At 42.5% G+C, this 123,602-nt stretch overlaps 3 protein-coding genes, 1 long non-coding RNA gene and 3 pseudogenes across 14 annotated transcripts; 3 read left to right on the top strand and 4 right to left on the bottom strand.

Annotated features, from left to right (window-relative positions):
- Positions 1 to 2,518: 2,518 nt before the first annotated feature.
- Positions 2,519 to 34,669, bottom strand: TUBD1 (tubulin delta 1). Of its 7 annotated transcripts, XM_003278479.4 has the most exons (9): positions 34,421 to 34,669; positions 32,551 to 32,761; positions 28,289 to 28,436; positions 23,163 to 23,379; positions 20,339 to 20,570; positions 16,777 to 16,941; positions 8,789 to 8,929; positions 5,867 to 6,050; positions 2,519 to 3,454 (listed from the first exon to the last, which is right to left on the bottom strand). In XM_003278479.4, the coding sequence occupies exons 2-9, from the start codon at positions 32,720 to 32,722 to the stop codon at positions 3,352 to 3,354; spliced, it is 1,362 nt and encodes a 453-aa protein (XP_003278527.1). In that variant the 5' UTR covers positions 32,723 to 32,761; positions 34,421 to 34,669; the 3' UTR covers positions 2,519 to 3,351. The 7 variants fall into 7 exon arrangements, with proteins under 7 accessions (XP_003278527.1, XP_003278529.1, XP_030684235.1 ...); XM_003278481.4 differs by lacking the exon at positions 16,777 to 16,941; XM_030828375.1 differs by lacking the exon at positions 32,551 to 32,761 and having other exon boundaries at positions 34,421 to 34,659.
- LOC105739058 lies at positions 26,797 to 27,543 on the top strand (annotated as a pseudogene).
- Positions 34,670 to 34,768: 99 nt separating the features above from the next.
- Positions 34,769 to 94,302, top strand: RPS6KB1 (ribosomal protein S6 kinase B1). 5 transcript variants are annotated; one of them, XM_003278477.3, is made up of 16 exons: positions 34,769 to 35,048; positions 35,519 to 35,647; positions 52,412 to 52,461; positions 54,518 to 54,638; positions 56,373 to 56,441; positions 70,321 to 70,468; positions 74,238 to 74,295; positions 75,744 to 75,844; positions 78,304 to 78,394; positions 78,568 to 78,658; positions 79,316 to 79,423; positions 80,343 to 80,405; positions 80,594 to 80,671; positions 84,976 to 85,083; positions 89,286 to 89,398; positions 90,428 to 94,302. In XM_003278477.3, the coding sequence occupies exons 3-16, from the start codon at positions 52,430 to 52,432 to the stop codon at positions 90,663 to 90,665; spliced, it is 1,419 nt and encodes a 472-aa protein (XP_003278525.1). In that variant the 5' UTR covers positions 34,769 to 35,048; positions 35,519 to 35,647; positions 52,412 to 52,429; the 3' UTR covers positions 90,666 to 94,302. The 5 variants fall into 5 exon arrangements, 4 of the variants coding, with proteins under 4 accessions (XP_003278525.1, XP_003278524.2, XP_030684234.1 ...); XR_004033423.1 differs by lacking the exon at positions 35,519 to 35,647 and having other exon boundaries at positions 78,568 to 78,662; XM_003278476.3 differs by lacking the exon at positions 35,519 to 35,647.
- LOC100594677 lies at positions 37,659 to 38,438 on the bottom strand (annotated as a pseudogene).
- A 1,831-nt stretch (positions 94,303 to 96,133) lies between the features above and the next one.
- RNFT1 (ring finger protein, transmembrane 1) lies at positions 96,134 to 109,050 on the bottom strand. The gene is made up of 9 exons (XM_012503312.2): positions 108,855 to 109,050; positions 107,074 to 107,531; positions 106,789 to 106,865; positions 104,309 to 104,409; positions 102,529 to 102,682; positions 101,139 to 101,297; positions 100,405 to 100,470; positions 97,936 to 98,034; positions 96,134 to 96,998 (listed from the first exon to the last, which is right to left on the bottom strand). Exons 2-9 carry the CDS (start codon positions 107,474 to 107,476, stop codon positions 96,864 to 96,866), a joined length of 1,194 nt encoding a protein of 397 aa, XP_012358766.1. The 5' UTR covers positions 107,477 to 107,531; positions 108,855 to 109,050; the 3' UTR covers positions 96,134 to 96,863.
- A 74-nt stretch (positions 109,051 to 109,124) lies between these two features.
- On the top strand, positions 109,125 to 116,810 carry LOC105739060. The gene is made up of 3 exons (XR_001114923.2): positions 109,125 to 109,441; positions 110,032 to 110,096; positions 116,544 to 116,810. It is a non-coding gene; the product is annotated as an uncharacterized LOC105739060 (long non-coding RNA).
- Positions 116,811 to 117,256: 446 nt separating this feature from the next.
- Positions 117,257 to 117,674, bottom strand: LOC100592956 (annotated as a pseudogene).
- Positions 117,675 to 123,602: the final 5,928 nt, after the last annotated feature.

Genomic DNA, 123,602 nt, shown 5'->3' with positions numbered 1-123,602 from the left:
CCAGAGCTCTGAGTTCATTGTTCTTTCTTGGACCACATTCTTTCCTGGAAAAAAGGTGAATATGCACAGAGGCAAGATAACAAGCAATAATTAGGAAGCTAGAATTGTAGCACTAAACATCCCAAAAAGCTTCTTCATTCAGACAAGGTAGCATTGATCCCTGTATCCTTAACATCTTCCTCAATGCCTGGCACTGAATAGATACTGGTTGAATGGATGAATTGGCTGATAATAGTGAATTGTTGGCATACTTAGTGAGTTCTAAGTGATGGGTAAAATATAGGAGAAAGATGTTGAAAGACGTTGTAGATTGAATAGTAAGGGTGGATGGGGGAGGGGAGTTTTCGGGGAGATCCCAGGGCTGGAAGTGGGGAATGCATGGGAAAAAACAGGTTCTACAGCTTAAGCTCTTGAGAAGAGCACAGATTGGGGAAGATAAGAGAGAAAGAGCTTGACAATAAGAAACAGTTTGCATTCACACTGTGCTCTTTGTCCATAGGGGTGCATTCTGGTTCTGCAGGATAATGTTTGACAACGTAACGTGCCAGTTATCCCGTAATCTAAGAAATTACACTTTCCAAGTTTTCTGGATCTGTATGCCCAGGAGCTAAGGGAGCCAATGTTGTCCTGGCTGACTGGCCATTATCTCCACACAAATCAAGGTACATTTCCAATGCCACCCCATTTGGAAGTTTTGACATCAGCATCTTGGTGTTAATTTTTAACTTAAAATCACAACTTTAATAGCAAACATTTTGTTATTCCGAGTAGACAAGAAAAAAATTATTTTCCATGTAAACGTTTTAACCCAAGCTTTAAAATATTTAGGTATTGTCCAAGTATGGTGGCTCACGCCTGTAATCTCAGCACTTTGGGAGGCCGAGGCAGGTAGATAGCCTGAGCCCAGGAGTTTGAAACCAGCCTAGGCAACATGAGGAAACCTCATCTCTACCAAAAATACAAAAATTAGCTGGGCATGGTGGTGCACACCTATAGTCCCAGTTATTAGTGAGGCTAAGGTGGGAGGATTGCTTGAGCCTGGGAGGTTGAGGCTGCAGTGAGCTGAGATCATGCTACTGCACTCCAGCCTGGGTGATGGAGCGAGACGCTGTCTCAAAAACAAAAAAAAAATATACACACACACACACACACACACACACATGTAATAGGTAACCATACATATCAAATAATGCAGTTGTGGATCACAAAAAAGGGTCAAATAGCATAAGTAAGTGGACCCAGAGCTCTGTCTAGTTGGGATTTCCTTCTAATATTCACCTACTAATGATTCCAAGAGTTGCCAAATTAGAAATATACTTGCCCCTATTGGTACCTCATGAATTTTCTCAAATGTCAAATGATTTCAACTTATGACTTTCTTTCAAGTTAACTTCTAGCAAGGTTCCTCAGAATCAGATTAACCCCTGGTGAGATGCTCAGTTACAGATCTTCATGAATGCTGGTTTAGTCTGGGAAATGTTTCAGTCTGTGGATCTCTTCAATGCTTATGCCTAACAATTACTTTAACTTGTTTTCTAAAAATTATGATCTAATTATTTTTCAAGTATACTTGGGTTAACAAAATGCAGCAGTGGGGTGTGCCTTTTAGCAGCAGAACCGACCACTTTTTACATTCCTTAGAAATAAGATATGGTTCAGTATTTTAAATCATAGCAACAGTTGATAAGAAAAACAGCAAAAAGGTAATCATTTCCATATGGAAAGGAAAAGAAGAACTAGTAAAGCTGTGAACTGTCATTTTTCCATATAAAAGTCACTACTGGTAGATTTGGCAGAAAGGGCAAATGTTCCTATTTGTTTATCATTTTACATTTTGTTAATATATTGCATGTGATGTGTTTTATGGAAATACAACATTCCCTTCAAACTCAGTTGTCAATTTCCAAGCATGTTTTGTCTTGGGTGAAACCCGTATCTTGTGTGTCAATTTCATCAAGTAACTATATTTCCTTGGTGATAATTTTCTCAACTTAGTGAAAAATTTAGGTGAAAATTCTTACCCCTTTTACTGAAAAGCATATAACCATCATCTGTACCAGCTGAATACCTATAAGTAATTTCCTTTTTTTTTTTTTTGAGACAGTCTTACTCTGTCACCGGGGCTGGAATGCAGAGGCACGATATCAGTTCACTGCAGCCTCGACCTCCCAGGCTCAAGTGATCCTCCCACCCAAAGCTCCAAAGTAGCTTGGACCACAAGTGTATACCACCACACCCAGCTAATTAAAATGTGTTTTTTTGTAGAGATGGGGGTCTTACTGTATTTCTCAGGCTGGTCTCAAACTCCTGGCCTCAAGTGATCCTCCCACTTTGCCCTCCCAAAATGTTGGGATTACAGGTGTGAGCCACCATGCCCAGCCCATTATAAGTAATTTTAAAGCAATAATTGAATAAAATCAATATCTGCTCTGGCATTCCAAGATCCAAAACAAAATCTGACCCAATTTTCTCATGCCCAAAAAGTTTAAGAAAAGCACACTAAGTACACATTTAGCTATTTACTTTTGTACTTAAGCATAAGCATTTATTACCCAAATCCTCATATTTATTTTTAAATAGCTGCTTAGAGTGGAAACTTACCCTGTTACAGAATATTCCAAAGACATGTTCACACTGTAGCATTTGACAACATCTCCCTCCTGTGGTTCAAAGCATTCATTTCAAACATGAATATATTAAGTACAGAATTACAATTCCTTAGCTTGAAGTTATGCTGTGAAAGTTTGGTTCATGCTTTGTGAGTTGTTTTTGCAGTTGTTTTGTAGTAAAGATTTAGGAACATGTAGACAAAGAGAATATTCTCTTTTCTTGGCTAGTTCCAGAGTCCCAACATTTCAGCAAAGTGTTTCCCCAAAGTTCTTTATAAAAGCACCATTTTTTTTCTTACAAATGAAATACCAAGTGAATGTTTTCATTGAAAACATGCGATTCTCCATTTAAAAAGTTTTCTTCCTTTTCTGTCGGCATAGTATGCAGAATAGACTCAGCATTCTACGTGGTTACTGTAACAGAATGGAACTTCGAAAACTTTTTTTTTTTTTTTTTTGAGATGGAGTCTTGCTCTGTCGCTCAGGCTGGAGTGCAGTGGTGCGATCTCGGCTCACTGCAAGCTCCGCCTCCTGGGTTCACGCCATTCTCCTGCCTCAGCCTCCCAAGTAGCTGGGACTATAGGCGCCCGCCACCACGTCCGGCTAATTTTTTGTAATTTAGTAGAGACAGGGTTTCACCGTGTTAGCCAGGATGGAGAACTTTGAAAACTTTACAGAGAAAATAATATTGAAAATATTTTAGTCCAAAAATGCCTTAAGGTACTTTTCCCATTGTTCAAGATCAGAGGTTACAGTAACTGGCAACAACCTGCTCTAAGGACGTGAAACTGTCTAAAAAGTCCTCTTCTTCAATTCCAAATTTTGTGTACTGATGAATGTAGGCTCTGGTAGAAAAAAAAAAAGCAGAAATTACAAAATAAAAAATGTCTGGCAAACGAGTAACAAACAATAAACAGACCTTTCTAGCTCATGAACATCTGAAGATCACATAATCGTTCAGAAGGTCTTACGTTTGCTTTGTTTACTCCAAAGAGCAGGGATTTTTTTTTTTTTTTTTGAGATGGCGTCTCGCTCTGTCACCCAAGGCTGGAGTGCAGTGGCGTGATCTCGGCTCACTGCAACCTCCACCTCCCGGGTTCAAGCGATTCTCCTGCCTCAGCCTCCCGAGTACCTGGGACTGCAGGTGCATGCCACCACGCCCGGCTAATTTTTGTATTTTTAGTAGAGGTGGGGTTTCACCATGTTGGCCAGGCTGGTCTCGAATTCCTGGCCTCAAGTGATCCACCTGCCTTGGCCTTCCCAAGTGCTGGGGTTAGAAGTGTTAGCCACTGCGCTTGGCTGCTCCCCGCAAATGTTCGGAGGCACAAAAATCATGTGCAAAAAGTATCAAGGGCAGACATGAATTAAATTGACATAATAATGGCTGCTACCATTCAATGAGAGTAGGAAGGGAAAGACACCAGAAGAGGACAGAGTTCATGGCCCTGTGAAGTGGGTTTTTTTTTTTTTTTTGAGACAGAGTCTTGCACTGTTGCCTGGGCTGGAGTGCAGTGGCACCATCTTGGCTCACCACAACCTCCACCTCCCAGGTTCAAGCAATTCTCCTGCCTCAGCCTCCCGAGTAGCTGGGATTACAGGTGCCCGCCACCATGTCCAGCTACTTTTTGTATTTTTAGTAGAGATGGGGTTTCACCATGTCGGCCAGGCTGGTCTCAAACTCCTGATCTTGTGATTCGCCCACCTTGGCCTCCGAAAGTGCTGGAATTACAGGTGTGAGCCACTGCGCCCAGCCTGAGTGGGGTTTTATGGAATAGTCACATGCAGCATGGCTGGGCCCTGGGGTATCCGAGCTAATGAAAGTTATAGGTGGCTGGGCACAGTGGCTCACGCTGGTAATCCCAGCACCTTGGGAGGCCAAGGCGGGCAGATCACCTGAGGTCAGGAGTTCGAGACCAGCCCGACCAACATGGAGAAACCCTGTCTCTACTAAAAATACAAAATCAGCTGGGCGTAGTGGTGCATGCCTGTAATCCCAGCTACTTGGGAGGCTGAGGCAGGAGAATTGCTTGAACCCAGGAGGCAGAGGTTGCAGTGAGCGGAGATTGTGCCATTGCACTCCAGCCTGGGCAACAATAGCGAAACTCCATCTCAAAAAAAAGAAAAAGTTAGTTAGAAGCCTTGTCCAGTCATTTGAAGAATTTTGCTTTGGTAGATCTGTGGTAGAGATCAAGAAATCTGCTAAAACATGTTAGTATGAAGTAGACATTTCTTAGTATCAAACCGAGTTGAATTTAATCATATATCTTATTGAGGAACATAAGGATCTTCCACCCTCCCAAGGATCTTATGTTTTTAAATTTAATTCAATTTTTTTTTGAGACAGAGTCTCGCTCTTGTCGCCCAGGCTGGAGTGCAATGGCATAGTCTCGGCTCTCTGCAACCTCTACCTCCTGGGTTCAAGCGATTCTCCTGCCTCAGCCTCCCAAGTAACTGGGCTTACAGGCACCTACCACCATGCCAAGCTAATTTTTGTATTTTTAATAGAGATGGGGTTTCACCCTGTTGGCCAGGCTGGTCTTGAAATCCTGACCTCAGCTGATCTGCTCGCCTCAGCCTCCCAAAGTGCTGGGATTGCAGGTGTGAGCCACCATGCCTGGCTGGATCTTATTTTTGAAAACTATCTTACTGTCCCTGCTTCATAATAAAACTCTACTTTAATAATGTCAAATAATTACTGAGCATTTACTAGCCAGGCACTGTACTAGCTGTTTTACAAGGTTATCTTATCTAATCTTCACCAGACAGGTACTCAGTTAGGACCCACTTACACAGATGAGGCAATGAAGCCTGAAGTTACGTGCCCAAGGCTTCGTACCTTCACACCTACAAAGTAGTAACTATGCTTCCTGCAGATCAGACCTCATGCTTTAACGCTACAGTATCTGCTTATAGGTTAGAAAGGTTGCAGTGCATGGTGGCTCATGCCTGTAATCCCAGCACTTTGGGAGGCTAAGGTGGGCAGATCCTGAGGTCAGAAGTTCGAGACCAGCCTGAGCAACATGGTGAAACCCTGCCTCTATTAAAAATACAAAAATTAGCTGGGCGTGGTGGTGGGCGCCTGTAATCCCAGCTACTTGGGAGGCTGCAGCAGGAGAATCACTTAAACCCAGGAGGTGGAGGTTGCAGTGAGCCGAGATCGTGCCACTGCACTCCAGCCTGGGAAACAGAGTGAGACTCTGTCTCAAAAAGAAAAAAAAAAAGGAAAAGAAAGGTTTGTAGACTTATTTTATACTTACTTTGAAGCAAACATATTCCATGCCTTCCCGACAATCATATCAAGTGGTTTTACTAAGAACTGGCTATTGCTGACCAACACTGCAGACTTCTCATATTTGCTAAAGGCCCGCCGGGTTTTCCACACATTGAAAGCATTAACAGGCTTCAACCAGGAAGTGTAGAGAGCTGGATCTTTAAATCCCTCTAAAGTAAAAACAAGATAAGCCGTCTTTTTATAGCATAAATTAGTAATTGTGAAAACAAATAAACAAACAGATATTTTCTTGTCTATTTCATCAGAGATCTTTTATTTTGCCTTTTAAAACTTGTGATGGCTGGCGTGGTGACTTCCAGCAATTTAGGAGGCGGAGGAGGGTAGATCACTTGAGCCCAGGAGTTCGAGACCAGCCTGGGCAACACAGTAAAACCCCATCTCTACTAAAAATAAAAAATATTAGCTGTACATGGTGGTGTGCATTCTTCTTAACACTTTTCTGAAAGGTGTGAATCATTACTACTTTTTTTTTTTTTTTTGAGACAGCCTGTCGCCCAGGCTGGGGTGCAGTGGCATGATGTTGGCTCACTGCAACCTCTACTTCCTGGGCTCAAGCAATCCTCCCACCTTAGCCTCCTGAGTAGCTGGGATTACAGGTGCCCGCCACCATGCCCGGCTAATTTTTGTATTTTTGGTAGAGATGGGGTTTCACCATGTTGGCCAGGCTGGTCTCGAACTCCTGGCCTCAAGTGATCCACCTGCCTCAGCCTCCCAAAGTGCTAGGATTATAGGCACGAGCCACTGCACTGGTCCCTTTTTTTTCTGTACAATGAATATGGATCATTTATTTGAACGTAATATACTGCTAGTTTTTTTTTTTTTTTTTTGAGACAGGATCTTGGTTTGTCACCGGGCTGGTGTACAGAGGCACTATCACGGCTCACTGCAGCCTTCACCTCCTGCCCTTAAGTGATCCTCCTACCTCAGCCTCCCAAGTAGCTGGGACTACAGGCACACACCACCATGCCTAATATTTTTATTTTTTGTAGAGATGGGGCCTCACTATGTTGCCCAAGCTGGCCTCAAACTTCTGGGCCCAAGCAATCATCCCACCTCTGCCAAAGTGCTAGGATTACAGGTGAGAGCCACTGTGCCTGGCCCTATTTTTAATTATTATTTGTTCTTTCTCTAAGGGGCATTACAGGGACTAGATTGTTCGGTTTTCTTTTTTCTTTTTGATAATGGATCTCACTCTGTCACCCAGGCTGGAGTACAGTGGCATCACCATCATTGGTCACTGCAGCCTCAAACTCCCGGGTTCAAGTGATCCTCCTGCTTCAGTCTCCCTAGTAGCTGGGACTACAGGTGTGCATCACTATACTTGGCTAAAGTTTAAAATTCTTTGTGGAGATGGGGTCTCGTTATGTTGCCCAGGCTGGTTTCGAACTCCCAGCCTCAAGCGATCCTCCTGACTTAGCCTGCCAAAGTGCTGGGATTACATATACGTGCCACTGTGCTGGGCCTTGGTTTTCTTTGCATCACAACAAGAAGTAGCAAACATGATACTTGCTGAAGTCATGATAAAATGAACCTGGAAACTTGCCGTAGAAAAACAAAGCTAATAAGAATAATGCCCTTTCAGCCAGGAACAGTGACTCACACCTGTAATCCCAGCACTACGGGAGGCCAAGGCAGGCTGATCACTTGAGGTCTGGAGTTTGAGACCAGCCTGGTCAATATGGTCAAACCCCATCTCTACTAAAAATACAAAAATCAACCGGGCATGGTGGCGCACGCCTATAATCCCAGCTACTCGGGAGGCTGAGGCAGGAGAATCATTTGAACCTGGGAGGCAGATGTTGCAGTGAGCTGAGATTACACCACTGCACTCCAGCCTGGGTGACAGAGTGAGACTCTGTCTCACACGCACACAAAAAGAATAATGCTCTTTCAACTTCCTGAAAAATTTGTAACAAAATGCTTGTCACAGATACCACTGGTTGTCCAGCAATTCCTGCTCCTTAGCAATTCCTGTTCACGCCTTCTTCCTTAGTATCAATTCCCCTAAACTTTTACTGAACTTGCAGTGAGGTGTGGCACAGAACACGGTCCCAGTCAATGGGACAGAAATTCAAGTGTGATATGGGACTTTCAGAAAAGGAGGCCAGCCTAGCTGGGCGCAGTGGCTCACGCCTGTAATCCCAACACTTTGGGAGGCTGAGGTGGGCAGATCACCTGAGGTTAGGAGTTTGAGACCAGCCTGGCCAACATGGAGAAACCCCGTTTCTACTAAAAATACAAAAATTAGCCAGGCATGCTGGCACACGCTTGTAATCTCAGCTACTCAGGAGGCTGAGGCAGCAGAACTGCTTGAACCCGGGAGGCGGAGGTTGCACTGAGCTGAGATCACACCACTGCACTCCAGCTTGGGCAACAGAGTGAGACCCCGTCTCAAAAAAAAAAAAAAAAAAAAGGAAAGAAGGGAGATCCTTCTCTGCTCACTTCTATAAGGAGGCAGCCAGATGGTAAAGTAAGGGTGACAGGGCAGCCAGATGTTCAGAAAACAATTCCTTTTTTTTTTTTTTTTTTTTAATAGAGACAGGGTCTTGCTCTGTTGCACAGGCTGAAGGGCGGTGCCATAATGATGGCTCACTGCAGCCTTGACCTCCTAGGCTCAAGCTATCCTTCTGCCTCAACCTCCCAAATAACTGGGACTACATGCGTGTGCTACCACACCCGGCTAAAGGAACTATACTTTTATCTTGTTTAAACCACTTCTATATTGGTTTCTAGTCACATACTGATACCATGGTCAAATTTTGCCACTAAAACACACAGTTATTACTTTTCTTTCTCCAAGAATACAGGGACTTTTTAAAAACCATTTGTACCATATAACATGTACAGGTGCAAAATGTAAATCTTAATTTTCACCTGAATTTCTTACCCACATCTGCACTTTGCACATCTTTCCCACGAAGAATGACCAAGTTAGCAATGGAAGTATTAAAATGCAGGTCCTTGTTGAGAGACATTTTACCAAGAGGAGGAAGTCCTGATAAAGGAGGCCGTACATGCCAATCAATACCTACCAAAAGAAAAAAAAAAGCAAGAGGTTTTATTTTATTTTATTTACTTAGTTTTTTGAGATGGAGTCTCACTCTGTGAGACTCCAGCCCAGGCTGGAGTGCAGTGGCATGATCTCGGCTCACTGCAACCTCCGTCTCCCAGGTTCAAGTGATTCTCCTGCCTCAGTCTCCCCCAGTAGCTGGGTACACAGGATTACAGGTGTGTGCCATCACGCCCAGCTAATTTGTTTGTATTTTTAGTAGAGACGGGGTTTCACCATGTTGGCCAGGCTGGTCTCGAACTCCTGACCTAGAATGATCTGCCTGCCTCAGCCTCCCAAAATGCTGGGATTACAGGCGTGAGCCACTGCACCCAGCCCAGAAGCAAGAGATTTTATAAATGGCTTTGAATAAGAGGAGAAAAACGGTCTTGTGGTATGTGTATTTTAGTTTTTTTTTGGACAGGGTCTCTTGCTATGTCACCCAGGCTGGAGTGCAGTGGCTATTCACAGGTGTGATCATACCTCACTGCAGCCTTGAACTCCTGGGCTCAAATGATCCTCCTGCCTTATCCTCCGATGTAGCTGGGACTATAGGCATCATTTTTCCTGTTTAAAAGGGACGGTCTACCAATTCTCCTATGCCTACTCCACTAGACTTTGTTGAGGCAAAAAACTGTACTCAAAGGGCTATACTCAAGAAATCTTAGGATGGGTGTGGTGGCTCATGCCTGTAATCCCAGCAGTTTGGTAGGCTGCACTGGGAGGATCTCTCGAGTCCAGGAGTTCGAGACCAGCCTGCACAAAATAGTGGACTCTGCTTCTTAAAAAAATACAATTAGTCTGGCATCTGTGGCATGCACCTATAGTCCCAGCAACTTGAGAAACTGGGTGGGGAGAATGCCTAAGCCCAGGAGGTCGAGGCTGCCGTGAGCCTCGATAGCGCCACTGCACTCCAGCCTGGGTGACGGTGCGAGAAATCTCACTTGGGGAGTATAAATCCACGCTGTTTTTGGAGGATAAGATTTTGGACCGATGTGCTAATGGGATGTAACTTTTGCGGGCTTTGGGAGGGGAGGAGTGTACTGCATGTGGGAGGACATGCCTTAGGGACAGCGCAGAGAACAGTAGTCAGCCTCCAACATGACTCCAATCATCTTTGCTTCCTGGTACTCAAGCCCTTGGGCAGTATGCTCTCACACTGGAGAGGGCTGACCTTAACCAAAAGGATGTTGCAGAAATAACATCACAAAAAGTCACAAAAGGCGTTAACTTCAAGGCCGGGCATGGTGGCTTATGCCTGTAATCCTAGCACTTTGGGAGGCTGAGGTAGGCGGATCACTTGAGGTGAGGAGTTCGAGACCAGCTTGGCCAAAATGGTGAAACCCCATCTCCACTAAAAATACACACAAAAAATTAGCCGGACGTGGTGGCAGGCACCTGTAATCTCAGCTACTTGGGAGGCTGAGGCAGGAGAACCGTTTGAACCCAGGAGGCAGAGGCTGCAGTGAGCCAAGATCGTGCCACTGCACTCCACCCTGGGCAACAGAGTGAGACTCCATGTCAAAAAAAAAAAAAAAAAAAAAAGGCATTAACTTCCGCCTTGCTCCTTCCTGGATCACGTATTCTCCCTAATGGTAGAACATGCAGAAACAGATACTGATGGTGAGAGAAACAGGGTAAATCTTTACGTAGAGGCCAGGCGCGGTGGCTCATGCCTGTAATCCCAGCACTTTGAGAAGTTGAGGTGGAGGGATCACTTGAAACCAGGAGTTCAAGACTAGCCTGGGCAACATAGTCAGACCCCATCTCTACAAAAATAAAAGAAATAACAAAATTAGGCCGGGTGCAGTGGCTCATGCCTGTAATCCCAGCACTTTGGGAGGCCGAAGTGGGGGATCACGAGTTCAAGAGATCGAGACCATCCTGGCCAACATGGTGAAACCCCGTCTCTACTAAAAATACAAAAATTAGCTGGGTGTGGTGGCACATGCCTGTAGTCCCAGCTACTCAGGAGGCTGAGGCAGGGGAATCGCTTGAACCCAGGAGGCGGAGGTTGCAGTCAGCCAATATTGCGCCACTGCACTCCAGCCTGGCGACAGAGCGAGACTCCATCTCAAAAAATAATAATAATAAAATAAATAAATAAATAAATAACAAAATTAGTCACTTATGGTGGTACACACTTGTAGTCCTAGCTATAGGACGCTGCGATAGGCGGATCACTTGAGCCCAGGAGTTTTGAGGTTGCATCGAGCTATGATTGCGCCACTGCACTCCAGCCTACGTGACAGAGTGAAACCCCATCTCAAAAACAAAACAAAACAAATCTTCCCACAGAGCAGAGAATATATGAAGAGTTATAAAGCTAGATCCTTCAACCTGGTTTGTGCCATATATATATATTTATTCATATACTATTCATACATGTGTATCAAAACATTTATATGTTCAAAATATACAACTGTGAAAAAATGTTGACACCTGGCCGGGCATGGTGGCTCATGCCTATAATCCCAGAACTTTGGGAGGCCAAGGCGGGAGAATCACAAGGTCAGGAGTTCAAGACCAGCCTGGCCAATATGGTGAAACCCCGTCTGTCCTAAAAAAAATACAAAAATTAGACGGACATGGTGGTGCGCACCTATAGTCCCAGCTATTCGGGAGGCTAAGGCAAAAGAATCACTTCAACTGGGAGGCAGAAGTTGCAGTGAGCCAAGATCGCACCACTGCACTCCAGCCTGGGTGACAGAGCGAGATTCCGTCCCCCCACCCCCAAAAAAAAGAAAAAAGAAAAAATGTTGACACCCTAAAAGTTCCACATGGGAACTCAGCAAACTGTGGTTTATTGACCTAAGAGAGCTCAGAGCAGCACGTCTCACATGACTCTAAGGAACATTGTGTTCCTTGTGGTATTAACAGGTATTGCTCGAAAAACAGGTGCTATGGCCAAAAAATTCAGGAAGCACTACATTTACATGTAAACTTTCTACTTATCTCCAAACCTCTGGCACTATAATCTAAAATCCGTAAGATATTACAAATAAATGTTGAGAAAATCTGCTCCCATGGTATAAAAGCCTAACTTAATTTGTGGTATAATATATGCTATTAATACCTAGTAGTGATTTCCAGTTACACACGACAGACTGAGCATATCAGCTTCCTGCCACTGTCTCCCCAGATCCTGCTTAATCAATAAAAGGATAAGCATAAACAAGAAAAAAGGGAACAGGAGAGAATATAACAGCAACAAAATTTTGGAAGCTGGAGAGCAAATGTTTACTGACTGCACAACAAGAAAAAACTAAAAATTTTGCCCAAAATTGAGGTCCTGGAAGTAGACCAGACACTTTTCAAAGTGAAAAAAAAGCTGGTCACGGTGGCTTATGTCTGTAATCCCAGCACTTTGGGAATTTGAGGCAGGTGGATCACTTGAGGTTAGGAGCTCGAGACCAGCCTGGCCAACATGATACAACCCCATCTCTACTAAAAATACAAAAATTAGCTAGGCGCGGTGGTACACATTCATACATTGGTAATCCCGGCTACTTGGAAGGCTAAGGTAGGAGGATCACCTGAACCTGGGAGGTGGAGGTTGCAGTGAGCCAAGATGATGCCATTGCATCATCTTGGGCGACAGAGTGTGACTCCATCTCAAAAAAAAAAAAAAAAAAAAAAAAAAAAAATCACAGTGGAAAAAAACAGGAGGATTAACTAAAAATCTATTTGAGAAGCAGTGAGAGCTCCTTCCCCATTCCCTGCAGTAGGAAGAGTATGCTCTTCAACTCTAGAAGGAGGTTTCTGCTGTGAAAAGGCTAAACCTGGGAGGCTCTGGCCTCAGTGACACCAGGCACAGCCCTGTAGAGAACCTTTGGAAAATCAGGTCACAAAGTAGCAGCTTTCGCAGGAAAGTGTAACAGTCTATGTCTCCCTCGTCCAGCTCTGAAAAGGCTGGCAGCCAGGCTTATGCCTTCAGGAAAGAGATGAAGGAGGAAGCAACTGATCAAGAGATAAGACACGCTGAGTATGATATTTGGAAGTACAGCAATAAAATGGCCAGGCAGATCACCTTACTGTGAAACCCACACAAGTCTGCAATGTCCATAAGGGTCCATTCAGTGCCCAGAGCAACTAACTCAGCAAATAATCACAGAGCGTTTACTGTTCCAGGCTCCAAAGATGCAACAGAAAACCAAACAGATTAAATAAAGCTTACCTTCTACTGAGATAAACCAAAGACCCACGTCAAGTACTTTCAGAATGTTGGGGACAAAGAGAAAATCCTAAAAGCTTCAAGAGATAACAAAATAGGACTGGGAATCAGAACGACCTGAGACTTCTCAACAGCAACGCTGCAAGTGAGAAGATGATAGAGCAATGCCTTCGAAATACTCAGTAAAAAGAAAATGATTTCCAACATAGAATCCTATCCCTGGCCAAACTATCATTCGAATGCAATGGCAGAACAGAATTATGATATTTATTTATTTTTGAGACGGGGTCTCGCTCTGTCGCGGAGGCTGGAGTGCAGTGACACGATCTTGGCTCACTGCAACTTCCCTCCACCTCCCAAGTTCAAGCGATTCTCCTGCCTCAGCCTCCTGAGTAGCTGGGACTACAGACGCCCACCACCATGCCTGGCTAATTTTTTGTATTTTTAGTAGAGACGGGGTTTCACCATGTTAGCCAGGATGGTCTCCATCTCCTGACCTCGTGTTCCACCTGCCTCGGCCTCCCAAAGTGCTGGGATTACAGGTGTGAGCCATCCCACCTGGCCAGAATGAAGATATTTGTAGCCTCAAACACTTTACTTTCCTTGTACTCTTTCTTAGGGAGCTCCTGAAAGGTATAGTCCATCAATACGAGGGAATAAATCAAGAAAGCAGATTTGAAATCTAGGAGGTACAGATATAAATCAGGATGAGGCAAGCAGAGATGCCAGGTCTGGCTGCTTATCAAGCCTAGAGAGCAGTCAGTCCAGGATGGAATGGGAAGATAAAGGCCTTCCAGAAGGATGTCTCTAAGCAGATAATGGAAGTAATCGCTTACCTGATGGGTTTAAACATATTGAGAAAGAATTCTTTTTTTTAATTTTTGAGACAGGGTTTTGCTCTGTTGCCCAGGCTGGAGTGCAGTGGCATGATCATAGCTCATTTTAAACTCAAACCCCTTGTTTCAAGGGATTCTCCTGCCTCACCCTCCCAAGTAGCTAGGACTACAGGTGCATACCACTATGCCCAGCTAATTATTATTATTATTACTTTTTTGAGACAGAGTCTTGCTCTGTTGCCCAGGCTGGAGAGCAGGGGAGTGATCTCAGCTCGCTGCAACCTCTGCCTCCCGGGTTCAAGCGATTCTCCTGCCTCAGCCTCTTGGGTAGCTGGGATTACAAGTGTGTGACATCACGCCTGGCTAATTTTTTGTATTTTTAGTAGAGATGGGGTTTCTACCATATCCGTGTTAACCAGGATGGTCTTGATCTCCTGACCTTGTCCACCTCGGCCTCCCAAAGTGCTGGGATAACAGGCGTGAGCCACCGTGCAGGGCCAGCTAATTTTTTTAAATTATTTTTTTAGAGATGGGGTCTTGCTTTGTTGCTCAAGCTAGTTTTGAACTTCTGGCCTCAAGTGATCCTCCTGCCTTAGCCTCCCAAAGAGCTGAGATTACAGGTGTGAGCCACCACATCTGAGAAGGGATGCATTTTTTTACAGAAAAGTTTCAGGATAAATTGGTAATAGGTACAGAGAACATCAACTGAATAAATATAATGATTAACAACTCCAGGAGAGAAAAATAAATTATACACACACACAAAAAATCTATGTACACAGTTCAAGGCTCTACTCTGAATAATATTTACATAGCAAAAGTAATACAAACATTGAAAACTGATCTAACTCCCAAGTATGTTAGAAGGAAGAATGAAGGTAAATGTGAGTGTTTGTATGTGTGAGTATGTGTGTGAGTGTGCACATATGTGTCAGTATATATATGGATGTGTGTGTGTGTGTGTGTGTGTGTGTGTGTGTGTGTGTGTGTGTAGAGGGGGTGTAAGATGATTCAATTCTCAATTTTCTTTTTTTTTTTTTTTTTTGAGATGGAGTTTCACTCTTACCACCCAGGCTGGAATGCAATGGCACTATCTTAGCTCACTGTAACCCTCTGCCTCCCGGGTTCAAGCAATTCTCCTGCCTCAGCTTCCCGAGTAGCTGGGATTACAGGCGACTGCCACCACGCCCAGCTAATTTTTTTGTATTTTTAGTAAAGAAGGGGTTTCGCCATGTTGGCCAGGCTGGTCTCGAACTCCTGACCTCAGGTGATCCACCCACCTCAACCTGCCAAAGTGCTGGGATTACAGGCGTGAGCTACTGCGCCCAGCCCAATTCTCAATTTTCACACTAGGAATGCAAGAGATAACAATATAAGTTAAGACATTTATAACTATGGAGGCAAATTGTAGATGAAATAGCTAAAGACGTTGAAAGTAGTTTCATCTGTGTAATGGGGAGGTGTAGGATTGCTGTTTTTCCTTGTCATAAATTCATACCAGAGATTACTTAAGTTTTTTTTTTTTTTTTTGAGAAAGGGTCTCACTCTGTCACCCAGGCTGAAGTGCAGTTGTGTGATCACAGCTCACTACAGCTTTGACCTCCTGGGCTCAGGTGATCCTTCCACCTCAGCCTCCCAAGTTGCTGGGAATACAGGCCCATGTCACCATGTCCAGATAATTTTTTATATTTCTTGTAGAGATGGGGTTTTGCCATGTTGCCCAGACTGGTCTCGAACTCCTGAGATCAAACGCTTCTCCTGCCTTGGCCTCCCAAACTGCTACGATTACAGGTATGAGCCACCATACCTGGCCCATTACTTGACCTTTTAAAAAACTGAGATATAGGCCGGGCGCGCTGGCTCACGCCTGTAATCCCAGCACTTTGGGAGGTCGAGGTGGGTGGATCACAAGGTCAGGAGTTCGAGACCAGCCTGGCCAATATGGTGAAACCTCGTCTCTACTAAAAATACAAAAAAATTAGCCAGGCATGGTAGCACACGCCTGTAATCCCAGCTACTTGGGAGGCTGAGGCAGAAGAACTGCTTGAATCCGGGAGGCAGAGGTTGCAGTGAGCCAAGATCGTGCCACTGCACTCCAGCCTGGATGACAGAGCGAGATTCCATCTCAGAAAATAAAATAAAATAAAAAAATAAAAAATAAAAAACTGAGATATAATTGGCCGGGCACGGTGGCTCACTCCTGTAATCCCAGCACTTTGGGAGGCCGAGACGGGCGGATCACGAGGTCAGGAGATCCAGACCATCCTGGCGAACACTGTGAAACCCCGTCTCTACTAAAAATACAAAAAATTAGCCAGGCGTGGTGGTGGGCACCTGTAGTCCCAGCTACTCGGGAGGCTGAGGCAGGAGAATGGTGTGAACCCGGGAGGCGGAGGTTGCAGTGAGCTGAGATCGCGCCACTGCACTCCAGCCTGGGCAACAGAGCAAGACTCAGTCTCAAAAAAAAAAAAAAAAAATTGAGATATAACTTAAATACAGTGCAATGTATGGATTTACGTATATATTTAAATGAGTTTTGGCTACCTGATTTTTAAAACTATGTTCATTTATTACTTTGATTAAAATAAAATAAAAATTTAAAAAAATATCTGGCACTCATTTGAAATGTCTTTTGGTAATGAAACTGTGAAGTGATTAAGAAACCCTCCTAGGATGTCCTGGTGAGTTTCTGCTGGAGTCTCTCTAGCCAGAAGAAGAGACCATTATTTAAACTGGTCCAAGCCAGTTTATATTGAGACTCCAGGATGGACATTTTTTCCAGCTTGTGGGCTGCATATTTTTGGACTACTCTTTACCTTCTTCCATCTTTGCATTAGAAATGAGCATCTGTCTCAAGTGCTTGAGGAGGCCAGCCCAAGTAAATGTGCTGTATGCCAATGAATTCTCAGACATGTGAGGAATGTTACGAACACTCAGCATCTTGAATTCAGGATGGGGAACTAAATGCTCCATTAAGTCTCCTGTAAAGAAAAAAAAAATCTGAACTATTTTTTTTTTATTCTACATTGTTGCCAATGGTCTATATATAAGCATGATTTGAAGGTTTTCTGGGCCAAATGTTTTTTTCTCTTCTCAGACCAGAATTATTTAATCGTTAATATAAATACAATTTCAGAGACAATGTCTATTACACACCACCTCTTTGCTTCATTTTAGCACCGACTTGAGCATGAGTGAGAAAATACACTTTGCCAAAAAGCAAACTACAATTTAGAAGCTGAATAACTGGAAATGTGAATGAAATATTTAGGTAAACTCCAGGAAAACAAAGTAAACATGAGAACTGATATGCTTTTCTTGTCATTCTATGTTCACTAAATATTGTTATATTCTTTTTTTGTTTGTTTTTGGGAGGGAGTCTTGTTCTGTTGCCAGGCTGGAGTGCAGTGGTGTGATCTCGGCTCACTGCAACCTCTGCCTCCCACGATCAAGCGATTCCCGTCTCAGCCTCCCGAGTAGCTGAGACTACAGGCACGTACCACCACGCCCAGCTAACTTTTTGTACTTTAGTAGAGATGAGGTTTCACTATGGTGGCCAGGATGGTCTGGATCCCCTGATCTCATGATCCGCCTGCCTTGGCCTCCCAAAGTACTGGGATTACAGGCGTGAGCCACCGCACCCACCCTACTAAATACTCTTTTAGGAATATTACTAGATTTTTACGTACCATATCTGGTTAGGTGATAATCAAACCCTGTTAACATGAAAGTTAATATGAGCCAGGCACAGTGGCTCACGCCTGTAATCCCAGCACTTTCGGAGGCCTAGGTAGGCAGATCATGAGGTCAGGAGTTTAAGACCAGCCTGGCCAACATGGTGAAACACTGTTTCTATTAAAAATATGAAAATTAGCCAGGCGTTGTGGCGGGCACCTATAATCCCAGCTGCTTGGGAGGCTGAGGCAGGAGAATCGCTTGAACCCGGCAGGCAGAGGTTGCAGTGCATCGCACTCCAGCCTTGGCAACAAAGGGAGACTCCATCTCAAAAAAAAAAAAAAAAGTTAACATGAAACTCTATTTCGAAAGAAGACAAGATTAGATATTCCTTAAGATTGGAATGTGCCTATCTTTAGAAACTTGTATTTACAATGAAATAGAATTAGGGAGAAAAGCTAATTTCCTTTACATTGACAGCTGTCTCATATGTTTATAGAAAATACCTTGAGGATAGGGAAAAATATATTACCATAATATGAAACAAACTAATTTATAATACTGGGTACAAACTCATAACGTACATCCTAAAGAAAAGAACAAATTTTGACACAAACATCTATAAGATGCTACACAGGCGGGCTTGTGCTAATGGAGTGTCCTCTAAATGTAGAATTCTTTTCTGTAAAATACCTGGAGTTGAATTCTATTGCATAGCACAGGTAAATATACAATAGTCAGAAAATAATTCCTGAGCACTAAGGCATGAATTCTTTTTTTTTCTTTTTAGACAGTGTTTTGTTCTGTTGTCCAGACTGGTGTGCAGTGGCACAATCAAAGCTCTGCAACCTCGAACTCCCGGGCTTAAGCAATAGCCCCACTTCAGCTTCCCTAGTAGCTGAGATTACAGAGGCGCACCACCATGCCTAACTGTTGTTTTTTTTTTTTTTTTTTTTTTTTGAGATTGAGTTTCGCTCTTATTGCTCAGGCTGGAGTGCAATGGCGTGACCTCGGCTCACTGCAACCTCCACCTCCCAGGTTCAAGCAATTCTCCTGCCTCAGCCTCCCAAGTAGCTGGGATTACAGGCATGTGCCACCATGCCTGGCTAATTTTGTATTTTTTTTTAGTAGAGACAGGGTTTCGCCATGTTAGTTAGGCTAGTCTCGAACTCCCAACCTCAGGTGATCTGCCCGTCTTGGCCTCCCAAAGTGCTGGGATTACAGGCATGAGCCACCACACTCGGCCACTTTTTAAATTCTTAGTGGAGATGAGGTCTTGCTATGCTGCCCAGGCTGGCTTTGAACTCCTGGCCTCAAGCGATCTTCCCACCCTGGCCTCCTAAAGCACTGGCATTACAGAAGTGAGCCATGGTGCCCAGCCAATGCATGAATCATTAATTGTTGCAATCTGTTCTCCCTTTCAGCTTTCTTGTTCAGCTACTCTTACCTTAACCATTTTTTTTTTTTTTTTTAAATGGAGTCTCGCTGTTGCCCAGGCAGGAGTGCAGTGGTGCAATCTCAGCTGACTGCAACCTCTGCCTCCCGGGTTCAAGCAATTCTCCTGCCTGTCTTCTGAGTAGCTGGGATTACAGGTACCCGCCACCACGCCTGGCTAATTTTTGTATTTTCTGTAGAGCTGGGGTTTCACCATATTGGCCAGGCTGGTCTCAAACTTCTGACCTCAGGTGATCCACCCTCCTCAGCCTCCCAATGAACGTGCTGGGATACAGGCGTGAGCCACCACGCCTGGCCACCTTAACCATTCTTAAACATCCTTGAGACCTTAATCCATGGAGCACCTGCCTTTCAATCAATCAGTCTTCCTCTTTCTGGCAAAATCCCAGTCTTGGGCCAACCCCACTCCTCACCTTCTCTGTCAGAGCACAACTACGGAAAGTCATGCCACACGGCAGACTCGGACCTCTTTGAATTCCCAATCACCAAACACAATGCTGACGCCCACACTGACAACTCTGGATAAGACGGGAAACCTCAGGAAGGTTCTGAAAAGGGGAGCAACAGGATCTGACTTATGCTTTTAAAAACTGCAAAGCCAGAGTTCAGTCTGGCTGCTGTACTTAAGAAAAGGCTAGGGCCGAATGCAGTGGCTCACGCCTGTAATCCCAACACTTTGGGAGGCCAAGGCGGGCAGATCATTTGAGGTCAGGAATTCGAGACCAGCCTGGCCAACATGGTGAAACTCCATTTCCACTAAAAATACAAAAATCAGCTGGGCATGGTAGCACATGCCTGTAGTGTAGTCCCAGCTACTCAGGAGGCTGACATAGAAAAATTGCTTGAACCCAGGAGGTGGAGGTTGCGGTGAGTCAAGATCGCACCACTGCACTGCAGCCTGGGCAACAGAGCAAGACTCTATCTCAAAAAAATAAAACATTGACTTGTACACTTTAAACGGGTGAATTGCATGTTAGGTGAGTTATATCTCAACACAGTTTCTATTAAAAAAAAGAAAAGAGAGAGAGAAAGCATCCTGAAGAAGAGCAGTGGATACCCACTGCCCTTTGGCAACTTCTCAAAGTTTTTCAATAAGACAGTTCAGAGAACTAGCAGATGTGAAGAAAGGGTTTTGAGATGAGCAAGACTTCAGTGTATCTTCAGGCAGAGGAGGAGACAGAAAGAATAAACTTTGAAGCTTTCAGAACATAAGGCTTTCCTATAATTAACGTATAGAGGGACAAATACCTAGTGGATTTCGTCTGTAGTGAAATGAGCTTTCTGCAGAATAAGTAGGCTGGAACACACTTCCCAGCTGATGTGCGAGGACTTGATTGATATCACTAAAGGAGATCTGCTTGATATTCATCAGTTTTGCACAGATCTTATGGATGGCATCATTCTCATGAATAAGGAGGGCATCTGAAGATCGGTACAAGTGAGAAAGTGTCAAAATGGAGTTGTAGTTTTGAACAATAACCTGGAGAGGAAAAGGTCAGAAAAAAGAAAGGTAGGAGAGAATAATGGTTAAGATTACAGATTCTCAAGGCATCCTGGCTGGGTTCAAATCGGGGCTCTGTCACTTTCTAGCTGTATGACCTTGGACAAGTTTTTTAATCTCTCTATGCTCAGTTTCTTTTTTTTTTTTTTTTTTTTTTTCTTTTTTTTTTTTGAGATAGAGACTCATTCTGTAGCCAGGCTGGAGTACAGTGGCACCATCTCTGCTCACTGCAACCTCGGCCTCCTGGTTTGAGATTCTTGTGTCTCAGCTCCCTGAGCAGCTGGAATTACAGGCTTGTGCCACCATGGCCAGCTAATTTTTGTGTTTTTAGTAGAGACAGGGTTTCACCATGTTGGCCAGGCTGGTCTCAAACTCCTGGCCTCAAGTGATCCACCCGCCTTGTCCTCCTAAAGTGCTGGGATTATAGGCATGAGCCACCGTGCCCAGCCAGTTTCCTCATTTGTAATGGCTTCCTAGAACTGTAAGGATTAATGATATAATAGAAGTTAAACACTTAGAACTATGCCTTGTAGGGGCACAACAAAAATTGGCCATTATTATCATACTTATTTCCTATTTCATTTCCTATAGTGGCTTGTCTCACCTGATTTGTTTCTTCAACTAGGTTGATCAACAGGAAATTGGCTTATATAGAAATTTTCAAGCTGGACGCAGTGGCTCACGCCTGTAATCCCAGCACTTTGGGGGGCTGAGGTGGGTGGATCACCTGATGTTGAGAGTTCAAGACCAGCCTGACCAACATGGAAAAACCCCGCCTCTACTAAAAATACAAAATTAGCTGAGTATGGTGGCGCATGCCTGTAATCCCAGCTACTCGGGAGGCTGATGCAGGAGAATCACTTGAACCCAGGAGGCGGAGGTTGCAGTGAGCCAAGATCGTGCCATTGCACTCCAGCCTGGGCAACAAGAGAAAAATTCTGTCTCAAAAAAAAAGAAATTTTCTCCCAATGGAAAGAAATAAAAATTACTTGAAGGTGGCAATGGCACCATGAATCCCAACATGAGGTCAAAGTGTCTGCTTTATATACTAGAGTGAGAGAGACATTCTCAGGAATCGATTCCTGAGAGAAGCACAATCATCTTCTCTGACTTTTTTTTTGAGACAATCTCGCTCTGTGGCCCAGGCTGGAGTGCAGTGACATGATCTAGGCTCAATGCAACCTCTGCTTCACAGGTTCAAGCGATTCTCCTGCCTCAGCCTCCCGAGTAGCTGGGACAACAGGCAGGAGCCAAAACACCTGGCTAATTTTTGTATTTTTAGTAGAGATGGGGTTTTGCCATGTTGGCCAGGCTGGTCTCGGACTCCTGGCCTCAAGTGATCTGCCCACCCTCAGCCTCCCAAAGTGCTGGGATTACAGACGTGAGCCCACCCCGGCACCTGGCCATTCTCTGAAAAAAAAATTTTTTTTTTTAAGACGTGAGTCTTGCTCTTGTTGCCCAGGCTGGAGTGTAGTGGCTTGATCTCAGCTCACTGGAACCTCTGCCTCCCGGGTTCAAGAGATTCTCCTGCCTCAGCCTCTGAGTACCTGGGACTACAAGTGTGTGCCACCACACCCAGCTCATAATTGTATTTCTAGTAGAGATGGTGTTTCTCCATGTTGGCCAGGGTGATCTCGAACTTCTGACCTCAGGTGATCCACCCGCCTCAGCCTCCCAAAGTGCTGGGATTACAGATGTGAGCCACTGCGCCCAGCCATTCTCTTAAAAAAAATTTTTTTTTGAGATGGAGTCTCGCTCTGTCACCAGGCTAGAGTGCAGTGGTGGGATATCGGCTCGCTGCAGCCTCTGCCTCCCAAGTTCAAGAGAATCTCCTGCCTCAACCTCCTGAGTAGCTGAGACTACAGGCCCGCGCCACCATGCCCAGCTAATTTTTGTATTTTTAGTAGAGACAGGGTTTCACCATGTTGGCCAGGATGGTCTCGATCCCTTGACCTCATGATCTACCTGCCTTGGCCTCCCAAAGTGCTGGGATTACAGGCGTGAGCCACTGTACCCGGCCTCTCTGAAATTTTTAAAAGCAAGGATACCTCATCTGTTTGGAAAAGTTTAAGGGAAGATATATATACATATACCATATATAATATGGTACTCATGAACGTACCATATTATATAACCATTCTGGAAGCCATAACTTAACATTTCCAATGTAAGGGTGACAGCAATCTTTATTTTTATTTATTTATTTATTTTGAGACAGAGTCTCGCTCTATTGCCCAGGCTGGAGTACAGTGGCATGATCTCGGCTCACTGCAAGCTCCGCCTCACGGGTTCATGACATTCTCCTGCCTCAACCTCCCGAGTAGCTGGGACTACAGGTGCCCGCCACCACGCCTGGCTAATTTTTTGTACTTTTAGTAGAGACGGGTTTCACCATGTTAGCCAGGATGGTCTCGATCTCCTGACCTCGTGATCTGCCCACCTCGGCCTCCCAAAGCACTGGGATTACAGGCGTGAGCCACCATGCCCGGCTGGTGAGAGCAATCTTTTACCCACATTTATTTCTATTGCAAAGAACATAAAACATAAACTTTTCAATTAACATGTCCATACCTCACCAGTTCCATAAGGCCAAATAATCTGATTCATTTTCAATGAGTTTGAGTACTGATCTTGTAAATTCTGTGTAACGAAAGCTCCTATTCCTGATCCCGTGCCCCCAGCCATACTCATTATGATGAAAAAACCACTGAAAGAGTCACATTTCTCCACTTCCTTCCGGATTAGGTTCATTATAGATTCTTCATGCCTGGGTCCATGAACAGAATAACTATGCAATGGCAAAAGAAACAAACACAAACACTTCAATTTAACCACAGATACGTAATGCAGAGAGAAAGATACAGGATAGAGAGGTTTTTTCAAAACTACGGAAGTGAAGAAACTCTCATGAAAGGTACAGGTACACTGACAAAATTTTAAATACATAAGTTGAATATATTTAACCCACTTATGCCCAGTGTTCCATTACTGGAACGCTAAGCATGTGGGAGTTATTTATATCCTATTGCTCAAGGTCATTGATAAGGTTGGATTTTTCACTCATGCAAAAATTTAAAAAATTGCAACCTCTGGCATAAATGGGTTAACAGGAAAACACGACTGCCAGTAGAGGGAATTTACAGAGTATAGAAAGTTCTCTTTATTTTTGAGGTTTTAATCAGATACTTTAATATTTGGGGTTTTCATAGTTGTACTTATTTTGGGGGTACATGTGATATTTGGATATGTGTATACATGTGTAATGATCAAATCAGGGTAAACTGGATATCTATCACCTCAAACATTTATTTTTTCTATGTGTTGGGAACATTACAATCCTTCTCTTTATTTATTTTTTTTTCTGAGACAGTTTCGCTCGTCACCAGGGCTGGAGTACAATGGCACGATCTCGGCTCACTCCCCCTCCTGGGTTCAAGCGATTCCCTTGCCTCAGTCTCCTGAGTAGCTGGGATTACAGGTGTCCGAACCACACCAGGCTAATTTTTGTATTTTTAGTAGAGATGGGGTTTCACCATGTTGGCCAGGCTGGTCTCAAACTCCTGAACTCAGGTGATCAGCCTGCCTCGACCTCCCAAAGTGCTAAGATTACAGGTGTGAGCCACTGTGCCTGACCGCTTCTACTATTTTGATATATACAATAAATTATTGTTAACTATAATTTCCTAACTGTATTATTGAATACTAGAGTGTATTCCTTCTATCTAACTGTATTTTTGTACCCATTAGCAACTTTTTTTTTTTTTTGTAAACAGGGTCTCACTATACTGCCGAGGCTGGTTGTGAACTCCTGGCCTCAAGCAATTCTCCTGCCTCAGTCTCCCAAAGTGCTGGAATTACAGGCATGAGCCACTGTGCCCAGTGAGCAACTTCTTTTAATCTTCCTCCAAAAGCTCTCTTTTGTAGGCTATTCATTTTCTCCTTTTTTTTTTGTTTTTGTTTTTGTGTTTTTTGAGACGGAGTCTCGCTCTGTTGCCCAGGCTGGGGTGCAGTGGCACCATTTCGGCTCACTGCAACCTCCGCCTCCCAGGTTCAAGTGTCTCCCACCTCAGTCTCCTGAGTAGCTAGGATTACAGGTGCGCACCACCACACCCAGCTAATTTTTGTATTTTTAGTACAGACAGGGTTTCACCATGTTGGCCAGGCTGGTTTCAAACTCCTGACCTCAAGTGATCTGCCCACTTCAGCCTCCCAAAGTGTTGGGATTACAGGTATTAGCCACGGCGCCTGGCACCCCCCATCCCACGTCTTTTTTCCTTTTTGAGTTAGGGTCTTACTCCGTCACCCAGGCTGGAGTGAAATGTGAAGTGCAGTGGCAAAATCACAGCTCACTGCAGCCTTGCCTTGACTTCTCAGGCTCAAAAAATTATCCCATCTCAGCCTCCCAAGTACCTAGAACTACAAGAACATGCAACCATCCCTGGCTAATTTCTTTTTTTTCTGAGATGCAGTCTCGCCCTGTTGCCCAGGCTGGAGTGCTGTGGCATGATCTCTACTCACTGCAACCTCTGCCACTTGGGTTCAAGTGATTCTCCTGCCTTAGCTTCCTGAGTAGCTGGGACCGCAGGCACAGGCCACCATGCCCAGCTAATTTTTGTATTTTTAGTAGAGGCAGGGTTTCACCATGTTGGCCAGGCTGGTTTCAAACTCCTGACCTCAAGTGATCCACCCGCCTCGGCCTCCCAAACTGCTGGGATCACAGGCGAGAGCCACCATACCCAGCCGCTTGGCTAATTTCTTTTTTCTTTTTTTTGGAGGCAGAGTCTCACTCTGTTGCCCAAGCTGGAGTGCAGTGGCACGATCTCGGCTCACTACAACCTCTGCCTCCCAGGTTCAAGTGATTCTTCTGCCTCAGCCTCCCAAGGAGCTAAGGCCACAGGCACAGGCCACCACACCCATCTGATTTTTTTTTTTTAATGTTTTTTGAGATGGAGTTTTGTTCTTGTTGCCCAGGCTGGAGTGCAATGGTGTGACCTCGGCTCACTGCAACCTCTGCCTTCTGGGTTCAAGCGATTCTCCTGCCTCAGCCTCCTGAGTAGCTGGGATGGCAGCCGCCACCACGCCCAGCTAATTTTTTCTATTTTTTAGTTGAGACAGAGTTTTACCATGTTGGCCAGGCTGGTCTCAAACTCCTTTCCTCAGATGATCTGTCCACCTCAGCCTCGCAAAGTGCTGGGATGACAGGCGTGAGCCACTGCGACAGGCCTAATTTTTGTATTTTTAGTAGAGATGGGGTTTCATCATGTTGGCCAGGCTGACCAACTCCTGACCTCAAGTGATCCACCTTGGCCTCCCAAAGTGTTGGGATTACAGGCATGAGCCACTGTGCCTGGCCTCACCTGGCTAATTTCTTTTTAAAATTTTTTCGTAGCGACAAGCCCTCCCTTTGTCGCCTAGGGTGGACTTGAACTCCTGGGCTCAAGTGATCCTCCTGCCTCGGCCTCTCAAAGTGCTGGGATTACAGGTGTGAGTAGTGGTCATTCCTTTACCTGGGGCTTTCAATACCAGGTAGTTCTACAAGTTTATGATACAGTATAATATTTAATATTCCTAACAACAGTCCTGAAACAGTCGTTCTCAAACTGTGGTGCACATGGCTGGGCACGGTGGCTCATGCCTGTAATCCTAGCACTTTGGGAGGCTGAGGCAGGTGGATCACCTGAGGTCAAGGGTTCCAGACCAGCCTGGCCAAACTGGTGAAACCCCGTCTCTACTAAAAAATACAAAAATTAGCTGGGAGTGGTCGCGGGCACCTGTAATCCCAGCTACTCAGGAAGCTGAGGCAAGAGAATCACTTGAACCTGCGAGGCAGAGGTTGCAGTGAGCTGAGATCGAGCCACTGCACTACAGCCTGGGTGACAGAGCGAGACTCCATCTCAAAAAAAAAAAAAAAAAAAAAAAAATCCCAACATCAGGCCGGGCACAGTGGCTCATACCTGTAATCTCAGCACTTTGGGAGGCCGAGGCAGGTGGATCACCGGAGGCCAGGAGTTCCAGACCAGTCTGGGTAACATGGTGAATCCTCATCTCTACTAAAAAAATACGAAAATTAGCTGCACATAGCGGTGCACGCCTGTAGTCTCAGTTACTCAGGAGGCTGAGGCAGGATAATTGCTTGAACCCAGGAGATGGAGGTTGCACTGAGTCAAGATCATGCCACTGCACTCCAGCCTGGGTGACAGAACAAGACTCTGTCTCTTAAAAAAAAAACACCAAAAACCCAACATCAGGACTTTACCGCAAACCACTTAAATTAGAATCTCAGCAGAAGGGAAACGTGAAGGTGAAGACGGCAGTGGCCAGGGCCAGGGTCCTGGGAGTCCAGTGGCTGCAAAGGGCATCCCGGAACGTGGTGCCGCTGGGCGCACGGACAGCCTCCCGCATGACCAATGACATGCTCGCAGGGTCTTATCCTAGGACCCCAAAAGGACAGGCCACTGCCCTCAAGAACTATAACATGTGTGTGGGAGACTATGAGCCTTACCCGGATGATGGCATGGGGTATGGCGACTACCCAAAGCTTCCTGACCGCTCATAGCATGAGAGGGATCCATGGTATAGCTGGGACCAGCCGGACCTGAGATTGAACTGGGGTGAACCGATGCACTGGCACCTAGACATGTATACCAGGAATACGTCCCCCACACCTGTTTCTTGGAATGTCATGTGTATGCAGCTGTTCGGCTTCATGGCTTTCATGATATTCATGTTCTGGGTGGGGGACATGTACCCTGTCTACCAGCCTGTGGGACCAGAGAGTATCCTTACAATAATCTGTACCTGGAACAAGGTGGCGATCCCTCCAAAGAACCTGAGTCGGTGGTTCACTATGAGATCTGAGGAGGCTTCGTGGGCTTTTGTGCCCTCTAACTAGGATTCCCTCATTCCTAGAAATTTAACCTTAATGAAATCCCTAATAAAACTCAGTGCTGTGGTTAAAAAAAAAAAAAAAAAATCAGAATCTCTCAAAGTGAGCCCTAGGCATCAGGACTTTTCCAAAGAACCTCAGGAAATTCTAATGTGCAGCAAAGTTTGGGAACTACTGTCTTGTAGTATTCTCTATCATCGAGATATCTGCCAGATATGGACATTACATTGGTAAGTTAGTTTGCAGCATGACAGTGAGGAAGATGGAAAACCCTGCTGAAAGAGATCCTTGATTTCAACATTACCTGTACCTTAAGGACAGACATAGGCATGGAATGAGAGTTTCTTCTGGGTAAAATAAAATTCTTTTTTTTTTTTTTTTTTTTGAGACGGAGTCTTGCTCTGTCGCCCAGGCTGGAATGCAGTGGCACAATCTCAGCTCACTGCAAGCGCTGCCTCCCGGGTTCACGCCATTCTCCTGCCTCAGCCTCCCGAGTGGCTGGGACTACAGGCGCCTGACACCACACCCGGCTAATTTTTTTTGTATTTTTTTTTAGTAGAGACGGGGTTTCACTGTGTTAGCCAGGATGGTCTCGATCTCCTGACCTCGTGATCCGCCCGCCTCGGCCTCCCGAAGTGCTGGGATTACAGGCTTGAGCCACCGCGCCTGGCTGGTAAAATAAAATTCTAAATCTAAAACAGCAATTTCAAGATTATGTGCTTGGTATATCAACTGTACAGTTCTAACTTCGCTATCTATTAATCGACTGTGTAGCTGTCACTAAACTGAAATCACAAGAAATTATTCTTACCCATATGCCCAGTTGTTTCCAGAACCTTGTTTTTGACAGAAGCACGCATGTTGACCATATTTCCATTGGCCAGACTGGGCAGCCTTTGACAGCGTTTGATTGATAACTTTGGGTTCCATGTCAACAAGAACAGCCCGGGCAATTGGAACTAGAGGGGAAAAAAAACCCAAAAACATCAAAAGAAAAAAAGATTTATTATGTCTTATTTGGGTAACTCAGAGCATAGGTGTCCAAATCCAAAAAAAAAAAAAAAAATCCAGAGGTTGTGGATAGAAAGATCTGTCATACTGCTTAGAAGTCCCAGTGGGCAGCAGCAGGCATATGCGGATGTATACCAAGCCCAGCATTTGCTAAGCAGGCTGAATTAGTGTGGGCCTAAAAGAGTACCTGGGTCAGATTAGCCAGCATGATGGCATGTGCCTGTAATCCCAGCTACTCGGGAGGCTGAGGCAGGAGAACTGCTTGAACCTGGGAGGCAGAGGGTGCACTGAGCCAAGGTTGCACCACTGCACTCCAGCCTGGGCAACAGAGTGAGATTCTGTCTCAAAAAAAAAAAAAAAAAGAATACCTGGGTCAGGTCTACAAACACATGCTGAATGCTTATGATGCACCATGGACTGTGCTGGGAATACAGAGATGAAGACATCAAACTAGCCTTAGAAAGGGCAGGTGGGAGGCTGGGTGTGGTGGCTCACGCCTGTAATCCCAGCATTTTGGGAGGCTGAGGCAGGTGGATCACTTGAGGCCAGGAATTGGAGACCAGCCTGGCCATCATGGTGAAACCCCGACTCTACTAAAAATACAAAATTGGCCAGCTGCGGTGGCTCACACCTGTAATCCCAGCACTTTGGGAGGCCGAGGCGGGCGGATCACCTGAGGTCAGGAGTTCAAGACCAGACTGGCCAACATGGTGAAACCCTAACTCTACTAAAAACACAAAAAATTAGCTGGGCGTGGTGGCAGGCTCCTGTCATCCCAGCTACTCAGGAGGCTGAGGCAGGAGAATCGCTTGATCCTGGGAGGCAGAGGTTGCAGTGAGCCAAGATTGCGCCATTGCACTCCAGCCTGAGCAATAAAAGCAAAACACTGTCTCAAAACAAAAAACAAAAAGACAAAATTGGCAAGACTTGGTGGTGTGTGCCTGTAATCTCAGCTACTCAGGAGGCTGAGGCACGAGAATTGCTTGAACCCAGGAGGCAGAGGTTGCAATAAGCTGCGATCACACCACTGCGCTCCAGCTTGGGCAAGAGTGAGACTCTGTCTCAAAAAAAAAAAAAAAAAAAAAAAGACTTGTGGGAAAGATAAACACATCTGCAACATGCTATGACCAAACAAATCCACACCAAAGGAACATCGTATTTAGGGGTACAAAATACCATGGGTACAACATCCAGCTCAGAATTGTTGGAGCAGAGGATGGAGAAGGAGAGGGTAGAAGTGATGGATGGGGATGAAAAGCAGGTAGGCCTCAATCTTGGAAATCTTTATAGGCAATGCTAGAAAAGCTTGAACTTTATCTTTTAGGCCATGATAAACCACCAAAAATTTTCAAGCAGGCGAGGAATAGTTAGATGTCTGTCAATCATAATTCACTGTAGCCTCAAACTCTTGAGCTCAAGCAATCCTCCCACTTTGGCCTTCTAAGTAGCTGGGACTTCAGGTGTGTGCCATTACACCTAACTAATTTTTATTGTTTATTCCGTAGAGACAGAATCTTGCTCTATTGCCCAGGCTGGTCTTGAATTCCTGGCCTCGAACTCCTGGCCTCAAGCAATCCTCCCACCTTGGCCTCCCCAAACACTGGAATTACAGTGAGACACTGTGGCCAGCTGTTACATGTCTTTTTTTTTTTTTTTTTTTGAGATGGAGTCTCGCTCTGTCCCCCAGGCTGGAGTGCAGTGGCACAATCCTAGCTCACTGCAAGCTCCGCCTCCTGGGTTCACACCATTCTCCTGCCTCAGCCTCCCAAGTAGCTGGGACTACAGGCGCCCGCCACCACGTCCGGCTAATTTTTTTGTATTTTTAGTAAAGACGGGATTTTACCATGTTAGCCAGGATGGTCTCGATCTCCTGACCTCGTGATCCACCTACCTCGGCCTCCCAAAGTGCTGGGATTACAGGCATGAGCCACTGCGCCTGGCTGATGTTTTTTTAAACACAGCAGTATGGAGGAGGGATGTGACAGACAGTAGACTCCACGCAATGAATCCTAAAAGGAGTGTCTTGAGACAGTCCAGGTAAGAAAGAACAAAAGCCAGACTAAAGCAATGTCAGTGAAGGTGGAAATGGAAGAACAGTTTCAAGGAGTATATAGGAGGTCAAATAAGCAGATCTTGTTTGATGGTATGTATGCAGCAAGAGCACAAGGAACAATAATGAATGCCTTGGGTATAGAGATGTTGAGTTTGAGGTTCATATGAGAGATGTAGGTGGAGATATCCACTAATCTGCCTAGAGCTTTTAAGAGGCTGGGCTAGAGGTCTGAAAGTCACAGGTGTAATAAATGTAGCAAACTATGAGAGTGAAATTGCCGAGAGAGAACTATGCAAGTGAGGACAGGGGAGATGCAACAACTGGAGAAGAAAAGTGGGGTGACTAGGAGAAGGAGGTTCAAGGAGAGAGTTGTTTTTTGTCTTTTTTTTTTTTTTTTTTTGAGACGGAGTTTTGCTCTTGTCGCCTAGGCTGGAGTGCAATGGTGCAATCTCCGCCTCCTGGGTTCAAGCGATTCTCCTCCCTCAGCCTCCCAAGTAGCTGGGATTATAGGCACGCACCACTACGCTCGGCTAATTTTTGTATTTTTAGTATAGATGGGGTTTCACCACGTTGGCCAGGCTGGTCTCGAACTCCTGACCTCTGGTGATTCACCTGCCTCGGCCTCCCAAAGTATTGGGATTACAGGGATGAGCCACCATGCCTGGCCTTTTTTTTTTTTTTTTTTTTTTTGAGACGGCATCTCGCTCTATTTCCCAGGCTGGAGTGCAGTGGCGAGATCTCGGCTCACTGCAATCCCCCTCCTGGGTTCAAGTGATTCTCCTGCCTCAGCCTCCCGAATAACTGGGATTACAGGTATGTGCTACCATGTCCAGCTAATTTTTGTATTTTTAGTCGAGACGGGGTTTTACCCTGTTGGCCAGCCTGGTCTCTAACTCCTGACCTCAAGTGATCTGCCTGCCTCGGCCTCCCAAAGTGCTGGGATTATAGGCGTGAGCCACTGCGCCCTGCTGGAAAGAGTTTTTATATGTTACTGTTATCAAATGAAGTAGAGAAGTAAAGTGAATTAAGAAAAGAAAGAGAGGCTGGGCACAGTGGCTCACGCCTGTAATCCCAGCACTTTGGGAAGCCAAGGTGGGCGGATCATTTGAGGTCAGGAGTTCGAGACCAGCCTGACCAACATGCTAAAACCCCATCTCTACTAAAAATACAAAAAAATTAGTTGGGCGTGGTGGCACATGCCTGTAGTTCCAGCTACTCAGGAGGCTGAGGGCTGTGAATAGCCACCACACTCCAGCTTGGGCAACATAGTGTAGCAAGAACCTGTCTCTACAAGAAAAAGAAAAAAAGAAAAGAAAAACAGTAGTTGGATCTGGAGATTCGGAGGTCACTGGAAACTTTTCTTAGAGCAGCTTCAATGATGCTATGAGGGGCAGAAGCAGGATCATAGGTGGTTAAGCAGGGTCCTTTTTTTTTTTTTGGAGATGGAGTCTCGCTCTGTCACCAGGCTGAAGGGCAGTGGTATGGTCTCGGCTCACTGCATCCTCTGCCTCCTGGGTTCAAGTGATTCTCCTGCCTCAGCCTCCCAAGTAGCTGGAATTACAGGCACACACCACCATGCCCAGCTAATTTTTGTATTTTTAGTAGAGATGGGGTTTCACCATGTTGGTCAGGCTGGTCTTGAACTCCTGACCTTGTGATCCACTCGCCTCGGCCTCCCAAAGTGCTGGGATTACAGGCGTGAGCCACCGTGCCCGGCCAGCAGGGTCCTCTTTTGAGAATCTTAGATGAAAGGCAAAGAGATAAGAAGAAGAAAGCTATAGTCAATAGATGAGTTTTGTTTGGTTGGTCTTAAATTGGTGAGATCTGAGCGTGTAGAAGGGAAAATGCCACCGGAAAACCAAAGATTATTAACATAGAAATGAAAAGCAAAAACAAAGTCATTCCCTAGTGAAATGGGAAGGAATGGGGTTTGAAAACCATGTGGAAGGCCTGGCTTTGAAGGGTTTGGTTATATCAGAGTAAAGGAGAGGACTGTGGGCCACACCTACCTCCATTCTCCTCCTCACTGAAGAATCTTTCTTTGCAAGATGCTTGATATGCCTCATTCTCTCTCTTAGAGCAGAGTCCCTGGGAACTGTGTGAGTCACTAAGCAAAGCATCAAAAACTTCAAAACCAATCTGATTGCCACACTGACCAAGTTGCACTGTTACAATTGACATGCTGAGCCACAAACTAGGTGTATTACCTCTAAAAACAACCTGTAATTGGAAAAAAATAGGCTTTGAGAACTACTACATTACTAATAAGAACAAATAAAATGCCACATATGTTAATTATACATCAATAAAAAGTCTTTTTTTTTTTTTTTTCCCGAGACGGAGTCTTGTTTTGTCACCCAGGCTAGAATGCAGTGGCATGCTCTCGGCTCACTGCAACCTCTGCCTCCCAGGTTCAAGCGATTCTCCTGCCTCAGCCTCCTGAGTAGCTGGGATTACAGGCATGTGCCACCACGCCTGGCTAATTTTTGTATTCTTAGTAGAGATGCGGTTTCACCATGTTGGCCAGGTTGGTCTTGAACTCTTGACCTTGTGATCTACCTACTTCAGCCTCCCAAAGTGCTGGGATTACAGGCATGAGCCACCGTGCCTGGCCCAAAAAGTCATTTTAAAATGCCACATACGTATATAATGTTAGAGATAGAACAGCTGTGTTGTCTAAGGAGCTAGTCATTCAAAGAAGTTCTCTTACTCTCTATGTGGTTTTGGGATTTGTGATTTACTGTACCTGAATCCATTCATACACAGCTCAATAGTCTCCAAAATCTGATTTGTAATCACTTTTTTCCTAAACATACGTTTAAAACAAAACATTCTCCTCAGTTGAGGAGTGATAAAAGAAAAAAAGAGGCTGGGTGCGTGGCTCACACCTGTAATCCCAGCATTTTGGGAGGCTGAGTTGGGAGGATCACATGAGCCTGGCTGTTCCAGACCTGGTCAACATGGCAAAACCCTGCTTGTACAAAAAATACAACCATTATCTTGGCGTGGTGGTGTGCGCCTGCAGTCCCAGCTACTCAGGAGGCTGAGGTGGGAGGATCACCTGAGCCTGGGAGGTAGAGGCTGCAGTGAGCCAAGATCTTGCTACCGCACTCCAGCCTGGGTGACAAAGTGACATCCTCTTGTCTCACAAAAAAAAAAAAAAAAAATTAAAAAAATAAAAACAAGACAAAACAAATGCTGATTGAAGAAATTAGCAGTACCACCCTTCACACCACATGAACATGTAGAAAGAACACAGAAGTGTGCTCAACATTGTACATTCAATTAACATTAATTTTCTCTCTTCTAAATAATGGCTTACGCTTTCTCCACTAGTCTAGCCTGGTAACTTTAGTAAGACCTGTAAGAAAGATTTTGTGTTTAGCTCAGGTAGGGCAGCAAGAAAGATGCAGCTTGGAGAAAGAAAACCAGATGAAATATTAACCGGGCGCAATGGCTCATGCCTGTAATCCCAGTACTTTGGGAGGCCGAGGCGGGAGGATCACCTGAGCCCAGGGATTCCAGATCAGCCTGGGCAACACAGCGAGACCCTGTCTCCATTTAAAAAAGAAAGAAAGCAAAAGAAACATTAGAGCAGGTCCTCATTATTTTTACCTAGGAAAAGACAATTTTTGATAAAGACTTCACATCAGGTCTATGCAGCACTGGAAATGAGCCGTAGGTTGTGAGACAGACTCTGTGCTTAAAATGTCAAACCGACAAAGTAGGTATATTATTATCCTCATTTTACAGATAAGGAAACTGAGGCTCTGAAAGGTTATTGACTTTTCCAAGGCCACAGAACCAGTAAACAGCAAAGCCAAAAGGCCTCCCGTTCCCCACGGGCCCCAGGAGTTCCCCACACGTAACCCGACTCACCGCCAGACGCTGACCAGCGCTTCTCTCCGGTTCAAACTTCGGAGCAACCTACTCACCATGCGCATGCTCACTTTCAACACGAAAAACTTACTAAGAACGAATGCGCATGTTCCATAAACGGAGAGTTTTGTTGTGTATATATTTTTTCCTATTCAGAAAGATTAATTACGCATGTTCAATTTCAATTTACGAACTTCAAATATGGTACGCATGCTCACTGTCCACCGAAAGCTCTAGCTGACAATGCGCATGCTCTAGTCTCCAAGCGCGGCTTCGGCTGGTGTTTTGCGCATGTTTCTGCCAGCACCTGGCTCCTGGAGGTAGTTCTGCGCATGTCCACTGCCCACTGTTTGGCTTCACGGAACCCTGTACGCATGCTCCTACGCTAAACTTTAGGAGCCAGTCTAGGGCCTAGGCGCAGACGCACTGAGCCTAAGCAGCCGGTGATGGCGGCAGCGGCTGTGGTGGCTGCGGCGGGTCCGGGCCCATGAGGCGACGAAGGAGGCGGGACGGCTTTTACTCAGCGCCGGACTTCCGAGACAGGGAAGCTGAGGACATGGCAGGAGTGTTTGACATAGACCTGGACCAGCCAGAGGACGCGGGCTCTGAGGATGAGCTGGAGGAGGGGGTGAGGCCCGGGGTCCCCTGGGGCCCGAGGTGACAGGGCCGGGGCGGCGGCGCGGGCGCAGGAAGCGCGGTGTGTCCTAGAGCGTGGAGACCCAGGGGGGCTCCTGAGGAGCTGAGGGTCGCGCGGCCCGAGACAGGGGAGCGGGCGGGGCGGTCATGGCCCTAGGTGTGAGGCCTCTGCGGGGCTCGCAGGTGCAGGTCGCACCCTTAGCCCCAGGTCAGCGCAGCCCCGAGCAATCTGAAGGGGGAAAGAGAACGGGCGCGTGGTCGATTCCTCGAGCTGTTGGACTTGAGTGTGGCGGGGCGCGGGTGGCGTGAGCGTGTGTTGGGGAGACGGGGGCTGCTCTTGCTGGGTGTCCCGTAAGTGCAGGTGAAGTGTGGAGGGTTTCCCTTCGAGTCTAGAATTTCAAGTATTAAATCTTCAGACCTCCCACAACCACCTCTCTTCTCGGCCTGTCGCTTCTCTCCTAGGAAGCGCTCAGCTGTTAGAAGTGACAGCTGAAAACTTCTGTCGGGAGTAGCACTGCCGCTGCTGTTACAGCCACCAGGAGTTTTATTTCGGGAGCAAGGGGGCTCTGCTGCATCTTCCAATCTTCCAGGGTTTGTTTGTTTGCTTTTTTTTTTTTAACTCCCTTCCGTGTGACTTTTTAAAATAAGCATTTATAAGGACACACGGCACTTGTAACCTTTCCCCAAGTTGAAGATGTCTGTATTTTTTTCAGAATAATTAATGTAATTTTGGGGTGGAGAAAAAAAGCCAGTTGACAGCCTCGATTTAGCTTGCCAGAAATAAGTTGCCTGAACAGAGACTTGTGAATGGTGGTATGAGGGCTTTCCTAGCTGTAATTTAAGGGTGCTAAATTTAGAATTGTATTTCCTAGTATATAGCTTGGTTTTACCTTGGCTGGCTTAGTGGTTTGTTAATCTTTATGGAATAACTTTTTTTTTCCCTAGATAAATTTATCAAAAAATGACAAACTGCACCTGAAGTTCAAAGATGTTGTCATACTAAACCACTGATCCTGGACCAAATGATCATCAGTTGATAACCTCTTGGTAGTTTAGCATCTAAATGCCAATGTTTAGTTGAATACATGGGTTAATGACTGATGTCAGATGTTTGCTCTAATTACATAGGGGCTTCCTTTCCCTTGCCTCACCCTCAGTTTTTCTCCTCTGGCACCTGCCCTACTGTTGACAAAAGATTGAGATGGTGTATATAAAGAATTTTGAACACTTTTAAGAAACTAAGTGGCCTAAAATAATACTGTTCTTTTTGTTTGTTTGTTTTGTTTTGAGACTGGGTGTCACTCTATTGCCCAGGCTGGAGTGCAATGGTGCGATCTCAGCTCACTGCAATCTCAGGCTCCCGGGTTCAAGCAATTGTCATGCCTCAGCCTCCCAAGTAGCTAGGATTACAGGCATGCGCCACCACACCTGGCTAATTTTTGTATTTTTAGTAGAGACAGAGTTTCACCATATTGGCCAGGCTGTTCTTGGACTCCTGACCTCGAATGATCCACCAGCCTCGGCCTCCCAGAATGCTGGGATTATAGGCATAAACCACCGTACCTGGCCAATACTGTTCTTTTCATAATCAAATGAGACTAAATCAAAATCACACAGTTTAGAAAGTGGGTATTGAGGTGTGTGCTTTTTCTTTTCTTTCTTTCTGTTTTGTTTTTTTTTTTTTTTTGAGACAGAGTCTTGCTCTGTCACCCAGGCTGGAGTGCGGTGGCATGATCTCGGCTCCTGGGTTCAAGCGATTCTCCTGCCTCAGCCTCCTGAGTAGCTGGGACTACAGGCGTGTGCCACCACACCCGGCTAATTTTTTGTATTTTTAGTAGTGATAGAGTTTCACTGTGTTAGCCAGGATGGTCTCGATCTCTTAACCTCGTAATCCACCTGCCTCGGCCTCCCAAAGTGCTAGGATTGCAGGTGTGAGCCACCATGCCTGGCTTTTTTTTTTTTTTTTTTGAGACAGGGTCTCCCTCTGTCACCCAGGCTGGAGTGCAGTGGTGCAATCTCTACTCACTGCAGCCTCTGCCTCCCGGGTTCAAGTGATTCTCCTACCTCAGCCTCCCGAGTAGCTGGGATTACAGGGGCGTGCCACATCACCCGGCTAAGTTTTTGTATTTTAGTAGAGACGGGGTTTCACCATGTGGCCCAGGCTGGTCTTGAACTTCTGACCTCAGGTGATCACCTGCCTCAGTCTCCCAAAGTGCTGGGATTACAAGTGTGAGCCACCCCACCAGGCTTTTTATTTTATTTTATTTTAATTTTTTTTGAGACAGAGTCTCACTGTGTTGCCCAAGCTGGAGTGCAGTGGCCCGATCTCGGCTCACTGCAGTCTCCGCCTCCCGGGCTCAAGTGATTCTCGTGCCTCAGCCTTCCGAGTAGCTGGGACTACAGGCGCACACCACCATGCCTGGATAATTGTATTTTAGTAGAGATGGGGTTTCACCATGTTGCCCAGGGTGGGCCTGAACTCCTGAGCTCCGGCGATCTGCCAGCCTTGGCCTCCCAAAGTGCTGGGATTACAGGCGTGAGCCACTGCATCCGGTCAGTGTGTGCTTTTTCGATGTTTTTTTTTTTTTTTTTTTTTGGCAGTTTTTCCATTTATTTAAACAGAAAATGTGCACACAAGCTGTCTACTCATTTTCTTCACTGTGCAGCCTGGCATTGGGGTTGGTGACTCTGATGGCCAGTTGGCAGCTCTTTCCACGATGGCTTTGCAGTTCTTGGAGGAAACATTGTGAGCGATCTCGGCACAGTAAGATTTGTTGCATATCAGCAGCACTTCCAGCTCCTTGACGTTGTGGACCAGGAACTTCCGGAAGCCACTGGGCAGCATGTGCTTTGTTTTTTTGTTGCTTCCATAACCAATGTTGGGTATCAAGATCTGGCCCTTGAATCTTCTATGAACCCTATTGTCAATGCCTCTGGGTTTCCGCCAGTTACGCTTAATTTTGACATATCGGTCTGACTGGTGCCGGATGAACTTCTTGGTTCTCTTTTTGATGATCTTGGGCTTCACAAGGGGTCTAAGGGCAGCCATGATGCCGAGGAGGAGATGGCGCCACATTCGTAGGCAGCGCCGAGGAAGACTCGATGATGTTTTCATACAGAATTCCACCTAGCCTCTTAATCGAACATAATGGTACACTAGATACAATTGGAAACAAATATGAGATTACTTTCATTATATATACCATATACCATACTCTTTATCAGTTATGTTGGTTCTCTATGACAGTGGCTTTGGAGCAGGGCAGGGGAGAAAACTGGATAGGAAGGTGCTTTATATCTTCATTAGTTGAACTGATAGAATTTCCAGACTGGGTTTATTCTTTTTTTTTTTGGTTCTTTTCTGAGACGGAGTCTTGCTCTATTCGCCCAGGTTGGAGTGCAATGGCGCAATCTCGGCTCGCTGCAGCCTCCACTTCCCGGGTTCAAGTGATTCTCCTGCCTCAGCCTCCCGAATAGCTGGGATTACAGGCGCTCGCCACCAGGCCTGGCTAATTTTTGTATTTTTAGTAGAGACGAGGTTTCTCCATGTTGGTCAGGCTGGTCCGGAACTTCCAACCTTGGGTGATCTGCCTGCCTCGGCCTCTCAAAATACAGGTGTGAGCCACCGCGCCCGGCCAGGCTTATTCTTTTTTCAAAATACAGTACTGTATTAAAATTCCTGTATAAACTGGGACTTTTTCTTTTCACTTTCTCGTGTTTCAAGAACAGTAGGTGTTCCAGGGCTTTTGTCCTGCTGGGTACAAGCAAGTAGGATTTTGAGAGGGTGTGAGGAGGAGGTCAGAAAAATGGGTGGAAATAGGAAAGAGAAAGAAATATGGCCCCGACCTTGGGGAGAGAAAGTTTGGGGAAAGAGCAAAGGCAATTAAAGAGGATTTTGAGGAAGAGACTTCTGTAAAATATGTCTTAGCAGTACTTTTTGGAGTTGAAAATGTTTCTTTTTAGTGTGTTATTTATTCTAAGAGGTTCCTCAAGATGGATAATGAAGATTTGGAGTAGGATTGGGTTGGCAATCCAAGGAGATTCGGTGACATCCAGATTACCCTGAAATTAAAAAAAAAAAAAAATTCTGGAAAATGGGAGAAGTTTAGATTCTTAGAAAATCTTCTGATAGTTTCTATTTGTGAATTTATAGCCTTTAATTAATTTATTACACAAAGTTTTTAAACATTGGTGCCTATCAGGGCAGTCTTCCTCATTTTATAGTAAGGAAACTGAGGCATAGGCCAGATAATAGCCAAAGATCACATAGTGGTAGTGTCTTCTGACTTAATTCAGCAAGCTTCATTGCACAGGTTCTTCATTGCATTTACTAGTCATGTTTATAATGTTCCTCTTTGTGATATGTCAAAAGTGAATTCAGATTCCTTTGGCCATACTCACATTGTGACTGGAGTAAATTCCTTAATCTCTGCTGTTTTCTATAACATGAGGGTTACATGAAATAAGTACATAAAGTACAGTACTTTCAAAATATCCTGGCGTATTAAGCAATTAGCTAGTTCACAGAAATACAGCTTGTCTTGTCATTGCTAAGGAGCCAATCATTCAGGTTTACCCTCATATGCCTAGAGACTTAATAATTGCGGTTAAACTAGAGGTGCTATATTTTTACAGCTGTAGTATCATAGTGTGTATTTTTTTTTTAAACTAATTGATTCCGTTTAGAGAGATGTGCCTTTCAAGGTATGTTACAGAGTGACTATGCATTAGTAAATATAGGTATTTCCATGGTTTATTTAATTAGTCAGAGATTAAAAGATGAGACTAAACTGATACATTTATGGACAAAGTTGAATATCTGCCACCTAACTTGAAAAAGATCCTGTTTAAGGCCAGGCGCAGTGGCTCACACCTGTAATCCCAGCACTTTGGGAGGCCAAGGCAGGTGGATCACGAGGTCAGGAGCTGGAGAACAGCCTGGCCAATATGGTGAAACCCAGTCTCTACTAAAAATACAAAAATTAGCCAGGCATGGTGGTGCACACCTCTAGTCCCAGCTACTCAGGAGGCTGAGGCAGGAGAATCTGTTGAACCCGGGAGGTGGAGGTTGCAGTGAGCCGAGATCACACCACTGCACTCCAGCCTGGGCGACAGAGTGAGATTCCATCTCAAAACAAACAAACAAACAAAAGATTCTGTTTAAATATCTCAGAGGAATATAATCAAAGCCTATTGGTAAGAGGGGAGTTTTTGGGGGGAGGGTGTCTTTTTTGTTTGTTTTTTTGTTTCACTGTTGATGATATCATTTGGGGCAGTGAATTGAAACTAAGGAAAAGTTTTCCTTCAGAGAATTTAGATTGCAAAAATACTGGAATCTTCTCTGCTCTCTCTATAGCTTTAAGAGTAGTAGAAAACTGTAATGCAATTTTAAAAATTCTCACTTTGTACTCTAATTCAAAATTTGAAATAATCACGCAGGCTTACTGTACAAGTTTCAGATTGGGACATCAGATTTTTATTGAGTAAAAGGTTTAACATTTTTGAAAACCAAAGTGCTATATAGATAGTATATACTCAAACATTCATGATTATGAAAAATTATAGAAAAAATATCAATACTTATCTTGCTTTGTAATATATACTTACTATAAAGTAGCAACTTTTTTTTAATTTTTTATTTTTTATTTTTTTGAGACGGAGTTTTGCTCTTGTGGCCCAGGCTGGAGTGCAGTGGTGCGATCTCACCTCACTGCAACCTCTGCCCCCCAAGTAGCTGGGATTACAGGTGCCCACCACCACACCCAGCTAATTTTTTGTACTTTTTTGGTAGAGGTGGAGTTTCACCATGTTGGCCAGGCTGGTCTCGAACTCTTGACCTCAGGCAATACACCCGCCTCGGCCTCCCAAAGTGCTGGGATTACAGGCGTGAGCCACTGCGCCCGGCCGGCAGCAACTATTTTAAAATAGCCCAAGAGTTTAGGCAAAGTTCTACCCTTTCTTCCATTTCCTCTAAGTCACTGAATCTTGTCAATCCTAATGAACGCAGCAAAGACATTGGATAGGCCATAAAGCTTAAGGCAGCAGAAAAAAATTAGGAATAAAGAGTTTCCTGGCCAGGCAGGGTGGCTCATGCCTGTAATCCCAGCACTTTGGGAGGCCAAGGCAGGCAGATCACCTGAGGTCAGGGGTTCGAGACCAGCCTGGCCAACATGGTGAAAACCCTGTCTCTATTAAAAATACAAAAATTAGCCGGGCCTGGTGTCAGGTGCCTGTAATCCCAGCTACTCAGGAGGCTGAGGCAGGAGAATCGCTTGAACCTGGGAGGCAGAGGTTGCAGTGAGCCAAGATCACGCCATTGCCCTCCAGCCTGGGGGAGAAGAGCAAGACTTCATCTCAAAAAAAAAAAAAAAAAAAAAAAAAAAAAAGGAGTAAAGAGTTTCCTGTGAAAGAGAGTTGTCAGTATGTATTATATAATGTTAGCTGACACTTCTGTGAGCCTTCTAGAGGTAACACTGAGTAGCAGAAAAGATTTGTGCCTCAAATGCTTCTGTCCTAGACAGTAACGGTAGAAGTTATTAGCACAATATGCAGGTGCCAGCATTACAGGTCTGGCCAGCTCAGGAAATGAAACATAGCTATAGGGCATATCTTGTGAGGTGGCTTCAAAATCATGGTCCAGTCTTAACTACTCTGTAGTCTTTAATTTAGAATTAAGTAAAACTAACATTAAAGAAAAAACAATTATGTAATACCAGTTTTATCACATCTGAAAGAAGTTAGTCTTTTGTCATAAAAGTGAAGCCATCCTAGGTGATTATATAGAGCAACAAAGACAAAAAAACCTTTAACCATGACCACCCCCATATCCCACACATAAAATAAACTGTATCCAGTTAAAATGGTGAGAATTGGTTTTTTTCCCTTTGATACTGCCCCTTCTCTTTGCCTGTGTATAATCATGAAATGTACATTCCTAGTATTATATGTTATCGTGATTTGGTCATACAATGAGTGAGTTATGACTAAAATTTTGTGTTTTTGGGGCATTTGAACATTCATTCTATAAGAATACTATCAGTTTTTGGCTGGGTATGATGGCTCGTGCCTGTAATCCCAGAACTTTGGGAAGCTAAGGTGGAAGGATCATTTGAGGCCAAGAGTTCGAGACCAACCTGGCCAACAAAACAAGACCCCATCGGTACAAAAAATTAAAAAAGTAAATAGTGGGCATAGTAGCACACAGCACACGCCTGGCTCTAGCGACTCCAGAGGCTGAGAAGAGATGATCACTTGAGCCCAGGAGTTTGAGGATGCAATGAGCTATGATCCTACTACAGCACTCCAGCCTGGGTGACAGAAACCTAGTTGCTAAACGCACACACACACACACACACACCCCTATCTACACACACACACACACGCACACACACCCCTGTCTGTTTTTGTTGTGTATGTTGGCTGTGTACTGGTAGTTTTGAAGAAAGATATATTCACTTTAATATCTTAATTACTCTAAAGTTTTGACATGATTGCTTAAACGCTTGTAATGTTTTAGAGTCTATTTTCTTTTTTTTTTTTTTTTTGAGATGGAGTCTCACTCTTGTCACCCAGCCTGGAGTGCAATGGTGCGATCTCGGCTCGCTGCAACCTCCACCTCCTGGGTTCAAGCGATTCTCCTGCCTCAGCCTCCTGAGTAGCTGGGATTACAGGTGCCCGCCACCAGGCCCGGCTAATGTTTTGTATTTTTAGTAGAGGCGGGGTTTCTCCATGTTGGCCAGGCTGATCTCGAACTCCCTACCCTCAGGTGATCTGCCTGCCTTGGCCCCAAAGTGTTGGGATTACAGGCGTGAGCCACGCGCCTGGCCTAGAGTCTATTTTCAATTAATTAGTATCCTTTCGTGTAAACTGAGAGTTCATAATCAGATTAGATTCATTTTAAAGCTATATATTGTAATGTCAATAACTGAAATTCTGCTGCCAAGTTTTTTGTTGTTTTTTGTTTATACAATTCAGTGACTTTGAGTATATTTACAGAGTTGTGCACCCATCACCAAAATTAGGTTTTAGAAATTTTTACCACTCGGCTGGGTGCGGTGGCTCAGGCCTGTAATCTCAGTCCTTTGGGAGGCCAAGGCAGATGGATCACTTGAAGTTGGGAGTTCGAGACCAGCCTGGCCAACATGGTGAAATTCCGTCTCTACTAATAATACAAAAATACCCAGGCGTGGTGGTGCATGCCTGTAATCCCAGCTACTTGGGAGACTGAGGCAGGAGAATCGCTTGAACTCGGGAGGCGGAGGTTCCCATGAGCCGAGATTGCGCCATTGCACTCCAGCCTGGGCGACAGAGTGAGACCTTGTCTTTTTTTTTTTGAGACGGAGTCTCGCTCTGTCGGCCAGGCTAGAGTGCAGTGGCGCCATCTCGGCTCACTGCAAGCTCCGCCTCCTGGGTTCACGCCATTCTCCTGCCTCAGCCTCCTGAGTAGCTGGGACTACAGGTGCCCGCCACCAAGCCCGGCTAATGTTTTGTATTTTTAGTAGAGACGGGGTTTCACTATGTTAGCCAAGATGGTCTTGATCTCCTGACCTGGTGATCTGCCTGCCTCGGCCTCCTAAAGTGCTGGGATTACAGGTGTGATCCACCGCACCTGGCCAACACTCCATCTTGAAAAAAAAAAAGAAATTTTTATCACCCTATAAAGAAATTTTGGGGCCGGGCATGGTGGCTTACGCCTGTAATCCCAGTACTTTGGGAGGCCAAGGCAGATGGAGCGCATGAGCCTAGGAGTTAGAAATCAGCCTGGGCAGCATAACAACACTCTGTCTCTGAAAAAAAAAAAAAAAAAAAAAAGAAACAAAGTTTTGGCCAATTTATTTACTTCTGATTCTCACCCTCAGCTCCAGGCAACTAACCTATTTCTCATCTCTATAGATTTGGCTTTTCTAGGCCCAGTGTGGTGGCTCATACCTGTGATCCCAACACTTTGGGAGGCCGAGACAGGAGGATCACTTGAGATCAGCCTGGGCAATATAGTGAGACCCCCGTCTCTACGAAAAATAGAAAAAATTTATCTGTCTTGGTGGTGTGCGGCTGTAGTCTCAGCTACTTGGAAGCCTGAGGTTGGAGGATTGCTTGAGTCTCCAAGGTTGAGTTTGCCGTGATCCTGCCACTGCACTTCAACCTGGGCAACAGAATGAGACCCTGTCTCTTAAAAAAAAAAAAAAAAAAACAACGAAAAAACTTTTTCTGGACATTCTGTATAAATGGAATCATATAGTGTATGAGCTTTTATATTTGGTGGCTTTCACTTTTTTTTTTTTTTTTTTTTTGAGACGGAGTCTCACTCTATCACCTAGGCTGGAGTGCAGTGGTGTGATCTCTGCTCACTGCAACCTCTGCCTCCTGGGTTCAAGTAATTCTCCTGCCTCACCATCCTGAGTAGCTGGGGCCACAGGTGTGCACCACCACACCTGGCTAATTTTTGTATTTTCAGTAGAGATGGGGTTTTGCCATGTTAGCCAGGCTGGTCTCAAACTGCTGACCTCAAGTGATCTGCCTGCCTTGGCCTCTCAAAGTGATGGGATTACAGGCGTGAGCCACAGCGCCCAGCTGCTTCTTTCACTTAACATAATGTTTTTGAAGATCATCTATGTTGTAACATGTATCAGTACTTCATTTCTTTTTAGGGCCAAATAATTATTCCGTTGTATGGCTACAATGCATTTTGTTTATCCATTCACCAGTTGATGTTCATTTGAGTTATTCATTCAGATGTTCACTTGAATTGTGAATAAAGCATTTTTTGTTTCTTTTTTTTTTTTGGAGATAGGGTCTCGCTCTGTTGGCCATGCTGTAGTGCAGTGGCGTGAAACAGCTCGCTGCAGCTTCACCCTCCTGGGCTGAAGTAGTTCTCCTGCCTCAGTCTCTCATGTAGCTGGGACCACAGGCACGTGCCACCATTCCCAGCTAATTTTTTGGTTTGTTGCAGAGATGGGGGTCTCGTGATTTTGTCCCGGTTGGTTTTAAACTCTGGCCTCAAGCAATTCTTCTGCCTCTGCCTTCCAAAGTGTTAGGATTATAGGCATGAGCCACCTTGCCTGGCCAGAATAAAGCTTTTAGAAGGCCGGGTGTGGGGGCTCATGCCTATAATCCCAGCACTGTGGGAGGCTGAGGCAGGTGGATCGCTGGAGTCCAGGAGTTCCAGACTGGCCTGGGCAACATGATGAAACCTATTCTCTACAAAAAAATAAGCCGAGGCTGGGCACGGTGGCCTGTAATCCCAGCACTTTGGGAGGCCGATCTGGGTGGATCATGAAGTCAAGAGTTTAAGACCAGCCTGGCCAAGATGCTGAAACCCCGTCTCTACTAAAAATACAAAAATTAGCCGGGCATGGTGGCGGGTGCCTGTAATCCCAGCTACTCAGGAGGCTGAGGCAAAGAATTGCTTGAACCTGGGAGGCAGAGGTTGCAGTGACCCGAGATCGCGCCACTGCACTCCAGCCTGGGCAACAGAGCAAGACTCCGTCTCAAAAAAAAAAAAAAAAAAAAAAAAAAAAAGAACCGAGCATGGTGCTACGCACTTGTAGTCCCAGCTGTTCGGGAGGCTGAAGTGGGAGGATCATCTGAGTCCAGGAGGTTGAGGCTACAGTGAGCCGTGATCACACAACTGCTCTCCAGCCTGGGTGATAGAGTGACACTGTGTCTCAAAAAAAAAAAAAAAGTTTTTATGAACATTTGTGCCCAGATCTTTGTGGAGCATATACTTTTCATTTCTTTTGAGTAGATATATTGGAGTAGATTTGCTGGGTCATGTAATAGTAAGTCTATGTTTAATTTTTTAAGAGACAAACTTTTCCAACACGGTTGCACCATTTTACATTCTCACTAGCACTGTAGGAGGGTTCCAGTTTCTCTCATCCTTCCCCAACTTACTTTTCCTCTTTATCATCTATTGTTACCATAGTGGGTGTGAAGTAGTTTCTCAGTGTGGTTTTGATTTGCATTTCCCTAACAACTAATGATGTTGAACATCTTTCCATTTGCTTATTGTTCATTTGTGTATTTTCTTTGGAGAAATACCTATTCAGATCCTAGCTCATTTTTCAAAAATTGGGTGTGTCATCTTTTTCTTTATATATTTTATTTATTTATTTTAGAGATGAGATCTCACTTTAGAGTTCTGGTCTCGAACTCCTGGCCTCAAGCAGTCTTCCACCTTGGCTTCCCAAAGTGCTGGGATTACAGGCATGAGCCACTGCGCTTGGCCTATTTATCTTTTTATTGTTGAGTTGGAGTAATTATTTATTTATTTATTTATTTTGAGATGGAGTCTTGTTCTGTTGCCCAGGCTGGAGTGCAGTGGCGTGATCTCGGCTCACTGCAACCTCCACCTCCCAGGTTCAAGTGATTCTTCTGCCTCAGCCTCCTGAGTAGCTGGGATTACAGGTGCGCACCAACACCTCTGGCTAATTTTTATATTTTTAGTAGAGACAGGGTTTCACCACGTTGGTCAGGCTGGCCTCGAACTCCTGACCTCATGATCCACCGTCCTTGGCCTCCCAAAGTGTTGGGATTACAGGCGTGAGCCACTGTGCACAGCCCGGAGTAATTCTTTATATATCATTTTTGTTCTTTGAGACGGAGTCCGCTCTGTTGCCCAGGCTGGAGTGCAGTGGCGCCATCTCTGCTCACTGCAGCCTCTGCCTTCTGGGTTCAAGCAATTCTCCTGCCTCAGCCTCTCTAGTAGCTGGGATTACAGGTGCCCATCACCACGCCCAGCTAATTTTTGTAGTTTTAGTAGAGATTGGGTTTTGCCATGTTGGCCAGGCTGGTGTCGAATTCCTGTCCTCAAATTATCCGCCTGCCTCGGCCTCCCAAAGTGCCTGGATTATAGGCGTGAGCCACTGCACCTGGCATTCTGTTTTTTTTTTTTTTTTTTTTTTTTTTTGAGATGGAGTCTCGCTCTGTTGCCCAGGCTGGAGTGCAGTGGCATAATCTCAGCTCACTGCAACCTCCGCCTCCCAGTTTCAATCAGTTCTCCTGCCTCAGCCTCCCGAGTAGCTGGGACTACAGGTGCTCGCCACCATGTCCAGCTCATTTTTGTATTTTTAGTAGAGATGGGGTTTCACTATGTTGGCCAGGCTGGTCTCGAACTCCTGACCTTGTGATCTGTCTGTCTCGGTCTCTGAAAGTGCTGGGATTACAGGCCTGAGCCGCTGCACCTGGCCGCATTCCTTGCATATTCTTATTCTGTGGTTTTTATTTTCTTTTTTGAGACAGGGTCTCAGTCTGTCACCCAGGCAGGAGTAGCGCAATTTTGGCTCACTGCAACCTTGACCTCTTGGACTCAAGCAATCCTCCCACCTCATCCTCCTGAGTAGCTGGGACTACAGATGTGCGCCACTATGCCTGGCTAATTTTGTAGAGACCAAGTTTCACCATGTTGCCCAGGCTGGTCTCAAACTCCTGAGCTCAAGTGATATGCCCACCTCAGCCTCCCAAAGTGTTGGGATTACAAGCATGAGCTGCTGTGCTCAGTCTCTTTGAGCTTTCTTGATGGTGTTGTTTTTTTGACATGCAAAGGTTTTACATTTTCAGTAAATCAATTTATTGATTTTTTAAATTGTTTGTGCTTTTGGTAATGTATATAAGAAACATTGCTTTCCCCAGGATCATGAAGATTTACTCCCTCCTATGCTTCTTTTAAGAATTTTATTTTCTTGTTAAGTTTTGGGAGGAATTTTTTTTTTTTTTGAGACGGAGTTTTGCTCTTGTTGCCCAGGCTGGAGTGCAATGGCACGATCTCAGCTCACTGCAACCTCCGCCTCCTGGATTCAAGAAATTCTGCCTCAGCCTCCTGAGTAGCTGGGATTACAGGCTCCCGCCACAATGCCTGGCTAATTTTTTGTATTTTTAGTAGAGACGGGGTTTCACCATGTTGGCCTGGCTGATTTTGAACTCCTGACCTCAGGTGATCCACCTGCCTCAGCCTCCCAAAGTGTTGGGATTACAGGTGTGAGCCACTGCGCCTGGCCCTTGGGAGGACTTTTTTTTTTTTTTGAGATGGAGTCTTGCTCTGTTGCCTAGGCTGGAGTGGAACTCCCAGGCTTAGATGATCATCCTGCCTCAGCCTCCTCGATAGCTGGGACTACAGGCATACAACACTACACTCAGCTAGAGTTTTATAGTTTTAGCTCCTGTATTTAGGTCTTTGCTCCATTTTGAGTTAATTTTTGTGTATAGTGTGAAGTAGCATATAGATATCCAGTTGTCCTAGCATCATTATTTGAATTGTATGTGGATATCCAGTTGTTCCAACACATTTATTGAAAGATTGCCTCTTGCCTAATGAATATTTTTGGCAGTTTTATCAAAAATTAGTTGACAATATAAATGTAAGAGTTTATTTCTGGGCTCTCAATTCTATTCTGTTGATCTATATGTCTTTCTTTATGCCAGTACCATACTGCCTTGATGGCTGTAGCTTTGTAACATATTTTGAAATTGGGAAGTGTCAGTCCTCCACCTTTGTTCTTTTTCAAGATTGTATCAGTTATTTTGGGTCCCTTGCCGCCCTTCTCCTTCCCCTTCCTCTTCCCCTTCCTTTTTGACAGAATCTAGCTTTGTTGCCCAGGCTGGAGTGTGCAGTGGCGCGATCTCGGCTCATTGCAACCTCTGCCTCCTGGGTTCAAGCCATTCTTCTGCCTCAGCCCTGAGTAGCTGGGATTACAAGCGTGGATCACCACTCCAGTTAATTTTTGTACTTTTAGTAGAGATGGGGTTTCACCATATTGGCCAGGCTGGTCTTGAACTCCTGACCTCGAGTGATCCACCTATCTTGGCCTCCTAAAGTGCTAGGATTACAGGTGTGAGCCACCACACCCGGCCTGGGTCCCTTGCATTTCTTTCTTTCTTTTTTTTTTCTTTTGAGATGGAGTCTCGCTCTGTCACCTGGGCTGGAGTGCAATGGTGTGATCTCGCTCACTGCAACTTCCGCCTTACGGGCTCAAGCAATTCCCCTGCCTCAACCTCCCAAGTAGCTGAGATTACAGGCGCCCTCCACCACGCCTGGCTAATTTTTGTATTTTTAGAAGAGATGGGGTTTCGCCATGTTGGCCAGACTGGTTTCAAACTCCTGACCTCAGGTGATCCACGTGCCTTGGCCTCCAAAGTGCTGGGATTACAGACATGAGCCACCTTGCCCGGTCTCTTGCATTTCTTTTTTTTTTTTTTTTGAGACAGTCTCACTCTGTCGCCCAGGCTGGACTGCAGTGGTGCGATCTCGGCTCACTGCAAGCTCTGCCTCATGGGTTCACACCATTCTCCTGCCTCAGCCTCCCAAGTAGCTGGGACTACAGGCGCCTGCCACCACACCCGGCTAATTTTTTATATTTTTAGTAGAGACGGGGTTTCACCGTGTTAGCCAGGATGGTCTCGATCTCCTGACCTTGTGATCCGCCTGCCTCGGCCTCCCAAAGTGCTGGGATTAGAGGCATGAGCCACTGTGCCTGGTGGTCCCTTGCATTTCTATATGAATTTTAGGATCAGCTTGTCAATTTCTACAAGAAAGGAACCTGGGGTTTTGATAGGATTCAGTTGAATCTGTGACCAATTTGGTTGGTATTGCCATCTTAACCATGTTAAATCTTCTGACCCATAAACATGGAATGCCTTTCCATTTATTTAGGTTGTCTTTAATTTTATTCAGCAATGTTTTATTGTTTTCAGTGTGTAAGTCTTACACTTTGGTTAATTTTTTTTTTTTTTTTTTTTGAGACAGGGTCTCACTCTGTTGCCCAGGCTGGAATACAGTGGCACAATCACTGCCACATTGTAGCCATGACCTCCTGGACTCAAGTAATCCTGCCACTTCAGCTTCCTAAGTAGCTGGGACTACAAGCGTGTGCCACCACACCCAGCTAATTTAAAAATTTTTTTTTGTGGAGGCAGGATCTTACTGTGTTGGCCAGGCTGGTCTTGAACTCCAAGTAATCCTCCTGCCTTGGACTCCCGAAGTATTTATGCCACTGTACCTGCCATAAATTTTTTCTAAGCTACTTCTTAGTGATGGTATTATGAATGGAATTGTTATCTTCATTTCATTTTGGGGTTGTTCATTGCTAGTATATAGAAGGTTATTTAAATTTTGCACTCATTTATTCTATGGTCAGAATAAATGTGTGGCCAGCATGACTTCCAACTGTTTGACAGTGTTGCTTAATTATTTTGTCTCGATCAGCCGCATTTTACACTAGATACCCTGGACTAGTTGTGGGTACCTTAGGCTTAGTTTATAGCATTATGTTACTCTATGTATTAAAAGCACATCAAAATAGCACTGTGTATAAATCATTTGATTTGTTAAGTCATATTCAGAATGTAGTGCCTTTAATTTCATAATACACAAAATACACATTTTTTTTTTTTTTTTTTAGATGGAGTCTCACTCTGTCACTTAGGCTGGAGTGCAGTGGCGAGATCTCGGCTCACTGCAACCTTTGCCTCCCGTGTTCAAGAGATTCTCCTGCTCAGCCTCCCGAGTTGCTGGGATTACAGGCACCCACCACCACGCCCGGCTGATTTTTGTATTTTTAGTAGAGACGGGGTTTCACCATGTTGGCCAGGATGGTCTCAAACTTCTGACCTCAGGTGATCCACCTGCCTCGGCCTCCCAAAGTGCTGGGATTACAGGCATGAGCCACTGCACCCGGCCGAAAATATACACTTTCGAATAGATAAATGTACATTTTGAAGGAAAATTCACTTGGTTTTATTTTTTGATTAGTCATGAGTAGCCTCTACAGTTTAGTTGTCATGTAAAAAAAATTTTCTTTTTTCGAGACAGAGTTTCGCTCTTGTTGCCCAGACTGAAGTGCAGTGGCACGATCTCGGCTCACTGCCATCTCTGCCTTCCGGGTTCAAGCGATTCTCCTGCCTCATCCTCCCAAGTAGCTGGCATTGCAGGAATGGGCCACCAAGCCCGACTAATTTTGTATTTTTTTAGTAGAGGTGGGGTTTCTCCATGTTGGTAAGGCTGGTCTCGAACCCCCAACTTCAGGTGATCTACCTGCCTCGGCCTCCCAAACTGCTGGGATGACAAGCATGAGCCACCGCACTTGGTTTTTTTTTTTTTTTTTGAGATGGAGTCTTGCTCTGTTGCCCAGGCTAGAGTGCAGTGGTGCGCTCTCGGCTCACTGCAACCTCTGCTTTCTGGGTTCAAGCAATTCTCCTGCCTCAGCCTCTCAAGTAGCTGGAACTACAGGCGTGCGACACCGCACCCGGCTAATTTTTGTATTTTTATTAGAGACAGGATTTCATCGTATTGGCCAGGCCGGTCTTGAACTCCTGACCTCGTGATCTGCCCGCATCGGCCTCCCAAAGTGCTGGGATTACAGGTGTGAGCCACCACGCCCAGCCTGTGATATACAATTAAAAGCAAAAGCTGGGGCTGGGTGTGGTGGCTCATGCATGTAATCCCAGCACTTTGGGAAGCCGAGGAGGGTGGATCACCTGAGGTCAGGAGTTTGAGACCAGCCTGGCCAACATGGTGAAACCCCACCTCTACTAAAAATACAAAAATTAGGGCCGGGTGTGGTGACTCACGCCTGTAATCCCAGCACTTTGGGAGGCTGAGGTGGGCGGATCACAAGGTCAGGAGATCGAGACCATCCTGGCTAATATGGTGAAACCCCATCTCTACTAAAAATACAAAAAATTAGCCAGGCGTGGTGGCAGGCACCTGTAATCCCAGCTACTCGAGAGGGTGAGGCAGTGGAATCACTTGAACCTGGGAGGCGGAGGTTGCAGTGAGTCGAGGTGGCGCCACTGCACTCCAGCCTGGGGGACAGAGCAAGACTCCATCTCAAAAAAAAAAAACAAAAATTAGCCAGGCGTGGTGGTACACACCTGTACTCCCAGCTACTCAGGAGGCTGAGGTAGGAGAAACACTGGAACCTGGGAGGCGGAGGTTGCAGTGAGCTGAGATGGCACTGCTGCACTCCAGTCTGGGTGGCAGAGTGAGACTCCATCTCAAAAAAGAAAAAAACCGGGTGCCTATAGTCCCAGCTACTTGGAACGCTGAGGCAGAAGAATCACTTGAGGAGTTTAAGGCTCTGGTATGCTATGATCATACCCCTTAATAGCTACTGACTGCATTCCAGTCTGGGCAACGTAGAAAGACCTCATCTCTATTTGTAAAATAATTTACAGTGAAATTCCCATAGTGTTGTTTGTGTACTGTATTTTGTTCATTACCATATTTGCCTGTTGTTGAAGTATAAGAGAATTGTTAGGCTGGTTTATTTCATTCATTCTCTTTCAGTTATGAGACAAAGAATTAAACCTTTAAATTTTATGTTTATGAGATTATTTCTGAAACTTTAACGTATTTTTCAGGGTCAGTTAAATGAAAGCATGGACCATGGGGGAGTTGGACCATATGAACTGTAAGTTTATATGAAGAGATTTTCATTGTGTTGTCTTTCTTACAAGTAGGTTTTATCAGTTCTATTTCATAGCAATCATGTGATTCCTGTAACCTGTTTTTAAATATGTAGTCATATTTATCAACTCGATATATTGAATTTGGCACCAAAATCTGATCAATATTATAATCAGAGTTTTGAGATTATGTATGGATTTTGAGGAAAAGATATTAATTCAGATTCAGAGTACTAAATATGAATCTGAGTTGTTAGTTTAATATAAAGAGCCACAGTTTTAATCTTTTCTTACAGAAAAATTTGTAGAATGCCTCAAAAAGTCAAATGCTTCCTGTTTTGCTTTAATATACAAAGAAATTCATACAGTCATTCAAACAGAGATTCATGCAATCCGGCTGGGCACAGTGGCTCACACCTGTAATCTCAGCACTTTGGGAGGCCGAGGTGGTCGGGTCATTTGAGGTCAGGAGTTTGAGTCCAGCCTGGCCGACATGGCGAAACCCCATCTCTTCTTAAAATTCAAGAATTAGCCGGGTGACATAGCGAGACTCCGTCTCAACAGCAACAACAAAAAAGAAATTCATGTAATCTTAAGTCATTTTAGACAAGCTCCATTAGGTGAGTGTGGTGATTAATCTGCTCTGTATTGTACTCTCAAGTAAAAAGCCTTGGTAAAAAGCCTTGGTGTAGGAGTAGAATGAGAAGATAGATCACTCATGTAGAAAGCATTTAAATGACAGAGACAATTGCTACCCCTTTTGGATTCTTTATTTTTATTTTTTTGGAGACAGAGTCTCCCTCTGTCACCCAGGCTGGAGTGCAGTGGTGCAATCTCGGCTCACCGCAACCTCCACCTCCTGGGTTCAAGCGATTGTCCCACCTCAGCCTCCCAAGTAGCTGGGACTACAGGAGTGCACCACCACACCTGGCTAATTTTTGTTGGTTTTTTTTTTTTTTTTTTGAGACAAAGTCTCGCTCTTGTCCCCCAGGCTGAAGTGCGATGGCATGATCTCGGCCCACTGCAACCTCCGCCTCCCAGGTTCAAGCGATTTTCCTGCTTCAGCCTCCCGAGTAGGTGGGATTATAGGTTGCTGCCACCAGGCCCGGCTAATTTTTGTATTTTTAATAGAGACGGGGTTTCACCATGTTGGCTAGGCTGGAATTTTTGTATTTTTAGTGGAGACGGGGTTTTACCATGTTGCCCAGGCTGGTCTCGAACTCCCGACCTCAAGTGATCCGCCCACCTCAGCCTCCCAAAGTGCTGGGATTACAGGCATGAGCCAGCACGCCCTTTGGATTCTTTAAATCAAGCTAATAACTTGAAAAAACAGATATAGAGAAGAAATTTTGTACTACGATGTGAACTAATTGGGTAGTTTTGGAAAGATCCCAGATTTTCTGCTGACGTTGCCAAATGAGGTTGGATAATACCTAATTTCATAGATATTTTGAATGAAGTAAATTTGAATAACTAGAAGACTTTTTTTCTTTGTCAACTTAATAAACTTGTTCTAACTTACCTTAGTTTTGGGGTGCTTGATGTTTATGAAAATAAATGTCTTCTTTTACTTTGTTGCACTCCTAAGAGCAAGATGGAGTCACCCGTGAAAATTCAGTCAGGGTTCTTGCTCTTGTTGCGTCTGCTCAAACTGGCAAGGTCTGATCCAGAAATACGGCCTCAATATGTGCTGCCAGTGTTTCCATCGGTACACGAAGGATATAGGTTTCATTAAGTTGGACTAAGTGATCTTACTTGAATGGATTATCCAAGGCATCTACCCAATGAAAAACCACAGTACCTCTTTGTGCATAAAATAAACATTTATAAAATAAGTAAATAATTGATTGCCCATTCTTTGAACAAGGAGGTAAACAATTATCAGGCCACCCTCCTCTTGACCTGCCGTTCTGTTTGTTTAGAGCACAGATAATTTGCTGTAATGTACTTTTTCACTTTTACTTAATTAGATTACATTTCTCTTTCTCCTTTTTCTTGACTATATGCTGAAAGTAATTTAACTTTTTGCAAATTTATTTTTGGTTTTGCTTTTCTTCCCAGTGGCATGGAACATTGTGAGAAATTTGAAATCTCAGAAACTAGTGTGAACAGAGGGCCAGAAAAAATCAGACCAGAATGTTTTGAGCTACTTCGGGTACTTGGTAAAGGGGGCTATGGAAAGGTAGGCAATATTTTTGAAATGAGAGCTGTTGTCTGTCTTGAATAGACTGATTTTTATGCCCTGGTTCCAGCAGTCATCTTCAATCTTTGTCAGCTATCAGCAAAGGATGTGATCATGACCACTTAGCTAGTATGTTTGAGGGATGTACAGAAGTTCAGTTTTCCCTTCTCTTCATACAACCACACATGTAAAAGCCTGGCACATAATAGGTGCTCAGTCAATATTCATAGAATAAAGAAATAGGCAACTGTACCAGGCAAAGTCTATTATTAGAGGGTTCATTCTTTACTTTGGTTAAATGGTATCCTCTTTAAAAATAAACTCCTCCTTGCTTACAAGAGACATGGCACTCTAAGTTGTTATCTGTTATTGAGACTTTAATCTGAACTGGTTTTCTGGAGCAACAGAATTGGGGAAGCTGAAGGAATATAAAAAGGGGAAAGAAAACTATTTAGTTTCACAGTTTTGCCCAAGGCTTTACAACTTAAGACGTCACTTTTATGAGTTCTGCCCACGAAAATTTTTACCAAACTATTCTCTTATCAAAATAATTTAGATAATAACTTGGTTAGTATTAAGTTTTAAGAACTATTTTTGCTATTGTGTAGTGTTAATTTTTGCAAAGCAGACATTTGTAGCCTATTCTTATGCTTAAGAACACATTGTAATTTCTAAGCATCCTGAATGTGCAACACATGCACTTTGAATCTCACATATTTTAGGTGTTGCATGAAAATGTTTATAGTTGTCTTTCAGTATGGGGGAGGGGTAAGGGGGAACTGATTCCAAGACCTTTGCAGATAACAAAATCTGCCGACCCTCAAGTGCCTTATATAAAATGGCATAGTATTTGCATATAAGCTACACACATCCTCCCACATACTTAATTTTTTATTTTATTTTTTATGATTTTTGAGACGGAGTCTCGCTCTTTCCCGCAGGCTGGAGTGCAGTGGCACGATCTCAGCTCACTGCACCCTCTGCCTTCCAGATTCAAGCGATTCTCCTGCCTCAGGCTCCTGAGTAGCTGGGATTACAGGTGTGCGCCACCACATCCGGCTAATTTTTGTATTTTTAGTAGAGATGGGGTTTCACCATGTTGGCCAGGCTGGTCTTGAACTCCTGACCTCAGGTGATCCGCCCGAGTCAGCCTCCCAAAGTGTTGGGATTACAGTTGTGAGCCACCGCACCTGGCCATATTTGTATTATTTTTTATTGTTTGTATTGTTTATTGTTTTTTCCCCCAACTATTTTCATTCTGCGGTTGGTTGAATCCGCGGCTGCTGGACCTATAGATTCAGAGGGCCAAGTATAAGTACAAACTATTTTAAGTAATAGGTAAACAGTAATTTCCTGTCAACTATTTTTAAATAGTTTTATGTGAAGTAAGGGCAGTGGCAACCTTGAAAGAAATTTATGAAATATTTTATAATTTTTAAGGTGGTATTATGCCTTTGGGAACACTGTTTATAGCTTGTTCTAACTAGGATTTTATATATTAATATAAAGTAACAGTGTTTATTATTAGATGGTCATTGTCCATTACCACCAGGTGGCAGCAGAACAAACAGGAAAGTCATGATCGTTAATGTGGTCTGTTCTTTTAGCTGATCATTTTTGCACCTAGTTTTTATAATATAAACTGCCGTGGCATATGTTTCTTATAACTAGGAATTAAGGGAGTATGCCTGACATAGTTTGCCTTTGAATAACACACACTTTTTTTTAATCCAGGTTTTTCAAGTACGAAAAGTAACAGGAGCAAATACTGGGAAAATATTTGCCATGAAGGTGCTTAAAAAGGTGATTTCCACTCCCCCTTTTTAGTCCTCACACACCATATTTTTACACTTGATCTCAGCCAAAAGACTGGGAAGCAATCACATCATATTTTTAATTGTCGTAACATTTTGACCTAAAATTTGCAGTCAAAAAAATGTATCTCAAGCCAGGTACAGTGGTGCACACCTGTTGTCCCAGCTACTTGGGAGACTGAGGCAGGAGGATTGCTTGAACTTAGGAGTTCAAGGGTAGCCTGAGCAATGTAGCAAGACCCAGTCTCTTGCAGAAAAAATGTATTTCTTTTTTTTTTTTTTTTTTTTTTTTTTTGAGACGTAGTCGCGCTCTGTCGCCCAGGCTGGAGTGTGGTGGCGTGATGTTGGCTCACTGCAACCTCACCTCCCGGGTTCAGGTAATTCTCCTGCCTCAGCCTCCCGAGTAGCTGGGACTACAGGCGCATGCCGTCATGCCCAGCTACTTTTTTGTATTTTTGATAGAAACGGGGTTTTACCATATTGGCCAGGATGGTCTTGATCTCCTGATCTCAGGTGATCCGCCTGCCTCAGCCTCCCAAAGTGCAGGGATTACAGGCATGAGCCACCGCACCAGCAAAAAATGTATTTCTAACACAGTTGCCAATACTTTTTAGAATGTGAGATATGTTTCATTACTGTTATTCTTATTTTGATTCCTGCTTGGTGAGTGTGGAAAAGAGAGCTCTTGCAATTCTTTGCTGAGGTAACTCTTCGCTGTTTCTGATCTCCTTATTTCTAAGTAATAAGCATGTACTGCTATCTCTTTTTTTTTTTTTTTTTTGAGATGAACTCTCACTCTGTTGTCCAGGCTGGAGTGCAGTGATACAATCTCAACTCATTGCAACCTCTGTCTCCCAGGTTCAAGTGATTCTCCTGCCCCAGCCTCCCTAATAGCTGGGATTACAGGCGCCTACCACCACGCCTGGCTAATTTTTGGATTTTTAGTGTAGATGGGGTTTCACCATATTGGCCAGGCTGGTCTCGAACTCCTGACCTCAGATGATCCACCTGCCTCGGCCTCCCAAACTGCTGGGATTACAGGCATGAGCCACTGCACCTGGCCTACTGCTATCTTTTTTTTTTTTTTTTGAGACAGAGTTTCACTCTTGTTGCCCAGGCTGGAGTGCAATGGCACGATATTGGCTCACCACAACCTCCACCTCCCAGGTTCAAGCGATTCTCCTGCCTCAGCCTCCCTAGTAGCTGGGATTACAGGCATGTGCCACCACGCCCGGCTAATTTTGTGTTTTTAGTAGAGACGGGGTTTCTCCATGTTGGTCAGGCTGGTCTTGAACTCCCGTCCTCAGGTGATCTGCCTGCCTTGGCCTCCCAAAGTGTTGGGATTACAGGCATGAGCCACCACGCCTGGCCAACTGCTATCTTTTTAATTCAGCAGTTTTCAATTTTTTTTTTTTTAGACGGAGCCTCACTCTGTTGCCCAGGCTGGAGTGCAGTGGCATGATCTCAGCTCACTGCAACCTCCACCTCCCGGGTTAAAGCGATTCTCCTGCTTCAGCTTCCTGAGTGTCTGGGATTACAGGCGCCCACCACCACACCCGGCTAATTTTTGTATTTTTAGTAGAGATGCGGTTTCACCATGTTAGCATGCTGGTGTCGAACTCCTGACCTCAGGGAATCGGCCCTCCTTGGCCTCCCAAAGTGTTGGGATTACAGGCGTGAGCCACTGAGCCTGGCAGTATTAACTTTCTTTTATGTGAGTTAAGGATTTGTTTCTTGTTTACTTCACCCTCCTTTATCCTCATCCTCTCATTTTGTTTTGCTTTCTTTGAATCTACTATTGTCCTCTGATGTCTTCCAACAACTTTGTAAAACACCTTTCAGTCTGATGTTCTTTGATCAGACTTATAAGATAATCTATCAGTTCCATTTATTTCCCAGAGGCATATTTTAGGAACTTTCTATCCACTTGTTCCCATCTGGAGTGGTAGCTCTTTAGTCACAACTGTTATGACTGGACTCTTTCTTCACCACAACCCTGGAATCCTCTTGGCTCCTTCATTGTTGGATCTTTTGTTTCCTGGATCCCATATCTTCATTTTTTTCCGTTTTCTTAGTTTATGCCCTTGTTTTGGTGACACTATACTAGCGGCTCCCTCAGAAAAGGTACATAAAGATACATTTATGATAAAAATATATCCATATTGCATATTTGAGAATTTCTTTACGTTTATATTTACTTGATTGTTTATGTTATTAGAGTTGAAAATTATTTTCACTTAGAATTTTGCTCAATTTTCTTCTATTCTTGAGAGTTTCTGTTGAAGCGCTTTGGCATTCTGATTCCCAGTCCTTTACACATGGCCTATTTTTCTGTGGAAATATTTAAGATTTTCTCTTTATTTCAGATCTAAGTTTTTATAGTGATGTGTCTTGCTTTGACTTTGATTATTATTTTTATTTAGTTAGTTTTGAGATAGGATCTCACCCTGTCACCTAGGCAGGAGTGCAGTGACACAATCATAGCTCAGTGCAACCTCAAATTCCTGGGCTCAAGCCATCCTCCCACCTCAGTCTCCTGAGTAGCTGGGACCACAGGCACGCACCACCAGCCCTGGCTAATAAAAAAATGTAGAGATGGGCACTCACCATGTTGCCCAGGCTGGTGTTGAACTCCTGGGCTCAAGTGATCCACCCGCCTCAGCCACCCAAAGTGCTGGGATTGGATTACAGGTATGGCCCACTGTGCCCGGCCTATTTAATTAAATTAATTAATTTATTTATTTTTAAGAGACAGGGTCTCACTCTGTTTCCCAGGCTGGAGTGTGGAGGTGTGATCATACTTCACTGTAACCTGTAACTCCTGGGCTCAAGCGATCCTCCTGCCACAACTTCTGAATAGCTAGGACTGCAGACGCATGCCACCATGCCCAGTTCATTTTTAAAATGTTTCGTAGAGACAAGGTCTTCCTGTGTTTCCCAGCAGCCTGGAACTCCTGGCCTCAAGCAGTTGTTCTGTTGGCTCCCAAAGTGTTGGGATTACAGGCATGTGTCACTGTGCCCAGTCTATTTTTATTCTTTTAATCTTAAAGCTTTAGTCTTTCAGTTCTAGGAAATTTTCTTATGTGATTTATTTGATAATTTCCTTCCCACTGTTTTCTCTTCTTGGAATTGCAGTTAGTTGGACGTTGGATCTCCTGGACTGATCATCTAATTTTTCTTATCTTTTCCACGTTTCCATTTCTTTGTCTTGTTGTTTACTTCCTTCTACTGAATTTTTTTTTGAGATAGAGTTTTGCTCTTGTTGCCCAGGCTGGAGTGCAATGGCGTGATCTTGGCTCACCGCAACCTCCGCCTCCTGGGTTCAAGCGATTCTCCTGCCTCAGCCTCCCGAGTAGCTGGGATTACAGGCATGTGCCACCACGCCTGGCTAATTTTGTATTTTTAGTAGAGAATTTTGTGTTTTTAGTAGTTCCTCCATGTTGGTCAGGCTGGTCGCGAGCTCCCGACTTAGGTGATCTGCCCGCCTTGGCCTCCCGAAGTGCTGGGATTACAGGCGTAAGCCACTGTGCCCAGCCATTCGACTAAATTTTTTTTAAAGCTGTTGTATTTGTGATTCTCCAGAATTCTTTCTGTTGTTTTTGTTTTATAGCAACCTGTTTTATGAGTATAATATCTTCTCTTATCCCTCTGAGAGTTTTATTTTATTTTTTTTAATGTTTATTTTTATTTTTTTTGAGACAGAGTCTCACTCTGTCGTGCAGGTTTGAGTGCAGTGGTGCGATCTTGGCTCACTGCAACCCCTGCCTCCTGCGTTCAAGCGATTCTCCTGCCTCAGCCTCCTGAGTAGCTGGGATTACAGGTGCCCGCTAGCACACCTGGCTAATTTTTGTATTTTTAGCAGATATCGGGTTTCTGATATTTAGCAGATATCATGTTGGCCAGACTGGTCTTGAACTCCTGACCTCAGGCAAAACATCCGCCTCGGCATCCCAAAGTGCTGGGATTACAGGTGTGAGCCACCATGCCTGGCCTCTCTGAGAGTTTAATCATAATTATTTGAAATGTTCTTTTGTTTTATGCATGTTCTTTTTTGACTTTCTGTTTTCTTTGACTTTTATTTAGTCAGTTTTAGTCACTTTGTTCCATGCATGTTAGAGGTCTTCTTTAGATGTCTGGTGTCATTCCTTTTTTTTTTTTTTTTGAGATGGAGTCTTGCTCTGTCATCTAGGCTGGAGTGCAGTGGCGCAGTCTTAGCTCACTGCAATTTCCACCTCCTGGGTTCAAGCGATTCTTGTGCCTCAGCCACCCAAGTAGCTGGGATTACAGGCATGCGCCACCCTGCCTGGCTAATTTTTCCATTTTTAGTAGTGACAGGGTTTCTCCATGTTGTCAGCCTGATCTCGAACTCCTGACCTCAAGTGATCTGTCCACCTAGGCCTCAATAATCCATCCACTGCGCCTGGCCCGATTATTCATATTTAAGAGTAGAACTCTGAAAAGCTCATCAGAAGTTCTGTGTGTGTAAGCTTCTCTGCAGGGTAATCAAGTGTTTAACTGGCACTTGATCAACAACTTCAAATAATAGTGTCTGTAGGGCTGGGTGCGGTGGCTCACTCCTGTAATCCCAGCACTTTCAGAGGCTGAGGCAGGTTGATCACCTGAGGTCAGGAGTTCAAAACCAGCCTGGCCAGCTGGTTTGGGGGCTCTGAGGCAGGAGAATCGCTTGAGCCTGGGAGGCCAAGGTTGCAGTGAGCTGAGATTGCACCATTGCGCTCTAGTGTGGACAACAAGAGCGAAACTCCGTCTCAAATAAATAAGTAAATATTGTCTGTAGATCTTTTTTTTTCTGGGGAGGATCAGTTGGTGCTAAGAAAGATCTGCCATTCTTTTGCCTGGAAAAAGCATTCTGGAGCTGAGTGAGAGAAGATGGAGATCTTACCTCTCAACACGCAGGCTTTCACTAAACTCGAGTTTTTACATTAGCATTTTACTCTGTGGATCTAATCTTTCACTTTTTTTTTTTTGTCCCGGAGAATTTAACTCTCCTAGGGTTAGTTCTTCAACTTAGTGTGGAGATGGGAGCCTTTTTGGTCTGTCTGTTCCTTATACAGACTTGCAGATGATCTCCTTGGTTTTAGCCCTCCACCTTCTGCCTTCTACAGCCTTCAGTTCCTTTAATTTTTTCCCTTCCTTCTAATTTTACCTCTAATGTTTGAACCTTGCTGGAGTTCTGTAGATAGATTCAACTTCTTTTGTGTATTCCCCTTTGCAGGCACTTAGGTTTGATCTTACCCCACTCTGCCTACATCATGAACCATTGCTTTATCCCCACCCTAATCCCACATGTCTTCTAGTTTTACTGATGGATTATGTGTGTGTTTGTTTTCTTATTCTTGTTTGGGATTGATTACTAAAAAGATTCCACTGTCTTTTTTTTTTTTTTTCCTGGGTTCAAGTGATTCTTCTGCCTCAACCTCCTGCGTAGCTGGGATTACAGGTGCCCGCCACCACACCCAGCTAATTTTTGTATTTTTAGTAGAGACAGGGCTTTGCCATGTTGGCCAGGCTGGTCTCGAACTCCTGACCTCAGGTGATCCACCCTTCTTGGCCTCCCAAAGTGCAGGGATTACAGGCATGAGTCATTGCGCCCGGCCTGCACTGTCTTAAAACAAAACTTCCAGTGGAGAACTACTTTCAGAGACAAAGTGACTTTTTAAAAAAATTACGACTTGTAAAACTTTGGTCCTTCTTGCTGCTTTTTATGTAAGCAGTATAAACAACTCAGTTTGAAAGCTGAGGAACAAATATTGTGACCACAATTTTATTGGTAATTGTCTTTAAAAAGCCATCTAGCTATTCTTTAACATCAGTTTCTGCTTCAGTGGGTTGCCATTGATATCTGCTATCTGACTTTCCTGTTGGAATCATATTAGATTAATGATTTTTTAATCTGTAAAACATGTTAGGTATAGAATTGAAGGCAGCATAATAGTGCTTGTCCCAGAAATGTCAAAAGAAGTACTGGTCAAGATTTCTTCTTTTATTTGAAACAGAGTCTCACTGCATCACCCAGGCTGAAGTGCAGTGGAGTGTTCTCAGCTCACTGCAACCTTTGCCTCTTGGGTTCCAGTGATTCTCGTGCCTCAGCCTCCCAAATAGCTGGGACTACAGGTGTGTACCACCACGCTTGGCTAATTTTTGTACTTTTGGTAGAGGCAGGGTTTCACCATGTTGGCCATGCTGGTCTCAAACTCCTGACCTCAAGTGATCCGCCCACCTCAGCCCCGTAAAGTGCTGGAATTATGGGTGTGAGCCACTGCGCCCAGCCTCTGGTCAAGATTCTTAACTGATTCATTCCTTGTGATGTGTTATTTATATCGGATAATCAGGCCTGACCATATTAGGCATAATTAGATCTTGGGTGAAGTATGTTTTTGGCACAGCTATCTAGTGAAAAAAAGAGTGTTGGTTTTTTTTCCCCACTCATGGTGGGTGGGGGTGGTATATTGGGAAATCCATCGACTTAATTACTGCTAAGTGTCAGGCCTCATTCTGGGGCCCAGGGATCTAGGACCTAAGCTGTTTGCCTCTGTTTTTGCTTGGTTGCCATTGTTTCCCATTCTTGGGGTTCTTTTCTTAATCCTGGCTAGAGGATCTCATACTGTCTCCTTCCTTGTCCTTGAAAGCAAGCTCATAGCAAAAGTAATGAAAACAGAGATGTCATTAGGGTTAAGTTCAGGGCTTTCATTTCTAAATCCCCAAGTAAGATGACTATAGGCTCCCTTTGAGTTCCTTCCTTCTGATTTTAATTATCCTGGAGGCAGAGTACTAACCCCTCTGACCTGAGCGTGTGGTAAGAATATACCTCTTCCCCCAGCCTTTAAGATGAAATCAGAGTAGAACCAGGTGTCCCCTTAAGTGAGTTGTTTCAATCTGGACATTCTGTCTGGATTTATTAGTTCTCCTGGGACTATGTACTTCTTATAGGAATGGTACCATTCAGGTATTTGCTTAGAGTGGAATAGTGAGGAAAAGACTATCAACAGCCATCACCCGACCCTACCAGTTGCAGCAAAAATATACCATGGAAGCAAAATACTATTGCCTACGGCATTAGTTCACCTCCCACTGTACATTTTAGAACCTTTGGCCAAAGGTATTCTCCACCTCTGAAATATTGTGGTTTCATAGAACAATAACTTTCTCACTTTTGACTTACTTGATTCCTACAATGCCTGTTTTTTGGCCCTAAGCCCTTTAGTTCTTTGACTTTTCTGTTTTTCTCCTCAATTTTTTAGACCCCTTCTTATTTCACTTTATTCTGAATCCAGGCTTATGGGCATAATTGGCCACTTTATCAGTTGCTAGCTCCATTGACCTTGTGCTCAGGAAAGCCCTAATCTGCATCAGCTCACTTGTCAGTGTGCCTTTATTGCTATATCTCAGCTGCTGAGCATTACTAGCAGAAATCACACAAACCTGTAGATTGCTGCTGGGAAAACTCTATGACCCCAACTCACCTGGACCCTAAGCACTTCCCAGCAATTTTTCTGCTATCCTTAGATAAATCCTTCCATTCTCTACAACTATTTGGAGCCTTTCCTGTCAGCCCCTCTACTCTTTTTAGCCAAATGTTTCTCTTCCTACTTAAGGATGTCCAATGTGATTTCCTTTGATTTCCTGTTTTATTTTAATTTAATTTATTTTAATTTTTGAGCTGAAGTCTCTGTCACCCAGGCTGGAGTGCAGTGGCGTGATCTCGGGTCACTGCCTCCTGGGTTCAAGCAGCTTTCCAGCCTTAGCCTCCAAAGTAGCTGGGATCACAGGTGCGTGTCACCATGCCCAGCTAATTTTTGTATTTTTTGTAGAGACGCGGTTTTACCATGTTGGCCAGGCTGGTCTCGAATTCCTGAGCTCAAGCAGTCCACCCGCCTTGGCCTCCCAAAGTGTTGGGATTACGGGCGTGAGCCACCACACCTGGCCTTGACTTCCTGTTTTAGTACCTAACACAACACCACCATGTTGATCTGCAATTTTACTTGACTTCCCTCGCTCTCCAGTCTTTTTTTTTTTTTAATTGAGATGGCGTCTTGCTCTGTCACCCAGGCTGGAATGCAGTGGTGCGATCTTGGCTCACTGCAAGCTCCGCCTCCCGGGTTCACGCCATTCTCCTGCCTCAGCCTCCCGAGTAGCTGGGACTACAGGTGCCCGCCACTACCCCCGGCTAATTTTTTTGTATTTTTAGTAGAGATGGGGTTTCACCGTGTTAGCCAGGATGGTCTTCATCTCCTGACCTTGTGATCCGCCCGCCTCAGCCTCCCAAAGTGCTGGGACTACAGGCGTCCGCCACCATGCCTGGCTAATTTTTGTGTCTTTAGCAGAGACGGGTTTCACCATGTTGGCCCGGCTGGTCTCGAATTCCTGAACTTGTGATCCGCCTTCCTCAGCCTCCCAAAGTGCTGGGATTACAGGCATTATTCTTTTTTCACTACTGTATTTTGACTTATAATTCTACTTTTTTTTTTTTTTAAGAGACAGAGTCTCATTATTTGACCAGGTTGAGTGCAGTGGCTGTTCTCAGATGCGATCATAGTACACTATAGCCTCCAACTCCTGGGTTCAAGCAACCCTCCCACCTCAGCCTCCCAAGTAGCTGGGACCACAGCCACATGTCACCATGCCTGACTCTTATTTTATTTTTTGTTTTTTAGACAGAGCCTTGCCCTGTCACCCAGGCTGGAGTGCAGTGGCCCTATCTCGGCTCACTGCAGCCTCTGCCTTCCAGGTTCAAGCAATTCTCATGCCTCAGCCCCCTGAGTAGCTGGGATCACAGGGGTGCACCACTGTATCTGGTTAATTTTTGCATTTTTAGTAGAGATGGGGTTTCACCATGTTGGCCGGGCTGGTCTTGAATTCCTGGCCTCAAGAGATCCACCTACCTCGGCCTCCCAAAGTGCTGGATTATAGGTGTGGGCCACGGCACGTGGCCCAACTCTACTATTTCAGTGAAGCTCCTGTACCCTAGGTCATCACTGACTTCCCAGTTGCTGAATCCAGTTGTCTTTACTGAGTTCGTCCTTAATTTAACTTTCTTTTGCATTGAAGCTGCTGACCACAGCATTTTGAAACTCTGTTCCTTTTATTACTGTGTTTCTACTTTCCTTATTTTTCATCTTATCTCTTAGTCTGTGGCTTCTCAGACTTCCTCACAATTGATTGCTTATTTTAAAAATTCAAAAATTTAAACCTCCTGAGCAGTTCAAAAATAGTATACCTTTGAAATTTTTTAAACTTTTCAGAGTTGCAAGAATAGTTTGGTGATCACCAGTTGTTACCATTTTGCCATATTTTGTTTGTATGTTCCTCACTTTCTACCTGCCCCCACATATATGTATATCTATGAATATTCGCGTTTTTTAACTTTAATAAATTTTCTTCATGTACAATTTGAGAGTTAACTGCAGATTTCATAGCACTTCACCCCTAATTTCTTCTATACATCTCCTAAGAATAAGGGCTTTTTGTTTGTTTGTTTGTTTGTTTTGTTTTTTTTGAGAAGGAGTCTTACTCTGTCACCCAGGCTGGAGTGCAGTGGCGCAATTTTGGCTCACTGCAACCTCCACCTCCTGGGTTCAAGTGATTCTCCTGCCTCAGCCCCACAAGTAGCTGGGATTACAGGTGCCTGCTACCACGCCCGCCTAATTTTTGTAATTGTAGTAGAGACGGGGTTTTGCCGTGTTGGCCAGGCTGGTCTCAAACTCCTGACCTCAGGTGATCCGCCCTCCTCAGCCTCCCAAAGTATTGAGATTACAGACGTGAGCCTCCATTCCTGACCTCTTTTTCCTTTTGTAATTAGCAAGTGATCTATGGAATGAGAGAAACGGTGTGAATATTCTGTCCCATAATAATCTTTACTTAATGGTTTTATCTGGGTTGTTTCTTGCCCAAATATTACTGTAGTGATTGTAAAATGGAGACTTTTCTATTTTTTCTATATTGTCATTCTTCTGTAAAGTTTTTTATACTCCTTTTTTTTTTTTTTTGAGATGAAGTCAGGCTGGAGTGCAGTGGTGTGATCTCAGCTCACTGCAGCTTCTGCCTCCCGGGTTCAAGCTATCCTCCTGCCTCAGCCTCCAGAGTAGCTGGGACTACAGGCGTGCGCCACCACGCCCAGCTAATTTTTTGTATTTTTAGTAGAGATGGGGTTTCACCATGTTGGCCAGGATGGTCTCGATCTCTTGACCCTGTGATCTAGCCACCTTGGCCTCCCAAAGTGCCGGGATTACAGACGTGAGCCACTGCGCCTGGCCCTATACTCCCTTAAAAAAATTTTTTTTTTTTTTTTGAGTTGGAGGTTCACTCTGTTGCCCAGGTTGGAGTGCAGTGATGTGGTCTTGGCTTACTGCAACCTCCGTCTCCCAGTTTCAAGCAATTCTCCTGCCTCAGCCTCCTGAGTAGCTGGGATAGGTGTGTGCCACCATACCCAGCTGATTTTTGTATTTTTAGTAGAGATGGGGTTTCACTGGGTTGGCCAGGCTGGTCTTGAACTCCTGACCTCATGATCTGCCCGCCTCAGCCTCCCAAAGTGCTGGGATTACAGGCGTGAGCCACTGCACCTGGCCCTTTTTTTTTTTTTTTTTTTTTTTTTTTTTTTGAGACAGGGTCTTCCTCTGTCGCCCAGGCTTGAGTGCAGTGGCCATGATCATGGCTCACCACAGCTCTGGACTGCAGGCTGCCTCAGCTCACTGCAATCTCTGCCTCCCAGGTTCCAGTGATTCTCGTGCCTCAGCCTCTGGAGTAGCTGGGAGTATAGGTGTGTACAATCACACCTGGCTAATTCTTGTATTTTTAGTAGAGATGAGGTTTCACCATGTTGGGCAGGCTGGTCTCAAACTCCTGGCCAACGTGGTGATCCGCCTGCCTCGGTTTCCCAAAGTGCTTCATATTGTTAGCCCCAATTCTAGTGCAATTCCATAGTGTTCTTCTTTATTTTTATTTTTTTATTTTTGAGACGGAGTCTCGCTCTGTCCCCCAGGCTGGAATGCAGTGGTGTGATCTCGGCTCACTGCAGCCTCCACCTCCTGAGTTCAAGCAATTTTCTGCCTCCGCCTCCTGAGTAGCTGGGATTACAGGTGCCTGCCACCATGCATGGCTAATTTTTGTATTTTTAGTAGAGACGGGGTTTCATCATCTTGGCCAAGCTGGTCTTGAACTCCTGACCTTGTGATCCACCTGCCTCGGCCTCCCAAAGTGCTGGAATTACAGGCGTTAGCCACCGTGCCCAGCCACATTCTTCTTTCAGTTCATATTTGGATCTCCGTTTTTTCTACAGTGAGAACAACTCTAGTAACAACATAAATAAATGCACTCATTTGTTCAGTTGTACAATATGTGCATAATGAAAATTATAATACCGATAGTATTTCCAGCTACAAACCTACTAAGTTTGATTTAATATTTCTTTGCAATTTTTTGTGTGCTTACGTATAGGCCACTAAGGGTGTGCAGTCTAAAATTACTTAAATATCTTTTTCTCGCTGGGTGCAGTGCCTCATGCCTGTAATCACAGCACTTTGGGAGGCCAAGGCGGGTGGATCATGAGCTCAGTTGGAAACCAGCCTGGCCAACATGGTGAAACCCCGTCGCTACTAAAAATACAAAAATTAGCTGGGTGTGGTGGCAGGTGCCTGTAGTCCCAGCTACTCGGGAGGCTGAGGCGGGAGAATCACTTGAACCTGGGAGGCAGAGGTTGCAGTGAGCTGAGACCACGCCACTGCACTCCAGCTTGGGTGACAGAGTGAGAGTCCGTCTAAAAAAAAAAAATCTTTTTCTCATATCTTTTTTTCCTCTTTCTCTTTCTGTGGTAAAGTTATTGGTGTAATAGTCAATGAAATTTATGTATTCCTATTGTATTCAGTTGTACTTCCCACCCCTCATCCTTGTTGATTTTATTTTTGGAATACATTAAACATTAATATGGTTCAAAAAGAAAAGTCTACATTTTATAATTACAGTAATATTTGATTTAGGAAAGAAAAAAATGGATGATAAAACCATTGAGGTTTTACTCAGAAGGTATTCTCAAAAGTCTTATTTCTTTTCCTTCCCTTCCATTATCATTAGCTTTTAGTTTATCTTAGTGGTCTTCATTTTTGCAGGTATAAGCAGATACATATTATAGATATATTCTCATTTCCCCTTTCTTGTACAAAAGATAGCATAGTATCCATGCTGCTGTACTTTTAAATACTCTTTTGTATCTTGTTTTTATACAGATTTTTATTTTTATTTTATTTTATTTATTTATTTATTTATTGAGACGGAGTCTCGCTCTGTCACCCAGGCTGGAGTGCAGTGGCGTGATCTTGGCTCACTGCAAGCTCTGCCTCCCAGGTTCATGCCATTCTCCTGCCTCAGCTTCCCAGGTAGCTGGGACTACAGGCGCCTGCCACCATGCCTGACTAATTTTTTTTTATTTTTTATTTTTAGTAGAGACGGGGTTTCACCGTGTTAGCCAGGATGGTCTCAATCTCCTGACCTCATTATCCGCCCACCTCAGCCTCCCAAAGTGCTGAGATTACAGGCGTGAGCCACCGCGCCTGGCCGATTTTTCTTATTTTTATAGCTTTGTTACATGTTGTGTAGATTCCATAGGTTTTCGGCCAATATCCTATGTCTGAGCACAGGCTGTTTTCCAGTGTGTCAGTTTCGCAGATAATGTTGCAACCAATAACCTGTGTATTTGCTTTCCATATTACTTATGGAGATGTACCATCGGGGTAACTTCCTGGAACTTATACCTGACATGTCTAAAACAGGGCATTGTTTTCCCAAAACTTTTTCACTTTCATTTGCCGATATTGAATGGCACCATTATCTGTCCTATTACTTATACAGAAATAAAGGTATCATCATTTCTTCTCATAACTAGTTTGTCAGCAAATGCAAATTATGTATTGGCTTTTCTTTTTTTCTGTCTTCATTTTCTTATAGATCTTCTTAGTTGGTTTATTTTACTGGCCTCCTAACTGGTCTCATTTTCTTTCCCTACTCCCTACTGCTACTAGACGTGTCTTTCATGACTCCAAAGGTGTGTCATTTCACCCAGACCTTCCTTTGCCCAGAACTTCCATTTCCTGGCCTTTGCCTACTTCTCTAGCCCAATCTCTAACCACTTCTAACCATAGTGAGCTACTCGTCCAGACATAACCTGTCCTATCAAGCCTCTTTTGCACTGGAATGCCTTTTTTTACCTTCTACATTTCTTTCTTTCTTTTTTGTCTTTTTTTTTTACCCTTTTTGTGGGGAATGGGATCACGCTTGTTACCAGGCAGATCTCGAACTCCTGGGCTCAAGCGATCCTCCTGCCTCTGCCCACCTAAGTGCTGGGATTACAGACATGAACCACCGCGTCCAGGCCACATTTCATTTTAATAACTTTCAAGTAAGACTTTTTGCTAGGTCAGATGTAGTTCCCCTGTTTACCCTTACCATTGTGCGCTTACCTACATTGACTTTCTTTTTTTCCCTGAGACTTTGGGCTCCTGTCGACTTTTAGACTCCTATGAACAGGGCATTCCTTCTATTCTGCTTTCTTGGCACAGCCTGGAGCATGGTAGACACTCAGTAGTTTGTGAATATATGAATAAACTTGATCTGATTACAGATTTCTTTTTTAAAAAGTCTCTTTAGGTAATTCATTTACATGTTCACTGCAAAAAATCCAAACTGCACAGAGGTATATATAAAGTGAACGTTTTCCATTACCCCATCTCAGTTTCTAGTGGAAACTATGGTTAATAGTTCAATATTGGCAAGAAAAACACAAAATGGATTTTAGAATAAAATAGATTATAGAATAAAAATGTTCACTATTTTGTTCTTATAGATCATCTCTTTTCCTTTAGGCAATGATAGTAAGAAATGCTAAAGATACAGCTCATACAAAAGCAGAACGGAATATTCTGGAGGAAGTAAAGCATCCCTTCATCGTGGATTTAATTTATGCCTTTCAGACTGGTGGAAAACTCTACCTCATCCTTGAGTATCTCAGTGGTCAGTACACAGAGTTTGGTGTAATTATTTGCATTTGCTCCAGAAACTGGGTCAAAATGTTATTTTTCAATGGAAAAATACTTTTTCCCGTTATGATCAAATAGTGCTTAAAACTGATGAGTACACTGAAGTACAAAATTCAGATGTGACCAAATGTTTCTATTGGCAGACAAATATGGAGGAAACAAAAGATTTATTTCCCTCATCTGTAAAATTTTATTTTAATCCCTTTGTAATCAGTCACTTAACAGAAAAACAAATACCTAAGTGATGCAGAGCCATCAAATTGTACTGGGGTAAGATAGTGTAATTTAAATAATTGGGAAGATTATTTAACATACTGACTATTTTTGGAATTGGGTCTTTAAACAAGAGTTTTTAGTTTAATGTAGCCTTAGTGATGGGGTATGTAGCTTATAATGGAAATCATCCACATTTGCCAGGGCCTACCACCTCGTAGGAACTTGTTTCCGTATCATTTCTAGATCACAGGTGTCTATTTTTTTTTTTTTTTTTGAGATGGAGTTTTGCTCTTGTTGCAAGGCTGAAGTGCAATGGTGTGATCTTGGGTCATTGCAACCTCTGCCTCCTGGAGTTCAAGTGATTCTCCTGCCTCAGCCTTCCGAGTAGCTGGGATTACAGGCATGTGCCACCATGCCTGGCTAATTTTTGTATTTTTAGTAAAGATGGGGTTTCGCCATGTTGGTCAGGCTGGTCTCGAACTCCCAACTTCAGGTGATCCATCTGACTCGGCCTCCCAAAATGCTGGGATTACAGGTGTGAGCCACTGCGCCCAGCCACAGGTATCTATTTCTAGCAAACACAGTTCAGTTCTCTGAGAAAGATTTTGCAGTAACATAACATGGAACAGAAAGCTGCAGAACGTAGCAACTGTTTTGTGACTATTGCTGTTGGAAAAACGTTTTTTGTTTGTTTTTTGAAGATGGAGTTTTGCTCTTCTCGCCCAGGCTGGAGTGCAGAGGCGTGATATCGGCTCACCGCAACTTCCGCCTCCCAGGTTCAAGCGATTTTCCTGCCTCAGCCTCCCGATTAGCTGGGACTACAGGCATGTGCCACCACACCTGGCTTTTTTTTGTACTTTTGTAGAGCTGGGCTTTCACCATGTTGACAAGGCTGGTCTTGAACTCCTGATCTCAGGTGATCTGCCCGCCTTGGCCTCCCAAAGTGCTGGGAGCCACTGTGCCTGCCCGGAAAAACTTTATTTTGACATAATTTCATACTTAACACAAAAAGTTTTAAGAGTAATATAAAGAATTCCTATGCCAGGCTCAGTGGCTCATGCCTATAATCCCAGCACTTTGGGAGGCTAAGGTGGGCAGATCATGAGGTCAGGAGTTTGAGACCAGTCTGGCCAACATAGTGAAACCCTGTATCTACTAAAAATAGAAAAATTAGCCGGGCATGGTGGTGCACTCCTGTAATCCCAGCTACTCGGGAGGCTGAGGCAGGAGAATCGCTTGAACCTGGGAGGCGGAGGTTGTGGTGAGCTGAGATCGCGCCACTACACTCCAACCTGGGCAACAGAGCGAGACTCAGTCACACACACACACACAAAAGAAGAATTCCTATATATTTCTCACCTAGATTCCCCAAATGTTACCATTTCACCACATTTATTTTGTTTTATCCTTCTATGTATATGTATATATGTGTATACATATATACACGCATGCATACATAATTGTTTTGAACTGTTTAAGAGAGTGTTACAGACATGATTTCCCTTTACCCCTAAAATTTCAGTGTATGTTTTCTTTCTTTTCTTTTCTTTTTTTTTTTGAGATGGAGTCTCACTCTGTTGCCCAGACTGGACTGCAGTGGCGCAATCGTGGGCTCACTACAACCTCTGCCTCCCAAGTAGCTGGGATTACAGGCACCCACCACCATGCCTGGCTAATTTTTGTATTTTTAGTAGAGATGGGGTTTCACCATGTTGGCCAGGCTGGTCTTGAATTCCTGACCTCAGGTGATCTGCCCACCTTGGCCTCCCAAAGTGCTGGGATTACAGGTGTGAGCCACTGTGCCCAGCCTATTCAGTGTATATTTTCTAAAATCAAGAACAGTATCTTACATAACTATACTAAAATGATCAGAAATAGGAAATTAACATTGATGCAATTATAACTCTCCTTAGTTTCCTTTAATCTGGAACATTTCCTCAGTCTTTCTTTGACTTTCATGATGTTGACGTTTTTGATTAGGACAGGTCAGTTAGTTTGTAGAATGCTTTGGGTTTAGCTGATGTTTCCTTAGTATTAGATTCAGGTTATGCAATTTTGGCAGGACCATTGAAGTGACATTGTGTCCTCCCTAATGCATCAGATCAAGAGGTACATGATATTTATATCTTTGTCCCATTACTTGTGATGTTAACTTTGATCACATGTATAAGGTGGTGTCTGCCAATTTTTTCCCTGGTGACATTTTTGCCTTTGTAATTAATAAGTATCTTTTGAGGAGGTACTTTGAGATTATTTAAATATCTTTCATCAAGCTTTCATGTTCAATTTTGTTGTTGTTGTTTTTTTTTGAGACGGAGTCTCACTTTGTCGCCCAGGCTGGAGTGCAGTGGCATGATCTCAGCTCACTGCAACTTCCACCTCCCAGGTTCAAGTGATTCTCCTGCCTCAGCCTCCCAGGTAGCTGGGATTACAGGCATGCACCACCACACCTAGCTAATTTTTTTCTTTTTAATAGAGATGACCCCTGACCTCAGGTGATCTGCCCGCCTCGGCCTCCCAAAGTGCAGGGATTATAGGCATGAGCCACTGCGCCTGGCCCACATTCAGTTTTGACATCCATTGAATCTTGCCTGCAACAATTAATTGTGATGTTTGCCAAGTAATTTTTCTTATTCTGTCATGTCTTCTTCATTTATTACTTGGGATTTTACTGTAATAAAAAACTTTCTCTTCTTCCCCTTTTAAAACATTTATGTATTCATTTATCTATGTCATTGTGGACTTAGGGATCCAAATATCATTCAATATGATATAACCTTTTATTATCATTATTTATTTTGATACTCAAACTGTGCCTTTTTTTTTTTTTTTTTGAGACGGAGTCTCGCTCTGTCACCCAGGCTGGAGTGCAGTGGCGCGATCTCGGCTCACTGCAAGCTCCGCCTCCCGGGTTCACGCCATTCTCCTGCCTCAGCCTCTCCGAGTAGCTGGGACTACAGGCGAGGTTTCACCATGGTCTCGATCTCCTGACCTGGTGATCCGCCCGCCTCGGCCTCCCAAAGTGCTGGGATTATGCGCGTGAGCCACCGCGCCCGGCCAAACTGTGCCATGTTTTTTATTAGGCCACTGCCAGCTTCATTCTGTTTATTTAAGGGTTCTGAAAATACGAAATATGAGCATTCACTGAAATTAGTGAGGGTGATTTAATTGCAGACTATCATTTTTCTACTTATGGGTAAAATGTTAAAGAGTCTTTAATCAAGATTTTTTTTTTTAACCTCAGGTCTGGAATCTACAAATATTTTAAAGTTTGTAGATATAAAATCTGGAATTCCAAGCCAGTTCTAGTTTTTAAATATATGTGTGTCACAGAAGAATAAGAATGCTACTAAAAATAGAATCCTGAGGACTTAGTTTTAAAACCTATAATTTTTAGGATCTGTTTTTCATTTTTAAGGGGCTGATGTCTTTTAATTATGGTAGAAGGAAAGCACAAACTCTCTCATTAGAAGTGGGTTGGAAATAAATATTGTTTTATTTCTAATGTTTTTTCTTTTTCTTTACAGGAGGAGAACTATTTATGCAGTTAGAAAGAGAGGGAATATTTATGGAAGACACTGCTTGGTAAGTGAACTTTTTGTGGTTGCATAGATTCAGGTAATTACAAGCAAAGCCCCATTCCCACTATGGGCAGCCACATGATTCAGTAATTTGAGCTGGAGTCAGTCACTCACTCAGGACCTCAAGGGGGAGAAGCAGTTTTGGGACTGGGCAGCTATGGAGGTCACATCATTCCTTTGCCCTTAGGCTTGAGTGGAACGCCCTTCACACCAGTTGTTCCTAACAGAACCATTCTCATTGCGGCTTTCTTTCCTTGAATTGGTAAGCTGCCTGCCTTGGCTGTGGGTGAGTGTGGTTTTCCAGTGAACCTTTATGTGTGGAACAATGGAAATTATCAGAAATCATCCCTTTTTTTTTAAGCTTTCTATTTCTCAAGGTGCAGTCTTAGGGAGGTGATAAGCCTGGGCATATCATCTGTGGATTGATTATATAGTCAGGATGGGATTTACCCTCCTGTTTCTAAACATGTCATCTGCTTCAAATTAAAAATATGCACATCCTTTTGTGAAGCAACAATATTGGGTCACAATAAATCAGTTTATCCTACACATTAATTTAATAGAAAACAACACTTAAATGTTTTTTTCTACCTTGATTACCAAAACTGCATTCCATTGTTTAATTTCAGGCCTTTTCTAACACAGAAGCTGCATTTAAGAGCCTTAGGGATGAAGTGCCCTTTTTTGGAGGAGGCTCACTGAGCCATGTTGGAGGCTGTGTTTGTGGTCGTGCTGGCTGTGAAACTGCCTTAGTCCTCTAGGACACACCCTCTCCATCCTGGAGTAATCTGCAGGATTGCAACATTGTTATGCAGCCAGTATTGCAGTGCCTTGTGCTTTTCGAATCCAGACAGGGTTGATTCAGCCCTTTATTCTTTTGAGGTAGATAAATTTGAGTGTCACACAGTTTATAGTTGTGGGCTGGCTGGCAGGAGGGAGGGCAGATACTGTGGGCCTAAGCTGTCTATAAATATGTAGCTGTATTAAGTAAGGGATGAGTGGGCTTCTAAGGGTCAGGTTATAAGATACCTTTTGAAATCAAGACGTTATCTCTGAGAATAACAAAGTTCCTATTTCCTATGGGATTTTAAAGTTGGGTGTGGATGGGAGAAATTTGCTTTGAAATGAATGACTATTAGCTTAATTCCTACACAGACAGAACAAAACATGACCAATGGCAGTTTAGCATATTCTGGACATCTTCGCAATTTTAACAGTATATTCTAATGGCAAAATAAAGCACTTTATAGTTTCACTAAAATGAGTGAAACATAAATGTCCCCATGCCTTTTGGCAGCATCCTATGCCATCTCTTTTTCCCATACATCTCCCTACCCCACTAATTTGGTCTTTGGTGCATGTCTGTTTCTTTCAAGGAATTTTGCTCCATACATAAACTGCTTTGGATAGATTATACTCTTTTTAATTTTATTAAATCACTTTTGTTTCCAGCTTTTACTTGGCAGAAATCTCCATGGCTTTGGGGCATTTACATCAAAAGGGGATCATCTACAGAGACCTGAAGCCGGAGAATATCATGCTTAATCACCAAGGTGGAGACATACCGTAAACAATTCTATAGTAAATAATCATCTTAAAATCCTCCCACATAGGTCATGGCCATTTTCAAAGCCCCATACTCATCTCTCTATTTTGTATATTTCCTCCCTCAGAATTCATGGCATCATAGTCCTTGCTGATATTTTAAGTCTTTAGGTAATTACGCTTGGTGAGAGTAAAAGAAGTTGAGGATAATAGTCGCTCAACTGCCTTTTTTAGTTTAATCCTTACTCTTTATAGTTTTTCATGTTTTTGGAATCCTTACATAAAATGTTGTGTGATGTTTTAGACTGTAAAAGCCAGTCTAAACATTAATTTTGGCTTGTTACTTAAATTGAAAAGTGAATCTCAATTATATAAGTTGAGTTTTAATAATGAAAATATGTAAATATTGGCTGGGCGCACTGGCTCACACCTGTAATCCTAGCACTTTGGGAGGCTGAGGTGGGTGGATCACCTGAGGTCAGGAGTTCAAGATGCCTGGCCAACATGGTGAAACCCCATCTCTACAAAAATACAAAAAAAAAAAAAAAAAATTAGCTGGGCGTGATGGTGTAATCCCAGCTACTCAGGAGGCTGAGGTGAGAGAATCACCTGAACCCAGGAGGCGAAAGTTGCAGTGAGCCAAGATCGTGACATTGTACTCCAGCCTGGGCAACAGAGTGAGACTCCGTCTCAAAAAGAAAAAGAAAATATGTAAATATTAGAAGCTATGCTTCTTACAGTAGGTTTTATTAATGCTGGAAAAAGAATTGAAATTGAACCAAAGTATTTGATAAAACTTTGGAAATATGATGTTTAGTAGGCATCAGTTTACTCTTTCTTTTTTTTTTTTTTTTTTTGAAATGGGGGTCTCACTCTGTCACCCAGGCTGGAGTACAGTGGCATGATTACAGCTCACTGCAACCTCCGCCTCCCAGGCTCAAGTGATCCTTCCACCCCAGCCCCTCAAGTAGCTGGGGCCACTGTGGCACACCACCATGCCTGGCTAATTTTTGGTATTTTTTGTAGAAATGGGGTTTCATCATGTTGCCCAGGGTGATCTCAAACTCCTGAGCTCAATTGATCTGCCTGCCTTGGCCTCCCAAATTGCTGGGATTACAGGCATAACCCACCTTCCCCCCGGCCAGAATCAGTTTATTCTTGCTGTTTGTAACAACAAACGTAAACATCAGAGAGACTGATAATCTATACAACTATAGATACAGCACAGTGAGCCTTGACTACAACTGCATGCTGCTACAGACAGCTCAATTTAGCTAATCTGGGCTGTGGGTAGACTTGGCAATTCACTCATACCCCAAAGGAGCAACCAGCTGACCCAGGGTATCTAGAAGGTGGTAGCAGCTGCTAATCCTTAGATGTCTACAGAATAACAGAATAATCCATGAGGTAGTTAATTGTTTCAAACTCTTAGAAAATGATGTATGAACAATCGAGGCTCATATAAACATTCCAAATTATACTCCTCTACCCACCTTTTTTTTTTTTTAAGGAGAAATTATATACTTAACTGAATATATCATGGGAATCAGTGTCTCTTCCTTCCTCTCATCAACACCTCCTCACTCCCCAAAACCTGGATTCTGATCTGAATTATAAGTCACAGGATAGAATAGGGGAGCGATAGAATAGTTAACTTCTTCTTTGATTTATAAGGTTGAGTGTATCCGATGGTTCTGTGAAAATAAAGGCCATATTTCTTCTGTATCAGAGTGTAGTATATATTTACATTTGAATCGGTAGGTCATTGTGCCTTTTCTGTGAAATGAACCTCAAATACTAGAGTCCCTGAGATTGTTGAACCACTCGTTATGACAGTCCAGTAAAGAAAGCTAAACTTGAACTGAAATGATCTTTGTATAAGGTGGTAAGTTTTTTACATTCTGGATCAGTGATGATTGATTCATACTATCTACTATCTAGCAATTTTATTTCTTTCCCCTAATTGGTATCATTGGGCAGAATGAGCTACCTTGTTATAATGAGTTTCTGAGACCATTTTAAGAACTCTTCACAGTTCACTGTGATAAAAGCTATATATTTGAAGTACTATCTCACACCTTTGTTTAAAAGGTACAGAATATGTTTATTGGGGTCTGTGTACTTAAACTAGACTTCAAAAAACAGTTTTCCAAGGATTTTTCTTTTTCAGGATGGTAGAGGATTCTGTGTATACTTAAAGCTAGAGCCTTAAACGGGTTATTTCACTTTTTTCTCTATCTTTATTTTCTCTTTACTAAATAGATTGTATCATTGGCAAAAGGTGACTTCCCTAGCCTTAAACAGTTAGCATCCCATTTTATGGATGGTACCTTGTTCTTGACATCGCAAGAAAATTTGAGGCAAGAAAAGTTAAATGGAAGGATAGACTAAGGTGTTATATGACATGTTCAAACACTGCACATAGTTAGAATTCTGAGAATAATCATGCTGTAATCTTTCATTGTAGGTCATGTGAAACTAACAGACTTTGGACTATGCAAAGAATCTATTCATGATGGAACAGTCACACATACATTTTGTGGAACAATAGAATACATGTGAGCTGCATGTTAAACATAATTGGTTTGGGGGTAATAGCTAATTTTACCTGTTTTAAGGAATAGTATCTGTTTTCTGTACCCTCATTGACTCTGTATATTGTTTTTAAAATTCTAATTCAGATGATATGCAAATGGGTGAATTTTTAAGCATATTATTTTCCTCATTGTAGGGCCCCTGAAATATTGATGAGAAGTGGCCACAACCGTGCTGTGGATTGGTGGAGTTTGGGAGCATTAATGTATGACATGCTGACTGGAGCAGTAGGTGCACAGTTAAAAGCTGCATGTATTATGATCTGTGCTGAGTCACTGTAGCGAGAGACCTGTCCTGTGCTTTCTGAACATGTTACCAATGGAGTTTTCAAAGCCCAAAGATTTGTTATTAGCAGTTTAACACTAATAATGCTGTATGATTATATGGGATCCCATACTTTCCGAAACATTTTCATTTAAATGATCTATGTCATGGCAGGCCTGTGAAATAGATGTTGAACAGATAATGCCCTTATTTTATAAGTGGAGAAATTGAAGCATGAAATCACATAGCTCACTTATTATCACACAGCAAGTTAATGGGGGAAACACTGGCTTCCTTCCAGGACACTGCTACTTCCTCTGTCCTGTTGCTTAAAAACTACAGTGGTGCATGCCTGTAGCTCAAGCTACTCAGGCGGCTGAAGTGGGAGGATCGTTTGAGCTAAGGATTATTAATAGAATCTAGCCTTGACAACATAGCGAGACCCTGTCTCTAAAACAAAATAAAGGTCTTTAGCATTTAGCCCATTTCACAGCATACGTTTCTGATCTCCATGCATAACTAATTCAGGAGATGGATAATATTGTTATTTAAAATTTGTTTCTTACATGCTAATATTTTTCACTCCCTGCTGATATTTTTCACTTGTCTTCTACTCTTAGCCCCCATTCACTGGGGAGAATAGAAAGAAAACAATTGACAAAATCCTCAAATGTAAACTCAATTTGCCTCCCTACCTCACACAAGAAGCCAGAGATCTGCTTAAAAAGGTAAGGTTCTTAAATGGTCACTGACACTACAAGATACAATGACTAGGATTTAACTAGATAGAATTTAATGTATATTTTCAATAAAGAGTCATATATAAATATTGAACAAAAAAAGTCTTCAATTTTTGAAGGCGAAGTACAGATTTGTTTAAAGACTTTCTTTTCATATTCTTTTTTTTTATTCTTTTCTTTTTTTTGAGACACGGTCTCACTCTGTTACCCAGGCTAGAGTGCAGTGGTGGTGTGATCTTGGCTCACTGCAACCTCAGTCTCCCAGGTTCAAGCGATTCTCCTGCCTCAGCCTCTCGAGTAGCTGGGATTACAGGCGCCCGCCACCACGCCCAGCTAATTTTTGTATTTTTAGTAGAGACAGGGTTTTACCATGTTGGTCAGTCTGGTCTGGAACTCCTGACCTCAGGTGATCCACCTGCCTTGGCCTTCCAAAGTACTAAGTGCTGGGATTACAGACCCTTAAACAATATTCAGTAGTAATTAGTAAACTATATTTTCTTTTCTTTTCTTTTCTTTCTGAGATGGAATCTTGCTCTGTCATCCAGGCTGGAGTGCAATGGCATGATCGTGGCTCACTGCAACCTCCGCCTCCCAGGTTCAAGTGATTCTCCTGCCTCAGTCTCCCTAGTAGCTGGGATTACAGGCGTGCACCACCACACCAGGCTAATTTTTCTATTTTTAGTAGAGAAGGGGTTTCACCATGTTGGCCAGGCTGGTCTCGAACTCCCAACCTCAGGTGATCCACCTGCCTCAGCCTCCCAAAGTGCTGGGATTACAGGCATGAGCCACTGTGCCTGGCCAATAAACTATATTTTCTCAGGACAAAGTAGACAAGCAAAGTCTGAAAAGGAAAAAAAAATCAGTTTGACTAAGGTTCTTTATCCAAGCTTTTTTTTCCTCTTTAAAGCTGCTGAAAAGAAATGCTGCTTCTCGTCTGGGAGCTGGTCCTGGGGACGCTGGAGAAGTTCAAGTAGGGATTGGCATCTTTGGTGTTTTATGGGGAAGATAATGCTAGTTTTATATATTTCTGAGGATTATATGTAGTTGCTTATAAGTTTAGCTTATTTTGTGACTTGTAACTTCAAAAAGGTGACTAATTTATCAATCCAGCAAAGTCTAGTCCCCTCAACTTTTCTTTCTGCTTTTTTTTTTTCCTAGGCTCATCCATTCTTTAGACACATTAACTGGGAAGAACTTCTGGCTCGAAAGGTGGAGCCCCCCTTTAAACCTCTGTTGGTAAGTATACATGAAAGCGTATAATTGGGTGCAGTGGCTCACGCCTGTAATCCCCAAACTTTAAAGGGCCGAGGTGGGAGGATTGTTTGAGGCCAGGAGTTCAAGACCAGCATGGGCAACATAACAAGACTCCATATCTACAAAACATTTAAAAGTTAGCTGGGTGTGGTGGCTTGTGCCTGTAAGTCCCAGCTACTTGCAAGGCTGAGGCAGGAGGATCGCTTGATATTTTTTTAGAATAAGAAAAATCTCAGAGCAGACAGAAACATTATTTTTCTTAGCAGTTCAAAGATCTCTGGTTTATCCTCTCCAGCATCTTTATTTTATTTTATATTTTATTTTATTTTATTTTATTTTATTTTATTATTTTATTTTATTTTATTTGAGACGGGGTCTCACTCTGTCACCCAGGATGGAGTGGAGTAGCACGATCACAGTTCAATGCAGCCTTGACCTCCCCAGGCTCAGGTGATTCTCCCACCTCAGCTTCCCGAATAGCTGCAACTACAGACACGTGTCACCATGCCTGGCTAATTTTTTTGTGTTTTTTATAGAAACAGGGTTTCGCCATGTCACTCAGGCTGGTCTCGAACTCCTGGGGTCAAGTGATCCACCCACCTCAGCCTCTCAAAGTGCTGGGATTACAGGTGTGAGCTTCTGCACCCAGCCAAGCATCTTTTATTTTTGTATTATCCTTTAAAGAACTAAAGCCAGTGGCAATTGACTGTATTAGCTATTTTTAAGTCAATTACCTAAGACAATTAAATATTCAGGTAGTTGGGACTTTTCTTTTTTTGGTTTGTTTTATTTTGCTTAATTTAACCATTTTAAATATGATTCTCTGGGAATTTTTTCTTCAAAATATAGAATATATGTGCATTCGTTTGCTAGGCTTGCTGCAACAAAGTACCACAAACCGGGTGGCTTAGACAACAGAAATTTATTATCTCATAGATCTGGAGGCTAGAGGTTCTAGATCACGTTGTTAGAGTTGGTTTCTTTGACTACTGTGAGAAACTGTATGTTCCATGCCTCTTCCCTGGCTTCTGGTGGTTTGCTGGTAATCTTTGTCATTCTTTGGCTTGTAGGTACATCACCCGGATCTCTGCCTTCATGTTCACATGGTGTTCTACCTGTGTGCATATCTGTGGCCAAATTTCCCCTTTTTATAAGGATACCAGGCATATTGGATTAGGGTTCCTCTCTACTCCAGTAGGACCTCATCTTCACTAATTGCATCTGCAATAACCCTTTCCAAATAAGGTCACATTCTGAGGAACTAGAGGTTAGAATTTCAACATACGAAATTTTTCGGGGGGTGGGTAAGGCACACGATTCAACCCACAACAATATGTTTATGAGTAAATGAGTTAGTGTGTTAGTTACTGTCTTTCTCCCACCTCAGAATCTGAGAAAATACAGTTTCTTTTTCCATTCCTTAGGATGTAGTTGGAGAAGGAGGAGGATGATGATGGTGATTATTTTTTGGTCATGGAGCATAATGTCCCCACTTTAAAAAACAACAAACAATTGTAAGGAAATAACTGTCATATACCTATTGCCCAGCTTAAAAAATGATTAGGTCATCTTGTTTAGACATAACTGCCATCACATCATCACACCTCAGAAGTTGACAGTTTCCTTAGTTTTTTTTTTTTTTGTCCTTTTTTTTTCTTTTTTTTTTTTTTTTTTTTTTTGACATAGGGTCTTTCTCTGTTGCCCAGGCTGGAGTGCAGTGGCATGATAGTGGCTCATGGCAGCCTCAACCTCCCAGGCTCAAGGGATCCTCCTGTATAGCTGGGGCCACAGGGGTGCATCACCGCATCCAGCTATTGTTTAAATTTTTCTAGAAATGAGGTCTCCTTGTGTTGCCCCACCTAATTTTTTTGTTTGTTTTTGTTTTTCCATTCTTTTTTTTTTTCCTGTTTGTAAGGATTTAATCAAGGTCTGTATATAGTTTGGTTACTATGTCTCTTAGGTCTCTTTTCATTTATAGATTCTCCTTGTGATTTGTTGAAGAAACTGGGTCATTTGTCCTGTAGAATTCTCAAATTTTGATTTTGCTGATATTATTCCCATAGTTTCATTGACCATGTTCATTGTTCTCTGAATTTCCAAAAACTGGTAGTTAAATTTAGGTGGTTGATCTGATTCAGATTAAACTCTCAGTGTTGCATGCTTTGATCAGGAGGCATAATGTGTAGTTGTGTGTGTGTGTGTGTGTGTGTGTGTGTAAGTGATGTTAGTGGTCACTGATCATTGCCTGTGTCAGCATTTCACTACCAGTGTAATTTGGCAATGTCTGGAGATACACTGATTGTCACAGGTTGGGAGAGGGAATGCTATAGGTACCTTCAGGGGTAAGAGTCAGCACAGCACATCCCCCTACAGCAAAGTATTAATAGGCCTAAAATGTCAGTAGCACTGAGGTTGAGAAACTCTGGCCTACTTTTATAATTTCATCAGGTGTTTGTGAAATGGTCTTATTCTAACTATTATTTCTTCTTTCTTTGTTAGCTGGAATTCTTTCATAAAGAGAAACTCTTTGATCAGTTAGTTACCCAAGGTATAGTTCATACAGGAAAGGCAGGATGTATGTTTGATTCTTTCCTAGTTTTCAAAATAATGAATTAGTTCCCTAGCATCTTCCAAAATTGACCAGTGAACTTTGTGTGTGTGTGTGTGTGTTTTTTTAGTACATTATGAACTTACACATTTTAACATATTTGTGTTTCATTTCATTGCAGTTATTTTTATTTATTCATTTATTGTTTTGAGGCAGGGTCTTACTCTGACACCCAAGCTGTAGTGCAGTGGTATAATCTCTGTCCACTGCAGCTTTGACTTCCCAGCCTCGAGCAATCCTCCACCTTACCCTCTTGAGTAGCTGGGACCACAGGTACACCACCATGCCCAGCTAATTTTTGTGTTTCTGGTAGAGACAGGGTTTTGCCATGTTCACCAGGCTGGTCTTCAACTCCTGAGCTCAAAAGCAATCCACCTGCCTCTGCCTCTCAAAGTGTTGGGATGATAGGCGTGAGCCACTGCGCCTGGCAGTTATTTTTATTGATGCTCAATTTTTCCCTTCGTTGAATGCTGGGTGCAGTGAATGCTGGGTGCATCTTCATGTTGGTTTTTGAGTCCTTTTGACATGACCACATGGTCTGGTGTTGTACCAGAGAGCAAAATAAGGAAACTGGTGTTCTATGCTTATCTTGTACATTTTCCCCACACTTGGAATCAGCCATTCCTCCAGGGAGTGTAGGTTCACAGTCTGGGCTCTAAGAGAATTAAAAGGTCAATGTGGTCATCTTTTAGTATTAAGTCAGATATTCTAAATTATTATTTACTTCCTACATTTGGCCCAAGAGTCTAACCAGATATTTTGGGAAAGAGAGAAGGAATCAAATAAATAAATCTCATGGTTAGAACTGAAGTGATAACTATACTTTCACAAGGAAATATAACTTATAAACCATGCAGAATAGAAAATTATTTTTGCTCCTTTAGATTTCTAAAGGAATGAAATAAGCTGTGGGATGAAACTTTAACTGGAGCATCTTACCAGTGTTATTCATGTTTTAACTCTGCTTCAGTAGTTTTTCAGGTTTATTACAAACCTGCAGTAGCCAACTGAACTGATTATCTCTAAACAGGGATTTAGCCAGTGGACTAGGCACACTGAAGCTTTGTGAGAGGGGAAATTGATATTAACATTTTTTCCAGCTTGTTTTGAGCTCGATGTATTCACTTTTTTTTTTTTTTTTTTTATTGAGACAGACTCTCGCGCTGTCACCTGGGCTGGTGTGCAGTGGCACGATCTCTGCTTGCTGCAACCTCTGCCTCCCGGGTTCAAGCAATTCTCCTGCCTCAGCCTCCCGAGTAGCTAGGATTACAGGCACATGCCACCATGCCTGGCTAATTTTTTGTATTTTTAGTAGAGATGGGGTTTCGCTGTGTTGGCCAGGCTGGTCTCGAACTCCTGACCTCGTGATCCGCCTGCCTCAGCCTCCCAAAGTGCTGGGATTACAGGCGTAAGCCACCACGCCCAGTCGATATATTCACATTTTTAATAGGAATAACTGTATACTAAAACCTATTTTAGTGCATGTTTAAGATTTGAAGATGTAATTTGACTCAGTACTTTCCACCTACATTTTTTTCTTCATTCTGTGTCTGCTAAGACTATTCTAATACTTTATTATAGTTAACCCCTGTGAAAAGAGCTCCTAGAGCTTACAGTGCATTTGATTGATGTAACATGGACTATTTATTATTTTCTAAATTATTTTGTTTGTATAAAGCAATCTGAAGAGGATGTAAGTCAGTTTGATTCCAAGTTTACACGTCAGACACCTGTCGACAGCCCAGATGACTCAACTCTCAGTGAAAGTGCCAATCAGGTCTTTCTGGTAAGTGAAAGAATTTCCATGTAGTCATGGGAAATTTTAAGATGAGGATGAGCTCTTCAAAGAAAATTCAGTTTGCCTGCTTTGCAGTTCATGTAGGTAACCTGGCCCACTTTTTTTTTTTTTAAATAAGCCATGCCCTTATAACTTATTGATACCTACAAAATTGATTTCCATAATCCAACATTTTATTTTAGCAATTAGAGTGGGAATGTACAATTCTTTGGAGAGGATGATTCCCTTTTTTTTTTTTTTAGGCCACAGACTTAAAATGATGTTTGGCTTAGCATCTCAACCAAAAATTAGTCATAGCAGTCGGGGAGTAAAACCTCACTAACTACATGTATTTTATTCCTGAAACAGCTATAGATTTTTGGTACTTTTTTTGAGACAGGGTCTCACTTTGTAGCCCAGGCTGGGTGTAGTATAGTGGTGTGATCACAGTTCACCGCAGCCTTGACCTCCCAGGCTCAAGTGAGCCACCCATTTCAGCCTTGTGAGTACCTGGACCACAGGTGTGTGCCACATCCAGCTAATTTTTTATTTTTTTGTAGAGACAGAGTCTCATTATTTTACTCCTGGACTCAAGCCATCTTCCTGCCTTGGCTTCCCAAAGTTCCAAAATTATAGGCATGAGCCATCATTCCTGGCCCTATTTTTGGTACTCCTAACATAAGTAGGGGATTTTTTTTTTTTTTTTTTTTTTTTTTTTTTGAGATAGAGTCTTGCTCTGTCGCCAGATTGGAGTGCAGTGGCGCGATCTCAGCTCACTGCAACTTCTGCCTCCTGGGTTCAAGGGATTCTCCTGCCTCAGCCTCCTGAGTAGCTGGGACTATAGGCATGCGCCACCACGCCCAGTTAATTTTTGTATTTTTAGTAGATACAGGGTTTCACCATGTTGGCCAGGATGGTCTCAATTTCTTGACCTCGTGATCCACCTGCCTTGGCCTCCCAAAGTGCTGGGATTACAGGCATAAGCCACCGTGCCCAGCCAAGTAGGGGATTTTTTAACATTAATTGTGAATATTTGACATCAAAACATATGTAATAGTGAATTCTCATTGTAGAAATGTCTGTATAGATTTATAGCTTGTCTCCTCAGAAAAGTAAAGGTTTTTGATGTTGGCCAACAGAAATGATGAATTTATATCAGAAGACCATGAATGCATACTATTTTGCTCAAATATCACATATACTTTTTGATTTTATTACTGTACTTAATACGTCACATGAACATCTATCTCATCTTGTATCCTTTTTTTTTCTTTTGTCATTCGTTTTTGGACTACCTCTAGGGAGAATAGAATATGGGGAAAATGTTTGGGCGTGTTTTTTTCCCTGTTTTTGAGTTCACTGGATTTGTCACTAACTTATTCTCAAGCTTTTCTTCCCCACACTGCTCACTATGTAGTATAAGTAGTGTTGTATCTTATGGGATGGGAAATAAGCTCTAGAGTTAGCATGGAGTTAGGGCATGGTGGCTCATGCCTATAACCTTGGTCAGGTGTTCAAGACCAGCCTGACTAACATGGTGAAACCCCGTCTCTACTAAAAGTACGAAAATTAGCCGGATGTGGTGGCGTGCACCTGTGGTACCAACTACTTGGGAGGCTGAGGCAGGAGAATGACTTGAACCCGGGAGGCAGAGGTTGCAGGAGCCAAGATTGTGCCACTGCACTCCAGCCTGAGCGATAGAGACTCTGTATAAAAAATAATAATAATTAAAAAAATTAAGTTAGCATGGAATGCAAAAGTTGTGTATAGTACAGTATGGTTTTGAGTAAACAACACTGAATAGTAATAATCCTATAAATTAGTAATATAGAGCACATAGGCAAAATATAATCTTACAGTATTAATTACATGAGATAAAAGATGAGTGAGTGCATGCATGTTTTTAAATTCAAGTTTGATGTGTGCATAACCAAAGTTAGGGCATCTCTGTTAGTAAAATCTTAGGTTCAGTTAGGGAAGTGGGCATGAATCACTTTAATTTTGGCATTTTTTTTTCTCTCTCATGTACTACTGATGTGGAATTTGTACCTTTGATTTAACATAGAGACCTTTTCCTCAATTGGACATTGCAGAATTTCAACTTATGTGACAGTTTTTCCCCCACAAAATAGAAGCATTTTATTTAGCTACCAAGAAACCCACAGTTGTGGTGGTAAAAGTGAGACATTGAAGCTTTCATTGCCAGTAAAAATATTATTGAACTTTTCATAATTACTTAAATCGGCTGATGAACAGAGCAACTCATTTGTTATGTTGTAGCCAGAATTCTGTACATAGAGTGGATCTCTTTAAACATTAATAAAAAAAATAGGCCGGGTGCAGTGGCTCACGCCTGTAATCCCAGCACTTTGGGAGGCTGAGGTGGGCGGATCACAAGGTCAGGAGTTCCAGAACAGCCTGGCTAATATGGTGAAAACCCATCTCTACTAAAAATACAAAAATTAGCCAGGCGTGATGGCTGTAGTCCCAGCTACTCAGGAGGCTCAGGCAGGAGAATCGCTTGAATCTGGGAGGTGGAGGTTGCAATGAGCCGAGATCGTGCCCCTCACTGCATTCCAGCCCGGGCGACAGAGCGAGACTCCATCTCAAAAAAAAAAAAAAAAAAAAAAAATAAATATATATACACACACACACACACACACACACACACACACACACACACACGTATATGTATATATGATATATATATGTATACATATATGTATAAATACACACACACATATAGTGACATCCCACTTATCTGGATAATGTGGTTCTAGCAACCTCATTTCAACAAATATTTTAATTCCTGTTGTAAGACCCCATCACAGAATTAGAGGAAATTCAAAAATGATTAAGGCACAGCCTGTACCTCTTGGTAGTTAGAGCTTTAGTCCACTAGAACGTTTGTAAAATTATTCTCTGAAGTTCACATATAACTGTCACAAATCATATGCACTTCAGAATTGCACCTCACTCTTTGGGCCTTCACTCAGAGCTTTGCTGAGTCTTATTTATTGTAACACATAATGCTTACTCATAGATTTGGATAAGTAGAAGAGAAGATAGGTGAAGATGGTTAAAAGAATGAACATTAACAGCTAGAGAAATGACAGCTGGTAGCCTAATAGTAAGGTCCAAGAGAGAACTAAAATGAACAAAACTGCATTTTTGCCTATTACAATTGAAGGTTTTTGAAATGTTGATACTTATTCATCAAGAAAACACCAAATTCTAGCTGGGCAGAGATCACATGTGCCTATATAGTCCCAGCTACTTGAGGGGCTGAGGTGGGAGAATAGCTTGGGTCCAGGAGTTTGAGGCTGCAGTGAGCTATGATATCACCACTGCACTCCAGCCTGGGCAATGTAGGGATACCCCATCTCTTAAAACAAAACAAAACAAAACAAAAAACAAATTCTGTCCAATCATTGGCATAAAACCAGAAAGATCACAAGATCTGACTTTGATGCCAAGTCAGAAAATTGTTTTTACCTTGGTCTAATTATGAGAAACTGTTTTAGACTGATAAACTTAATTGCTTATATGCTTGTGGCTAGAAACACTAGAAGTTTCTTTATATTTCTCCAGTATTTAACATCTTTTTTTTTTTTTTTTAATTTTTGAGTTGGAGTCTTGCTCTGTTGACCAGGCTAGAATGCAGTGGTGCGATCTCTGCTCACTGCAACCTCTGCCTCCCAGGTTCAAGTGGTCCTCCTGCCCCAGCTTCCTGAGTAGCTGGGATTACAGGCGTGCACCACCATGCGTGGCTAATTTTTGTATTTTTAGTAGAGACGGTGTTTCACCACATTGGCCAGGCTGGTTTTGAACTCCTGACCTCAGGTAGTCTGCCCGCCTTGCCCTCCCAAAGTGCTGGGATGACAGGCGTGAGCCCCCGTGCCTGGCCGTATTTAACATCTTCATATGGAGCCTGAATTTGCCTGTTGTTTTTCTATTCCTGTCAGTAGGGTGGAATTTTGTTTGCTAGCATATCAGGCTCAATGGAATTCTGCTTTCTTGAAGTGTGTGCCTCATGAAATGGCTGGAAAGAAGTTAACGGGTCTAAAAATGAGGTTGAGGACGTGGGAGAGTGTACACATTGGTGGTTTTAGGTGTGCATCATTGTGTAGGTGTGTCAGACTGAACAACCCCATTTTTCTTGAGATACGTGACAAAATGCCATTCTGTAGTCCACTGTTACTGTCTTTCAGGGTTTTACATATGTGGCTCCATCTGTACTTGAAAGTGTGAAAGAAAAGTTTTCCTTTGAACCAAAAATCCGATCACCTCGAAGATTTATTGGCAGCCCACGAACACCTGTCAGGTATTTCACACTCTTATTTTCACTTTTTGTTTTTAAACAACCTACAATAGTGTTTGCTTAAGAAATTTATGCCAAGTTACATAAATGAAAGACTGTCATATTCTCTTAGATTGACATAAGCACAGCATCTATATCTTACATTGCAAAGGACTAGTCTGACTAATCGATGATGTTATATGGTTTACCTTCCCTCCTGAAAGTAAGCAGCCACACTGGCAAATGTCCTCTTTATCCATTCACTCAGCATTTATTGTGAACCAAGAGCACCAGCACTACATGCTGCATGTTATGTGTGTGTATCTATGTAGTACTGTAATACAGGAACTGTCCCTGTCCTGATGAAGCTTACAATTTAGTGGGAGGGTCACAATAGACAAAGGATATACAAAAATATAATTACAAGTAGTGCTAAATGCTATAATTTAAAAGGAGAAAAAAAGAATGTAGTGGTAGAGAGCAGAGGAAAAACAAGGGGGCTTCTACTCACAGTGATCAGAGAAAGGCCTCCCTGGTGTAGTAACATCTAGCAGTGAACAGAAAGAGCCAGCCCTACAAAAATAGGAGGTATAAGAATGTTGCAGGCAGAAGAACAGCAAATGCAGAAGCCCTGAGGGAGGAGAAAAGTTGCCCTTTTCCTGGAAATTAAAGGGAAATCAATATTCCTGGAGTGTGTGGTGAGTGAGGAGAAGGGCAGAGGTTTGGAAAAGTATTTTATTTTAAATGCAATAGAAAGCTATTTTGAGCAGGGGAGAGTAAGATGATATATATAATACGTATTTAAATATATATATATCTCACTGGGGGTTTTGGGGGTCAGGTGTAGAGGTAAAGAGACCAGTTAGGAAATTCTAGCAGTTAATCTAGGCAGGGGAGAGATAGTTCAATTTTTGCCTTTGTGCTAATCCACGTGAAAATAAAATTAAATGAAAATAAATGTCATGTTACCCCACTCCCTTTAAATGTAAAGGAAATATGTCTTGTTGAGATGACCCTTAAGCAAATGAATGATAGCTCTTCCTTGTCTTAAAGCCCAGTCAAATTTTCTCCTGGGGATTTCTGGGGAAGAGGTGCTTCAGCCAGCACAGCAAATCCTCAGACACCTGTGGAATACCCAATGGAAACAAGTGGCATAGAGCAGATGGATGTGACAATGAGTGGGGAAGCATCGGCACCACTTCCAATACGACAGCCGAACTCTGGGCCATACAAAAAACAAGCTTTTCCCATGATCTCCAAACGGCCAGAGCACCTGCGTATGAATCTATGACAGAGCAATGCTTTTAATGAATTTAAGGCAAAAAAGGTGGAGAGGGCGAATGTGTGAGCATCCTGCAAGGTGAAACAAGACTCAAAATGACAGTTTCAGAGAGTCAGTGTCATTACATAGAACACTTTGGACACAGGAAAAATAAACATGGATTTTGAAAAATCAATCAATGGTGCAAAAAAAAACTTAAAGCAAAATAGTATTGCTGAACTCTTAGGCACATCAATTGATTCCTCGCGACATCTTCTCAACCTTATCAAGGATTTTCATGTTGATGACTCGAAACTGACAGTATTAAGGGTAGGATGTTGCTTCTGAATCACTGTTGAGTTCTGATTGTGTCGAAGAAGGGTTATCCTTTCATTAGGCAAAGTACAAAATTGCCTATAATACTTGCAACTAAGGACAAATTAGCATGCAAGCTTGGTCAAACTTTTTCCAGCAACATGGAATCAAAGACAAAAGAAACTTACCAATTGTTGTTTTACGTGCAAACAACCTGAATCTTTTTTTTATATAAATATATATTTTTCAAATAGATTTTTGATTCAGCTCATTATGAAAAACATCCCAAACTTTAAAATGCAAAATTATTGGTTGGTGTGAAGAAAGCCAGACAACTTCTGTTTCTTCTCTTGGTGAAATAATAAAATGCAAATGAATCATTGTTAACCACAGCTGTGGCTTGTTTGAGGGATTGGGGTGGACCTGGGGTTTATTTTCAGTAACCCAGCTGCAATACCTGTCTGTAATATGAGAAAAAAAAAAAAGAATCTATTTAATCATTTCTACTTGCAGTACTGCTATGTGCTAAGCTTAACTGGAAGCCTTGGAATTGGCATAAGTTGTATGTCCTACATTTCATCATTGTCCCGGGCCTGCATTGCACTGGAAAAAAAAATCGCCACCTGTTCTTATACCAGTATTTGGTTCAAGACGCCAAATGTGTTCAGCCCATGGCTGAACAACAGAAGAGAGTCAGGATAAAAAATACATACTGCGGTCGGCAAGGTGAGGGAGATAGGGATATCCAGGGGAAGAGGGTGTTGCTGTGGCCCACTCTCTGTCTAATCTCTTTACAGCAAATTGGTAAGATTTTCAGTTTTACTTCTTTCTACTGTTTGTGCTGTCTACCTTCCTTATATTTTTTTCCTCAACAGTTTTAAAAAGAAAAAAAGGTCTATTTTTTTTTCTCCTATACTGGGGCTACATTTTTTGATTGTAAAAATATTTGATGGCCTTTTGATGAATGTCTTCCACAGTAAAGAAAACTTAGTGGCTTAATTTAGGAAACATGTTAACAGGACACTATGTTTTTGAAATTGTAACAAAATCTACATAAATGATTTACAGGTACAAAGAATAAAAATAAAGGTAACTTTACCTTTCTTAAATATTTCCTGCCTTAAAGAGAGCATTTCCATGACTTTAGCTGGTGAAAGGGTTTAATATCTGCAGAGCTTTATAAAAATATATTTCAGTGCATACTGGTATAATAGATGATCATGCAGTTGCAGTTGAGTTTTATCACCTCTTTTTGTTTGTCTTTTATAATGTCTTCAGTCTGAGTGTGCAAAGTCAATTTGTAATATTTTGCAACCCTAGGATTTTTTTAAATAGATGCTGCTTGCTATGTTTTCAAACCTTTTTGAGCCATAGGATCCAAGCCATAAAATTCTTTATGCATGTTGAATTCAGTCAGAAAAGAGCAAGGCTTTGCTTTTTGAAATTGCAACTCAAATGAGATGGGATGAAATCCTATGACAGTAAGCAAAAACAGAACCATGAAAAATGATTGGAAATACACCTTTTCAATTGTGGCAATAATTGAAAGAATCGATAAAAGTTCATCTTTGGACAGAAAGCATTTAAAAAAAAATCACTCCCTCTTCCCCCTCCTCCCTTATTGCAGCAGCCTACTGAGAACTTTGACTGTTGCTAGTAAATTAGAAGCTACAATAATAATTAAGGGCAGAAATTATACTTAAAAAGTGCAGATCCTTGTTCTTTGACAGTTTGCGATGTCTGAAAAAACAGAACCCGAAAAGCTATGGTGATATGTACAGGCATTATTTCAGACTGTAAATGGCTTGCGATACTCTTGATACTTGTTTTCAAATATGTTTACTAACTGTAGTGTTGACTGCCTGACCAAATTCCAGTGAAACTTATACACCAAAATATTCCTCCTAGGTCCTATTTGCTAGTAACATGAGCACTGTGATTGGCTGGCTATAACCACCCCAGTTAAACCATTTTCATAATTAGTAGTGCCAGCAATAGTGGCAAACACTGCAACTTTTCTGCATAAAAAGCATTAATTGCACAGCTGCCATCCACACAAATACATAGTTTTTCTGACTTCACATTTGTTAAGTGAAATTTATTTCCCATGCTGTGGAAAGTTTATTGAGAACTTGTTTCATAAATGGATATCCCTACTATGACTGTGAAAACATGTCAAGTGTCACATTAGTGTCACAGACAGAAAGCACACACCTATGCAATATGGCTTATCTATATTTATTTGTAAAATCCAAGCATAGTTTAAAATATGATGTCGATATTACTAGTCTTGAGTTTCTAAGAAGGTTGTTTATGATTATACCAGGTAAGTGTATAAGAGATTAAGTGCTTTTTTTTCATCACTTGATTATTTTCTTTAAAATCAGTTATTACAGGATATTTTTTTATTTTATACATGCTGTTTTTTAATTAAAATATAATCACTGAATTGAAGTTTACTAATTTGATTTTATAAGGTTTGTAGCATTACAGAATAACTAAACTGGGATTTATAAACCAGCTGTGATTAACAATGTAAAGTATTAATTATTGAACTTTGAACCAGATTTTTAGGAAAATTATGTTCTTTTTCCCCCTTTATGGTCTTAACTAATTTGAATCCCTTCAAGAAGGATTTTTCCATACTATTTTTTAAGATAGAAGATAATTTGAGGGGAGGGGTGGAGGATGCATGTATGATACTCCATAAATTCAACATTCTTTACTATAGGTAATAAATGATTATAAACAAGATGCATCTTAGATAGTATTAATGTACTGAGCCTTGGATTATATATTTAATATAGGACCTATTTTGAATATTCAGTTAATCATATGGTTCCTAGCTTACAAGGGCTAGATCTAAGATTATTCCCATGAGAAATGTTGAATTTATGAAGAATAGATTTTAAGGCTTTGAAAATGGTTAATTTCTCAAAAACATCAATGTCCAAACATCTACCTTTTTTCATAGTAGACACTAGCAAGCTGGACAAACTATCACAAAAGTATTTGTCACACATAACCTGTGGTCTGTTGCTGATTAATACAGTACTTTTTCTTGTGTGATTCTTAACATTATAGCACAAGTATTATCTCAGTGGATTATCTGGAATAACATCTGAAAGATGGGTTCATCTGTGTTTGTGTTTGCTCTTTAAACTATTGTTTCTCCTATCCCAAGTTGGCTTTGCATCTATCAGTAAATAAAATTCTTCAGCTGCCTTATTAGGAGTGCTATGAGGGTAACACCTGTTCTGCTTTTCATCTTGTATTTAGTTTACTGTATTATTTGATTTCAGATTGAATGAATGTAAATAGAAATTAAATGCAAATTTGAATGAACATAAAATAGAAGTGATTTATTTTTTTATTATCCTAAGATAGGAAGGAATTGGTATACATATCAGGTGTATAAATGGTTTAAATAATTTATTTTCATTAACATGTCAGATGTGTTCAAGTTGTCATAAATAAACTATGTATGTAAGGAATGGTTTAAAAGCTGTTCTGCTGAGAAATGGAAGCTATTTAAGTATATAACAAGTTTTAGTACTGACTTTTATATTAGATGTTACACATCTTTGATTTTCAAGTTATGTCAAGATAGTAGACATGAATTGTTTACTTAAAAAAATACATGTAACAACCTACCTGAAAGCTAGCTTCATAAAAAACTCTAGGAAGACCTTCTTGTGCTAACAATCAACAATTTGTTCAGCTACACTTGGTCAGCTACATTTGATAATTTGATATGTATGCACAAAATAACATAGTGAACAAATGTGTTTTAACTAATGTCTCAATATATCTAGTGTAAGCTGGGTATTTTGCATTAACCACTTCTTTTCTGTGAGTTAATTATACCACACTTTCCAAGGGGATTTCTCTACAGAAGCTCTCAAACTGATTTTACCTTGCTATACAACATAGTAGTGTATCAATACTGGTAAAACAATCTTTTAGAAGTCATGATCTGAATTCAGAGTAAATGAGTTTCTGAATCTACATTATCTTTTTTTGAGGTGAAGGAATCAGAGGGATGGAAGAAATGCTTCCAGTTCATCAGCATTGTTATTGGATGGCATAGCTCCATTAGATTTTCTCCCTTTTCAATTTATAGATAAACTGCATTCCAAAAAAAAAAAAAAAAAAACCCCACCATGCACCTCCTTAGTTATTTAATCACATTAAGAAACAGTGCTGTCTGAACAGTTACAGAGTAAGCAAATGTATTAAATAGGTATTGTAATAGGGCTGAAGTAAAATGCTATTCTTGTGTTTGAACAGGAAGTCATCTTGGCTATCCTTCACAGCCGAATTGTAATCCCAAATTGCTTTTCTCACCTATCCTCTGCTGTATACCTAAATAATACAACTGTTAGCATCACCACAAAGCCATTTAAATAATATTTGTAGTGGGTCTCAAAGTAGATAACAGAGTGAAATATACTGTAATTGAATATAGTTGTACTTACAACCTGGTAGTATTTACCTGGAGAGAAAAAAAAGGTACAGACTTCGTAATGTTCATTTGTCAATTTGGATGGCCATACAGTCATGAAAGTGCTTCTATAGCCAGTTGGTCAGTATCCTTATTAATCCATGTGCTGGTTTAGCTTTTGTCTTATCAGTACAGCAAATCTGTTTTCTACCTCTGCTTCCTAAGTTTTTTCTACCACCTTTTCCTCGACTACAAACTGATAGATGTACTCTAAACTTAGATATAAGCACTAGCAGCCCTTCAGACATGTTTTAGATTTCAGATTCCTCCCTCAGAGGTAACAAGGGAAGAAAGTGCTTCATTCCCTTTTCTAGCACCCTGCACAAATACCTAGAGGCGAACAAACCACACTATCAAACCCTCATGACTACCTCTCAGTGCAAGCTTTAATCTTCCAGTTGATGGTGATTCAAGCATAAAATTCCAAAACTTTTATGGAGAAGACTAATTATAAGGGCAATTCTTTTCTAAGATTTTAGGGCATCTGTCTTGAAACTTTTTTCTTTTTTTTTTTAAATAGAGATGGGATGTTGCCCAGGCTGGTCTTGAACTCCTGGGCTCAAGCAGTCCTCCTGCCTCTGCCTCCCAAAGTGCTGGGATTACAGGTGTGAGCCACCATGCCTGGCCATTTGTCTTGTTTTCTATACTATTCAAATCATCAAGTAAGCCAGCTGTTTATAATCCACATGAATTATTTTAATAGTTACTTCAAGATACTCCCATGGTACTATACAAAAAGCATGACCACGAACATTAAAGCTGATGGCAGGAAGAATTTATGACGTCCAGAGACAAAATGAATTTAAATCATTTAACTGATTACTAATCTTACTACAGAGAATAGTACAATACTAAAATGGATCATCCTCAGTAAATTAATCTTCACTTAGAAAATCTGTTACTGATAAAATACAACATTTAGAATTTTCATTTAAAAATACAAATTTTATGAAAATATTAAGAATTTTTAGGATGGGAATTATAAAAGTCAATGCTGAACAAAATTCTACTTTTAGATAGTATGTATCTTAAAATATTATGAAAAATATTCTTTATTCTGAAAACAATGTCAGGAAAGAATACCTGAGTTCTCTAAAACCACTAGTTCTAATTTCAAATTGCTGTTTTGGTAACATTAAGAAAACACATTTACAATTTAACACTGCAGTTACCTGTCAAATAATTAGAATAGAATAAATGTTGCATATACATTAGGTTGAACATTATATATATTTTAAAACACAGGGTTCTTTCATTTAATCTTTTGGTGAATTGGACCATAAGTCTTACATTCTAAAACCATCTGGAAACATTTTTCCTGTAGCCCTGAAAATCCATTCTGATGCCTTATCTGTAGTCATTATGACCAAATGACATTAGTATTTTGTGGCCTTAATAGTTTATACAACTTAATATATTTGAAGGTGTGATGAAGTGGCTCCATCTTTCCATTTGTTTATATGGTCTGAAATCACAGTTCTGCAGAGTGGACATGTTTTCTCTGTGTTAAACCATAAGGTAATGCACTCTTCACAAAATATATGCTGTAATGGAATTAACAATTAGATTTTATACTTGATAATCATTTTAAATCCATCACATTGTAGGGAATGAAAGGGATTCTTTTTTTTTTTTTTTTTTGAGATGGAGACTGAAGTCTTGCTCTGTCACCCAGGCCGGAATGCAATGGCAGCATCTCGGCTTACTGAAACCTCCGCCCCCCCGCCGGGTTCAAGCGATTCTCCTGCCTCAGCCTCCCGAGTTGCCGGGATTACAGGGGACCGCCACCACCATGCCCAGCTAGTTTTTTTATTTTTAGTAGAGACAGGGTTTCACCATGTTTGTCAGGCTGGTCTCGAACTCCTGACCTCAGGTGATCCACCCACCTCAGCCTCCCAAAGTTCTGGGATTACAGGCATGAGCCACTGTGTCCGGCCTGAAAGGGATTTTGAAGAGCACTAATCCCCTCATTTTACAATTGTGAAAATGGAGAACGTATGAAACATTCAAGAAGACAAAGAGCAGTATGATTGGTAGAGCCACTAGTGTTCTGGCTGTACCATCCATTTAACCATAAAAGCTATCCTTAGGTGACACCTTTAAGATTATGTATGATAACAGCTTAAAGTCTTTTGAGTTACTAGTAACTGCCATAAAGTATAGGAAAGGGCCACAATCCAGTAACAAATGTCAGTATTGTTCTAAATGGCTAGTATCCAATTATAAAATAGCCTGTTTTTTAATCACTTTGGTATTCACTCTGCCAGTTGAATTATTTTTTCCCCTTCATACACTCCTCTGCATAAAAATTATCAGAACATGAGGGACAAAACTTGGCCAATCCACTAGTATGTACCCTGAATGCTACCTTCCACTAAACACTAGATTTTTTTTTTTTGCCTTACAACAAACATAAATGTGACTTTTGCAAGTCACAGAGAGCTGTTGTATTTAGGTTTTTAAATTTAAAAATATAATTACCTGACAGATGAGAAGAATTGGCTTCCGAAATTGAGCTTGACATATTGAACAAATATCCACATCTGAACACTGTCTCTTGCTGGCAGCCACTCCATAACTCTATGAAGATAGTAAGTTCTGTTCATCTACAAATTTCTTTCTTTCCTGTTCCTCAAATTACATAAGTGATGCTGTACTTCTCAAATCTCCCTGAAACCAGGCATTTGAAAACCTTCCCAAAGGATACAAACATTTCAAAGCTGAACCACATATACAGAACCACCTCTTGAGTGCACCAAGATGAAATCATTAAATAATACATAATAGGATTTTGAAAGATTGTTAGATCTACTAGCTTTACAAAGGATGATAGTGCTTCAAATTCAACATAACTGGCTTAAGAGACTAAGCAATCTGAAATGTAACTATTATAAAATCTATAGCCATGTATTATTTGACCTAGGACTGCCGAATTGAGCTAACTTATTACCTGCAGCAGTGGTTCATAAAGTCAATCCAGCCAGAGCTTGGCTGGTTGAATGTAACTCATGTGGAAAGCTTGCTTTAAAAATAGATTTCTCTGTTCCACACAATATTGACTGACTAGGACCAGACATACTGGGATGTGACCCAGTAATCTATTATTTGAAAGGTCTCCAAGTGAGTGCAATAAGAAGACGACTTAGGGACCACTGAAGAGTTTTCTGCCACTAGGTCTAAAAATTATTATTCCAAATTATAAAAAGCATTTTTTATAATTTGGTGCTAAACATGAAAAAGTTTTACAGAGAAACTGCAACTGTAAATGTCGCTTGGGTAGAATAATGACTGTCAAAACTAACAACAAAAACGCAATTATTTGAATTTTCTTCTCTAGTTCTAATGTCCTAATAACAAGTTTTTCGTCTCTAAGATTTTAACTTCCTCACCAGATTCAGAACTTAGTCATTAACTAGATGTGATGTCAATAACCCTCAGTGAAATTTGGAGAAATCAAAATGTTACAAATGAAACCTGCTTTCTGTAGAAATGATGGGGAAGAGGTTAACTAAAGAGATGTAAGAACACCCAAGTTCAGTCACAGTCATGAGGGTAAAACATGACTTAACATAGCTGAAGTTATCTAAACTTCTTGTACTAAAACATCTCAGGCTAACAACATCAAAATCAAAGTAAAACTCAAAGGATAAAGATATTAAAAATTAAGGTTTTTTGAGACTGGTGATAAAGATTTCAGAAACAAGTCAGGATACTGTTAGATGATCTTGGTGTCAATTTCCCTTCAGTGAGGTGTCATTTAGCAAAGTACATTTGCAGATAATTATGCTGACAAGCTTTTAAAACATTACTCATCTGGCATCTTGGAGACTCCCTCTCCAGATAGTAACTGCCATTTCCCTGGTAAAGGAGACTTGAACAAATCCAAGTATTGATGACTGATATCCTCTCTGTAGTTTGTCTCAGAGAAAGAATATCAGGGTATTTTCTTGAGAGTATTTCGGCACAAATCTTACAAGACCAGTTATAGTAAAATGGTTGATACTCACATAGTCATCAGTTGAACTGACTTGGACAAAGCTGAACTCTCTGAATTTTATTGTCTTGTCTAGAGAAAGAAGCTTGCATAGGATGTAGCAAAGTTTGTTTCTACATTGCTAACTCTATCTTAGGGAAAAGATGCCCTGGCCAGTTAGTCTCGTTTACTTTGTAGACATAATTCTTTTTTTATTTTTACGGTATATTATTAGGTTGGCATTCTTTTAAGTCAGTCTCCTTGGGCCCTGATGAAATGACTGCAAAGTTGAGAATCAAACCCTGAAGTCTGGTGACCACACATAGGTACTAGGAACCTTTCAGGCTACTAAGTAGTAAATTAGGGTTCTCTATGACATCCTTTCACTGCAATTTGCAACATCAATAGAATCACATAATAATGTTATAAATGACACCAGAGGCTCAATTAATTGTTAAATTTCATGCCATGAACTTATTTGTGCACATATAATTGAGCAATGGGGAAATTTGTTCCAGTAAGAAAACTGCAAGAGACATGATTTTTGGCAATGAGCTTTCTAAACATACACAATAAATTACAGTGGAAGGATTTTCACAGGTGAATAAGGAGTTAATAGGAACACACAAAGCCCCCATTTGTGGATTAAAAAAGAGGAACAAAAGTTCGTAAGATTGTTAAGGGTTTACAAGCCCTTAAAAATGTCCAATGGATTGAAGGGGCAAGAGACAAGTTCAAATATATAAGCACTGCAACAATTAGCAGGTGGTTGTCAATGTGTCATTCAAGAATCTGATCATAGAGATAAAACTCTTAAATTATTATAGCCCCAAGTGCCAAAGTACTAGAAAATAATCAAAGTAAAAGAAAAGGATCATCTATTTATGAAATCCATTCTTGTAAAACTGCTGAACTAAAAAAATTTTTGCAATGAAGAAAGGTGAAGGTGTTTTTCTTAACTGATAAAAAGTACTTACTGGTTGTGTAAAAAATATTCGCAAAACCTGTCTGAAAGTTCTCAGATGCCCAAAACATTCCAAAAGCTGAAAAGAGAAATAAGAGATCATTTATTAATTCAAACAGTCCTATCTGCTAAACCCAAAACCAAAGCTGAAATCCCATAACATCAAATCCTCATATTAACTTAATGCTCATTATATGTCACAACTAATCATTTTGTGCTGAGTATTTTATTCAATTTATAGATTTGAGCCATCTCAGCAAGCTGAAGTACATTTAAACACCTAGAGTAACAATTTGATCAAGACAAATACAAACAACTATGTCAGAGTCAAAGCAATTTTATCTGATTCACCTGTTTTTAACATTTAGATTTTAAAGTTTCATAAAGTGATTATTAGGTTGAGGGGCGCAGGCATGGAGAGAACAGGACAAGATACTCTACTAGTTTAAGAATTATGTGTATGACAGTGTTACTATTGAGGATGGGTATGTTCTATTCCACTTGTTTTCCCTACTTAGATAATCCACGCTATGTGAAGGTCTACTCCCCTTCCCTCCAATGAAAACTGAGGACCGTTGGATTAAGATAGTCTATTTCCATTTCTCCATTTCTAAACAAATATAGAACCTGCTGTTCAAACTAGTGATACGAAGATAAACTATAAAACTGTTAAAGAGGAAAATAGTAGTATGTGTCAGTAATCATTAATGTGAATCATGCAATGACAAGATTTGTAATGTTACCTACTTTTATAACGAGGTAGGGTAAAGCCAGCAGTATCCCAAGACTCCATCTAGTTATGTTACCAAACTCCCCATAGCTTATAAGGTAGCGAAACCAAACTGGTATGGGAACAAAAGTTCGGTAGTATTGACACAATTCTTCTAAAAGCATATACCAGTAACCCTAAAAAATAAGAAGAAAACAAATAGAGCCACCCAAACTACTTAACTACATAGCACAAACAATATTAGACTGAGAACACTGAGAATATGATACCATAATATAAATAACTATAAAATTAATCTTCATAATGATTATGACTTCATGAACCTCAAGCTGGTTCTCACAAATTACAGTCACTGAGTGGTCTGCTTTGAAAGAATTTCTAGGCTGGACGCGGTGGCTCCCAGCACTTTGGGAGGTCAAGACGGGCAGATCACCTGAGGTCAGGAGTTCGAGACCAGCCTGGCCAACATGGTGAAACCCCGTCTCTACCAAAAATACAAAAATTAGCTGGGTGTGGTGGTGGGCACCTGTAATCTCAGCTACTCGGGAGGCTGAAGCAGGAGAACTGCGTGAACCCGGGAGGCGGAGGTTGCAGTGAGCCAAGATCACACCACTGCACTCCAGCCTGGGCAACAGAGCGAGAGACAGTCTCAAAAAAAAAAAAAAAGATATAATGAAAATGGTTTTATGTATACTGCAAGTAAAACCTATGTGAGTATGTTTTTGCTGATTATAAGAATTTAAAAGTTTTTACTGCATATGGGAAACCACTGAATAGTTGTATATAGTCAACTGTCAATTGATAATGCCCTGGAGAACAGAAGTACAAATCTAAATAGTTTCCCATATATGATGTGGGGACCGATTTTAAAATTATTCTGAAGCGCCGGGTGCGGTGGCTCACACCTGTAATCCCAGCACTTTGGGAGGCCGAGGCGGGTGGATCACGAGGTCAGGAGATCGAGACCATCCTGGCTAACACGGTGAAACCCCGTCTCTACTAAAAATACAAAAAAAATTAGCCGGGCGAGGTGGCGGGTGCCTGTAGTCCCAGCTACTCGGGAGGCTGAGGCAGGAGAATGGCGTGAACCCCGGCGGGCGGAGCCTGCAGTGAGCCGAGATCGCGCCACTGCACTCCAGCCTGGGCGACAGCGAGACTCTGCCTCAAAAAACAAACAACAACAACAAAAATTATTCTGAAGCAAATATAATTCTGATTTTATCCAAATAGGTTAATAATCAGGTTCAAGTGCCTGAACAAATGATTGCTAAGCTGAAATAATACAGATAATTAAAGCTAGTTAGCAAACTGAAAAATTGCAAAAGGAGGATTCATTTAAACAAAGACTAAGTAGCATTAATGTGATTCGATAACATCACTCCAATAAAGCATAAGTGAGTTTCTTACCTTAGATTTAAAAGGCATGATGAAAGAAGGCACCAATAAAATAAGGCATTTTAAGCCCATGAAAAAGAATTTCAGAATGAAGTCTGTAATTCCAACAATCCAAAGTACTTCCCAGAAGCTCAAATAGTCCAAAGTAGGATTTAAAAAAATTAAGCTACCAAAAGAAAAACATCAAAATGTATCAGGGCAACATACAAAGATAAAGTATTAATAAAGGGTTTTAATTTGCTACAAATATTTTATTTTGATATGTAAAAAATATGAGTTTGGCAGGATGTCAGAGTTCACAATAATGGAATGGAGGATCATTTTTGCTTATTTTAAAGAGACTTTTAAAATGTTTGGATTTTAGATCTTCCCTTCATAGAATAAGGAAAAAGTCTTCACGGTTTGTCATGGTTGATACCTTTCTAGCCTGTAAATGAAAAAAACTCATCAATACCAGACATCTGCCATGTTTTTCTTAACCAGTTCCAATCAGGATTCCATCTCTTCCTTTCAATGAATTGCTTGTCAAGATCAACTCCCTCTGTATGGCTAAATTTCAAGGTCACTCTCTTTTTCCATCTTCCCTCCCTGAATAATTTTCTTTCTAGACTTTTAACACAACATTCTTCTATTTCTCATATTTCACTGCTGGTTTCTTCTTAGTCTCCTTTGCTGTTTCTCTTCTAATTGTGGTCATGTCCAGTACTGGGCTCTCTATCTATACTCTCTCTTTCCTGGGTTAGTTTTGTCCAGTCCTGTGGTTTTTAAATATCAACCATATGCTCCTAATACCAAAATGTATCACCCTAACCTCTACCCTGAGTTCATGACATATATTTGGAACCACTTTCTTACCAATTCTACTTAGCCTCTCAAACTTAACATGTTCAAAACAAAATTATTGATTTTTCTCCTCAAAATCAGTTCCTTCCTCAACCCAATGAAATGACACCACCATCCAGCCAGTTGCTTAGACTAAAAACCCAGAGGTCATTCTTGCTTCTCTCCACCCACCTACCCAATCCAGTCCATCTGAGGGGTACTGGCTCCACCTCCAAACTATATCCCAGATTTGCCCATCTCTCCAACTCCAGTGAAACCAGGTCTTCTAATATTCTAATAAAAGCTGAAAATTCAGAATACTCCCATTTGACATGGAAACTTATCAGCTACTGTCATTTAGTAAGTGTTCTTACTTTCAGAAACAAAGACCAACAATAACAACCTAATGGTACTTTAAAAATATGAAATATATAAACAAAAACTCAGGTATCAAAAAATTAAATATTTATTGAGCATCTGCTATGTGCCAAGGCACTGGGGATACAAAATCTGAGTAAGTCACTTAAAGCTCTCACTTATGAGGCTGGGTGCAGTGGCTCACACCTGTAATCCCAGCACTTTAGGAGGTCGAGGCAGGCGGATCACGAGGTCAGGAGTTCAAGACCAGTCTGACCAACATGGTGAAACTCCATCTTTATTAAAAATACAAGAATTTGCCAGGCGTGGTGGCGTGCGCCTGTAATCCCAGCTACTCAGGAGGCTTAGACAGGAGAATTGCTTGAACCTGAGAGGCAGAGGTTGCAGTGAGCCAAGATCGAGACACTGCACTCCAGGCTGGGTGACAGAGTGAGACTCCATCTCAAAAAAAAAAAGCTTTTGCTTATGAAAGGAGAAAGTTAAAAACTGAACTGAATTGAATACAATAAGTACTATGTGAAGTAAGATACAAAGTGCTATGAAATATATGATTACATTAAAAATGTAATTGTGTATTTGGACCTCTAATTACCTGTAATAAAGTGATTGAGAATGAAAGGTGTAATATAAAAGAACAGAAGATCCTGCTAAGAATACCAGTAACCAAGCACACTGAATCTTTGAGGACCTTTCCTGAAAGATAAACAATTTTATAAAGTTACTTTGATTTTGCCAGAATTTTAAATATCATTAAACTGTTTTACTTTAATGACTATTAACTTAGAATATTTTTCTAAATCTTAATATAGAATATCTGTTAAACTGTACATAATCATCACAGTTACTCTGTTTTATACAACTTTAGTGACCAAACAGAACTCTTATATTAAACAAATGTTTAAAATACAAGTTTCTTCACTGTACGAAAAACATTACCTATGTTTCAAAGAAGCCAAGTCTTCTCTCAAAAAAAAAAAAAAAAGAAAATTACATTAAATTAAAAAAAAAAAAAGAAGCCAGGTCTTCTACAAGCTGACATAAAGGACCCACCCAAGACGGGGACAGTGGCTCACACTTGTAATCCCAGCACTTTGGGAGGCCGAGGTCGGCGGATCGCTTGAGGTCAGGAGTTTGTGACCAGCCTGCCCAACATGGTGAAACCTGTCTCTACTAAAAAAAGTACAAAAGTTAGCCAGGCGCCGTGGCACGGGCCTGTAATCCCAGCTACTCAGGAGGCTGAGGCACGAGAATCGCTTGAACCCAGGAGGCAGAGGTTGCAGTGAGCCAAGATCACACCACTGCACTCCAGCCTGGGTGACAGAGCAAAACTCCGTCTCAGAAAAAAAAATGGACCCACCCACAAAAGACAATTTCGAAATGCATTTTAATCTTGACTCACTTGTCAAGGTTTGTATTTTTTTAATTCGCAGATTATAAGAATTTAATAAATTAACGTTTTAATCTCACTTTTTTTTTTATATGGGGTCTTGACACATTGCCCAGAACTCCTAGGCTCAAGCATTCTTCCCAACTCAGCCTCCCAAGTAGTTGTAATCTCCCTTTTTTTATTTTTATTTTTTTGAGACAGGGTCTCACTCTTTCACCAAGACTGGAGTGCAGTGGCATGATCACAACTCACTGCAGCCCCAACCACCTGGGCTCAGGCAATCCTCCCACCTCAGCCTCCCAGATAGCAGAGATTACAGGCACGTGGCACCACGCCCAGCTAATTTTTTGTCTTTTTTGTAGCGATGGGGTTTTGCCATGTTGCCCAGGCTGGTCTTCAATTCCTGGGCTCAAGCAATCCGCCCATCTCAGCCTCCCAAAGTGCTGAGATTACAGGCATGAGCCACTGTGCCTTGCCTGTAATCTCACTTTTAAAGTCAAGTTTAATGAAATTTTACTAATTTTAAATCATTAAGATTTTTCTAGTTTGATAGGTTTAACTATAAATTTCCAGGTCAGAATGCATGATACTTTACACAGACATAGCCATTTAAAGTTGCCTTAAGGTGAAATTTTAGAAACTCACCCTCTTTTCCCCAATGATTTATATGACTAGGGCTCGTGTAACTTATGTTATGGAAAAATTCCTTAGGCTTAATTTTCTTTTTTTTTTTTGAGATGGAGTCTCACTCTGTTGCCCAGGCTGGAGTGCAGTGGCACAATCTTGACTCACTGCAACCTCTGCCTCCCGGGTTCAAGCAATTCTCCTGCCTCAGCCTCCCAAGTAGCTAGGACTACAGGCAAGCACCACCACGCCCAGCTAATTTTTGTTTTAGTAGACATGGGGTTTCACCACATTGGCCTGGCTGGTCTCAAACTTCTGACCTCAGGTGATCCGCCCACCTGGGTCTCCCAAAGTGTTGGGATTACAGGCGTGAGCCCCTGCGCCTGGCCCAGGTCTTTTTTTCTTTTCTTTTTTTTTTTTTTTGAGACGGAGTCTCACTCTGTAGCCCAGGCTGGAGTGCAGTGGTGCGATCTCAGCTCACTGCAACCTCCACCTCCCGGGTTCAAGTGATTCTCCTGCCTCAGCCTCCCAAGTAGCTGGGAATACAGGCACATGCCACCACACCTGGCTAATTTTTTGTATTTTTAGTAGAGACAGGGTTTCACCGTGTTAGCCAGGATCGTCTCAATCTCCTGACCTCGTGATCTGCCCGCCTCGCCCTCCCAAAGTGCTGGGATTACAGGTGTGAACCACCATGCCCAGCCACTAAAAGTTTTTCATGATGATGGTATTACTTAGTATGGTCAAACTAACTGATACAACATGAAGGGACTTGCCAAATCAGATCAGATAGCGTGTTCTAACTCTTTTAATCCTTTTTACTACTTTTTCTTTAACAGTAACCACTTTTTTTTTCTTACAAAGAAGGTAAGGTGAAGGAATTCAGCATTAGAAGAGATAATTTATTCCAGGATTTAGATAACAAATTTAATATATCATGGATGTTACAATATATCCTATTCCTGTTTCTTTCAAGTTATTTCCTATTTCTCTCAAAATTATTTCTCTAAAATCTATGGAGAGAAACAGTTAATAATTTTTTAGTTGCTTGTTATACTTACTCTTAGAAAAACCTGATTTACAATGCTTTTGTTTGCATACATAAAAGTTGTTAGCAGCCCAATTCCAAGAGAAATTCCTGTTAGAAAATAAGTTCCAGTTAATTGAAAGAAAAAAAAAATCAAAGAGGATTATATAAGCTAACAATGATACAAATTAAAAATAAACATATACAATAATAAAAGCTAACAGAAAAGTAACTGAATGCATTAAGTAGATTACCAATAATGAAAGAAAATTAACTGAATTTAGGAATGAAAACAAGTCAATGTTTTATTATGTCCTACCTGTTATATGCTGCATAACAAGTTTGACACTCAGAATCAAAATATATGGAAGACTTTTTTGCAGCCACTTGAAGAGATAGCGGAATTCTGAGAAGGAGCTACTACCATGGTCTCCAGAATCGGCGGCAGTATCATCAGGCAGCCTTGCTTCACTGTAGGAATGACCCCGTAAGCGACTGTGTACACATCCATGCGCACAGCTATGGACACCTGACCTTGTATTTCTGGAGCTTGCATTTTCTGCACATTCTTTAGGTATGGAGTTTATCTGGATATGAACATCTCCAGAATGAAGACAAGAACCTTCTCCTGTCAACCTTGTGTGGACACACTGAGGGGTTGAGGCATCCTCACTGCTTCCAGTTCCTGGTGGACTGTGCAGTTGGCTACAATTGGCTTGCATGGCCCTTAAATACTTTTTCTCTGACCCAGATGTCTTTGCTTCAGGGCTCTGTCTCCTAAAAAATCAAATAGAAGATATTCTAAGTAAACAGGCAGTTAAATACCAGCAGTATATTCCTCACTGGGTATCCTTTATTCACTAAAGGAGTAGCAAATAATCACAACAGACGAATTTTCAGGTTATCACTGGACTCCTCCCTTCTCCCTTAATGCCAAGGCTCTGCTGCCCTGCACAAATGATCTTTTAGGGAACATTTGCTACCAAAAAAAAAAGTTGAGCTGCAAATGCTTCCAGTTCTCTAATGGCAGAAGGCATCCGCAAAACAATCATGAAGTATGGGTACCCAGCAGATGTTAATGAGCACCAGTCCTCACTCTATACTCTGGTACATTTACTTTTCCCAGCTGGTGCAGTTTCATCTCTGATGTAGATTCTACATCAAAGAAGTTTCATAAGGAAGAGTGAGCCAGTATTTTTTAATGCTTGGAAATGTTAGGAAGAAAAACAACATTAAATCTCAATGCCTTATTATCATCATAGGTAACTAATAATAAACACTGCACTTAGGTGACCTACAAATTAGATTTTCTGCTCAAGCAGCTTTCCCAAAGCTCATAAAGTTTCCAATAATTAATGGTGCTACCAAGAATATTACCTCCCCGCGCAAAAGAATGTTACCTAAATACATTTAAAGCATAGATACTTTGGAGAGTCACCATGTAATTACTAGGTTAACTCTTTAGTCTGAATGAGCACAGTTACACAGTCGGCCCAATAAAATGCCACCGTCGGTGGTGTGTGTATTACGGAGGGAGGGGTGTGAGGAAAGAGGACTCTAGCAGAGAAAGATCTCTCTAATAAATGATCCAGTATGGACCTCCTAGAAGCAGAAGAACAGAGTCGGAATCCCAGCTGACAAAACGCAGAGCCTATCCCACACTGCCGTGCTTTTCCCGTTTGTCTAGGAGGAGGCTAGAGTTAACGTCAGGGAATGTTCTGTGTCATTCTATTTCACTCCCAGGACTGAACAGTGGTGCAGTCACCGTGTCTGGCGGTTTGGATTTCAGTGCTTTTCACTAAAGGCTTTCACCGAGGCCCCGACGCCACGGGTGTTACTTCGTCAAAACTCTGACGAGCGACGTTGGACAGCAGGCTTTCAGTGTCTTTTCTATAAATAACATAGAACCCTCCCACTTTCCTTCATGCACAGACAAGAAAGAGGAGAAAAAAGGGAAGAAAAGTCAACACAACTCTTCCGGAATCTCCGAGGGCACAGTTCTCCACCCACGTCCGAGCCTCGAGTGCCTATTCTCCCGAGAGCCCCCTGCGCCGCGGCCCCTCGCCGCCGCCTCCTCTGCGCGCTTCCCCCAGGCCTAACCTCTCATGACCAGAAGCGGACGGAGGTGTCGGGAGCGACAGCAAGAACAGCGGCAATAAGCCGCCTCCAGCCCTTCAGTCGGAGCCACCAACTGCAAACTCCGCAGGCTCTTCTCTCAGCCCGGCGGCGTCGGCCGCGGCGCGCGCGCTCCCCGGGCGTTCTCACGCGCGCGCGCCCTGCCCCGGCTCCGCCTCCTAGCCCCGCCCCCGCGCCGCGCCGCGCCGCGCCGAGAGGAGAGCTCGCGGCGGCTGGGATCTGTTGGCTGCGAGGACAAGCGAGCTGCGCCTGAGAACGGCCTGCAGGCCTGGCGCTAAATAATAAGTCGTTGTTACGTGTTATGTATTTATGTGGCATCCACCACACGCCTCCGAGATCCTGGGCGTTTTGAGGTTAAAAATGTTCAGGCTTCGAGAACCTACCCTGGAGGAGTGTTAGGGTTTCCGGGCTCGGATGTCCGCGAGCTTGACGCCTGACCCAGTTGTGTCTGTCTGGGCGGTGACGTTTGGTCTGAGCTGAGCTTTCCTCACAATCGTGAAGTTGGGCTGTGAGGATCAGGCCTTGCCAGAACCCGAGATGAGAGGCGAGAGGTGCGGAGAGTCTGCGTGGGGTGGAAGTAGAAGTTAGAGTTGAAAAACCTGTCTTGTGTGGGGTATAGAGGACCCTACTGCCCTCACAATAATTATGTTAATCTAAAACTGTTCTAAAATTAAAAGAGTATTAAGAAAACGAAGTTTAGGTCGGGCGCAGTGGCTTACACCTGTAATACTGTAATCCCAGTATTTTGGGAGGCCGAGGCGGGCGGGTCAGTTGAGCTCAGGAGGTAGAGACCAACCTGGCCAACATGGCGAAACCCTGTCTCTACTAAAAATACAAAAATACAAAAATCACCCGGGCTTGGTGGCGGGCGCCCGTAATCCTAGCTACTCGGGAGGCTGAGGCAGGAGAATCCCTTGAACCCAGGTGGTGGAGGTTGCAGTGAGCTGAAATCGTGCCACTGCACTCCAGCCTGGGCGGCAGAGGGAGACCCCCATCTCAAAAAAACCACATTGAAAACAAAACAAAACAAAACACCACATTGGCTTTCTTTCTTTCTTGGGGGTGGGGGTAGGGGTGGTCGGCGGTGGTGGAAGCCATACTTAAGTCTCTCTGTGCTTACTAATTTAAATCTTTCTGACAGATTTCTGGGTCAGTAAGGGTGAGAGCCAGGCTCCAGACTATAGTGAATTTTCCGAGGAGATTTGTGTAAGTATTCTAACATTTCAACTATGTTGTGGATATTTTTAAACTTCAAAATGTGTGAAAATTTAGGAAACAGGAAAAAAAAAAAAGAGTATAACGTAATTCAGCCACAGCCACAATGGAGCACCAATATGTATTAGTACACTGATAATTTTAGTACGTTTGGTACATTTGTAAATTTAGAATACCAAATGTAGTGTTTAAATTCTCATCTTGGCCAGACACTATGGTTCATTCCTATAATCCTAGCACTCTGGGAGGCTGAGGTGAGAAGATCGCTTGAGCCCAAGAGATCGAGAGCAGTCTGGACAACATAGAGAGACCCTGTCTCTAGAAAAAAATGTTAAAATTAGCTGGGCATGGCGGCAAGGGCCTGTAGTCCCAGCTACTCAGGAGGCTGAGGTGGGAGAATCCCTTGAGCCAGGGAGATTAAGGCTGCAATGAGCTGTTATTGCTCCAGTCTGGGGTCAGAGTGAGACCCTGTCTCAAAAAAAAAAAAAATTCTCCTTTTAACATACTCATAACACTGCAGGTATATTAGTTTATTAGTGCACTTGGAGCTGCATTTCACCCAAGTAACTTGACTGGAAAGTGACATATTTGAAGAAAGAAAGTACTGAATTGATGAGAAGATTTGACCTGGTGACAGGCTGTTATCTGATAAATTTTCTTTTCACTGGCATCTGGACTGTTGGAAATAGACATTTTAATTTTAATTGATTAATTCAAAAAGCATTTGCCAAGTACTTACTGAGTGTTAAGAATAATACTAGATGTTGGAGAGAGAGACATAATAAAGAGTCTCGGGCCAGGCATGATGGCTCACAGCTGTAATCTCAGCACTTTGGGAGGCCAAAGCAGGTAGATCACTTGAGGTCAGCAGTTCAAGACCAACCTGGCCAACATGGTGAAACTCCATTTCTGCTAAAAATATAAAAATTAGGGCCAAGCATAGTGGCTCACGCCTGTAATCCCAGCACTTTGGGAGGGTGAGGCAGGCGGATCACCTGAGGTCAGGAGTTCAAGACCAGCCTGGCCAACATGGCGGAACCCCGTCTCTAATAAAAATACAAAAATTAGCGAGGCACGGTGGCATGCGCCTGTAATGCAGCTGCTCAGGAGACTGAGGCAGGAGAATTGCTTGAACCCGAGGCAGAGGTTGCAGTGAGCCAATATCATGCCACTGCACTCCATCCTGGGCGACAGAGCAAGACTCCATCTCAAAAAAAAAGAAAAGTTTCCATCTCATGGTGATGGAAATGGTTAGACCTGCAAACAAATAATTACAGTATTTTGGAGAAAACACTGTAATTGAAGGTTCTGTGAAATGCAATGGAAGCAAAAGGTAGAAGCATTTGACTTTGTCAGGGAAGAAATCTTTTATTAAATTTGTGATATTTAAGATGAAATCTTTTTTTTTTTTTGATAGAGTTTTGCTCTGTTGCCCGGGCTGGAGTACAGTGGTGCAATCTTGGCTCACTGCAACCTCTGCCTCCTGGGTTCAAGTGATTCTAATGCCTCAGCCTCCTGGATGAAATCTTAAGAATAAGTTGGTATTTACCAGGACACAAGCAGTAATAGGGCATTGCAGATAGAAACATTATATGGAAAATGGTGGTATTGAAATACCATGGTCCTTTAAGAACTGTTTTTCATATTTGGAAGAGTAGAGTGCATAGAGTAGTAAGAGATAAGTCAGGTAAGTATGAGCTAGAAAATGAGTTTGTGGGCCTCACTTAGTTTATTCTAATGGCCAAAGGGAAGCTATTGAGTTTTAAGCAACCGAATTGTGTGACTGGATTTGTGTTTTTCAGAAAATTCATATGCTAATAGTAGCAGTGCAAGCTCCATTAGGAGACTATTATAAGTAGTTCAGGAACAAGATGAGGTCTTGAACTTGTCAGTGAAGTGGGATTCAAGAAGAAGAATGAGATTGGAGAGGTTATGAAATAGAATCAGTAGGGTTAAGTGTCCTAGACTGTTGGAGTTAAGCTCTGTCGCCCCCTCTACTACCCACACCAATTTTTCACACCTACCAATGTCCATATCCTTGGGTAGTCTCCTCGCAGACTGATTGAAGTGATTTGCTTTGGCCCTTGGGACAATAGCAGTTATAATGTTAGTAGAGACTTGAAAAATTCTTCTGCATTGGGATTCACACTCTTACTGCTGGCAACCCTTTGCCACAATTTGATTAAATCAAGGCTAGCCTCCTAGAAGATGAGACCACTTCGAGAGTGTCCCTAGCTCTACCAGCCTTCCCAGTTGTCTCAGCATTCTCAGTTGAAGCCCCAAACATATGTGTGAGGCCATCCTAGAGTGAGCCAGTCTACACATAGAATTATGGGAAATATAGATTCTTTTCTTTCTTTTTTTTTGAGACGGAGTCTCACTCTGTCAGCCAGGCTGGAGTGCAGTGGCATGATCTTGGCTCACTGCAACCTCTGCCTCCTGGGTTCAAGCTATTTTCCTGCCTCAGTCTCCCAAGTAGCTGGGACTGTAGGCGCCTGCCACCATGCCCAGCTAATTTTTGTATTTTAGTAGAGACGGAGTTTCACCATGTTGGCTAGGCTGGTCTCGAACTCCTGCCCTCGTGATCTGCCAGCCTTGGCCTCCCAAAGTGCTGCGATTATAGGCATGAGCCACCGCGCCCGGCCTGTAGATTATTTTCTTTTAAGCCTTTAGGTGTGGGGCAGTTCGTTTCATAACAAGATTAACTGGTAGCCTAACTGACCAAGCGTATGGGGCAGGTAAGAGGAATAGTCTAAGACAAATCTTCATTTTTTAGCATGGACAGATGGATAAATCAATATTAGGAAGCTATATTAGAATAAGTAAATTGATGGCATTACCAGATGAATAGGGAATTTTTTTGAAAGACCAAGTTTGGAGAGATATCAATAAATTTGGCTTGGAAATACTGAGTCTTAGGAGTTCCTGGGAAACACACAGGTGAAAATATCCAGTTGGCAATTTGGTATAAGGATCTGGAGACAGAAAATTTGAAGTAAAAGCTGTGGCTTTGAATAACATTGCCCATTCCTCATTTATGCGTTTTCAGAGCCTTTTTTTGTAGATTCTTTGTAGACAGTATTGTCTACAAATAGAAACAGCTTCTTCCTTTCTGATGCCTATGCTTTTATTTCTTGCTTTATTGTATTAACTGTAACTGCCAATGTGATGTTATGAATAAATTAAATAGGAATGGTGACAGTAGACATCCATGCCGTGCTCCTGATTTTAAGGGGAATACATTCAGCCTTTTACCATTAAGTATGTCAGCTGTAAGTTTTGCTCATTTGTTTGTTTTTTTCCTTTTTTTTTTTTTTTTTTTTTTGAGACAGAGTCTCACTCTGTCACCTAGGCTGGAGTGCAGTTGTGCCATCTCAGCTCACTGCAACCTTTGCCCTCAGGGTTCTAGCGATTCTCCTGCCTCAGCCTCCTGAGTAGCTGGGATTACAGGCACCTGCCACCACGCCCGGCTAATTTTTTTGTATTTTTAATAGAGACGGGGTTTCTCCATGTTGGCTAGGCTGGTCTCAAACTCTTGACCTCAGGTGATCCACCCGCCTTGGCCTCCCAAAGTGCTGAGATTACAGGCGTGAGCCACCGCGCCTGGCCTGTTTGTTTCTTTTTTTTGAGCTGGAGTCTTTCTCTGTCACCCAGGCTAGAAGTGCATTGGTGTGATCTCGGCTCACTGCAATTTCCACCTCCCAGTTTCAAGCGATTCTCCAGCCTCAGCCTCCCCAGTAGCTGGGATTACAGGTGTCGGCAACCACACCTGGCTAATTTTGTATTTTTAGTAGAGATGGAGTTTCACCATGTTGGCCAGGCTGGTCTCGACCTCCTGAGTTCAGGTGATCCGCCTGCCTTGGCTTCCCAAAGTGCTGGAATTACAAGTGTGAGCCACCGTGCTCGGCCTCTAGTTTTTTTTGTAGGTGTCATCTATCAGGTCAAGTAAATTAATTCCCTTCTACTCCTATTCTGCTAAGAATTTTTATCATGAGTGGATACTGAATTTTGACAAATCTTTTTCTGCCTTTATTAAAAAATCATACAATTTTTCTTATTTAGCCTGTTGATATGGTGAAATTTTCTTTTGTCTTTTGTTTTGGAGATAGAGTCTCCCTCTGTTGGCCCAGGCTGGAGTGCAGTGGTGCAATCTTGGCTCACTGCAACCTCTGCCTCCCAGGTTCAAGCGATTCTCATGCCTCAGCCTCCCGAATAGCTGGGATTACAGGCACGCACCACCACACCTGGCTAATTTTTGTATTTTTAGTAGAAACAGGGTTTCTCCATGTTGACCAGACTGGTCTCAAACTCCTGGCCTCGAGCAATCTGACTTCCTTGACCTCCCAAAGTGCTGGGATTACAGGCCTGAGCCACTGCGCCTGGCAATATGGTGAAATTTATCAATTGATTTTTTGTTTGTTTGTTTTTTGTTTTTTTGAGACAGAGTCTTGCTCTGTCCGCCAGGCTGGAGTGCAGTGGCATGATCTCGGCTCACCACAACCTCCATCTCCCAGGCTCAAGCAATTCTCCTGCCTCAGCCTCTCGAGTAGCTGGGATTACAGGTGTGTGTCACCATGCCTGGCTAATTTTTGTATTTTTAATAGAGACAGGGTTTCACCATGTTGGCCAGGCTGGTCTCGAACTTCTGACCTCTGGTAATGTACCCACCTCGGCCTCCCAAAGTGCTGGGATTACAGGCGTGAGCCACTATGCCCAGCCTATCAATTGATTTTTAAATGTTAAGCCAGCCTTGCATTTCAAGGATAAATCCCACTGAGTTGTAGTGTATTACTCTTTTTATATATTGCATTCACTTTACTAATATTTTGTGGAAGATTTTTGCATCTCTGTTTATGGGAGAAACTGTTTCTTACAATGTCTTTAACTGTTCTTGATGTCAGGATAATGCTGGCCTGAATTGGAAAATGTTTCCTGTTTGCAGAAGAGATTGTGTTGAATTGGTATCATTTCTTACTTAAATGTTTGATAGAATTTGCCAGTGAGGCCGTCTGGCCTAGAATTTTTTTTTTTATGGAAAAGTTGTAAACTACAAATTCCAGTTTCTTTAATCACTATAGAATTATTCAGGTTATATATTTCTTCTTAAGTCAGCTTGAAGGAATTGGCATAAAGTTGTTCATAATATTCTCTTATTAGCTGTTTAACATCTGTAGGCTCTGTATTGACATTAGCACTTTCATTGCTCGTATTGGTAATCTGTGTCATCTTTGTTTTTTTCTTGGTCAGTATCACTAAAAGTTTATCTATTTTATTGGTATTTTCAATACAATTTGGTTTCATTTATTTTAGTCTTATTTATTTTCTAATATAAGCATATCGTTTACTTTAATTTGATGAATTTATTTTGAGAACAGAGTCTTGCTCTATCACCCAGGCTGGAGTGCGGTGTTGTAGTCTGGGAATCACTGCAGCCTTGAGCTCCCAAGCTCAAGTGATCCTCCCTCCTCAGCCTCCCAAGTTTCTGGGACTACATGTGCACGCTGCCATACCCAGCTGAGTTCTAAAATTTTTTGTACAGATGGGATATCACTGTGTTGCCCAGGCTGGTCTTGAACTCCTGTGCTCAAGTGATCCTCCCACCTTGATCTCCCAAAGTGCTGGGATTACAGCCATGAGTCACCACACTCAGCCAAGCATATAATTTTATATATGATCCTCCCGCCTTGGCCTCTCAAACTGCCAAAGTGCTGGGATTACAGACGTGAGCTACTGTGCCTGGCACCTTTGGTATTTTCTATTAGTACAGGTCTGCTGCCAATGAATTATCTTAGTTTTCCTTCATTTGAGAATATCTTTAGTTTTCTCTTCATTAATGAAGGATATTTTCATTGATATCTAATTCCGGGTAGACAGTTTGTTTTAGCAATTTAAAGATATTCCATGCCGGGCACGGTGGCTCACACCTGTAACCCCAGCATTTTGGGAGGCTGAGATGGGTGGATCACTTGAGGTCAGGAGTTCTAGACCAGCCTGGCCAACATGGTGAAACCCCATCTCTACTAAAAATAAGAAAATTAGCTGGGCATGGTAGCATGCGCCTGTAATCCCAGCTACTCTGGAGGCAGAGGTAGGAGAATTGCTTGAACCCAGGATGCAATGAGCCGATATCATGCCACTGCACTTCAGCCTGGGTGACAGAACAAGACTCCGTCTCAATTAAAAAAAAAAAAAGATATTCCACTGTTTCTATTCCTCAAGGTTTCTAATAAATCCACAGTCACTCAAATCATTGTTCCCCTATATGTAATGTATTTTTTTCTGCAGGTATCTCTCTCTGTTGTAGTATCTGAATAACAGCCACCCAAAGATGTCAAGTTTTAATTCCTGAAACTCATAAATATTATTTTATTTGGAAAAAGGGTCTTTGCTGATGTAATTAAGGATTTTGAGAGGAGTCAGTTACCTTGGATTTTTCAGGTGGGTCCTGAATACCATCCCAAGTGTCCTTATAAGAGAGAGGCAAAAGAGGCAATATAGACACAGAAAAGAAAGCCATGTGAAGATGGAGCAGAGAGATAAATGGCCATAAGCCAAGGAATGCTGATAGCTGCCAGGAGCTGGAAGAAGGCAAGGAATGGATTCTCCCCTACAGCCTCCAGAGGCAATGCAACCCTGCCAACACTTTGATTTTAGACTTCTGGCCTATAGAACTGAGAAAGAATAAATTTCTGTTCTTTTCAGCTACTAAGTTTGTGATTACATGGTGCAGCATTTACAGGAAACAAATACACCTCTCCTTCTAGAACTCCAATTATGTGAACATTAGACCATCTAATATTGCCCCACATGTTCCTGAGGCTCTCTGTTCATTTTCTTTTTAATCTTTTTTTCTCTGTTCTTCAGATTGGACAATTTCTCTCTCTCTCTTTTTTTTTTTTTTTGAGATGGAGTTTCGCTCTTGTTGCCCAGGCTGGAGTGCAACGGCACAATCTTGGCTCATTGCAACCTCCGCCTCCCAGGTGCAAGTGATTCTTCTGCCTCAGCCTCCTGAGTAGCTGGGATTACAGGTGCCCACCACCATGCCCGGCTAATTTTTGTATTTTTAGTTGAGACAGGGTTTCTTTTTTTTCTTTTTTTTTTTTTTGGCAGTTTTTACTTTTATTTAAACAGAAAACATGCACACGAGCTGTCTACTCATTTTCTTTGCCGCGCAGCCTGGCATTGGGGTTGGTGACTCTGATGGCCAGTTGGGCAGCTCTTTCCATGGTGGCTTTGCGGTTCTTGGAGGAAACATTGTGAACGATCTCGGTGCAGTAAGATTTGTTGCATATCAGCAGCACTTCCAGCTCCTTGACGTTGTGGACCAGGAACTTCCGGAAGCCACTGGGCAGCATGTGCTTTGTTTTTTTGTTGCTCCCATAACCAATGTTGGGCATCAAGATCTGGCCCTTGAATCTTCTACGAACCCTATTGTCAATGCCTCTGGGTTTCCGCCAGTTACGCTTAATTTTGACATATTGGTCTGACTGGTGCCAGATGAACTTCTTGGTTCTCTTTTTGACGATCTTGGGCTTCACAAGGGGTCTGAGGGTGGCCATGATGCCGAGGAGGAGATGGCAGCGCCAAGGAAAAGAGTGAGACAGGGTTTCAACATGTTGACCAGGCTGGTCTCGAACTCCTGACCTCAGGTGATCCACCCACCTTGGCCTCCCAAAGCGCTGGGATTACAGGCATGAGCCACCATGCCTGGCCTGGACAATTTCTCTTGATCCATCTTCACTGACTCTTTCCTCTATTGGTAATCTTTATCCTATTATTGATACCTTCTAGTGAAATTTTTTATTTCAGATATATTTTTCAGCTGTAAACTTTCTGTTTGGTTCCTTTTCATAGTTTTTTCTTCCGTTGAGAACTTATATCTTAACATTTACTTCAAGCATGTTCACTGTTATCTTATAGAGCATGATGGTAATAGCTGTCTTAAAGTCTTTGATAATTCCATCATCTTGGCATTGGTATCTGTTGATTATCTTTTTCGCTTGAGAATGGTCACTTATTTCATGACTCTTTGTATGTTGAATAATACCAGTTTGTATCCTGAACAGTTTGAATATTCCTTTGTGACTCTCTGGGTCCTATTAAAGTCCTCCAGAGAATGCTGATTTTAGTTGTTGTTTTCAGCATTCAGTCATCCTGGTTGGATTGAGACTGCAAGGTCTGTCTTGCCTTTTTTTCTCCCTGTGGATTCCAATGTCGAGACAGTTTTCAAAGCCTGTCCTGTGCTGCTTTAGATCATCCTACGTCTATCTGTGCCCTTTGGGGGTTAGACTTGGACTTGTGCCTTATGTTGCTGTTCAGTTTTCGAGGCTTTTGCTGTGCTGCTTTGGGGTATTCTGTGTATATGTACCTCAGGAATGAGCCCTGGACAGATGCTTGTTCATGCACAGAAGTAGGAGAACGCTTCTCTAGGTCTCCTCTCTGGGATTATTCTCAACTTCCTGCCTCTGTCCTAGAGCCAGAATGATGCGGCTTCTCAAGGAGGGTTAGTTGCCCATGCCACTACCACAGCAAGAGAGAGAGGGAAGAAATGGACATTTTACCCTTACAGCTCTGAAACCCAGGGACTCATTTTCTGAGTTCCTTGATCTACACAGACAGGGCCTCTCTGGGAGTTTTAGCTGTCCATACTGCACTGCCACGGCTCACTGTGTACCTATCCTCAGATCACACACACACACACACACACACACACACACAGAAACTCACTCCCATGTGGGCCCCTTTCTCCAAGTTTGACTCTGCATTTATTTACTTTTCAGAGTGCCCAGGTAGTTGCTTTTTGTATTTATTCCAGTGTTTAGTTATAGCCAGCAATAGAAATAAGCTATAGTGGACTACTCCATCTTGACTGGCACTGGAGTCTTAAAATGTTAATACTTTTTTTTTTTTTTGAGACAGGGTCTCACTCTTCTGCCCAGGCTGCAATGCAGTGGCACTATCACTGCAGCCTCAATCTCCCAGGCTCAAGTGATCCTCTGGCTTCAGCCTCCTGAATAGCTGAGACTACAGGTGCACACTACTGCATCCACTAATTTATTTTTATTTTTATTTTTATTTTTATTTTTTTGAGATGGAGTTTTGCTCTTGTTGCCCAGGTTAGAGTACAATGCTGCAATCTCAGCTCACTGCAACCTCCACCTCCTGGATTCAAGCGATTCTCCTGCCTCAGCCTCCCGAGTAGCTGGGATTACAGGCTCCTGCCACCACGCCTGGCTAATTTTTTGTATTTTTAGTGCAGACGGGGTTTCACCATGTTGGCCAGGCTGATCTCAAACTCCTGACCTCAAGTGATCCACCAACCTCGGCCTCCCAAAGTGCTGTGATTACAGGCGTGAGCCACCGTGCCTGGCCCACTAATTTATTTTTTATAGAGATGGGGTCTTGTTTTGTTGCCCAGGCTGCTGTTGAACTCCTGGCCTCAAGCTATCCCCTCATCTTGGCCTCTCAAAATGTTAGGATTACAGGTGTGAGCCACCACATACAGCTTATTTCTTAAATGAGTCATTAAATATATGTCTCTTTTACTATACTGAATGTCAGCAGGGACAATTTTGATTTTGTTTATTTTATTTTGTTTGTTTTGTTGTATTGTATTGTATTGTATAATGGTGTCTCGCTCTGTAGCCTCGGCTGGAGTGTAGTGGCATGATCTTGGCTCACTGCAATCTCCACCTCCTTGGTTCAAGTGATTCTCCTGCCTCAACCTCCCAAGTAGCTGGGATTACAGGTGTGTACCACCACTCCCAGCTAATTTTTGTATTTTTAGTAGAGACGAGGTTTCTCCATGTTGGCCAGGCTGGTCTCAAACTTCTGGCCTCAAGTGATCTGCCTGCCTCAGCCTCCCAAAGTGCTGGGATTACAGGCATGAGCCATTGCGCCTGGCCTATTATATTTTATTTTTTAAACTTATTTATTTATTTATTTTTATTTTTTTTGAGACACAGTCTTGTTCTGTCGCCTAGGCTGGAGTGCAATGGTGCGATCTCAGCTCACTGCAACCTCCGCCTCCCAGGTTCAAGCAATTCTCCCACCTCAGCCTCTCTAGTGGCTGGGATTATAGGCACCTACCATCATGTCCTGCAAATTTTTGTATTTTTGTAGAGATGGGGTTCCACCATGTTGGCCAGGCTGGTCTTGAACTCCTGACCTCAGGTGATCCTCCCACCTCGGCCTCCCAAAATGCTGGGATTACAGGCATGAGCCACCAAGCCCGGCTTTATTTTTATTTTTAAATTTTTGCAACGGAGTCTCACTTTGTGACCCAGGCTGGAGTGCAGTGGTGTGATTTTGGCTCACTGCAACCTCTGCCTCCTGGGTTCAAGTGATTTTTCTGTCTCGGCTTCCCAAGTAGCTGGGATTCGGGCATGCGCCACCACTCCTGGCTAAGTTTTGCATTTTTAGTAGAGACGGGGTTTTGCTATGTTGGTCAGACTGGTCTCAACTCCTAATGTCAGGTGTTCTGCCCGCCTCAGTCTCCCAAAGTGCTAGGATTACAGGCATGAGCCACTGCGCCCAGGCTGGCTTTGTTTATTACTGTATCTAATGCCTAATATAGTTCTTGGCATATACTAAGTGGCCAATAAATATTTATGGAATAAACGAATGAATGGACACTTTTCAAACCTCATCCTGCTTGACATTTTTGCAGCATTCTACGCTATAGGTTGTTCCCACCTCCTGGAATCTTTCTTCCCTAAACTTTCATATTCTACTGATTTCCCCACTTCTGTAGGCTTTCTTTACAGGCAAGCTGCTACTTCTTTATGAATCTTACAGCTTTAGATATTGCTGTGAAAATGGGGACACGTACATAGTCACCCACATACGCACAAGTACAAACTTAGAGAATAATAAATGCTCAGTCACCATTTCCTCATCCGAGAAGAGTGGATACAGTCATCCCTTAGTATCTCTAGGGAATTGGTTCCAGGACCCCATGTGGACACCAAAATCCATGGATGCTCAGGTCCCTTATATACAATGATGCAGTATTTGCATATAATCTATGCACACCCATATGCTTTAAATCATCTTAGATTACTTAAAACATTTAATACAATGCAATTGTTATATAAATAGTAATTATACTATTATTACTTAGGGAATAATAAGGAAAAAAAGTCTATACATGTTTAGTTCAGACACAACCATCCTTTTATTCCCCCCCACCAATTTTTTTTTTTTTTTTGAGGTGGATTCTCACTCTGTCACACAGGCTGGAGTGCAGTGGCACGATCTCAGCTCAGTACAACTTCTGCCTCCCAGGTTCAAGTGATTCTCCTGCCTCAGCCTCCCTAGTAGCTGAGATTACAGGTGTGTGCCACCATACCTAGCTGGTTTTTGTATTTTTAGTAGAGACTGGGTTTCACCATATTGGCCAGGCTGGTCTCGAATTCTTGACCTCAAGTGATCCGCCCAACTTGGCCTCCCAAAGTGACCCACCATGCCCGGCCTGCCCCTAAATATTTTCAGTCCTTGGTTGGCTGAATCCACAGATGCAGAAACCACAGATGTGGAACCCATGGATACAAAGGGCTATTTGTGGCCAGGTGCGGTGGCTCACACCTGTAATCCCAACACTTTGGGAGGCCACAGTGGGAGGATTGGTTGAGCTCAGGAGTTTGAGAGTAGTCTGGGCAACATGGTAAAAGCCCATCTCTACTAAAAATACAAAAATTAGCCGGGCATCGTGGCACACACCTGTGGTCCCAGCTACTCAGGAGGCTGAGGCATGAGAATCACTTGAATCCAGGAGGCAAAGGTTGCAGTGAGCCCATATTGCATCACTGCACTTCAGCCTGGGCAACAGAGTGAGACCCTGTCTCAAACAAAACAAAACACCAACAGGCTGAGCATGGGGGCTCACACCTGTAATCCCAACACTTTGGGAGGATGAGGCAGGTGAACCACTTGAGCCCAGGAGTTTGAGACCAGCCTGGCCAACATGTCGAAACCCCATCTCTACTAAAAAAACAAACAAACAAATAAACAAACAAAAAAAACAAAACTTAGCCAGGTATGGTGGCAGGCGCCTGTAATCCCAGTTATTCAGGAGGCTGAGGCAGGAGAATCGCTTGAACCAGGGAGGCAGAGGTTGCGGTGAGCTGAGGTCGTGCTACCGCACTCCAGCCTGGGTGACACAGCAAGACTCTGTCTCAAAAAAAAAAAAAAAAAGAGCCAAAACACCAGTGGGCTTTTTGTTAACTTCATGGTGGCTCTTCTTTGTTGTTCTCCTGTTGCCTATTATTATTGAATCCAAAACCTTCTAGGTCCTCTTTTCACCTGCTTCTTAGCTAATCATTATATTCCTACACAAATTCTTGTTAAGATAAAATTTTCATAAGTTAAAAACTTGTCTCTTGCGCAAATATAAACAGAAAATAAGTCAGGCCAGGTGCAATAACTCACGTCTATAATCCCAGTACTTTGGGAGCCCAAGGCCAGAGGATCTGTTGAGTCCAGGAGTTTGAGACCACCCTGGCCAACATGGTTAAACTCCCGTCTCTACTAAAAATACAAAAATTAGCCGGGCATGGTGGTGCACACCTGTAATCCCAGCTACTTGGGAAGCTGAAGCAGGAGGATCACTTGAACTAGAGAGGCGGAGGTTGCAGTGAGCTAAGATCGCACCACTGCACTTCAGCCTGGGTGACAGAGTGAGACTCCGTCTCAAAAAAAAAAAAAAAAAAGAAAATCAAATTACGATGCACACACCTAATAATCAGACAATTCCTAGAGAGTCTAAACAGCATTCTGCATTCCATGGAAAAGACTCAGTCATCTCTTCTGCTTATTTCCAAATTTTGGATATTATTTTATTAATATTATTTTAAACTTTTATTATTATTATTATTTTGAGACAGAGGGTCTCACTCTGTTGCGTAGGCTGGAGTGCAGTGGCATGATGATGGCTCACTGCAGACTCAACCTCCAGGGCTCAAATGATCCTCCCACCTCAGCCTCCCAAGTAGCTGGGACCACAGGCGTGCACCACCATGCCTGGCTAATTTTTTGATTTTTTGTAGCTCGGGGTCTTCCTGTGTTGCCCAGGCTGGTCTCAAATTCATGGGCTCAAGTGATCCTCCTGCCTCGGCCTCCCAAAGTTCTAGGACTACAGGCGGGAGCCACAGCACCTGGCCAATTTTCTTAATATTCTTCACCCAGATAGGAAAATTTTACTTTCTCTTTTTCTTTGTACTGATTTCTCTTTCCTTATAGAATGTTTTTTCCTCTCTTCCTGCCCAGGTATGTCCCTTACTTCCTTTACATCTGGCCCCAGCTTGCTTCCTTTTAACGCAAATTTCTGTTTCCTTCCTTTTTCATCCTTACATTAAACAGCTGATGGCCCAGGTATTCATTCCTGAAACATTCGAGGAGTAACTTGGAGTGTTAATTTTTCTTTTTTTTTGAGATGGAGTCTCGCTGTCGCCCAGACTGGAGTGCAGTGGTGCGATCTCAGCTCACTGCAAGCTCCAC

Source organism: Nomascus leucogenys, chromosome 14 (assembly GCF_006542625.1).
Source record: "Nomascus leucogenys isolate Asia chromosome 14, Asia_NLE_v1, whole genome shotgun sequence".
Classification (NCBI taxonomy): domain Eukaryota; kingdom Metazoa; phylum Chordata; class Mammalia; order Primates; family Hylobatidae; genus Nomascus; species Nomascus leucogenys.
Note: the sequence above shows the minus strand (reverse complement) of the source record. Positions and strands in the feature narration are given on the sequence as shown.

Bases quoted from the DNA above. Each gene is read 5' to 3' on its own strand.
- TUBD1 (XM_003278479.4), bottom strand. From the start codon at position 32,722: ATGTCAATTGTAACAGTGCAACTTGGTCAGTGTGGCAATCAGATTGGT. The intron at 23,380-28,288 runs GTAAGAATAATT...GCCATTGCATAG, and splicing joins GGAAACAACTGGGCATATGG to TTATTCTGTTCATGGACCCA. The intron at 3,455-5,866 runs GTAAGTATAAAA...TTTTTCTACCAG, and splicing joins TGGAATATGTTTGCTTCAAA to AGCCTACATTCATCAGTACA.
- RPS6KB1 (XM_003278476.3), top strand. From the start codon at position 34,908: ATGAGGCGACGAAGGAGGCGGGACGGCTTTTACTCAGCGCCGGACTTC. The intron at 52,462-54,517 runs GTAAGTTTATAT...TTTTCTTCCCAG, and splicing joins GGAGTTGGACCATATGAACT to TGGCATGGAACATTGTGAGA. The intron at 80,672-84,975 runs GTAAGTATACAT...GTTTGTATAAAG, and splicing joins CCCCCTTTAAACCTCTGTTG to CAATCTGAAGAGGATGTAAG.
- RNFT1 (XM_012503312.2), bottom strand. From the start codon at position 107,476: ATGCAAGCCAATTGTAGCCAACTGCACAGTCCACCAGGAACTGGAAGC. The intron at 106,866-107,073 runs GTAGGACATAAT...ATTTTCTAACAG, and splicing joins TGTTATGCAGCATATAACAG to GAATTTCTCTTGGAATTGGG. The intron at 98,035-100,404 runs GTAAGTACTTTT...CTATCTTCATAG, and splicing joins GAATATTTTTTACACAACCA to AGTTATGGAGTGGCTGCCAG.